At 44.1% G+C, this 144,179-nt stretch overlaps 2 protein-coding genes and 2 long non-coding RNA genes across 7 annotated transcripts; all 4 read left to right on the top strand.

The window, feature by feature from the left end:
* Nucleotides 1–4,019: 4,019 nt before the first annotated feature.
* LOC111839789 (CMRF35-like molecule 8) lies at nucleotides 4,020–18,523 on the top strand. 4 transcript variants are annotated; one of them, XR_011989784.1, is made up of 7 exons: nucleotides 4,020–4,188; nucleotides 4,412–4,582; nucleotides 11,010–11,330; nucleotides 11,681–13,430; nucleotides 13,797–13,845; nucleotides 14,355–14,507; nucleotides 14,793–18,523. XR_011989784.1 is itself a non-coding variant. In XM_072710470.1 (7 exons), the coding sequence occupies exons 2-7, from the start codon at nucleotides 4,537–4,539 to the stop codon at nucleotides 14,809–14,811; spliced, it is 909 nt and encodes a 302-aa protein (XP_072566571.1). In that variant the 5' UTR covers nucleotides 4,020–4,188; nucleotides 4,454–4,536; the 3' UTR covers nucleotides 14,812–18,523. The 4 variants fall into 4 exon arrangements, 3 of the variants coding, with proteins under 3 accessions (XP_072566571.1, XP_072566572.1, XP_072566570.1); XM_072710470.1 differs by having other exon boundaries at nucleotides 4,454–4,582; nucleotides 11,681–12,001; XM_072710471.1 differs by having other exon boundaries at nucleotides 11,681–11,719.
* A 21,987-nt stretch (nucleotides 18,524–40,510) lies between these two features.
* On the top strand, nucleotides 40,511–116,376 carry LOC111842710 (polymeric immunoglobulin receptor-like). Its single transcript, XM_072711623.1, has 10 exons — nucleotides 40,511–41,130; nucleotides 101,337–101,657; nucleotides 101,955–102,266; nucleotides 106,258–106,578; nucleotides 109,064–109,163; nucleotides 109,272–109,298; nucleotides 109,808–109,896; nucleotides 115,619–115,665; nucleotides 115,787–115,855; nucleotides 116,254–116,376. Exons 1-10 carry the CDS (start codon nucleotides 41,085–41,087, stop codon nucleotides 116,374–116,376), a joined length of 1,455 nt encoding a protein of 484 aa, XP_072567724.1. The 5' UTR covers nucleotides 40,511–41,084.
* On the top strand, nucleotides 49,452–52,812 carry LOC111852862 (uncharacterized). The gene is made up of 4 exons (XR_011989790.1): nucleotides 49,452–49,758; nucleotides 50,124–50,438; nucleotides 51,796–51,832; nucleotides 52,416–52,812. It is a non-coding gene; the product is annotated as an uncharacterized lncRNA (long non-coding RNA).
* A 2,544-nt stretch (nucleotides 116,377–118,920) lies between the features above and the next one.
* Nucleotides 118,921–119,840, top strand: LOC140588664 (uncharacterized). The gene is made up of 3 exons (XR_011989813.1): nucleotides 118,921–118,984; nucleotides 119,273–119,359; nucleotides 119,675–119,840. It is a non-coding gene; the product is annotated as an uncharacterized lncRNA (long non-coding RNA).
* The last annotated feature ends 24,339 nt before the right edge of the window (nucleotides 119,841–144,179 follow it).

Below are 144,179 nucleotides of genomic sequence, written 5' to 3'. Positions count from 1 at the left end.
CATACCAGCTTCACAGGTACATACCTCATACCATCTGCATTAATTGATTAAACAATTAATTATTGTATCTATGTGACTGATTCACATCAGTATAGGATACAGGGGTTTTGGGTTGCACCTCAACAGATGTTACACTTTGTGCGGATATTACATCAAATATTCATATTACAAACAGCACATCTTATCCATAGATAGGCGTGGCCGTTAGTTTGTGGTAATATCAATATAAGTTGCACATCTGGAAAGAACATAATTTGTTTGGTGTGGCTTATGCCAATTCATCTTCTCCAGAATGGATAAAATACACCTTAATTCAGTTCTTTTAACATAGCATGGTAGAAACAAAGAAACTTGGTGAGGTCCACCAAGATCAGATAAGGACCGCAAAGGAATGTTGGAAGAGAAGGGGGGGTTTCTAACACAGAAGACTCTCTAAAAGTTAGGACACGTACAAACATAACGTATCTGTATATTGAGACTAGTAGTCGTGAGTAAATCAATATACAGGGTATACAAAAGCCAAACTTAAATGAAACTTCCTTTAGGGTGTTTGTCTGTTGGGTGAGTGAAATGTAAGGCAGAATGTATGGGGAGGGGGTTGTGTGCCAAGTCGAGGGACCCCTGTCCGTGAAGTCCACTCTGCTTGTCTGTAGGTCCCTAAATCTTTGGGCAATAAAAGTTGGAGTGCTAGCCTCCCTGGTTATCTGTGTGTGTGTGTTTGTGTGTGTAACCCCCCTTTGGTGCCTCTCGTACCAAGCTCGGCCTTGTCTCAGGCCACCTGGAATTTAGGCCCTGTGATATGTGCATGTGTGATCCTACATGAGTTATCAGGAATGCATCAATACACTGCGATGTGCAATACTACTAATAATGAATAATATATATAGAATGCCAGCGTGGGTATGGGTTGGGTACAGCTTGAATGATTTGTATGATAAACTGTCTTTTTGCAATATAGTTTGGGTACGACTCAGTTCTTGATGCCAGTGGAAAAGCACCATAATTTTAGAATTGATTGCAGCGTTTCCCATGTCCACTATGTGGCAGCAGTGCACAGAAATGTTGTAATTCATTTCAACCGCAGGATATACACTCACCTAAAGGATTATTAGGAACACCTGTTCAATTTCTCATTAATGCAATTATCTAATCAACCAATCACATGGCAGTTGCTTCAATGCATTTAGGGGTGTGGTCCTGGTCAAGACAATTTCCTGAACTCCAAACTGAATGTCAGAATGGGAAAGAAAGGTGATTTAAGTAATTTTGAGCGTGGCATGGTTGTTGGTGCCAGACGGGCCGGTCTGAGTATTTCACAATCTGCTCAGTTACTGGGATTTTCACGCACAACCATTTCTAGGGTTTACAAAGAATGGTGTGCAAAGGGAAAAACATCCCGTATGTGGCAGTCCTGTGGGCGAAAATGCCTTGTTGATGCTAGAGGTCAGAGGAGAATGGGCCGACTGATTCAAGCTGATAGAAGAGCAACTTTGACTGAAATAACCACTCGTTACAACCGAGGTATGCAGCAAAGCATTTGTGAAGCCACAACACGCACAACCTTGAGGCGGATGGGCTACAACAGCAGAAGACCCCACCGGGTACCACTCATCTCCACTACAAATAGGAAAAAGAGGCTACAATTTGCACAAGCTCACCAAAATTGGACAGTTGAAGACTGGAAAAATGTTGCCTGGTCTGATGAGTCTCGATTTCTGTTGAGACATTCAAATGGTAGAGTCAGAATTTGGCGTAAACAGAATGAGAACATGGATCCATCATGCCTTGTTACCACTGTGCAGGCTGCTGGTGGTCAATGTGCTCATCACCTGACTCTGCCCCCCCTGGGACGCCCCCACCCCTGACTTACAGAGACACCTTCCTAATAGGCCTCTTGTGTCCTACTGATCCACAGAAATTAAAGGACCTACTGCAGTGGAACTTAACAAACTGTATAAAACATAATAAAGACTGAAACAAAGGCCTGAGGTCAGACCCTCTGTATGCAGCACACAGTGTTTCTGCAGAGTCTCACTCACATCCTATATGACGACATTTCTGCTTTTCAGAATAAGTGTGTCTGAGAATAACACCATGCTAATGATTTAGCTGCATTATATTAATATGTGAGAGAAATCAAGAAATACACAGTAAATGCATCAGTGTACAAACAATGTAAAGATCATAGTGACATGAGTCAGCTGAAGGCCAGAACAAAGTGGACCATCACACCAAGTACGTACAAAACTGCCTTTATTAATAAGCTAAAGGTTAAAACAACATACAAGATGTGCATGATCTGTCAGTATATCAATGTGTGAGAGAGGGAGGCCCTGGAAGAGCTGTGCATGTATGCAACAGCAGGGCAAAGCTTGAGACTCAGGGCATAATGCAGGCAGGAAGAGATGTGATGATCCACTTGTGGCTCCAAAACAAAAAGGAGTAGTACAGAATACTGGGAAACTCACAAAAAGGACCATGAGGGGTCAGAAAGCTAATAGAACTTAATACTAGTGATGTTAAGCTTGACACCGAAGCTCCGAGGCATGTGTCAAAAAAACGATACAGTGCGTTCTGAAGCAGAGCTTCGATGCTTCTTCCGTTCTACCCTAAACACGTGACCATGGTGATCCGAAGCTTCGTTCTGGGCTAAACCACGTGACTGCTTCAGAAAAGTGAAAATGAGACGCGAACCTCAGTGACCCCAATATACCACGTACTGAAGACCCTTTGAGGTTCTGGGATATGTAGCAGGCTGTGTATCCACACTTATACAAACTTGCAGTACAGTTTTTATGCACTACAGCGTCCTCCGTTCCATATTCTCCAAAGCAGGAGAAGTGGTGAATAAAAAACGTAACCAACTTAGCCGCAATGTTGAACAAATACTGTTCCTGAATAAAAATCTGTAGACTAATGGCCCCTCTTCCGTTACAGAAGCACCCCTTCCCAGTTAAGTCAATGGTTTCCCAGTCCACAAGAAGTCACATTCAATTTCACCAGGTCATTAATGTTCATAACGCACTACAGACCGTTTGAATTTTTGCCAATTTATAAATATTCAGATTCAGGGCACTCACTCAAAATTAAGTGTCATTTCCTTATTTGACCACTTGGTGTCACTAATGGTCACCATTTCGGAAGGCTTCGAGTACTGAACCATTTTTCGACACACTTGAAAAGGAAGCTTCAGTGCTTTGGAAAGCTTCGTTTTGCCATCACTACTTAATACTAAAACAAGCTACAAAAACCATAAGGCAAACCATGAGGATGCAGTGTAACACAGGGACAGGATACAAGCAAAACACAGGGCAACCTTGACATTACAATGGCAGACTAAAGCAGAGGCACTTAAATACACAGACATCCAGGGATAACAAGGAACAGGTGTAACCTAATCAATGAACCAATCAAGGGAGACACAGGAGCAACAAGAAACAGGTAGACACAATAAGCCTAATAACACAGGACTAAGAGAATTAACACACACTAAAGACTAAGAATCTACAGCAAGAACTAGGGGAAACACCGCCAGGAAATACAAGAATACACAGAAATGCATCACAATAAACCTGGAGGAGCTCTAGAAACTCTGTATATGGAAACTTAAAGTAAACAGTAGAGAACAAAAATCCAGAAAACAATTCTGGTGAGACTGATCTCAAACCAGCCTTGATCCCACAATACAAGGGTACAGTATTTGAGCTGCATACTCAGCCCACTGACCCATGCGGCAGCCTGGAGAAGAGGGAAAACACACTGGGGGCTAAGTACACTGGCGGTGAAGGGCAAGAAACAGGTCCGCAAGGCAGGGCGGTAACAAGAGCCTCTGACAGTATGTACTGGCCCACAATACAGATTTTTCTGCAGTCTCTCTCCCCCTCAGTTCTTCATTTCACACTTTATTTGGGTCTGTGCAGTAAATAGCTACAAGTCACATGACTAACACAGGAAACCAAGCAAGCCGAACTCCCCGTGTCATCATGTGGTTTCTTCCAGGTATTCTGGTTTCCCCCCTCAATCCAAAAACATGCTGAGGTGAACTGGGGTTAGCATATTAGCATATGTATGCATGTGTGTGTGGTGTGTGTGCCCTGCAAGGGGTTGGTGCCCCATCCTGGGTTATTCCCTGCCTTACGACGATAGATTCCAGGATAGACTCTGGACCCCCACGCACAGGACATGCAGGTATAGAAAATCGATGGATGGATGGATGAACGGATAAACTAATGGGCAATATTAATAAAGATTAACCCTTATTCACAAAATCTTCTTTATTTGTACTGATATGTTTATTTTATTAATAATGGACACTATGCATTGGTGCGATATGTTCTAGAGTGATGGAATGTTATGTCTTGCTGAAGTGCTAAACATTGAGCCTTGTGGTTTTGTCACTTCCTGTTTAAAGTGTCCACTCCCCCTTCACTCTGCCTGCTGTGTGTGAGAATAGAAACGACCATGACAGTGAAGGTACAGAGGATGAGGAAGTGAGGGTTAGTCTCCACAGATCTGGGCTCAGTGACACACACACGTATGGATCCTCTGATGCTCCTGTTTCTTCTCATTGCTGGGCTCACAGGTGAGTGTCTCTCATTACAGTGGTACTGAGTAGAGATCTCTCTCCTGCTCCTCCACACACTGTCAGATAAAGTTTGGAGATCATGATGGAGATCTGCTGCTACATCAGAAGAAATTGCTATAAGTAGGTTGTGGAAAGATTTGGAAATGGCTGCTTTGATTAACATATTCTTCAGAATTTGCATTTATTAGTTCTTATAATATTTCTCTCAATTTGTAATACTTAACACATGACAAAAGTAGCATGTAACTGGTTATTGATATTGTACTGTAAGTATAATATCCAAATATACGGCATGATACTGTAACGTCTCTCTTTAGAGTCCAAGCAGTACAAAGACTCTGTCAGTGCAGATCAACTGCCCCTGTCTCTTGTACCCTTTGCTTTTCTGTGAGGCCAGTGATTGATCTGACTGGGGTTGTTTCAGCAGCACTGGTGGTTTTTTTTCTAACTTCACTCGGTGATTCACTAGGGGAGTCGCTTTGGTTTCGCGGTGGTTTCCCTTATGACCAGCTACGGAAGCTCCAATCACATCACATCTGTCTGTGATGGACAGGTTGACCCAAGACTAGGCTCCGCCCCTGCCTTTAATACTGCGGTCGACCTCCCTGATGGGACATTCGCACTTTCTGTTTGAAACTATAACATCCCTCAGGTCATGGTTGCACCCCACCCCGATTGTCACTTCTCACTTAACTGTTCGCATGTGGCCTTTAACTAGGCTGAAAGGCTGATGAAAAGCTTCAAGGCACCTGTGATGTTAATTAAGGTTAAACACTTAGTTTAAAACATGACTATAATGCAAGAATAAATAGTCTGTTTAGGGGCACCAACAAATCTGTCCATACGTTTTTTAGCATATCTTTGTAAAATGAACAGCAAATCATTTTCTTTTCAATTTTATTGATTTACTCAATCACATACTGAAGGTATGCAGGTATACATAAGACAATTGCTTTTAACTGAATCACTTTTCAGGAGAAATGAAGCATTGTTTCAATGAGCTAAAAGGGTACCAACAAATTTGTCCACGTCTGTATTTGTTTCACGGTTGAAGAATTGTGCTTTTATATTTGAGCATCCAGGTATGCGGCATACATGGAGACATTTTTCTGTTTTGTTGTTTAAAAAAAGAGACTATATCAAAAATCAAAATGATGTTGCTGTTAAAGTGAGAGCATTCTATTCTTTTGCACAGGTCCTTTCAGGGGCTCTGTAGTTTTGTATCAGCTTCGGAATTAGACATGAAAAAGTGGTGCCTCTGTAAAAGGCGTGGAGGTGACAGGCAGATAGGCTGGGGCCAGAGGGCAGCTCCTAGTGGACCCCTTTGCTGCTGTGGCCTTTCCCCCCTGGGGAAGGGAAAAAGAAGTGACAGTCGGGGTGAGGGCGCAACCACGATGGGCAGGGCTCTGAATGGCATGTGCGCCCCCCCTACCCCCGTCAGATGCACGTAAATTATTTGAAAGTGCCTGCAGTTTCTGTAGCACTCAAACATTTCCATTGCTGTCTCTGAGGCTAACCTGATCTGGTGAAATCAAACAATTCAACTTATCAATTTGCTGGAAAAACTGAAAGACATTTCTACAGTTAAGGTTTATTTTACTGTGATTTCAGCCTGTCATTTAGGTGTTTGTTAGAAGCCTGCTGGACAGCGCCCCCTAGTGTGCCACTTTATGAACGGCGCCCTATGGAAACGCCCAATATCAACACAATCTGGTTCATTAAGATACATATGAAGCCACTACTAATGTGATACGATGTGATTCACCCCTATTGTGATGCAGTGCGATTCGATGCAATATCTGTAATGTGACAAGCTGGGCTACACTGCACATGTCTGTGTGTTTTTACAGGCTGGCTGTCTCAGGGCCATCTGTGCCGACACCTCAGAACCGGTGTAAGAATCAGCTTTCTGGGTGTTTACATTCTGCATATTCGGGATACTGCAGTGCATTCTGGGAGCCATCTGTATCTCCCACAGTGAGACACCCAGCAAAGGACTTTGTGTTACTTGACATAATCCCTGGTTCTTTGGTAACAGAGGGAGTTTCATCATCATTTCCCTCCTTGCACAGGCATGGGAAGGAATCTCTCTATCATGTCCCATCAGGGAGGTCAACTGGGGTAGTGAGGGCAGGGAGGAGCCTGGTCTCAGGTCAACCTGTCCATCACTGACAGACATGATGTCATTGGTCCTTCTGTATCTGGTCACGGCCAAAGTGATTCCCATAGTGAAACACTGAGTGAAGAACCAGGGATTACGTCAAGTAACCTGACGTTATGTGAGCAGACATGCAGTCAGACCTGTGGTGGTCTGTCAGGGCCTTCTGGGAATTCTCTGAATACGCTGCCATATTGGAGAAGTCAATGTATTTTTATAATGAATTGCAACATATAACAATTGCTATAACAATTGCAAACTATTACCAATATTAAGTACAGTAATAATAAGATATTTTGAATCTCTGAATCTATTGTGTTACATATTTTGCAAGAACTGTTTGACTAAAAGCGACGCCTCCTTCTATTGATGGCTGATATAGTGATACAGCAGGTACAGCGATCTCACTCAGCCCAGGGGATTCTCTGAGCTCTTACTGGACAGTATAGTGCAGAGTGACAGAGAAACCAGCCAATCAAAATGCATTATGTAGGGGGTGGGAACATCACAGGGCATTCCAGATATTCCAACAAAGGGTCTATTACAATGTTTTTTTATTGCCCGACCGATCTGAGGCTTGCCCAGCCTTATGTGACATAGCATTAGCATTGCAGTAGCAATCATTGAAAAATGGAAATGGGGGCAAAGACTGAGGTCATAAGTGATTTGTAAACCAGGCCATTCTGTTGTAGAAATTTCACCGCAAGTTTCCAAATTTTATTTTTTTTTTTGCCGGGAGTACATGCTGAGGCTCGGGGGGTGCATGGGGGTGATATTGAAGATCCACAGTGAGAAGGTAAGGGGGTCAAGATCAGAGGGCAAGATCAGCCTCAGGGGTTGAGATTAGACCTGGTTTTCTTTCACTGAGCTAATTAATTAGTTGGAGAGCTAATTAACCTCTAGCTGGTAGAGACTGGGGGCAGCGTGGGGGCCTCACACCTCCAGGGTTGTTGTTATAATAATAATAATAATAATAATAATAATAATGTTTTATTTATATAGCATCTTTCAGGATCTCAAAGATAAACAGATAAAACAACAAAGCATATTATAGGTAAGGAACATCATAGCCTTGAGCAAATAAAAAAGTTTTTACTTGTGTTTGAAATCTGAAACCGAGATCGACAGATGTATAGCAGTAGGGAGGGAGTTCCACAGTCGGGGAGCTAGATGGGAAAATGCACGGTCACCATAGCTGTGGAGTTTTGAAGGAGGGATGAGGAGAGATCCAGGAGGGAAGTATCTAAAACCCCTCAAGGAATTTAAAACTCTTCTAAAGACTCTGGAATCGAGGTTATCTATATGTAATTGTAAATTCTAACTATGTTTTCTTTTCTTTCTTGTATTACTTTGTAAGACTCTGCATTGTCACTGTGTTGCTGCCACCTTGGCCAGGTCTCCCTTGCAAAAGAGATCTGTGATCTCAATGGGACAAACCTGGTTAATTAAAGGTTAAATAAAATAAAAAAATAAAAAAGACTGCGAGGAGGCTGGTAGGGGAGAAATAGTTCAGAAGGATAAGATGAGGCTTAGTTGTGAAGAGCTTTGGAAGTCAGAAGAAGTATGAGAGGGTTGGGTCAAAGGTAACACCAAGGTTACGAGCCAGAGGAGAGGGGGAGATGGTGGTGTTGTCCAGTTGGAGGGTGATCGGCCTGATTTTGTTGAGTGTGGATTTTGTTCCAAAGACAATTAATTCTTTTCACTCTTGAGTTTTAAATTTTTTTGGCTCATCCATTGTTTGATTTCAGAAACACAATTCAATGTATGCAAGTGGCAGGTTGTTTATGGAGCTGGTACTGAAGTTAATCTGGATGTCATCAGCATAGACATGGAAATTTAGGTTAAAGTGGCAAATGATATGGCCTAGGGGTTGAATTTAAATGATGAAGAGCAGTGGCCCCAGGACAGAGCCCTGGGGGACACCATGTGTGATAAATGATGCGTCTGATTTATTACCTGATCGGGTAATGTAATATTTTCTGTCAGTGAGATATGAAATAAACCAATTAGCACTGCACCACAAACTCCTAAGTTGTGAAATGGGAGACTATGTCGAAGGTTGCGGAAGCAGAAAGCTTATGGCACAAATGTTTGTTTCAACAAGTAATAAAGTCATTTAGGATTTTAACTAAAGCAGTTTCTGTACTGTGACAGTGGTGAAAACCAGACTGAAGTGCTTCAAGGAGACTATTATTTTGAAGATGGGTAAGAAGCTAGGAGTAGATTATACATTCCAATGTTTTTGAGAAGAAGGGAAGATTAGAAATCGGGAGGTAGACACGGTTAGTTGGGTCAAGATCTGGCTTTTTAAGGATAAGGGTGATGGCTGCTACTTTGAAGGCAGTAGGAGCATGACATTGGTCTAGGGATAGATTAAAGAGACCAAGCATCAATGATTAAATCAAATGTGTTCTCTGTAGGCCTCAACATGGACAGTAAGGTGGGTTTCTTGAGTAGTCTCTCAAGTCTATGGCCTTTCTGTTTCTTAGAACAAAGCTCAGGAGTATACCAAAGGGCAGGCATAGCAAAGGACACTAGTTTGGTTTTCAAGGGGGTTCACGCTGATTACAGCACGTTGCCACCCCCACCACATGACAAACCACCTCAGGGATGAGAACCTGAGGGCAGCAGGTGATACCTCAGCCCCACACTAGTCTGAAGAGACCACTGTAAGTATTTTTCCTGTGGCTGGAGTGCCAATCCTGCACCAACCCCCAAATTTTCCCTGTAAGTTGAACCTCCTTACAGGGCTGGATGTAGATTAACATCATAACCAGAATGAAACAATTGTAGGATAAGGGCCTTGCTCATGAGCCCAATGGAGTAGGATCACTGCTGGCATCCACAGGATTCAAACCAGCGACCTTCTGATTGCTGACACAGATCCCTGGCCTGAGAGCCACCACTCTGCTTGGTACATGGTTTACAGATGTAACTAAAATTAGTGGGAGTGTATTGATTCAGGGCCTAGAAATCCCGTGGTGGCTGGCAGGTTACAGGGAGAAACAGCATGTCAACATCATTATCCACCATCAGTTCATATAATACAGAAAACTTACTGGAGATGGAGTGAATGTTCAGAAGTGGTTTCGATATCTGGCCCAGCTCTCTGTGGGCAGTTTGCACAGTCTCCCTGTATCTATGCTGGTTTCCTCTCAGTTCTCCGGTTTCCTCCCACAGACCACAGACCCACGGCTCAGGTGAATTGGTGCCTCTAAAGGTGCCCATAGTGACTGTGTGTGAGTGTCTTGACCCAAAATGCATTTGAATGCTTTTTGTATTTTAGGTCATTTAGAGTAATTTTTATTTAAATAGCACATTTAAAAACCATGTGTGTTGTCCCAAAGTGCTGTATATAAAAATAATACTATAAAAATTGAATACCTGATAAAAACATTGTTTTGGACAATGTTACGCAAATAATACAATTGCAGTATCCCTGTCGGGATAAGATAAAAGCATGAATATCTGTCTCCATGTCTTTGGCTGTTGGTGTGGTTTAAGCCTGGCTGTTGAGCTAAGCTGACAGAGAAACCCCTTCACAGCAGCATTGATTTGTTCTTCAAACTCAATGATGAATCAAAGGTGACACCAAGATATTTAGTATGTGACCGGAAGTTTGCTGACTGAGGCCCTAATTGTTCTCTGAGATCATGAACAGACTCTGAGTGACCAAACCTCATTACCTCTGTCTTGTTTTCATTAATCTGGAGGAAAGTCGTTGCCGTCCTGTTCTTAATATCCTCAAGACAGTCAGAAAGGGCCGTCAGAGAGCAGCAGTCACCAGGTTTTAATGGCAGATAGAGCTGCGTATCAATGATATTTTATATTATAATGTTTGGAAATAGAGCCCAAAGGAAGCATGTATAGAGGGAATAGGAGAGGGCCTGTATCACAGCATTGGATATGTTTACAAGTAAGGCCATAGTACTGAAGGGGTGTGGCCATCCCACACAGTGACCAGCCCATTCATTCACCTCATCTGGGCCTTTTACTACTGATTTAAGGTCCTGGTTTTCCTCTCAGACCCTAGAACACACTCCCAGGCTCAGGTTCCCGATCCCACACCCTGCTGTAACCCTTCCCAAGATCCAACACCTGTTTTGATTTCCTGTGTCTTTTTTTTGTTCTTATGACAAAATGACAGTCTGTGTCTTTTACAGCATCCGCATGGTTAAACACACGTGACCCTAATCCAAGTATTATACAGACCAAGCATTAATACTCAGAGATGCTGTGATGTGGAAAATCTTTATTTCCCCACAGGTGCTGACAGTGTGTCCACAGTGAGCAGGGTGTCTGCATGGAGAGGAGGATCTGTCACCATCCCATGTTTCTATGGTGACAGATATAAAACTCATGTGAAATACTGGTGCAGAGGGGATTATAGGGATGCATGTACTCCCATAGTACACAGTGACTCTCCACAGGAGGGTAAAGTGTCAATCAGAGATGATCCTGACCAGCGAGTCTTCACTCTGACCATCAACAATCTGACAGCTGGGGACTCTGGTTATTACTCCTGTGGTGTGAAGATCAGTGTAGATTCAGATGCTGGAGCATCACTTTACCTGTCAGTCACTAATGGTAAGATGTCTGTACTGCAGACTGTAGCCAATGAGATGCACAGTATGTAACATGTCATTCAGTCAGAAAGGAAGGAGAATATTTTGCATATTTTAAAATGCACATTTTATTTATTTATTTATATAGAACAGGCTGCACATTTAAATTTTATTCAGTATGATAAATGAGACCTGGGAGAAGTAACAATGTTAGTTCAAATGAGCTAATTCAGGGGGTTAAATATGATAAGTAATATGTTAATAAATGCCCGTATTAGACAAACATAAAAAAACTTGTTTTCACTGGTTCATATTTATAAATATTTTATTACTGTGTAAATATCACAGTGTTTGTTCCTAATCTGTGTTCAGGTTCCCCAGAGCTGTCAGTGGACAAACAGGAGGTGACAGGTGTGGAAGGAGACAGTGTCAGTGTTCAGTGTCGCTATAGAAACAGTGACAGTCTGAAGCTGTGGTGTAAGATCAGGGGCTCCTGTACATCAGAGAGATCAGGGAGTTTGGATGGGAGGCCTGTCCTGATCAGGGATGACACAGTAAATAGAGTCTTCAGTGTGACAATGAGGGCACTGGAGAGGAAGGACACAGGCTGGTACTGGTGTGCTGCTGGGTACCACCAGATCCCAGTTCATATTACTGTCAGTCAGACAACTACAACCACAACCAGCACTGAATGTAAGTAATTAATTTAAATCTGGCTGTGAATCGTTTATGCTTCAATACAAATAGATAAATACTAAATGATCCCAAAAGTGTCACTAACAAAGGGGGTCTGTGCTTTTTTGTGGGGATAATCGTGCAGGAGGGAGGGGTGTTTACCAGGGTATTACCAAGGTGAATAAACTATTGCTATTGACCTTTGTTTTGAGTCTCTGGTACCCCAGGTGCTGACAGTCGAGTACCTGATTCCCGTCTGATTAGCAGCACCTGTGAGTATGGGCCCAGCTACAGTGGTCAGTTGGTGTCTGATCCAAATATGCTACGTTTGACTGATCTGGAGAGGGCCCGTGTCATAGGACAACTTCAAGCTGGTGTTCCGCCAAACTGAGTTGCAGCATTATTTGGAGTGAATCCTAGTACCATCTCCAAACTGAAGGCCAAATTCCATATAACGGGGGATTGTCAGAGACAGGCCGCGAAGTGGGTGTCCCAAGAAGACGACACCAGAAGAAAGACGTTTCCTTGCCCTGTCAGCACTTAGGATGCAGGGGCAGTCTTCTACAGATTTGCAGGCGAGGTTTGCAGGATGATATGGCCGACGGCTCTCTACCCAGACTATTAGGAACAGACTGCACACAGCCAATCTCCGGTCGGTCTCATAGGGCTGCCAAGGGGCCTGCCGTGACTGCCATTCACCGTCAGGCCTGATTGCGCAGGTGTCGGCAACACCTGCACTGGAACCTGAACATGTGGAGGAAACGTTATGTTCAGCGATGAGTCCAGATTCTGCCTACGGCAGTCGGATTGTAGGGTCAAAGTGTGGAGAAGATATGGAGAATGCAAATGCTGCTTGAAGAATGGGATGCCATCTCACAGCAGTGTTTGAACGAGCTGGTGCCCAGCATGAGGTGGAGGTGCCAGGCTGTTGTGGCTGTGTATGGTTCTTCCACACGCCACTAAGACTCCAGTAAACAACACCAAACAAGAGTCATTAGCATTGGCAGAGAGGATTTGACAAGTTTTTCATGGGCGTAACCCACATACTCAGCAATGCTGCTCAGCCCACAAATGCATTTTGCCTACAAATGTGGCACAATTTAAAAGGGAAATAAACACGCTTTCCAACAGTGTAAGATTTATTGCCAAGAACGATAATAACAAAAATGAAACAATCGACCAAATACAAATTTCCTTACTTTTTAGGCTATGCTTAAATAAATGCTAAACAAATAAATGCTGTGTTGACCAAGGTTTTTCTAACAGGCACCAGGGCGAATAAAGGACCCTAGATTATGCATTTAAATATTATTTATTGCCTTTTAAAATAACTCTTTAAATTCCCCCATTTATCAGCTGTTATGTATCTATCCACGTTATAGTTTCCATGCAGGTGCCACAGTGGACCAGTGGGTGGCGCTGTTACTTCACACCTCCATGCTTAGGGGTTTGAATCTGGCTTCTGCTCTGTCTGTGTGGAGTTTGCATGTTCTCCATGTGCTGTGTGGGTTTCCTCCCACAGTCCAAAGACATGCAGTCAGGCTAATTGGTGTCTCTAATAGAGAGAGTGTGTCTATGTGCCCTGTGACTGACTGGCATCCCGTCCAGGATGTACTCCATCCCTGTGCCCTGTCCTGCCTGGGATCGGCTCCAGGCCCCGCATCCCTGACCAGGATGAGGGGTTAGAAGATAGATGGGTGGATGGCTGTAGTTTTATGTGTCTGCATGAATGTACTGAAAGATCTTTATGACTAACAGAACTTGGTTTAAACAATTTTTAAATTAACAATATTTTGTCCTGTTTCCGCTACAGTAGTTATTTTGGGACATGATGAAGATGGAGGGAATACTGATAAACCAAGGTAAGCATCCAACAGCATTTACAGTAGTGTGGGGGTCCAGCTAGCAGCATTTACCTAATCATACAGAAATAGGAAACTTCCCTTTTGTTTTGATTTTATTTCACTTAAAATATGTGAGATGGCATCCCATCCAGGCTGAGCCCCTGCTTTGCGCCCTGTGCTGCTCAGGATAGACTGCAGGCCTGTTTGGATTTTGTAAATTATATAATATCCATAATAAGCAGTTGAAATTCTGTTCTTTGTTAATGTCGCTTGTTCCTTATGTATAACGTGTGAAGTGTTTCATATGTCACTGTACTGTGTTGCTATAAAGCATGTAAGACTTTACTGTTCAGATCCACCCTCTTATTCAGCTCCTTGGTCCAGCTGGCTCTGTATGTAGGACTGGGCTTATTGGTGCTGCTGTTGATGGTTATAATTCTGTCAGAGTTGATTCACTGCATTGTTCTTCAGGTTTAAATGTGATACGTGTGACTGACAGACACACTGATGTATTATATGTCTGACAGGTGGGAGCAGGTTCTGGATGCTGTACTGAAAGCTGGGACTGGTGTGTTGTATCTGATTTGCACCATCATCGCCATTCAGCTGCACTGGAGCTCCTGTAGAAAGAGGGGATCCAATCAGAGAGAAGCAGTAGGAGGGGCCAATACAAACCACAGGTCTGAATAAATATACAAGCTCATTAATATGCATTAGTGTAAATAAATGAACAAACTTCAAGGCTTGATTGTTTAGTGGGGACCTGTGCAACCACAGCTTTGTACTTTGCTGCCACCTGCTGGTTCAATTCACACCTTTGTCCTTCAGTATGTTAAGTTTCACTTGGCTGTTTATAGCAACATTGAATAATAGGTTAGTAATGAAAGTAACATTGAACTGCATCACCTTCTCCCCATAAGAAGGACACTCATTAAGACATTTCATCACATTGTCTTGCTGTGTAGGACACATCATCCCACATGAAGGGGACACCACAGATGGCAGTAAACATGTCAAGGGTTGCCCCTCCTGCATTTGAAGATTTATAACACCGATTGTAAAAGAGAGACATGCTTGATGCCTAAAACCAAAGGACACAACTGTTCAATTAATCATATTCACTTGAATTATTGAAATCCATAGCATTCCTACAGTTTAGGGACAGTAGAATATATTTTAAAAATGCATCTTTGTGTTTTGGAATTTTCTGAATGTCTCAAAAATACATTGTGGATTTTGTTATATTTCAAATATGTGTTCCCCACACTTTACTGCACCAAATTTGATCTTATTTTTCGAACCTAAATGGTTTTACAGAGAAAAGAGTAAATGGTGCACCTTGGTACGCACTGGGGTAAAAAAAAAAACAATGAATTGCAATATTTCATGGGATAATCTTGTTTTTCTAAATACATTACCACTTATGACTCAAAAGATTTTTTCAATAACCATAGATTAAGGAAAATCTATATTCATGGGATAACCATGTTTGTTTTCCAAAATACTTTATCACTTATGACTCATAACAAACATTTGTTATAATAGCCGGCTGTAGCCTTGTAGAGTGTAATGCAGCCAAATAGGTCTTGCAATATAAATACAGAAAAAGGTATATAAATGAACTAGCATGCCAGCAATGAGATCTTATGAAAAGCGCGAAACTATTTAGCATTGTCGCCCGACGTGTGAAACAATGTCTTTTAATGAACCAGTACATCGATACATCAGTGCAGAAGGGTGGGATCCCTCAGGTACCATGGTGCCTTGAACACACATGAGTGATCACTCAGATGACCTGAGAAGCACAGGTAGGGAGAGGAGACCTGGCTGTGCTTTGGCTAGATCTGGCCAATGCATATGGCTCCATACCCCACAAACTGGTGGACACTGCCCTCATTCGCCATCATGTCCCAGAGAAGAATAAGGACCTCATTCTTGACCACTACAATGACTTCAGATTGAGAGTCACCTCAGGGTCAGTTACATCGGAGTGGCACAGATTGGAGAAGGCAATAATCACTGGATAATCACCAATTCAGTGAGCCTTTTTGCCCGGGCCATCTGACCAAATCTGCTGAAGCAAAGTGTAGAGACCCCCTATCCAAGTCTGATATTCGTTATCCACCAATTTGGGCATTTATGGATGACCTCACAGTGACCACAACATCGCTCCCAGACTGTAGGTTGTTGCAGAAGGTTCTGCAGAAGCTCATAACATGGGCACATGTGGAATACGTTTTTGGTGGATTATCTTTATGACTTATTAATTTAATTTGTTTTAAGTATTTTTGTTTTATTTTTTTAACTAATTTGTTATGGTTTTGGGATTTTTGCACTGCACCAGAAAATAAACTTCTAACCAGCAAAGTCCAGGTCCTTAGTGCTGAGGAGAGGGAAGGTGACAGAGACCAGTTTAGCTCTTCCCTGGGAGGCATAAAGATTCCATATATAGAGAAGCCAGTAAAGAGCCTGGGCAAAGTGTTTAATGGCTCAGTGAAAGGCAGGGAATCCATCAAGGCAACTGAGCAAGATCTGCAGAACCATCTGACTGCAGTCCACAAACCTGGCCTCCTGAGTCGATGGTCTCCCACACAAGGAAAGTGCTGCAGTACAGAGACTCCACTGACCCCAAGGTAGCTTGTGTTGGTACTGAGGTGAGGACTGGGAGGAAATGGGATGCCCAGGTTGCTGTGGAGCAAGCTGGCATCTGGGTCGGCCGGGTTTGTTAATAATCCAACACCAAGCTATGACCAAGCCAGCATCAGGGGCAGAACCAGGCACCAGCTGGTTCATCAGGAGGTAAGAGCACGTGTGGAGGAGGTATGCACCCTACAGGGAGCCTGGAACCAATGGGACCAGGCAGTGGACCGGAAAATAGCTTAGTCTGACTTACAGCAGGCTGAACCCCAGCATATCGAGGTCCTTGACCAGTCAGTATATGATGTGCTCCCGACTCTTCAGCTGGGGCTGAGCCAAGAGTCCTGCCTGCCCCCTGTTTTCTGGAGCAGGGACTCTGGAGCACATTCTCAGTTGCTGCCCAAAAGCCCTGGGAGTGGGTTGTTACGATTGGCGCCATGACCAGATACTAAAGACAGTAGTGGAAACTCTTGCCTCAGCCATTGCCAAATCCAAAAGGCAGGAACCGGGGCGTCAGCACATTTCCTTTGTGAACGCTGGAGAGAGGCCCAAAGCGCAGGAGATGGCACCAACAGGGCTCCTCACAATGGCCCAAGGTTGATCTAGGCATGGGCGTAAATCCCGGGGGGGACGGAGGGGTTGTGTCCCCAATCCGAGGGTTGTGCCCCCCAAAAAAATTATATAAAAAAAAAATCGCACTATTGTGAAAAATATATATGTATACCTAAAATAATTCTGTAAGTAGAAAAAAAAAACAAACGCAAAAAATGCATTTAGAAACAGTTGAGTTCCCCCTCCCCTTCCTCACAGTGGTTTGGCCAACTGCCTGCTTTCCCAGTTCATCTCACCTACTCTACATACACAAATCAGGTGTGTGGCTGCGGCTCAATCTTGAACTGCAGTAAGTAGGGTATTTTATTCACTTTAAATAAAGCGATTCTCTTTAATGTAGTTGATGCAGACTCTTTCATAAATTAGTTGCGGCAAAAATGCTGATGACCGATGTAATTTTCCATGAATCTGCTATATTAGCGATTAAAATATTACTTATCTAGTTAACGTTAGCTTGTTTACAATAGCTTGTTGCATAGTGCACTGCAACTAACACGCCAAAGCCGTTTCCCATGCATTGTTTTATTTGTGACGACTTGGCATAAATGTTAACTTAACATTAACGGCCACAATTAGCATATTGTTTAGCTGTGTATTTACTAAATGAGCACTGTGCTACGTCCGAACTGACCCCACTGTATTTTTTTGTATAATCAATTTCTATTATGCATTTAAACAGTCGTTTAAATTTTATTGTATGTTGATGGCTAGACTGTAAACAACATAAACAATGCAATAAATAGTTTTGAAGAAAAATCTGCTTTGTCATTGAACCTGAGAAAAACTTTGAAAATAACCATAATGACGCAGTCTCCATGCTACAATAATAATGATAGAAGCAAAGTTTTTCATTGTGGGGACATATCTTTATAAGTACAATTTGACTGTATTATTTGTGTCCCTTTCAAAAATTGCTCATGAGAAATTTTATATTTATTGTCCCCCCCCTACTGTTAAATGAAATTTACGCCCATGGATCTAGGGAACCAGCTCTGGTTTGCTGAGTTTATAACAAGAACCACAGTCAGACCGGACATAGTCCTACTGTCACAAACAATGAAACAGGTGGTCATGCTGGAGTTCACAGTTCCTTGGGAGGACCAAATGGAGGGGGCCACAGAGAGGAAGCAAGCTAGGTATGCTGGCTTAGTAGAAAAGAGCTGCAGAGAGGGGTGGAGGGCACCATGCCTACCCATTGAAGTAGGCTGCAGAGGATCTTCTTGGTGGTCCCTCAGCAAGGCAGTCCGATTTCTAGGCATCACTGGTGTACGAAAAAGGCAGACCATTAGGAACAGCACCAAGGCAGCTGAGAGAGCCGCGAGATGGCTATGGCTGAGGAGGAGCGAGCCGTGGAGGGGTGCTACTCAGACGCGAGTCGGGGTCTGATCAACCAAGGCTGGCTTCCTTAGGGAGGGTGTCTGATTTTTCGAGACCCGAAATTCCCAGTGATCCTTTCATTGGTTTGTTCTGTTTTTTTTAGGCTCTCTCATCTGGAAAAAAATAAACATTTCATTCCTGATGTGTCCAGTGTTCTTTCCCCCCCCCCCCCCCCATCCAGCATATCCAGAACAATCACAGTTCTGATATAAGATTATTAACACAGAATTGTGCTATTTTTGAATCCATTTTAAAACACACACACACACACACACACACACACACACACACACACACACACACACACACACACACACACACACACACACACACACACACACACACACACACACACACACACACACACACACACACACACACACACACACACACACACACACACACACACACGACGCTTCCCTTTCCTCTACCAGACCCACCCACGGGGTCTAATCAACTAAGCCCCAGGGATTAAACAAGGCTGGGAACCAACTTCCTCCTGTAATGACGGTAGTCTCACGTGCCGTCCTACTTTGGCAAACCATCCTACCGGTAGGATAATTTAACGGTTACGTCTGACAAACCATCCTACTTTGGCAAACCGTCCTACCGGATGTAGTTTATGCACATTTCTGCTGTCAAGCATCAATTTAAATAGGTAGGACGGTTTGCCACTTAATTTTACCTGTCAGAGTATGCTTCAAGCTCATATCCATATAGGTAGGACGGTTTGCCACTTGTTTGTAGAAGCAGTCTGCATGCCAAGGTGCTTGAAGTTTTACACCTGTTGCCATGGAAGTGATTGGAACACCTTAATGTACAAACTTTGACAATGAACTTCATCCATTAGACTGATTTACAGCATATTTACTGAACATATTTACAGATACATATAATACATATTTACAGATATATATAATATTTACACATACAAAAGAAACAGTATTCTTAATAAATTATGTACATTTGACACACATGTCGTTCAACTGGCTTCTATTATATTGAGCACATCCGAAATGTGCCCATCTGCGACAAAAGTCACACTGCACCTGAAGAGGGAGAAGGGGCAGGGGGGTTATAGTATATGTGAGTGTGTTAACTAACATTATAAATATGATTAGAAAATAATGACCATTATGCATTTGTGGTGTTCATTTTGTTTTACCATTTCAATCAGACTGGAATCAGCATCAACTTCCAGCATGGAACAAACCACGCAATAGTCCTCAGCATTACCTAGAAACACATTGGTGTTTAACCAAACAGTTTTTTAAATTGCAACTACTTGTAATACAAAAGGACATGGCTGAGCATACCTTGATGTTCTAGCAGTTCGCAAGCTATTTCTGTACGCTGCAGACCAATGGCTTCTGGACTACACAGCACCTTAGTGACCTCTCCACTCAGAAGGTAGTGTTCTGCAAACTGTAATTTATTCATCGTAAGTTATTATCTTAATTCTAGTTAGCCATAATTAAATACAATTGCTTAATAAGTACCTTCAACACAAACTCCACAACTGCTGGAGTCTTGCTGCTTGTTGTGTTGCAGAGTCTGCATTTTCCACTCCACTCGGGAGTCTTCCATCCCTTTCATCCTCAGAAAATTCCTAATAAAGAAAAGCAGTTTTTAATCCAGCCAGCATTTTGTTCTAGAAAAAACGTTATTATAGTATGATGAATACCTCCAGTTACGCATAATTTTCCTTTCATATACACCTTAATTTCCGAGGGGGTCTAACAGCAGTACAGATTTGGAGGACATTGTGACAACCTAAAATAAAAGTTGTATTTTATTTTTTTTATTAAACTCACTTAAGTAAACATTATCAATTATAAACATTTTCAAAACAAAAGTATGCCGCTTGAAAAATAATCACATGAAGTGTGAACACGTACCACAAGGATCCAGTGTGCACCGAAGTTCAGTGGGCACAACCAAATGTCCTCAGCTGGAAACATCTGTGGAATTTTTTTAAGCAAGTTTATAAAGGTTTGGATTCATTTATGTAATGTACTACCTATATAACATCCAAGTTACCTTGCTGACACTTTTAAACTGCCCAGAAAACAGTGAGGTTGCAACAACGCAAGATAACTGATGCACAGGTTTCTGAAAAATGCAAGCATTTAAAAAAGTTAGAAAACAATCAAAAAAAAAATTCGGAAATATCTGGGCATACATAATTCTTACTTGCCTTTTGTTTCCTAATGAGGCAGTGCAGGTATGCGTCAACGACCTGTATTGATAAAAAAAAAAAATTAAAAAGATTTATACACTATACACACCACCACCAGCATCATAAATGATAACTTACCTAACGCTTACCTCATCAGAAAGCCACCCACTGTCCTCCAGCGTGCGAAATGAAGAGTCATACAATTTGTATGGTCCTACGACTGCCTCCACACGCCCAGTGTCTTTTGCAGCCCAAAGCCACTTCACTAAAAAAAAAAAAAACATATGATAGGTTTGTTTAGTAATAAGAGTTTCCTGTTGAAAATCTGGGTCGAGGGCCAACGGGCCACAAGCAGACAAGGGCCAACGGGCCAACACAATAAACATGCCAGAGGGCCAACACAATAAACATGCCAGAGGGGAGTGGCTTTCTGTAAATCAGAAAGCCAAAATTTGACCAACAGGTCAAGTAGCAAGATGGAAGTAAATAAAACATTCCATTCACTCAACTAGCCAAACTGGCAACAAATGACCAACCGGTCAGAATGAGACTTTTAGCTATGCCACCTTTTTCTTGCGTGCTTAGTTTCTGGGGGGTCACTGGTACAAGCTGCTCTGGTGCTTGTGTTGATTTTACCTCAGCTGTTTTGGGTGCCCACTGTATAACAGAGGGTCTGTTAACTTGCAGCAATTGATGATCCTGAGGGTCGACTGTAGGACTGCAAGGAGGTATATTAAAAGTTGGGCTACTCTTTACAGGTTGAGTTGGAGTTGAGCTGACCTGGTGGCTTCTTCTATATGGCTTAATGTGGTCAATACTGTAATGAGTGTTTAAAGTAATTCCCTCAGCATTTTTCAGTCTAACACATTTGCCACAGATGTCTTCAATTGTGTAGGGACCTGAAAAATCAGGTTCAAGTCTTCCTCCTTTTCTTCCACGTTTCCTCATGTTCAGAAGAAGAACTTCATCTCCCACATTGTACACAACATTTTTGTACTTTTTCAGGACCCGCTTGGCATATGCACCCTTTTGCTTGTCTTGGGACTTTGCAATGTTTTCTTGTGCAGTTTTTTTAACTACACTTTGCGTGTCACTTTTAGACTGTACATAGTCACTGTAACTTGTTTCCTGTGGCAAATTGATGTTGGAAATCTAAAATTTTATAGGAATTAGCAATTAAAAGCAGAAAGATTAAATCTGATTCTCAAACCATTTAAGAAAAATACAATTTCATTTGTTTATATTCCTAGTTCTGACATAGAAAGCACTCAAACACTCACCAGTACTTCAACTGGAACTTCCGATGGAAATATTGCTTCTCTTCCATACATCAAAAAAAACGGTGTGTGTTTTGTTGTGGTGTGTATTTTTGACCTCAGTGAAAACAGTGTGGCATCTAGATACACATCCCAGTTATTCTGCTGGTCATTTACCAATTTTCGGAGGGCTCTAAATGCAGGCAAAGAAATATGTAAACACAGTAATGAAACTTTAATTTGAAGTATTGAAATGACTTAAAGTTAAGTAACAAATTAAGTTTTAATAATATAAATTTTATTAAAACAGTTACATACAAATATTAGGCATACCTTTTTATGTTGTCGTTGGTCTTTTCATCGAGGCCATTTGTCTGTGGGTGGTATGCTGCTGTGACACTTCTCTCAATTTTCAACAGCTTGCAAAGACCAGAGTTGAGCTTCAAGAGACAAAAACAAGGTTCTTATACACATTCAAGCACACAAAAACATTGACCCCAGGGAGGTCAAGTAAAAAAGGTAACTAAAATATAATTTAACACTTACTTCATTCACAAACTCTCTGCCTTGGTCCGACAAAATCCTTTTGGGGCAGCCATGTCTATATATAATGGCACATAAGTGCTGGGCTACCTCAGATGCAGATTTACTTTTTAATGGAAAAGCCTCGACCCATTTAGAAAAGTAGTCGGTTGCAGTGAGAATGTACTGGAAGCCGTTGGAAGTTTTTGGAAGAGGTCCAGTAAGATCAATTCCAATTAGTTCCCACACATCAGACACCTATCAAGGACAAAAGGATAATTTGTATAATGTATGCATTAACATTTCTATTATTAAGCTAAAATTATTTACCTCAATGCACTGCAACGGTTGCACAGCAGTCAGTGGTTTCCCAACTTTTTGACACTGGTCACATTCCTGAATCTTTAAGGTAAAATATTTATGGAGATCACATAAATGTTCAACATGATTTAATAAAATTACTTAATGCAATATTCTCTGCAGGTTATTAATGTAACTAATTATTTACACATTTAGAATTTGCTAGTGTACAGTTCGTCTTTTAACTGCTATAAAAAACAATTCACTCATTTTAAACACTATTTAACTACAATACAAACAGGTAATACATACCCAATTTTTAATGTCAACTGTCATGCCAAACCAGTAAAATCTGGAACACATGGCAGATAGTGTTTTGTGTATGCCAGTGTGTCCTCCAATTGGACATGAATGAAACTCCTGAAAGATCCTCCTGGCATCATCCTTGGTTTTCACTACTCTTCGACTTCCAAAAAAGAGTTCTCCATCTACAGAAAAAAAAATGTACAAATGTATTTAACCAAATATATGAGTTGTTAGTATTAACAATAAATTACTCACCCTTCAGGCTGAATTTTGAGGCATATCTTCTGAGGTTTTGCCTCTGTGCCTTGTCATATTCTATAGGGTAGGACCCAGCAGAAATTAACAGGGAAATCTCTTCCCATTTCTCCTCCATATCTACGAATGTAAATAGACATTTTCTTTTGAGCTTCAATATGTGCAGCAAACAATGTACATAATTCAATCTATTAAATAACCACATGACCTAAATAGGCTTAATATATCATACACATATTAATTAATTAGAATACAATAGTCTTCTCACTCAGCAAGAAACAACTGCAAAGTTGCTAACTTTCTCGATAACATCAAATGTGTCCAATTAGGACCAATATTAAAGGCCAACAAAATGAAAACCAGGTTGAAATGAACAAACATTCACAATGGCTTAAAATGAATCAAGTATCCACGTCAGTAATGTACTAAAACTTACCTATTTTCCAAATATAAAAACGGAGTAGCATGGAATTACGGGCGGATCTCAGAAAATGGCATTTTCTGATGTGCGCATACGCACGCATGCGCAGAAACGACGGGTAGGATGGTTTGTCGGGTAGGATGGATTCCCAGAACACCTGTTCTAGTCTCGCCTTAATAAATCCGCGCAACATCTACCTATTTCACCCCCCCTACCTATCTTCGCCGGCAGCGATCCTAATGACCGCGACCAGCACTAATCAGCCCCTCACGCAACACTGACCGGCATTCCTCTCCTTGTCTCCAACTTTTCCCCTCTTATCACCACACTCCGCTACATGCCCCTCCCCCGCTTAGTTATTGATTTCACCTGTGGCTAATCTCCTTATTACTCCCGGACAGTCTCATCCATTCACCACAATATGTAATGTACATATATACATACTGTATACACACACACGCATCGCAGAGAACTGTGATGCGTCGGGGGAAAATCCGCGATATAGCGGGGGCGCGATAGGTGAACCGCGATATTATAGTGGATGATCACTGTGTAATATATTGGTATATATGTAACAGGACGACCGATGTTGTTTTCAAGGCTTTTAATGAACACTTGCTCGTGCCTACCTTGTGCCTGTGTTAACACTGAGCCATACGCTCTGGAACTGCCGCGTTACGTCATCACGTACGAATGCCCGCATGGCTCAAACCCTATTACATTACATCCCCCTTTTTAACAGGTTTTTTTTTTTTTTAAATGAAAGAGTTACAGCACATTCAACTTGTGTATGTCTCTGAACCAATTATTCAAAGAAATAACTTCTGTACAAACAACCTGTAATTCGTCAGTTACTGTACTTACTGCAACGTAAACATGCATTATCAATAAACACAAATTCAACAACAATCTTGGTCATGTGACCTACTCTCTGTATCTTACTGGTGGTCTAATCTGTCTACCGTGTCTAGTTTGATAGGTGTATGTTTCAGTTTGTTCAACAGGTGTTCTGTCTTGCTTTGTCTCATCTGTGCTCTCAGTAGACTGTGTTTTGTCCTTTTGTGTGTTGTCTGTGACACAGTCTTTCATCTCCACGTCCATCTTTCTGCAGGTGTCTTGTTCTTCTGTTGATGTAATGACATTTCCATTTGTTTTCCGCAGATACTTTCTGTTCCTCCTGTACAGTCTCCCGTCTGGTGTGTGTACCACAAAAGATCGTGGTTGTTCATGCTTGTGCAGGACAACCGCAGGCTCCCATCTCTCTCCTCTTTGCATCCGGACTCTCTCTCCTGCTCGTAATTCTGGCAGCTCCCGTGTTTGCCTGTCAAAGTAATGTTTCTGTTTCATCTGCTTCTCTCTCAGGCGTTCTCGCACTTGAACAGTTCCTTCAGGAGTAAGCAACATGTTTGAGGTAGGTAGCTTTCCTTTCAGCCGCCGTCCCATGAGCAACTGTGCTGGAGATAATCCTACACCTTCCAATGGTGTATTACGATATTCCAGCAGGGACAGGTAGGGGTCGCCATTCTGGCCTTCGGATTTCTTCAATAGACTTTTAATAGTCTGTATCATCCTCTCAGCCTGACCATTTGATTGAGCATGACCAGGACTGGATGTATTGTGCCTGAATTCCCAACTCTTTGCAAAGTCTTTGAATTCTGAACTGGCATACTGCGGACCATTGTCAGAAATGACAACATCTGGAATGCCATGTCTTGCAAATACTGATTTCAGTGCTACTATGACATCAATACTGGTGGTACTTGACAGTTTGACTATTTCTGGAAATTTTGAAAAGTAATCCACACACAGTAGAAACTCACTCCCTCTGTAAAGAAAGAGGTCTGTACCTACTTTCTGCCACGGTCTGTCTGGTATCGGACAAAGTACTAATGGCTCTCTCGGGTTACTGTTTCTGTTTTCATTGCAAATGACACACTGAGAGACCATCTCCTCAATGTGTGTACACATTTTTGGCCAATAGAGCACGTCTCTGGCTCTTTCTTTACACTTTACAATTCCCAAGTGTGACTCGTGGATCTTGTTCAGCATTTCATTCCTCAACTGACTTGGAACAATGACTTTGGCTGCTTTAAACATCAGTCCAGACATGTGTGTGATTTCTTCCTTAAATGTCCAGTAGGGCTGAATGACTTTCGGAACAGCACTTCTTTCATCTGGCCACCCTTTCAGTGTAATGTCCTTCAACTGCTGTAGCTCAGGATCTTCTGCTGTAGCTTTTATAAACTTCTGCAGTTTCTCATCTGACATTGGAAGCTGAGATGTAACTGTGTTCACCTCCAAGTCTGTTCCCAACAGATCTTCTTTCTGCTCATTCAGGAATGCTCGACTTAAAGTGTCTGCTATATGCAGCTGTTTGCCTGGCAAATAGGTAACGTTAAGGCTATATTTTTGTAGCCTCAGCAGCATCCTCTGCAGCCTCATTGGAGCTTGGTGCAGAGGCTTTTTAAAGATGCTTTCCAACGGCTTGTGGTCACTTTCAACCTGAATGTTTTTCCCATAAACATACTGGTGAAATTTCTCACAGCCGTAGACTATGGCTAGCAACTCCTTCTCGATCTGTGCATACCTGCGCTGACAGTCAGTGAGGGCTCTAGAGCCATAAGCAACTGGCTGTCCATCCTGTAGTATGACTGCTCCCAGACCCTCCGAGCTTGCATCAACTGACAAGGTGACTGGCTTGTTGACATCATAAAACTTTAAGGTCGGGGCATTTGTGACTAATTGTTTGAGTTGTTCAAAACTTTTCTGCTGTATTTCTTCCCAACACCACTCTGTACTTCCCTCCAGCAGCTTTCTTAATGGAGCGCTGATGCTTGAGAGGTTAGGTATGAATTTGCTGAGATACTGGATCATTCCCAGGAATCTCAGTAGCTCCTGTTTGGTCTGAGGTGAGGGAAGCTGTGTCACTGACTTCACTTTCTCCTCATCTGGTCTGAGTCCACTTGAACTGAGCATATGTCCAATATATTTGATTTCTGTTGTCCTGATATAACACTTGCTTTTGTTCAGTTTTAGATTGTATTCTCTTGCTCTGTCTAACAACCTTCTCAGTCTCTTGTCATGCTCCTCCTTGGATTCTCCCCACACCAGCAAGTCATCAACAATGTTGACCACGCCATCCAGGTCCTCAATCATCTGTGCCACTAACCTCTGAAACACCTCTGGTGCTGATGATATTCCGAAGGGTAGCCGCAGGAACCTGTATCTTCCTATGGGTGTGTTAAATGTGCAGAGCTTTGAGCTTTTCTCATCCAATTTTATTTGCCAAAACCCTTGGTTTGCATCTAGTACTGAAAAGTACTTTGCTCTTGGCATTCGTGAGACAACTTCCTCCACTGTCAGCAGTGGATAGTGTTCTCGCTTAATTGCTTGATTTAGATCTTTTGGATCCATACAAATGCGAATTTTCTGTGGTTTGACCACAGTTACCATGCTGCTCACCCATTCTGTGGGTTCTGTTTGTCTTGTAATTACACCCATTTTTTCCATGTGCTGCAGTTCCTGTATTACTTGGTCCCTGATTGCTACGGGAATTCTCCTTGGAGCGTGCACAACAGGTGCTACTTTGTGGTCAATCTTAATGTGGTGCTCACCTGGTAAGCAACCCAATCCTTTAAAGAGATCTTCATATTCGTTAAGAATGTCACTTTCTTTCTCTACCTTGTGCATTCTCTTTATTAGGCTCAGATGTGCACATGTGTGTCCTCCCAGTATAGCTGGAACTTCTTCTTTCATGATTTCAAACTCTATTTCGTATTTTCTGTTTTTGTACTCACACTTTAGTGTTTTCTTACCCAATGGCGCTATCTTTTGGCCAAAGAATGCAACAAGTTTGCTTTGACTCACTCTGAGTCTGCCTGTAGTTGTGAGTGCTTTCAGAGTTTTAACTGACATTGCATTGCAGTCTGCCCCTGTATCTAGTTTAAAGTTTATCTCTTTACCATTTATTCTCAGCTTTTCAGTCCACATTTTTTTCACTGTTTCTTCCACTGGTATCTCAACCATTTCAGTGTGTTTCTCATGCTCCAAGTCGACTGTTCCAATAAACAAGTTCTCTTCAACCCCATTCTGCTCGACTGTATGGACCTTCTTTCCTTGTTGGCTCAGGTGTCCTCGTGATTTACACATCTTAGCAAAATGATTTTTCTTTTGGCAAACTCTACATGTTTGACCCACTGCAGGACATTTGTTTGTCATGTGTTTAAAACCACATCTGTTGCAGCGTATTTCCTTTTGTTCAGTCTTTTCTGGACCAGTCTTAGACCTGTTCTCTTTTGGCCTCACTGCCCTTATCCTGTTTACTACTGCCTCTTCGGTCAGTATTTTGACTTGGCTAGTTGTGATCTCACTTGCACGGCAAATATCAATAGCCTTTTGTAATGTCAGATCCGCTTCTCTTAGCAGTCTGCCTCTCACTTGGTCGTTGGTTATACCACATACTATTCTGTCACGTACCAGGGAGTCATGCAAATATCCAAACTCACAGTCCGTAGCTTTGTTTTTTAGATCCGTGACATAAGCGTCAAAAGACTCCGTTGGATTCTGAGCTCGTGTGAAGAATAGATGCCTTATGTAGGGCAGGTTTTTTCTCGGTTCACAGTAATCCTGAAATTTCTTCTTCAGTACGTCTATTTTGTCTCTTTCGTCGTCCCCGAATTCAAACGTATTACATACTTTAATCGCTTCATCTCCCGCTACATGTAGAAAAGTTGCACACTGTACCTTCTGTGACTTTTCCGCGACGCCACTGGCAGTACAGAAGAGTTCGAAGCGCTGAATCCAATTCCTCCAATTCTCTGCGAGATTGCCTTGCAAACTCAAATTCGGTGGGGGCTGAAACTGCGCCATCTCTTCTTCCGCCTTTCACTTCTGACACCATGTAATATATTGGTATATATGTAACAGGACGACCGATGTTGTTTTCAAGGCTTTTAATGAACACTTGCTCGTGCCTACCTTGTGCCTGTGTTAACACTGAGCCATACGCTCTGGAACTGCCGCGTTACGTCATCACGTACGAATGCCCGCATGGCTCAAACCCTATTACATTACACACTGTATGTCATACATATCTGTATGTATGTTGGTTATATATAATAAGGAGACACGCGCACTGCGTGGGTACGTTAGCGAGTTATGATGGTTGCACAATTAATTTTTCCTTGGAAATAAGGGAACATCTGAACATCAGTGGTCGATCTCGCTACGCTACCACGGTCAGGATGCTAATAATTACAAGAATAACAGGCGAGCATTTAGCTTGATTAACTTAATCTGGTATTTTAACATTTTAATAAACCAACAAAGGCCAGATTAAGAATATTTCATATCGTTCGAAAACGTACCATTTTTACACTTTATTAGCACTAACTAGCAATTAGGAAACGATTTCAGGGTTGCACTTGCCGTTGTAGCTGAGTGTGCATATAGCTAAGAGTGCACGTTCTGCAGCCAATGCCATACCCTTTTGTGCACTTTCAATCGACAGTCTCGGAAATCAGCTACCACGCCTTGGATCTCTGACGTAATTTCCTGTTTTAATTACAAAACGAGCAGAAAATTGATTTCCGAAGCAAGCAGAAAACTAAGAAGCGCGCAAGAAACGCTCTTATCTGCGTTTCAAAGGCGCTCTGCGCTCTCGTATATTTGGCAGTGATCTCACTCCATACTATAGTTTTTGTACAGTAGGTCTTAATGAAATAGTCCCAATTTCAGAAGGCATTAAACTGGAAAATGTACTGTGAAATACCTTCAAAAAATAGCGTTAATAGTACGTAGCACAGTTGTAGTTCTCGAGATCGGGTCTTGGTCTCGATACCGGACCTGATCTCGGACCGCTGGACCTGATCTCGGTCTTGAGTCCATTTTGTCTTGATCTTGCCTTGGTCATGGCCATAAGTCTCGAAATTTTTATCTCAATCAATATGCGAATACACTTTTCCCTCAGCGGAAATTTATTGCCCTGCGCTGTGTTTTACCAGCGCTACTTAAAAATGTACTACATCTCCCAGCTGCCCCAGCGGTATAACGCTATTGGACGGCTTCAGGGGCTGCTGGGATATTGAGCAAGTGGGCCCTTTAAAATGAAAGTGAAAGACGCTGGGAAGATTGCGATCATCTATCTCTTTGTTCATTTGCTTCACACACTCGACCACCCTGGGTTAAGGTTTCCACCTGGATGTATATACACTCACCTAAAAGATTATTAGGAACACCTGTTCAATTTCTCATTAATGCAATTATCTAATCAACCAATCACATGGCAGTTGCTTCAATGCATTTAGGGGTGTGGTCCTGGTCAAGACAATCTCCTGAACTCCAAACTGAATGTCAGAATGTGAAAGAAAGGTAATTTAAGCAATTTTGAGCGTGGCATGGTTGTTGGTGCCAGACGGGCCGGTCTGAGTATTTCACAATCTGCTCAGTTACTGGGATTTTCACACACAACCATTTCTAGGGTTTACCAAGAATGGTGTGCAAAGGGAAAAACATCCAGTATGCGGCAGTCCTGTGGCCGAAAATGCCTTGTTGATGCTAGAGGTCAGAGGAGAATGGGCCGACTGATTCAAGCTGATAGAAGAGCAACTTTGACTGAAATAACCACTCGTTACAACCGAGGTATGCAGCAAAGCATTTGTGAAGCCAAAAAGAGGCTACAATTTGCACGAGCTCACCAAAATTGGACAGTTGAAGACTGGAAAAATGTTGCTTGGTCTAATGAGTCTCGATTTCTGTTGAGACATTCAAATGGTAGAGTCAGAATTTGGCGTAAACAGAATGAGAACATGGATCCATCATGCCTTGTTGACTGGCTAACTGATAGGAAGCAGCGAGTAGTTATTAGAGGCACTATGTCACAGTGGGCCTCCGTTTATAGTGGGGTACCGCAGGGTTCAATTTTAGGACCACTATTGTTCCTAATTTACATTAATGATATTGACACGAATACATACAGTAAACTGGTTAAATTTGCAGACGACACTAAGGTGGGCGGGGTAGCAGATACTAATCTAGCAGCAGAGAGGCTTCAACGGGATCTGGATTTAATTAGCGAATGGGCTGATACTTGGCAGATGAAATTTAACACAGATAAATGTAAGGTAATCCATGCAGGGAGCAGAAATATACAGTACAGATATTTTATGGGTTCCACTGAAATAAAGGTAGCTGATTACGAGAAAGATCTCGGTATGTATGTTGATGCTTCCATGTCCCACTCTCGCCAATGTGGGGAAGCAATAAAAAAGGCGAACAGAATGTTGGGTTATATCTCTAGATGTGTGGAGTTTAAGTCAAGGGAGGTGATGTTACACTTATATAATTCCTTGGTAAGACCCCACCTAGAATACTGTGTGCAGGTTTGGTCACCATACCTCAAGAAGGACATTGCTGCCTTAGAAAAGGTGCAACGAAGAGCTACGAGAATGATTCCTGGTCTTAGAGGAATGTCTTACGAGGAGAGGTTAGCGGAACTGAATCTGTTCAGCCTTGAGCAAAGGAGACTAAGGGGGGATATGATTCAGGTCTATAAGATTCTAACGGGTCTGGATGCTGTTCAGCCAAATGACTATTTCAATATTAGTCTAAATACTAGAACTCGTGGCCATAAGTGGAAATTAGCGGGAGAACATTTTAAAACAAATTTGAGGAAGCACTTCTTTACACAGCGTGTAGTCAGAGTATGGAATAGTCTTCCTGCTATTGTAGTGGAAGCTAAAACCATGGGTTCCTTTAAATCAGAGCTAGATAAGATTTTAACAACTCTGAGATATTAGCTAAGTTCTCCCCAAACGAGCTTGATGGGCCGAATGGCCTCCTCTCGTTTGTAAATTTCTTATGTTCTTATGTTCTTATGTTACCACTGTGCAGGCTGGTGGTGGTGGTGTAATGGTGTGGGGGATGTTTTCTTGGCACACTTTAGGCCCCTTAGTGCCAATTGGGCATCGTTTAAATGCCACGGCCTACCTGAGCATTGTTTCTGACCATGTCCATCCCTTTATGACCACCATGTACCCATCCTCTGATGGCTACTTCCAGCAGGATAATGCACCATGTCACAAAGCTCGAATCATTTCGAATTGGTTTCTTGAACATGACAATGAGTTCACTGTACTAAAATGGCCCCCACAGTCACCAGATCTCAACCCAATTGAGCATCTTTGGGATGTGGTGGAACGGGAGCTTCGTGCCCTGGATGTGCATCCCACAAATCTCCATCAACTGCAAGATGCTATCCTATCAATATGGGCCAACATTTCTAAAGAATGCTTTCAGCACCTTGTTGAATCAATGCCACGTAGAATTAAGGCAGTTCTGAAGGCGAAAGGGGGTCAAACACCGTATTAGTATGGTGTTCCTAATAATCCTTTAGGTGAGTGTATCTGTCCTGTGCCTGCTTGCCCATGTGAGTTCGTCTTGAGTGGATACGTCTTCGTCTGGGGAGCATTTTCAATCAAGGACTGTAGCCAGATATGAAGTCACCGAGGTCTGGACCCCAGGATTTTTTTAAAGATCTAAAAATAAATTTTTTAAGCTAAATTTTCACCTGAGTAAAAAAAAAAAACAAACAGGAATTGAAAATGTCTGCGGGCCTGGTGCATTCTTAATTCAGTTCGAATGTGTTATTAATAGTGTGTTCGGGTGAGAGCTAGAGCATTTAGTATCAGCATGATAGAGGACGCAAACTCGCAACCGCCAGGGTGCACTTTACTGAAAGCAGTGCGAATTCATGCAGTACTGTGAGGCAGGGTGCGCAGGGTGCACAGGGTGCGCAGGGTGCGCAGGCTGTATATCATTCGGAAAGACAAAACAATGATTATTATGTGTAAAAAAACATTCCAAAACAGCGACCTCCTATAGCGTCTACAGTAAAGATAATTCTATGAAACATGTTAAAGGGTGGGTTTCTTTCATATTACGCTTAATTGGATAAATTAGGCTAACTAACGTTTCACATAACATCGTTAGTAAAAAAATAGTAATGGGAATCGTATCAATAATAGTGTCCACAGAAACATTTCAAAGCCAAATTTCGATATCAAAACAAGTTTATTTGATGTTTGGCTTGTGATGGTATATTAATATCAATCATTACTCTTTCATTTAAATCTTTGTATATGGTTATAAATGACATGGTTCATACCCATAATATTTTACTGCTCTGTAATGGTCTAATGATAAAGACCTAAATTCATTCAGTAAAGCACATTCATATAATAGCTCCACATAACTTAGCTGTACCCTAAACTATCAGTTAATTGATATGAACTCGCATTTATCCCTCAGAAAACAAGCCTCCTGTATGTAATGTGTGTTTGATGAGACCCACCCCCCACAAACCCCCTCACCCTCAGGTCCCAGACCTCACTATTTTTCAAACACTGGCTACAGCCCAGCTCCCAATCCCCTCACACCACATCAGGAACTGGTACATTCTTTTTGGAGTTGATCTTAAGGTATTTGTTTCACTCATCTATCATCAACTGTCCCTGTTATGCTGGACTGTTTTGAACATTGTTGGTAGTGTTCATTGTTTAGTGTTGATTGTTTTAGGTGTAGCTTAATATCGCCATCAATGAGCTGGGGAGAGCTTTGTGTATACATCTGCATTATTGTTTAGAGTATGTGAACATTAAAGTTTTTCAACAATATGGTGTTTTGGAATTACATAAATGAGAATATAGCCTCAGTATAGGTGCATTTTACCAAAAAAAAAAAAAAAATCGAAATTCTAATTGTAAATTTTTAAGTCTTGATCATGCTTTGGCCTTGATTAAAAGTCTTGATCTTGTCTTGGTCTTGCTTGGGGTGGGTCTTGGTCTTGACTTGGTCTTGGATTGTTTGAGTCTTGATCTTGATCTTGAAGCAGATGGTCTTGAACACATCACTGGTACAAAGTAGTAGTAATCAAAACAAACAAATGCAGCATACAACTCAGATAGTCAAGGTAGATATCTCACTGGGTTTGGAGGACATGGGCCAAGATGTCCTCCACGAGTCTCTCGAAGATGGCTATGGCATTGCACATTCTGTCTTATCTCCTTAACTATAGTACAAAGACTCAGAACCTGTCAGATCACTGAACTACCCATCAACTACGAGTAATACACTATTTGGCATCGACCTGAAGGGCCACAGCCTGTGACTGAGGGTAAATGAGGTCATGGGGCAGACTTCCGGGGCCAGTTTAACCTGCTAATAGTAACTCCAGAGGTCCAGGGAGGACCCAGCGATGTAATCCGCGTGTCTTCAATGTGTGGTCACTCTGGAGGACCACCACATCTGTACCTGAGGCGCAGGGCTGCCCCCGGCATATGGTTGGTGGCCCCCGGGCAAACTAACAGATCCAGCCTGATGATGCAGGGGTCAATGATGTTGGCAATCCAGACCTCCTGCGCCACACTGTGTCCTGCCAGCATGACTTGCACCTCTCTTCCCCCTCGTAGCTGCACGCACACCAGTCACTGATGCCAGTTGGATGCTTGTGGGCTCCCAGCCAGCTGGAGCAGCCACATCAGTGCCTGGCAGCCCACCTGAGCGGACGGAGGTGATGATGGACCTCGTGTCCAGCAGGGCTTAGCGGGGGTCCCATCCACCAGGCAATCAACATACGGACCGCTAGACTCACCAAGATGGCCCACTCTGGGTGTAGCTGTTGGGGTTGGACTGGCATGTATTGCGGGTGGCACCACCCTTACAGCACCACCTGTCTGGCATTTCCCAATAGCTAATCAGTGTGAGGGTGGGGCAGCGGGGCAGGACAGTCGCAGACAATGTGTCCCAGCTCTCCACAGTGGAAACAGCGTGTGGCGTCGTGGGTGGGATTGCTCACGAAGCACAGGAGTAGCGGCGCACACATCCTCATCCACCTCCTCTCCCTCAGCGTTCTCCGCGGCGCGGGCTCGGCTCTGAGGCGGGCACAGCGATGTGCCCAGGACTTCCTCAGTATCTTTTGCCCACTTAATGGCCATCAGCAACATGTCCAGCTTCAACAAACACAAGTGTTAGAGTAATCAATCTGGGGTGAGTGCCAGCAGGAAAGTGTGGAGGGCCAGCTCATCCTGCACTGCCCAGGGGAAGTGAGGGTAGCCTTGTTGGGCAAAGTGTTCTAGCGCAGCCGCAAAAGACCCCAGACTTTCACAGGTGTACCGTTGACGGTCCGCCGGCTGCTCCCTCATCTTCCCTACGGACTGTCACTGGCCAAACCCTGACTACCCACACCACGCACAGTGGATCTACACACACCACTATTTACAACACTTAAAAGTAATAATAATAATAATCGATACTTTAACTTTAAATATGACATTACAACAAAGCTATTCACAATATTTATGGGATCCAACATGTTGCAATAACATATTAGGGAGATGCCGAGGGAAATTAGGTTGTAATGTTAAACTTTTGCATTTGTAAGCAAGCGATTTATGCTCTTATTTATAGCTCGATCACAAAGTACTGATACTTTAAGGCGGACTGACGTGCTGTTGAAGGTTTACCTCACTTTACACTGTGTGCTTCCTGCATTAGGACATAAATAATTATACTAATGATAAATGATTAAACTGAGACAAATCTTTGAGAAATTTTTTTATTCACTAATGTAGGAGTCTGAGCTTTGATAGTTTATTTCATGCTGTATATAGGAATAATAATAGAATGACTTGCTGAAGTATTTAGTGCTAAACATTCAGCCTTGTGGTTTTGTCACTTCCTGTTTAAAGTGTCCACTCCCCTTTCTCTCTGCCTGCTGTGTCTGAGAATAGAAACGACAGAGATAGTGAAGGTACAGAGGATGAGGAAGTGAGGGTCAGTTTCCTCAGATCTGGGCTCAGTGACACACACACGTATGGATCCTCTGATGCTCCTGTTTCTTCTCATTGCTGGGCTCACAGGTGAGTGTCTCTCATTACAGTGGTACTGAGTAGTGTTGGGTCTTTACCAGGTTTTACAAGCAGGCTAATGTTGGCAGAGTTCATGTTTGGAGATAGCGTGTGATCATTCTGAATTTGAGTAACCATTCTGATAAAAACGGGTGCTAGCGTTGGCCAAAATACTTTGTAGAATTCTGCTGGGAAGCCATCTGGACCTGGAGCTTTATTATTTGGAAGGTACTTCATTGAATTCAGATATTGATAGAGGAGAGTCTAGAACCCTCATCTGTTCATCATTCAGTTTTGGCAGATTTATATTGCTAAGAAATTTGTTGATGTCAGCATCAGATGGATTATTCTGTGATGAGTATAAAGCTTCATAAAATTCTTTAAAAGATTTATTAATTTGTTGGGGATCATGAGTTATATTCCCCATCGAGTCTTTAACAGAACAAATTGTTTTTTCTTTATTTAGTTTTAACTGGTTAGCCAGGAATTTTCCAGATTTGTTGCCTTGTTCAAAGTTCTCCAAACACAACCGGAAATTGTGTCTTCTTATCATTTAATTCATTAAATTCCTATTTTAGTTTTCTGAAGTTGTTAATTATATGCTCTTGGGGTGAGGTAGTGTAAGCTGTTTCTAATGGTTTAATTTTCTGTTCTTATTCTGCTACATGTGCTTTTTCTTTACTTTTATATGTGAACAGTAATATTTTCCTCTCATTACTGCCTTTCCTGCTTCCCAGATAACACATGGTGAGACTCCTGGTAGGTCATTGTCATCCAGATACGTTGCCCACTCATTTTTGAAATACACTGAACAAAAATATAAACGCAACACTCTTGTTTTTGCTCCCATTTTTCATGAGCTGAACTTAAACATCGGAAAATTTTTCTACATACACAAAAGACCCATTTCTCTCAAATATTGTTCACAAATCTGTCTAAATCTGTGTTAGTGAGCACTTTTCACAACATTCCAGCAACATTCCACAGGCCACAATCAACAACCTGATCAACTCTATGCGACGGAGATGTGTTGCCCTGCGTGAGGCAAATGGTGGCCACACCAGATACTGACTGGTTTTCTGCTCCCCCCCCATAAAGCAAAACTGTGAATGAATAGAAGTTGGGTTACTTGGTTGCGGGGGGGGGGGCTTAGAAGTTGGTTGCAGAGGCTGATGAGCTGATGGGATGATGGCACTCAGGAAGGCGCAGCGTTTGGAGCAGTTGCTGGAGTGGAGCCCCTTTGATTCTTTCTCCTTGTGAAGCTTTAAGGTGAAGGCTTTGTCTTGGGGGTTGCCGTTCTCAGTTGGGTGGCAGGCTTTCACCGGCAGGCTTCAGGACAGCCTTCTTTACTGGGCTTCGCGATGGTCTGGTGATTTCTTGAGGGCTTCTCGCGGGCCTCTCTCTGGGCTGTTCCTCTCTGTTCTTCTCCTGGGCGGATGTTAAGAACATAAGAACATAAGAACTATACAAACGAGAGGAGGCCATTCGGCCCATCGAGCTCGCTTGGGGAGAACTTAACTAATAGCTCAGAGTTGTTAAAATCTTATCTAGCTCTGATTTAAAGGAACCCAAGGATTCAGCTTGCACTACGTTATCAGGAAGACTATTCCATACTCTGACTACACGCTGTGTAAAGAAGTGCTTCCTTAAATCCAGTTTGAAATGTTCTCCCGCTAATTTCCACCTATGGCCACGAGTTCTTGTATTTGAACTAATGCTGAAGTAACTATTCGGTTGAACAGCATCCAAACCTGTTTCTCCGCCTCTCTCTTCTTTGGGCTCTCCTTTCTCCTGAGTCTTTGTTCTGAGGTGCCAGGTTTTATGGTCTAAAGTTCATGAATAGGGATGACCAGGAATTTGACTCCTGGACCAATGGCTGACCATCTAGCTGGTGGGCTTTCGTAGGGGATGTCTGTATCAGTCCTTTTGGGATTTATGACCAGACTGATTCCCCTTTACTGATGATTATCATTAAGCTGGTGTAACTTCTAATACATATATTTTCATGGTAACCACTGACCAGATTTGTAATCAGGAGTGATTTTCCATCAGTTTGATACCAAACATGCCATACCAGCCTGGCGGTTCGCACCTCATACCATCTGTATTACTTAATTAACAATCACTTTAATTAAGTAATAAGGGGTAACGATCACCATTATTTCTGTTTCCTCGTCTGCTTTCCCCGGGATGCCTGAAAATACTAAATTGTCTCTCATACTCTGGTCCTGGAGGTCAATGATACTGTAGATTCTTTTATTTATTTATTTTCCTCCGAAAGTCATTCCATCTGTGAGGGATTTCCTGCAGCGAGTGATTCCACCTGCTGCTGGCTGAACTCCACTGACTCGCGCAAAGCCTGAAACTCTTTATGGAGAATTTCCATTAGGGACAGACTAATCTAAGCTGGATAGTCCTTTATCTATCGACTCCAAAATGTCCGTCACGTCATTGATATCAGGAGAAGCCGCTTCTGGGGAGTCCTCGGGGTGGCTTCTCTTGGCGGACGAGTTGTTTTTACTGGTGGGGGAAGTTGGCGTTTTGTCCGATTTCCCCATAGCAATTCGCTCAAAAACACTCATCTATAAAACTGTTCAGGTCCTCACTGTGCTCCAGGGTGCTAATGTTCCTACGGATACAACTGAAATGTATTTTTATTACCTGTAAAGCTGCCCAGAGATCATTTGGCGTAGAAAGAACCGATGAGTGAAATGTTTGCGATCAGTTGTGCGCCGCCATGTTCAATAATGCCGTGGTTCTCGTTGGCTGGCATCCTGTCCTGGCTGTTCCCCTGCCTTGTGCCCTGTGACAGACTGGCATCCTGTCCTGGCTGTTCCCCTGCCTTGTGCCCTGTGACAGACTGGCATCCTGTCCTGGCTGTTCCCCTGCCTTGTGCCCTGTGACAGACTGGCATCCTGTCCTGGCTGTTCCCCTGCCTTGTGCCCTGTGACAGACTGGCATCCTGTCCTGGCTGTTCCCCTGCCTTGTGCCCTGTGACAGACTGGCATCCTGTCCTGGCTGTTCCCCTGCCTTGTGCCCTGTGACAGACTGGCATCCTGTCCTGATAAGGCCCAGGTGAAGTGAGTCAATGTGCATCACCTGACTCTGCCCCCCCTGGTACACCCCCACCCCTGACTTACAGAGACACCTTCCTAATGGGCCTCTTGTTTCCTACTGATCCACCGAGATTAAAAGGACCTACTGCAGTGGTGCTTAACAAACTGTATAAAACACAACAAAGACTGAAACAAAGGCCTGAGGTCAGACCCTCTGTATGCAGCACACAGTGTTTCTGCAGAGTCTCACCCTCACATCCTGTGTAATGACATTTCTGCTTTTCACAAACGTGTTTCTCCAAGAATAGCTTCTGTGTCACGTGAATGATTTAGCTGCTTCATGCACATGTGTGAGAGTTAAGCAAGGAAATTAAACAGATCAGAAATTAATTTGACTTATTTGCTATACATGCATGTACTTTTAAACTGTGAGCTTCAAAGATTCACTTATTATTCACTTATGTTACTCTGAAATTATGTTGCTAAAATGATAAAATTCCAATATTGTAAAAAAAATCTTGTAAAAAGCAGGACAAAGGCAAAATCAAAATTCGTTCCTTTTAATAGACAATGACAACACAGAAAATGCATCAGTGCACAAAAAATTGCAGCCTTTGACAGTATGTACTGGTCCTCATTGTTTTCTGCAGTCTCGCCCGCTCAGTTCTTCATTTCACACTATAATTATGTACTTGTAAAAAAAAAAAAACCATGAATCACGTGAATGAAACAGGAGACTAAGCAAGCTGATGACTTTTTCATTTTTTTGTAACTTTCCGCTTTGGCTGCACATGCAGTGTAAGAGGAGCTGATCCTCCACCATAAGCAGTGATGGATTCCGAGGCCTGACTGTCAGAAGCCCACGTCTCCTGCTGGTCTTGCTGCTTTTTCCCAAAGTCTCATTGTGTCTTTACTTTATCATTATTTCAATTCAATTCATTTTTATTTCTATAGCACATTTTACAACATTACATTGTCTCCAAACACTTTTCATTATCCCTGCCCAAAGCCCCCAGTGAGCAAAGCAGAGGCGACAGTGGCAAAGAAAATGTCCCTAGTAGGAAGAGACCTTGGGAGGAACCAGATTCAAAGGGGGAGCCCATCCTCCAGGGGCCTGCAGAGGAAGTCAAATGAACAAAATGAACAAAATCCTAATTTATAGTCTAAATGTGAATGTTACTTGAGTCTAAATGCAGAGGGCAGCTTCTGACGGCAGGATGAACAGTGGGACAGAAGACAGGAGAGACATCACAGGCAGCAGGGCGGGCAGGAGAGACGTCACAGGCAGCAGGGCGGGCAGGAGAGACGTCACAGGCAGCAGGGCGGGCAGGATATAATGCTTATTTTGGGTCTCCATGCAGCACAGCCCAGGAGGGGTGAGAGGGATAAAAAACTGCATTAGCCAAAGTATGGGAGACTAGAGGCAACGTAAACAGTTAAGTGAGTGAAATATGTAAGCTTCGGCAGATATGGCTACAGCAGCATAAGTAGGAGGGAGAGGCAAGTGGCATAACTCATACAGGGGCTGTAATGCACAGGCTTACCCAGGCTGAAGCCCAGGGGCCTCTGACCATGTTAATGTGGTATAACTCATACAGAGTCTGTAATGCACAGGCTTACCCAGGCTGAAGCCCAGGGGCCTCTGACCATGTTAATGTGGTATAACTCATACAGGGGCTGTAATGCACCGGCTTACCCAGGCTGAAGCCCAGGGGCCTCTGACCATGTTAATGTGGTATAACTCATACAGGGTCTGTAATGCATGGGCTTACCCAGGCTGAAGCCCAGGGGCCTCTGACCATGGTAATGTGGTATAACTCATACAGGGGCTGTAATGCACAGGCTAACCCAGGCTGAAGCCCAGGGGCCCCTGACCATGTTAATGTCCCTCTGAACGCATGTACCTGCCCCCTCAGCACTCCTGACTGTTTGCTTTGAATGTGACCATGACTGTGTCTGTGTGCAGTTTGCAGGCTTCCTCTGTTCACATGGCATTTCTCCAGCTTCCAGTGCCCTGCAATGGACTGACGTCCTGCATTAGGAAATACATAATTATACTAATGATAAATCGCTATGATAAAACTCAGAGAAATCTCTGAGGCAACAGAGAGATCCATGTCATATTCATTTTTTATAATCAATGACACAATAAACATGCTAGGTCAAATTCATGCATCTTGTTTATTCAAACTGAATATCTTAATTCATTAATGCAGGAGTCTGTGCTTTGATTGTTCATTTTATGCTGTACAGACTTACTGAAGTACTAAACAGTCAGCCTTATGGTTTTGTCACTTCCTGTTTAAAGTGCCCACTCCCCTTACACTCTGCCTGCTGTGTATGAGAATAGAAACGACAGAGACAGTGAAAGTACAGAGGATGAGGAAGTGAGGGTCAGTTTCCTCAGATCTGGGCTCAGTGACACACACACGTATGGATCCTCTGATGCTCCTGTTTCTTCTCATTGCTGGGCTCACAGGTTAGTGTCTCTCATTACAGTGGTACTGAGTAGAGATCTCTCTCCTGCTCCTCACACACTGTCAGTTGCAGTTTTGGAGATCATGATGGAGATCTGCTGCTACATCAGAAGAAATTGCTATGGCTAAATTCTGAAAACATTTGTAGAGGCTGCATCAAGTATCATACTCTTGGAAACTGTAGATACTATTTGGTTTTTATGTCACCTGTATTATAATATTGTATGTTTGTTTTAACTGTTTTCAACAAAAATATTTTAGCATTAAAACATATTTACTTCATACACGTATTAGAAGTTCAGGTAGACTGTGGTGTGGCTGAGTGGGATCCATGCAGATGCTGGTGGCTCCTCAGCCAGTGGCTCTGCAAACGTCCTCCAGGGCTGGAAGCTGCACCGTGACGATCCTCTGCGCTCTCGACACAACCCACTGTAGAGCTTTCTGATCAGCTGTAGTGCAGCTGAGATCCCACACGCAGATACAGCAGGTTAAAATACTCTCTGTGGTGCAGCGGTAGGAGGTCAGCAGCCCCTGTTGAGGGAGGCCAGCTTTTGTCAGCATTCTTAGGAAGAACAGCCATTGCTGTGCATCCTTCAGCAGAGCCGTGGTGTTAGCTGTCCATGAAAGATCCCTGGAGATATACAGTATATCCCCAGGAAGATAAAGCCTGATACACGCCCCACCCTGTCCCCATTGATGAAGACTGGAGCATGATCCTCATCATCTGATCTTCTGAAGTTGAGTTCCATGGTCTCATAATTGCTGAAGGACAGGTTGTTCACTTAGCACCATCTCACCAGACTTTGCACCTCCACTCTGTCCAATTACTGTTGTGTCATCTGCATATTTTATGATAGTATTAGTAGTGAATGCAGGTACACAATCATGAGTGACGAGGGAGTAGAGGAGGAGGCTCAGTACACAACCTTGTGCTGTGCCCGTGTTCAGGGTAATGGTGGAGGAGAAATGGGGGCCCAGCTGTACCACCAGATGGCGCTCTGACAGGAAGCTGAGGATCCAGTTACATAGTGGTTTGCTGAGGCCCAGCTGGTGCAGTTTATGGATGAGTTGGGAGGGGACAACAGTATTGAAAGCAGAGCTATAGCCTACAGATAGCATCCTCACGTATGTGCCCTGTCCCTCCAGGTGAGTCAGGGCTGTGTGGAGAGCTAGAGAGATGGCATCCTCTGTAGATCTATTAGCTCTGTAAGCAAACTGATATGAGCCCAGGGAGGCGGGGATGTTGGCTTTAATGTAAGAGAGAACCAGTCTTTCAAAGCGCTTCCTTATTATCAGTGTCAGAGCGATTGGATGATAGTCATTCATGTGATTGATGTTTGTTTTCTTTGGCACTGGCACAATAATGGCTGATTTAAGGCATGCAGGGAGCATTTCCAACATCAAGGAGACACCAAAGATGTTCATAAGTACCTCAGTGAGCTGCTCAGCACAGTTCCTGAGCCCCCGTCCTCCGGTCCAGCAGCTTTATGTGGATTGACCCTCTGCAGTGTACATCATATGTGCTCCTTTAGTGTACAAGCAGTACAATGACTGTCAGTGCAGATAAACTGCCCCTGTCTCTTGTAGCCTTTGCTTTTCTGTGAGGCCGGTGATTGATCTGACTGGGGTCCTTTCAGCAGCACTGGAGGCTCTTTTTCTAACTTCACTATGGGAGTCGCTTTGGCCGTGACCAGCTACAGAAACTCCAATGTAGTGTCAGCCCCGAAAGATGCTCAAGACTTGACTGATGGTTTTATTGTTTATTGAAATCCTTGCGTTAATCAACCAATAATCCAATCAACCAACTTAAGAGCTGGGCAGAGCACAAGAAAAATGCATTACCTTGCTAGACAGTGCCATGTAACTTAGCATATTACCAACTTAGCGAAAGAGTAAAAGTTCTCAGTTCAGTAGGAATCACCTCAAACAAAACATTAACATATATTAACTGTGTCTTTTCATGAACACCAACCTTGTGCTGCTTCGGAGGGTGCAAATCATTCAATTTCAGTTTATTTCCTATCTCCTTCTTTTTACGTTTGCTTAGTTCCTTTTTCTTTTATCTTTCGGTAAGAACTTACTAAAGCACGGCACGTAATTTCAAAATAAACGTCCCTCAAAACAATATGACACCTAAGGCAAAATAAGTTCATAAAAATGATTTTGTAGCACAGTGGTACCGGCAGCATGTTGGACTGATGCCAGTTTGTAAACAGTTCGCAGTAATCGCTTGTGTCGTTGTAAATGTGCTGTGCGTGTTATGTTATGTATACTGGTTAATGTTTATTGTTTTAGGTAGTGTGTGTGTGTGTGTGTGTGTGTGCGCACGCCCACTGTGTGTGTGAGTAGTAAACGGGGTGATAGGCATGGTGGGCAATGCAACTGTGTGCATTGTAGTAGTACAGGTGTAATAAATGCCGTCTGATGATTGAACCCCAAACTATCTCTGCTGTCCAATTATTGAGAGCATGGCTCAGCATGCTCTCAATATTATAAATAATACCTTAGCCATATTTAACAGTGCAATATTGTGCCATTCACATCACACCTGTCTGTGACAGACAAGTCAAACCAAGACCAGGCTCCACCCCTGCTATCATTACATTTACAGCATTTTGCAGATGCTCTTATCCAGAGTGACTTCCATTTTTCTAAACTCAGGGACAATCCCCCTTGAGCAAATTGAGGTTAAGGGTCTTGCTCAGGGACCCAGTGATGGTGGAGCCAGAGGGGGGACTCAAACCCATAACCACTTGGTCTAGAGAGAAGCATCCTAACCACTAGACCACCAACAGCAGTCAACCGTCTTATTGTGTCATTTTCACTTTCTTCCTGTGAACTACAAGCTCCCCCAGGTCACCTGGACTTAAACGCTGATTTTGCTTAACTGACATTGGCAGGGGGGTAACAATGAATTATGGATGGGGGCAGGGGGGGTATAGGAGGGGTTAGATTTCACCAATCGGGGAGGAGGGACGGCCCCTTGATAGATTTTGCCGATCTGAGCTCCCTTCTACCGATTGGGCCCTAAGCAGCTGCCTAGTTTGCCTGAGCCTAGATCCGGCCCTGAGGCTTGTGGTTTCGATATCCAGCCTCCAGCCCTCTGTGCGCAGTTTGCATGGTCTCCATGTATCTATGCTGGTTTCCTCTCAGTTTTCCGGTTTCCTCTCACAGTCCAAAGACACGTGGTTCAGGTGAATTGGTGCCTCTAAAAGTGTCCATAGTGACTGTGTGTTAGTGTTTGCCCTGTGACAGACTGGCATCCTGTCCTGGCTGTTCCCCTGCCTTGTGCCCTGTGACAGACTGGCATCCTGTCCTGGCTGTTCCCCTGCCTTGTGCCCTGTGACAGACTGGCATCCTGTCCTGGCTGTTCCCCTGCCTTGTGCCCTGTGACAGACTGGCATCCTGTCCTGGCTGTTCCCCTGCCTTGTGCCCTGTGACAGACTGGCATCCTGTCCTGGCTGTTCCCCTGCCTTGTGCCCTGTGACAGACTGGCATCCTGTCCTGGCTGTTCCCCTGCCTTGTGCCCTGTGACAGACTGGCATCCTGTCCTGGGTGTTCCCCTGCCTTGTGCCCTGTGACAGACTGGCATCCTGTCCTGGCTGTTCCCCTGCCTTGTGCCCTGTGACAGACTGGCATCCTGTCCTGGCTGTTCCCCTGCCTTGTGCCCTGTGACAGACTGGCATCCTGTCCTGGCTGTTCCCCTGCCTTGTGCCCTGTGACAGACTGGCATCCTGTCCTGGCTGTTCCCCTGCCTTGTGCCCTGTGACAGACTGGCATCCTGTCCTGGCTGTTCCCCTGCCTTGTGTCCTGTGACAGACTGGCATCCTGTCCTGGCTGTTCCCCTGCCTTGTGCCCTGTGACAGACTGGCACCCTGTCCTGGCTGTTCCCCAGCCTTGTGCCCTGTGACAGACTGGCATCCTGTCCTGGCTGTTCCCCTGCCTTGTGCCCTGTGACAGACTGGCATCCTGTCCTGGCTGTTCCCCTGCCTTGTGTCCTGTGACAGACTGGCATCCTGTCCTGGCTGTTCCCCTGCCTTGTGCCCTGTGACAGACTGGCACCCTGTCCTGGCTGTTCCCCAGCCTTGTGCCCTGTGACAGACTGGCATCCTGTCCTGGCTGTTCCCCAGCCTTGTGCCCTGTGACAGACTGGCATCCTGTCCTGGCTGTTCCCCTGCCTTGTGCCCTGTGACAGACTGGCATCCTGTCCTGGCTGTTCCCCTGCCTTGTGCCCTGTGACAGACTGGCATCCTGTCCTGGCTGTTCCCCTGCCTTGTGCCCTGTGACAGACTGGCATCCTGTCCTGGCTGTTCCCCTGCCTTGTGCCCTGTGACAGACTGGCATCCTGTCCTGGCTGTTCCCCTGCCTTGTGCCCTGTGACAGACTGGCATCCTGTCCTGGCTGTTCCCCTGCCTTGTGCCCTGTGACAGACTGGCATCCTGTCCTGGGTGTTCCCCTGCCTTGTGCCCTGTGACAGACTGGCATCCTGTCCTGGCTGTTCCCCTGCCTTGTGCCCTGTGACAGACTGGCATCCTGTCCTGGCTGTTCCCCTGCCTTGTGCCCTGTGACAGACTGGCATCCTGTCCTGGCTGTTCCCCTGCCTTGTGCCCTGTGACAGACTGGCATCCTGTCCTGGCTGTTCCCCTGCCTTGTGCCCTGTGACAGACTGGCATCCTGTCCTGGCTGTTCCCCTGCCTTGTGCCCTGTGACAGACTGGCATCCTGTCCTGGCTGTTCCCCTGCCTTGTGCCCTGTGACAGACTGGCATCCTGTCCTGGCTGTTCCCCTGCCTTGTGCCCTGTGACAGACTGGCATCCTGTCCTGGCTGTTCCCCTGTCTTGTGCCCTGTGACAGACTGGCATCCTGTCCTGGCTGTTCCCCTGCCTTGTGCCCTGTGACAGACTGGCACCCTGTCCTGGCTGTTCCCCAGCCTTGTGCCCTGTGACAGACTGGCATCCTGTCCTGGCTGTTCCCCTGCCTTGTGCCCTGTGACAGACTGGCATCCTGTCCTGGCTGTTCCCCTGCCTTGTGCCCTGTGACAGACTGGCATCCTGTCCTGGGTGTTCCCCTGCCTTGTGCCCTGTGACAGACTGGCATCCTGTCCTGGCTGTTCCCCTGCCTTGTGCCCTGTGACAGACTGGCATCCTGTCCTGGCTGTTCCCCTGCCTTGTGCCCTGTGACAGACTGGCATCCTGTCCTGGCTGTTCCCCTGCCTTGTGCCCTGTGACAGACTGGCATCCTGTCCTGGCTGTTCCCCTGCCTTGTGTCCTGTGACAGACTGGCATCCTGTCCTGGCTGTTCCCCTGCCTTGTGCCCTGTGACAGACTGGCACCCTGTCCTGGCTGTTCCCCAGCCTTGTGCCCTGTGACAGACTGGCATCCTGTCCTGGCTGTTCCCCAGCCTTGTGCCCTGTGACAGACTGGCATCCTGTCCTGGCTGTTCCCCTGCCTTGTGCCCTGTGACAGACTGGCATCCTGTCCTGGCTGTTCCCCTGCCTTGTGCCCTGTGACAGACTGGCATCCTGTCCTGGCTGTTCCCCTGCCTTGTGCCCTGTGACAGACTGGCATCCTGTCCTGGCTGTTCCCCTGTCTTGTGCCCTGTGACAGACTGGCATCCTGTCCTGGGTGTTCCCCTGCCTTGTGCCCTGTGACAGACTGGCATCCTGTCCTGGCTGTTCCCCTGCCTTGTGCCCTGTGACAGACTGGCATCCTGTCCTGGCTGTTCCCCTGCCTTGTGCCCTGTGACAGACTGGCATCCTGTCCTGGCTGTTCCCCTGCCTTGTGCCCTGTGACAGACTGGCATCCTGTCCTGGCTGTTCCCCTGCCTTGTGCCCTGTGACAGACTGGCATCCTGTCCTGGCTGTTCCCCTGCCTTGTGCCCTGTGACAGACTGGCATCCTGTCCTGGCTGTTCCCCTGCCTTGTGCCCTGTGACAGACTGGCATCCTGTCCTGGCTGTTCCCCTGCCTTGTGCCCTGTGACAGACTGGCATCCTGTCCTGGCTGTTCCCCTGTCTTGTGCCCTGTGACAGACTGGCATCCTGTCCTGGCTGTTCCCCTGCCTTGTGCCCTGTGACAGACTGGCACCCTGTCCTGGCTGTTCCCCAGCCTTGTGCCCTGTGACAGACTGGCATCCTGTCCTGGCTGTTCCCCTGCCTTGTGCCCTGTGACAGACTGGCATCCTGTCCTGGCTGTTCCCCTGTCTTGTGCCCTGTGACAGACTGGCATCCTGTCCTGGCTGTTCCCCTGCCTTGTGCCCTGTGACAGACTGGCACCCTGTCCTGGCTGTTCCCCAGCCTTGTGCCCTGTGACAGACTGGCATCCTGTCCTGGCTGTTCCCCAGCCTTGTGCCCTGTGACAGACTGGCATCCTGTCCTGGCTGTTCCCCTGCCTTGTGCCCTGTGACAGACTGGCATCCTGTCCTGGCTGTTCCCCTTCCTTGTGCCCTGTGCTGTCTCAGATCAGCTCCCTGTACTGTATTGACCCTGCACTGGATCAGCATGTGCAAGATGGATGGCTAAACTAAAATATATTTATATATTTTCTGTATCTCATTCTTAAGTAAAATTTCACAGAATTAGGTGTGTTTATAAATACCGCCTTAGTATCAAAGAGGTTTGGTCGTCCCACAAAGTGACGACCCCATTCATTCACCTCCCCTCTGCCTTATTACCAGTGATTTAAGGTCCTGGTTTTCCTCTCAGACCCTAGAACACACTCCCTGGCTCAGGTTCCCGATCCCACATCCCACTGTAGCCCTTTCAAGATCCAACACCCATTTTGTTTTCCTGTTTCTTTCCCTCGTTCTTATGGCAAAATGACAGTCTTTGCCTTTCATGTTTTTTTCCTGCTTTGTTCCCATCATCCCTCCATCCCTTACATTTTAATTCAGGCCATACCTGCCAACATGAATTGAAATCTGACATTGTTTTGTCGTTTTTTTTTTTTTATCCCTCCATCCTCCCATTGACTCCCATTATTTTTTCAGAGGCTCTTACCACTCAGACACTGAACATGCCACAGCCACCAAACTGCATCTGCAGCCTCAGGCCACGTCAATAACTCCTCACTGCAGGATGAATACTGTACACCTGCACTTGTCTTTTTGTCATTCTTTAATTTTTGCTGCAAAAATCATTTTCGTCAGGAAATACACTCTTCTAGTTCTTTCTCAGATGCCTGATCAAAGTATTGCACAAATTGAATATATAGTGTATTAGAGATCAGAGAGACTGTGATGTTAAAATTGTAAATTCAGTTGGTTATTTTCCCTGCAGGTGGTGACAGTGTCTCCAAAGTGAGACAGGTGTCTGTGCTGAGTGGAGGATCTGTTACCATCCCATGTTTCTATAGTGACAGATATAAAACTTATGTGAAATACTGGTGCAGAGGGAATAATAGGGATTCATGTCCTCCCATAGTACACAGTGACTCTCCACAGGAGGGTAAAGTGTCAATCAGAGATGATCCCGACCAGCGAGTTTTCACTGTGACCATCAACAATGTGACAACTGGGGACTCTGGTTATTTCCGGTGTGGTGTGGAGATCAGTGGAGCTTCAGATGATGGAGATCAGGTTTTCCTGTCAGTGACTGATGGTAAGATGTCTGTACAAATCACCTGATCACACTCTTTTCATGAATATATGTATAACAAGCGTAAATTATAAATTTTATTTTACAATCTGTAGTGACTATCAGGAATCTTTCTGATACGGAAAATATTTTTTTAATGGATTGACATCGGTAGTAATGTTGTTTAGCAGGACATTCTAAACAATCATTTCATTAGAGTTCTATTAAACTTACGCATGTAGAATAGGGTCTAAATGTATGGTTTGGTTAGGATGGTAAATGAGACCTGGGAGAAGTAACAGTGTCAGTTTAAATGGGCTACAGCAGGCGGTCAGGAATGATAAGTAATGTGTTAAGAAATATCATTTTATTAAGGGTTAAGTGGGTTTCAAGTATAAATGTAATGGAAAAGTGTAAATATAAAAAGCCTGTAAAAGAGCATAAACTTGGCTGTCAGTTACTGATGTTTGTATTATAAATATAAATGTATATAAGTCAAAACCAGAAATGGTCTTGGTATGCTAATTATGAAAGTAAATCATCAGTTAATGTTTTATTACAGTATTTTATTTTTTATAAATATAGTAACATTCAAAACAACATTCACCAAAACACATTTGAATATCCTATAAAGTAAAGTACTGTAACCTACAGAGGACTGATACTGACTCTGTATTAATATGTGTATAAATGGTGTAAGAGGAAGTGAGAGTTAATCAGCCTGGTAATTTTCATACTGTCCCTGCAGGTGTGTCCACAGTGAAATGGATGCGTGTGCAGAGAAGAGGATCTGTCACCTTCCCATGTTTCTATGGTGACAGATATAAAACTAATGTGAAATACTGGTGCAGAGGGAATAATAGGGATTCATGTCCTCCCATAGTACACACTGACTCTCCACAGGAGGGTAAAGTGTCAGTCAGAGATGATCCTGACCAGCGAGTCTTCACTGTGACCATCAACAATTTCACAGATGGGGACTCTGCTTACTACTGGTGTTGTGTGAAGATCATTGGAGCCTCAGATCCTGGAGATCAGGTTTACCTCTCACTCGCTGATGGTGAGATGTTTGTACTGCAGACTGTAGCCAATGAGATGCACAGTATGTAACATGTCATTCAGCCAGAAAGGAAGGACACAAATACAAACACTGGAGGAATAAATATTTTAGCATTTGATGACCTAATTTACAATAACAAACACCAAATCTTAGTTTTGCACAGTAACATAAATGTGACCTGGGAGATGTAACAGCCTCCGTTTAAATGGGCTACTTTAGGGGATAAATAACATTAGTAATAAAAAGTACTAATAAAAAGTACGGATAAATATTAAAATAAGCATGTTGTAACTTGGTCATATGCATGAATATTTTACAGCTGTATAAATAACAGTGTTTCATTTGTCCCTAATTTGCATGTTCAGGTTCCTCAAGGCTGTCAGTGGACAAACAGGAGGTGACGGGTGTGGAAGGAGACAGTGTCAGTGTTCTGTGTCGCTATGGATACAGTGTAAATAAGAAGCTGTGGTGTAAGATCGGGGGCTCCTGTGTGTCAGAGAGATCTGGGAGCTGGGATTTGGATGGGAGGCCTGTCCTGATCATGGATGACACAGGAAATAGAGTCTTCATTGTGACAATGAGGGGACTGGAGAGGAAGGACACTGGCTGGTACTGGTGTGATGCTGGAGGCTTGCAGATCCCAGTTCATATTACTGTTAAACCAATAATCATCACTGAATGTAAGTAATTAATATAAATCTGGCTGTGAATAATTTGTGTTTCAGTACAAATAGCCAAACAACAAATGAAGCAGTTTCACCCATGAAGGGGGTCTGTGCATTTTATAGGGATAATCTATAGGGGGGCTGTGTGTCTTTAAACTCCCTTATTGATAACTTTTGCTGAACAGAGATATTTATTGGGATTATAGGTTCTGTGCTAGTGGTACAGTGGACCAGTAGGTGGCGCTGTTGCTTCACACCTCCATGTTTAGGGGTTTGAATCTGGCTTCTGCTCTGTGTGTGTGGAGTTTGCATGATCTCCATGTGCTGTGTGGGTTTCCTCCCACAGTCCAAAGACATGCAGTCAGGCTAATTGGTGTCTCTAATAGAGAGTGTGTGTCTATGTGCCCTGTGACTGACTGGCATCCCGTCCAGGATGTACTCCATCCCTGTGCCCTGTCCTACCTGGGATAGGCTCCAGGCCCTGCATCCCTGACCAGGAGGAGCAGTTAGAAGATAGATGGGTGGATGGCTGTAGTTTTATGTGTCTGTATGAATGTACAGTTAGATTAATGTTAAATTTTAGCATTACCTCTAGGGAGACATCCCATAATACAGTTGTGATGACCTGCACCAAGAGGAATTCCTTGCACACTTGGTATTTGGCGAACAATAAAGATTCTGATTCAGATTTAACTATACATACATACACCTGTTTTCTTATTAATTTCTTGGCCAATACATTGTATATATTCTAATCCTGCTGTTAGTATGTAATTCATTCCTGCCCAGATCCCTGACACAAAGTTGGAGGCAGAATTCCATGCTATCAGGTCCTGCTCTGTACCAAATACACGAGTGTCTGATCTGTTTGTTACACCTGGAGCTGTACTGAGCCCTCAGGAATCAGCAGCTTCTAGGTCAGGATGTGTCTGTATAATGAGACACATTTCACAGAATGTTGCCACAGACAGACATTTGTTTCCATATTACAGTCATTTGTTATGTATATAAATCCAATTACAAAATTGTTACAGAAGGTGTGCAGACTGGCTGATGTGTCTGTAGGTGGTTTCAAATTGCAGCAGAGGCCAGTGTTACAGTTATACTCTGTAATAACTGATCCAGTGCTGCAATAAGTACATTATGATATTATAATAAAATAATTAATATCACCAATTCGCTGCCAGTTCCCTGGGATATGAAGACTTTGATCATAACAATAATTTATTATTCTGCATCCAGCCAGCTGATCTATGGAATATTATTTATTCTTATATCAGTTTTAAAATGTCCTTTTCTTAAGAGTCTTTAGTGACTTACAGAACAGGGTTTTTATCAGTAAATTAAGAATCCTTTCTCCTGTTTCTCTCAGCACATGATGAAGATGGAGGGAATAATGATAAACTGAGGTAAGCATTCAGCAGCATTTACAGGAGTGTGGGGGTCCAGCTAGCAGCATTTACCTGGTCACACAGTGATGGGAAACTGCCATTATAATTATGAGAATTAGGATATTGCTTTTTTTTTTTGTTTCTTTATTATAATAACTTGAGATGGCATCCCATCCAGACTGAGCCCCTGCCTTGTGCCCTGTGCTGCTGGGGATAGACTGCAGGTCTGTTTGGATGATGGATGGATGGATGGATGGATTTTACAAAACATTATAATATTATGATTTTGTGTAACAATAAAACCAGCAGTTAAAATTTTTGCATATCCATGCTATATTGTCTCCTCTTCCTCACATGTATCCTGTGTAATAGTACAGATGTGGCTGTACTGTGTTACTATAAAGCATGTAAGACTTTACTGTCCAAATCCACCCTCTTATTCAGCTCCTTGGTCCAGCTGGCTCTGTATGTAGGACTCGGGCTTATTGGTGCTGCTGTTGATGGTTATAATTCTGTCAGAGTAGATTCACTGCATTGTTCTTCAGGTTTAAATGTGATACGTGTGACTGACAGACACACTGATGTATTATATGTCTGACAGGTGGGAGCAGGTTCTGGATGCTGCACTGAAAGCTGGGACTGGTGTGTTTTATCTGATTTGCACCATCATCGCCATTGAGCTGCACTGCAGCTCCTGTAGAAAGAGGGGAACCAATCAGAGAGAAGCAGAGGGAGGGGCCAATACAAACCATGGGTCTTGAGAAATTTTGATTAAATATAAAACATTAGTGTAAATAAATGAACAATCCTCAAGACTGTATCAGCAAGGTTATGCTGTGTTTGTATGAAATGCCTTTTTATATATCTGGAGTGTTTCAGTTTATGCTGTAGCCATTTATTTGTGCACGAATCTCCTTGCGTCAGAGGAAGCTGGAAGGGGGGTGTGACCTTTATGAAGCAGAATGAGAGAAGAGTAATAAAATAAATGGTTACACTAACTGCAGTGAGACCTCTCTCATGCGGCCCTGCTCAATCTGTACAGTCATACCATAGGAGTCAGTTAAACAGGGAGGTTTGTCTGCAGTGTTGGAACCTGTACAGTCAGTGCTTTGTACCGCTGATGGCCTCTTCTTCACACGTGATTTGCTCCCACCTGCTGGTCAAATATGGGATTATTGTTGGATTGGATTTGTTAAATATTGGCTTACAGTTTTTCTCCATTGGTTTGGCTCATTTCTTGAAACAGAAATTACATTCTCAAAACTCTAAAATCATTTGGCAAAACACTCTTACAGTTTAGCACGACACTATAGCTCACCTGCAAAAGCTCATATCTCTTCCAAAACTGTTCACTCAGGCTTCAATCTAAATCCCTTTCTCATTTAAACAGTCAGTGTCTCCAAAATGGCAAAGATCCTTCTCAATAGCTTTGGCTCATTTCTCGACACAGATCGGACATTCTCATCATTCTTGGTCCTTTTGTCAAAATAAACCTGGATGGTTGATCACAACAACATGGTTCACCTGCAAAAGCTCATATCTCTCCTAAAACAGTTCACTCATGTGTCAAAACTACATCTGAATAGTCAGTGCCCCCAAAATGCATCGTCTCTTTGGCATTGTGTGAGTACTGCCATACAAAATGTTTAGATGTTTTGTCACTATGGCAGAGGACCAACAATATACAACAGAAAAGAGTAGCCTCCAAGGTTTGACGTCACAGATTGCACTCACACTACCAAGGAAATTATAACCATTTTTTATTCACACGCAAAGAAAGTTTCATACATATGTAAAAAGAAAATGTACATTATAGTAATAAATTGTATAAACACAAAATCAAAAAACAAGGACTTATTCAGTGGTCGCTGTACTCAGCTGGACTCCCGCTCTTGTCCACTGTCTTCACCCTCCTGATTATTTACACGCTGTTGTCCGTCTGGCCACAGATTCTCGTCCACATCACAGCGGATACTTTCTCTTGCGATGCAACGAGGAAAGAAACGGCGTGCATGCCGCAACCATCCCCTGCATTGATCTCCTGTAATGTCGTCACACGCTGCGTCCATAGCATGGAGCAGGGACGGCTGATCCTGAGCATGATGCTCATACACTCTCCACCTCCAAGCAGAGAAAAACTCCTCTATTGGATTGAGGAAAGGAGAGTAAGGTGGTAGGAACTCCATGACCATCCTTGGATGCGTTGCAAACCAGCCCCTAATGAGTGGGCTATGGTGGAAATTGACATTGTCCCACACAATTACATAAATGGGTAGGTGAGGCCCAATGAGACCTCTCATTTTCAGGGATAACATTGGTATAAAGGCGATCCAAGAAGATGAGGAGCTTGTGTGTGTTGTATGGGCCAAGACTGGGGATGTGAGTGGCCACACCATTTTCAGAAATTGCAGCACACATAGTTATATTGCCCCCTCGCTGACCTGGGACATCCACTGTGGCCCGGTGGCCAATAATATTACGGCCACGTCTTCGGCCCTTGGCCAGGTTGAAGCCAGCTTCATCCACGAACACCAGGATGTGAGGGGTCTCATTTCCTTCCAATGCCATTATTCTCTAAAATAGAGTAAAGAACATAAAATCAGTCATACAGAAGAGTCATATACTACAGTTAGACAATGACATGTTCTCCCCCACAGGTTCAATATACTGCAGGCCACTACTCCAGTGGTTCTAAACTAGTGATAGGCCTATGAGGAAGTACTGCAGGGGTATTTGATAGAAAGGGGAGTGGGAAATACTGATGACTTACTGAGATGTTACAGTAAAACCTACAGTATTAGATAGATTTGATTGGGAGACAACAAAATAAGGATTATAATGATAATTGTATCATACAGTAAACTGCAGTTTTCTGTTGAAATTGTTGAAGTCAGATGAAGCAAATACTGATTCTGAAATCAGGTAAAGGAGGTATTGAAACCAAATAAGTGAACTACTGCTTACTGTGATTACAGGTAAGGTTATAATGAGAGACAACCAGTAACTGACTTACATTTACATACTGGTACCGCAGCTCCTTCACTCTGTCAGAGTTCCTCTCAAATGGTACCCTGTAGATTTGTTTCATTGTCATCTGATGCTTCTTCAAAACCCGGTCTATTGTGGAGATGCTTATTGTGTTTATATTCTGGAATATATGATTGTCCTGAAGGATGGCATCACGGATCTGTCTCAATGTGATGGCATTATTTGCCATCACCATGTTACAAATCTCTCTTTCCTGTTGTTCATTGAGCAGTTTTCCTCTGCCACCCACGCGAGGTTGTCGTCCAATCCTACACAAAGAACAGAATACAGTAAGTTACCAGTGTAATTGTATTATTGTTTTACTCACAGTAACTTCACCACAATCCTAATGCAACATTGCACAGTGACTGGAATACTACTCTAAACTGTATAAATTATGTAATTCCATAGTTTACAGTAATTTGTTCAATATATTTCTTGTCATATTTAGTATCAAAACATTCCACTAGTCCTCTCCACCTGCTAGTATAGACCTACTACTGTAGGCAGATGCACACAAAATCTCTACAGTAAGTTATACATTTTTTGCCTCACGCACAGTGCCCTGTCCTATACAACATATAATTCCATCATAGATTACATAGAGTACATACCTGTTTTCCCTGCGAAAGGTTTGGATGATGGAGGAGACTGTAGAGCGAGGCACATTAGGCTGCACTCGACGACCTGCCTCTGCCATTGTGAGGCCATGGTTTATGACATGGTCTATAATTGTGGCCCGAATTTCATTCGGGACAGCACAGTGTCTTCGCGCTCCTCAGCCTCATCCCCCTATTCCTCCACCACGCATTCTCAGTCTTCCTCCTCTTCTTCTTCTTCTTCCTCCTCCTCCTCTTCCTTGAGGAAGAACTTCCCCTTGTCCGTTTGCTTGGCCTTGTCTATCCATGTTCAGAGATCGGACTGGCGCTGGTCAAGCTCTATATATCTGTGTTTGGCAGCACACGATCATGGAAAACACCTGTGTGTGACACTCCCCCTTCGTTAGTCTAGTTTCACCTGACTGTCAATGACTGTCATCAATTTATCAAATATTCAAAGAAATTCATATATGGTATTCATGGTATTATGTTCTTGACCAATTTTGACAATTGAACTGACAGTTGTGCATGCGAGTACTTATACAATGAAATCATGCTGACATGTTTTGGAGAGAATGATCATTAGACTGAGAATCAACTAATCAGTTTAGATCTACAAGATCTATTCATTTGGAAAATGTGCCAAATGTGGGCTAACTGTATAACTGTAGGCTACTTGTACTTAATCATTTGCAAAGATGCACTGAGACAATTGAGACATGTACTAAGGCATTTGCCATTTGATAAAATGAATGAGAAATGCCATTCTGTTGTGAACATTTGCCAAGAGGTTCGGAGGTTTGTCCATGTTATTTTGAGAATGTAATTTCTGTTTCAAGAAATGAGCCAAACCAATGGAGAAAAACTGTAATATTTACTGCAAAATTGCATCTTATTTCATTGCTTATTCATTCTTAAATAGATATTTAATGTATACTGGCCATGGTTTTGATTTAATAAATGATAAATTGAGTGTTTACTTTACATTTTGTATTGTTCTGAAGTTTTCATTACAGTTTTTTCCAATCATTTTCACACTTGTCTCAATGCCATGTCCACTTTTTCAAAACACTTAACACAGTGGGCTGTACCAATACACAACTGAGCACACCACTTAACCTTTGGTGCAAAATGCCCTACAACCACCAAAACGTTTCACAATTCACCCAAAAGTGACTCATGCTGCCATAACCATGACAAATGCTGTCAGCCAACAACACTACTGGGGCACTCAATGTTCAATGGGCTAAAAAACACTAACAACTTTCAGCATTGCAAATTGCATATATAAAGTGTGGCTGTATCCTCCAGTTTGGCACAAATTACTGTCATGTTGCATTGTAAAAATAAAATAAACAAGAACTACTTTTGCATATGAAAATTGTAATACCAACCAATTCTGAAATGCTGCAATATATTTCATTAGAAATCATGTAAGTGTTACTGTTTCTTTTTTGCAGTATGTAAATATTTCATTCTTAGCAGAAAATGCCAATCCAAAGATGGCCCCTTTTGTACATATGGCAAATTGGCACTAACCAAACAAATTCCTAGATAGGTTCTTAGCTGAAATTTCAGGCTGGTGTGTGTTTTCATTCAGCTTTCCAGCTTCAACCATTGTAAAATGCTTTGGGTGATCTAGGGCAGGGGTCTCCAAGTCCGGTCCTGGAGAGCTACTGTCCAGTAGGTTTTTCTATCCTACCTGGCTTCTGATGAGTCACACCTATACTCAAGTAAATACCAGGAACAGGTGTGGCTCATCAGAAGCCAGGTAGGATAGAAAACCTACTGGACAGTAGCTCTCCAGGACCGGACTTGGAGATCTCTGATCTAGGGGGATGGTGGTGGTCTAGTAGTTAGGGATCTGGCTGGGCTCCCATTAGGAACCCCAGAAGATTGTGAGTTCACTCCCAGGAGGTGCCATCATTGTGCCCCTGAGCAAGGCCCTTGACCCCAACTTGCTCCAGGGGGACTGTCTCTGTAGATATAGTACTTCACTGTAAGTCACTTTGGATAAAAGTGCCTGCTAAATAAATACATGTAAATGTTGTACTGTAATATATGTGTTGCCATACCCACTGTTTTTGCACAGATTACATTGTGTTGCCTTGCAAAAAGGAAAGGGACACTCCATGGCCTCATTCATATAGATGATGTAGATGGTAACGAAGCAGCAAACAAAAACAAAATTAGGAAATTTCTGCTAAAAGCACAATTATTTGTGTTAGTGCAAGTGCATAGTGTCCTTTGTCTGTCAAAATGCAGCATATTTCAATTGACAGTGCTCTAAATTTCATTAGGTTTTGACCTGAAAGTTAACTGTTTTGAACAGATTATCTAAACGTCTGAAAAATCGGCTGTAGTTGTGCAAAGTTTTGCTGGTGGCGAACACTGACTGAGAGAAGTATTCATGAAATGTGGGGGAAGTGGTGATTGAATGCATATTGTGTCAAAGCAATGCAAACGTATACATACGTATACAACGTATACATAGTTTAGCTCACATGGTTCAATGGTATGGTGCATGTGTTAAGTGTTTTGAAAAAGTGGACATGGCATTGAGACAAGTGTGAAAATGATTGGAAAAAACTGTAAAATTGAAGAATTTACCAAACTTAAAGTAAATGGTATGTGGTTTGCGGGTCACTCCTCTGGGTCAGATCTCACCCATCTATGAGCCTTTCAGACTGTGATGTAATATAAAAAAAACCTCAAAGTGCATTAAAAATACATCAACTAGCTAATAGCAGCTCAGATGAAGGGAAAAAAATAAAGAGAAAGATATGGGTACTCTCTTTTCCTGCCACAGTCCAAAGACATGCTGTGGTGAACTGGAGTTGCCAAATTGCCTATTGGTGCAAATATTTTGTGTTTCTGTGTCTGTGTGTCTGTGTGTGTCTGTGTGTGTCTGTGTGTGTGTGTCTGTGTGTATGTGTGTGTCTGTGTGTATGTGTGTGCTGTGTGTGTGTCTGTGTGTATGTGTGTGTCTGTGTGCTGTGTCTGTGTGTATGTGTGTGTGTCTGTGTGCTGTGTCTGTGTGTATGTGTGTGTGTGTGTGTGCTGTGTATGTGTCTGTGTGTATGTGTGTGTGTGTGTGTGTGCTGTGTATGTGTGTGTGTGCGTATGTTTGGGTGTGTGTGTGTGTCTGTGTGTGTGTGTGTGCTGTGTATGTGTGTCTGTGTGTATGTGTGTGTGTGTGTGTGTGCTGTGTATGTGTGTGTGTGCATATGTTTGGGTGTGTGTGTGTGTGTGTGCTGTGTATGTGTGTCTGTGTGTGCGTGTGTGTGTGTCTGTGTGTGTGTATGTGTTTGTCTGTGTGCTGTGTCTGTGTGTATGTGTGTGTGTGTGTGCTGTGTATGTGTGTGTGTGCGTATGTTTGGGTGTGTGTGTGTGCTGTGTATGTGTGTCTGTGTGTGCGTGTGTGTGTGTCTGTGTGTGTGTATGTGTTTGTCTGTGTGCTGTGTCTGTGTATATGTGTGTGTGTGTGTGCTGTGTATGTGTGTGTGTGCGTATGTTTGGGTGTGTGTGTGTGTCTGTGTGTGTGTGTGTGCTGTGTATGTGTGTCTGTGTGTGCGTGTGTGTGTATGTGTTTGTCTGTGTGCGTATGTGTGTGTGTGTGCGTATGTGTGTGTGTGTGCGTGTGTGTGTGTGCTGTGCCTTGTGATGGGTTGGTGCCCCATCCAGGGTTGTTCCCTCTCTTGTGCCTGTAAGCTCTGGACCCCCGTGACCCTGAACAGGATAGGAAAATGGATGGAAGCAGATATTCTGTCTCTGTGCGGGATGGAAATACAGTTAAGCATCACAGTGAAGCCATGAAGCTTAATAAGATTAAATCCATTTATTTTGACATATGTAGCAGAATGTTGTTTACCCACTAGAGGGCAGCAACACATAGGAGATTCCCTAATAAAGGGATGTGATGCTTCAGGAAAGAGCTGCAGAGGAGAGACCCAGGTATGCCAGTGAGGAATGGATGAAGAGCAGACAGATCCACCATCTGATCCACCATCTGAATTTCAACACACTCATATAACAATGTCAATATTAAACCCATGATAATGTGACTTTTTATAACTGATGAACTTTAAAAGTCTAAATATTACAGAGGATGACAAGGGTCCTGATCATGTATGAAACATCATTGTTGTTGCATCACTTCCTGTGTGATGTATAAAGTGACCCCTCTTTCCTGTGACTGCTGTATGTGAGCATAGAGAAGACAGAGAAAGAGTGAAGTTATAGAAAATCAGGATGTGAGCGTCAGTCTCCACAGATCTGAGGTCAGTGAGATACAGTACATAAAAAGGCTCCTCTGATGCTCCTCTTCATCCTCTGATGGGCCTGCAGGTGAGAATCACTTACTCTGGGATGATTGTATTTCCACTTCCTGTTTGTAATGACTAACAGCAGACATCCTAGGGAAATGTGTAAATTGACTATAATTTGACAGCATGGAGTTCTGACCTTAACTGTGTATTAGACCTCTGATGGACCAGCGTTTCACATGGGTTAATGTAGGGTAAGAGGTAAAATTCAACTGATTTTAAAATTGACTGCAGTCTTTTCAATGTCCACTGTGTGGCAGCAGTGCACAGAAATGTTATATTTTAATCTTTTCCAATGGGTGATTTATGCTGGATCGACAAAGCTGATACTCATTAGTGATGGCCAAAATGATGCTTCAAGAACCAACTGCTGTATTTTCTGACCACACTAGATTGTGTTCCAAAAAGGGCTCAAAGCAAATCCCAAAGCAAACCAAGAGCGCCATCTAGTGGGATCAGAAAGGACCCAAATGGTTCATGAATTGTCGTTTTGGCTGTAACTAATACTCACATATCCCAATACCTCCAAATTTGTACCTGTAATCAAAGTGAGATTAATAAGCTTCTAATTGGTTAGAGATAACGCTATTACCAGCCTTTAGAATTTTTTATCTTAAGAATTTAAGGATAAAGCATAAAAGATGTTTTACTGTCATTCCAAAACATGAACATGAAGGGAGCGAAATGAGATACTCAGGACAGATATAGGAAGCAATAATAAAATAGAAATAAAATCCATATCATTAAAACAATGGATAAAATAAGGTAAAATAAAAAAAGTGAAACAATAAGCGTAGGATAAATAATAACATAAGGAGAATGTAACTATGAATATTACAGTTTTTTCTGATTGCTTAAACCCTAACTGTGATTCTTATAGCACAATTTCTACCCTTAGGAGTCGGCGGACCCGCCGGCGGGGACACTTGCATTTTTTTCTGGTAACCGTGAAAAGAACTTAAAATGCGTCGTCATGTTTGATCATACACGTAAGTGTAGTACATCATTTTAATCTGTAAATGGTCTACTTTTATTCATGTATACTCACAATATCCACGAAACATTGTGCTTTTGTAAAATAAAGAAAATAAACAGGGTGAGCTTTCAGCTGTCTCAGTCTCCGCGAAAATCTTTTTGAAACACGTCACTAAAATGAACTGAAACTCCGCGAATACTGCACAGACAGACATGAGAAATATATCTATAGAAAGCTTAAAGTGTCTACTTTTAAATAAAGCAATTTAAATTAAAAATAAATATTTTCAGTTTATGTAATTCATGTGAAACCAAGGAGAGGCACAGAATTTCTGTCGCACTTCATTATCTGCTAATGACCCGAGGCAGGGCACGCCCACAGCCACTCACACGGAAAACAGTCCGGGCAGCATGCGTATAAGGCCACGCCCCCCGTCTTAAAAACACATACAGTCTAATGGTGCGTTCGTTTTTCTCTCGGATCTCGGAAATTCTGAGTTGAGTGACATTATGGTGCGTTCGACTATTTCTCTCCAAGTCGGAACTCGGATGAAAACGTCACGAAACGTCAAGAAAAACGTCGCTTCCCGTCGGAAACAAGCCTCTTTTATGACGTTGAAGTCGGACAAGATTTGCCCCAAGAGCCTGTCAGCCAATCAAAAAAAAAGAAAGGGTGTACACAATAGCCAATCAGAAAATAGTACTATTGTATCTGGGTAAAATACAACACAACAACCAATGAAAAGGCATCCTGTGGAATGTCACTCTTGCCTGTCTTCAAAACTTGACAGCCCTGGGGTAAGTTATTAAGTCTTATATAACTCTTATTTTGATAATATTAAACTAATATTAGTAAATATTTTCCTCACTTCAGCTAGCTTTTGTCAGCTTATGTGAAACATTGGCTTTCAATGCCATTTAGGTTAGTGTAGCATGTAGATAACTCTGCTAACATGCTGCCTTATGTAGCAAACATGTTGTTTCCTGGTGGCTAAGATAATGCCTTATGGAGTTTACAGATGTTTGTAAATGTTCTAATGTATTTCACCTCGTTTTGGATAGCTTTAGATTATGGTTGCTAATATATATTTGGCTCCGTTTTGATTAGCCTATAATACTGCTATCGGTAATGTTATTTAGCACAAACATTTCGGGTGTAAATGTTTGAGATGCTAACATTTTTTTATTTATTTGTTTTTAGGAATGTGTCTGCATCACCCTTGCCTTCACCAGCACCTCACATCGGGACATGCATGCTAAATAAACCACAAACCAAGAAATATGTTTCTGTCCTCAAATTATTTTCTTGTAGCACTTTCCTCTGTCCCATACCTGACTGAAAGGGGTAATTATACAGCTCATTATGCAGGTCTTTGTCTTCTCTGGTTTGAACTACAGCATTATTCATGAGCATTCCCACCTCCTCGCATATGGCCTTTCTAAACAAAAAGTGTCTTAGAAAATTTAAATTAATGTATTGTTTTCTGTAAATGAGTGAGTGAGATGATTGTCACATCATTTTGAAGTAAAACCTCTACACTACAAGATCCAGGTCACAAAAGTCTTGTACACAAATGTCATGAATGTGTTTTGTGGTCTAATTTCAGTGACTTATTTTTTTGTTGTTTTCAATAATCACGCATAACTGTTTTTTTCTCCAATATAAAGACTTGTACATACATACTGCTCATATATTATTGTAACCCAGTTTCTGCTGAATACAATGTTATCAGACTTTAGACATTTATATGTTTATAAGTAACTGAAAAATGCACAAATGTCAGGACATGTCAGAATCTCTTCAGGGCTCCAAAACACCTTCAGACTCCTAAGGGTTAATACTTATAGCAAAACCACTCACTGAGTTTGCAAAACTAAAAGCACAAACACTGCTTTGCACTCAGTTTGCAATTTTGTAACACACACTTTGCAAAACTGTAGGCACAACTCACTGCTTACACTCAATTACCAAATTTCCAACACACTCCTAGCAAAATTATACACATGTATGGCTATCATTAACACTATTTTGCCAACTGTCTGGCACACTTTCACATGTGAAAACTGTTTTAGAGAATTAGTTCACTTTGCAATCAGCCTAAGCACTATAAATAAGCCACAGGTAAGCTGTCTATGTGGAGTACAATGGAAGGAGCAGTAAGAGTGAGAAGAGTGAGAATCAGAGGAGGCCGAGGAGGCCGAGGGAGAGGAGTTCATCTCTGCCTGGCGCTGGAAAGTGTACGACCGTCATCCTCATCAACAGGTAGCCCTTTTACAGGCAATGGAGGAGGCATGTGGAGATATTGACCAGGCATCATGTCAGGCCTGGATACGGCATTCAAGGAGATATTTCCCCCGGTGCCTTGGACTGGAGGATATCGCATGCGATGTGGACGAAATTTTGTGGCCGGACCCAGAAAGACGACATGATGTAGGCTGATTGTCTTTTTTTTTCCTTTTTTTTTGTGAAATTACTATTTTGTGTTCTGACTTTGTCTTGGTTTTGATGAGTGTGAATAAACACCAATACTTGAAGTTTGGATCCTTGTATATTTACATGACACTATGACAAAAGTATGACCTCAAATTGACATCTGTACACAGAGAAAGCAAAAGCCAGATGTGTTTTGTATTCATACCATCAGTGTGCAGTTGGCGCATTGTGTGCTTAGTAGATGATGGCTTGTGTGTACTGTTTGATACGAAAACACCATTTTTACGAAGGTGTGAAGAGTTCATCTAGCTGTGTTCGCTTTTGCAAGAGAACTACAATGTTTTGATAATTGGGTGAAAGGTTTTCTTATTTGTGTGTAGAGTTTTGCAAAAATAGGCAATAGTTACAAAAAATGTGCTTAAGCACTCAGAAAAAACTGTAAGTGAAAAGTATGAGCGTAGAAGAAATTACTTAGGTCTGTGCAATATAAAGTATCTGTGACACTGGATATAGAAGCAGCAACATGTGTGTGTAAAATCACAGTAATAATGTGCAGCACTGAAGGTAACTATTGCAGCAATGTAACCTGACATGTAACACTGATGATTTATAGCAGTGCTGTATCATGGGTGAGAATTCAGAGAAAAGGCCAAAGTGTGGAGAACTGCAGCGATGCCCTGATGGACAACATGAGGCCTCTGGGAAAAAGCTGTTCCTCAGGCCAGGGGATTTGGTCCTCATGCAGCGTAGCAGGACCCAAAGGAAGGAGGTCAAACATACTATGAGCAGGCTGCATAGCGTCCCACATAATACAGGAAGGGGAGCAAACAGTCCATGACAGGGTGCATAGGGTCCCTCAGGATACAGGAATGAGGGCAGACAGTCTATGAGCAGGGTGTGTAGGGTCCCTCATGATACAGGAAGGAGGGCAGACAGTCCATGAGCAGGGTGTGTAGGGTCACTCAGGATACAGGAAGGAGGGCAGACAGTCCATGAGCAGGGTGTGTAGGGTCACTCAGGATACAGGAAGGAGGGCAGACAGTCCATGAGCAGGGTGCGTAGGGTCACTCAGGATACAGGAAGGAGGGCAGACAGTCCATGAGCAGGGTGTGTAGGGTCACTCAGGATACAGGAAGGAGGGCAGACAGTCCATGAGCAGGGTGCGTAGGGTCCCTCAGGATACAGGAAGGAGGGCAGACAGTCCATGAGCAGGGTGCGTAGGGTCCCTCAGGATACAGGAAGGAGGGCAGACAGTCCATGAGCAGGGTGCGTAGGGTCCCTCAGGATACAGGAAGGAGGGCAGACAGTCCATGAGCAGGGTGCGTAGGGTCACTCAGGATTCAGGAAGGAGGGCAGACAGTCCATGAGCAGGGTGCGTAGGGTCCCTCAGGATACAGGAAGGAGGGCAGACAGTCCATGAGCAGGGTGCGTAGGGTCACTCAGGATACAGGAAGAGGAGCAAACAGTCCATAAGCAGGGTGTGTAGGGTCACTCAGGATACAGGAAGCCTTTTATCTGCTCTTGTGAATGTCTCTGATGGTGGGAAGGCTGCTACCAGTGATCCTCTGTGCAGACATTACCACCCACTGCAGTGCATGTCTGTCTGCAGCAGAGCAGTTTCCGTACCACACAGTGATACAAGAAGTGAGGATGCTCTCCACCACACACCTGTAGACGGATGTGAGGACTGAGGTGTCAAGGGCAGCACACTTCAGTCATCGCAAGAAATAGAGGCAGCGGTGTTCCTTCTTCACAAGGCTGACTGCACTGATGCCCCAGGTGAGGTTCTCAGAGATATTTACCCCTAGATATTTAAAGGAGGAGACCACCTCAGCAGCTGTGCCTCCGATGTGAAGGGAGGCAGAGTGGCGCCAGTTTTCCTAAAGCCCACAATCATCTCCTTTGTTTTCTTCACATTGAGGGAGAGGTTGTTTACTTTGCAGCAGACCTCCAGTTTTTACACTTCCTGCCTGTACTCAGCGTTGTGAGAGATGAGTCCCACCACTGCCATGTTGTCTGCAAACTTCACTGTATTATTGCTCAGATAATTGGCTGAGTAGTCAATGGTCAGCAGCGTGTACAGTAGGAGACTCAGGACGTATCCCTGGGGGGAACCAGTATGTGGGTGATGGGGGAAGATGAGATATAATGAATTCTATTGCACTGGGGCCTGTTTGTTAAAAAGTTCAGTACTCAGTTACATAGGGATGGGTTTAGTCCAAGGAGTGACAGCGTGTCTATCAGGGTTTGTGGGATGATGGTGTTAAAGGCTGAACTGAAATCCAAAGAGAGAAGCCTAACATATGAGTCCTTGTTCTCCAAGTGAGTGAGAGCCTGGTGAAGCACAGATGACATGGTATCAGCAGTACAGCGGTTTTGTCTGTATACAAACTGCTGGGGATCTACAGTGGAGTCAATGAACTTGCACATGCGCCATGACCACCCATTCGGAGCGCGTCATGATTATTGGGGTAAGTGCTACTGAGCGGTAGTCATTCAGACATGACACTGTCAAGCTGTTTGGGATGGGGATGATGCTGATGGACTTCAGACATCTAGGGACTGTATCCTGGGAGAGTGGGATGTTAAAGATGCCCATTAGCACCTCTGGAGGTGGGGAGAGCCTGGAGCCAGGAGAGGTGCTGGACTCCTCAAAACGGCCATAAAAGCTGTTAACGGCATCAGGCAGAAATGGGTCCCTGGGGCAGGGATACGGGTAATCTGGTGTAGTCTGTGATGCCCCTCCACGTGCTCCGAAGTTCATTGGTGGAAAAGTGACCCTGGATCTTGAGTACGGTGTTCATTTTAGGACATCATCAGGTCTTATGAAAAAATCTGTCAGACTTCAGACAAAAAAAATTTCGACCTCAAAGCCTGATGAAACGTTATCAAGCTACAACAGCGGATGATGAAGAGAGTTAGCTTTTTATTATATTTCAAAATTGTAATATTTGGATGTTGTTATTTTGTGGACCGAATGCGTGCTAGCTAGCTTAAGTAGTGGCAATGATGTAAAGTTTAATTGACGATTCGTATATTTGTCAGGTTATGGACAAAGTAAAGGCCTATGAGGATCTTAAAAAAGACCTCGAAAATGGTAACGACTGTTTATTCTGCCTAATGTTGGCACATTCTTGCTATCGACGTAAACTGCCTCATAAGGCTAACAGGATGTTCTGGGCTAATTTAAATTTGATAATTAAGCATTCCTATCTAATTGACTGTACAGATTACCACTTGAGTAAGAATGGCAGTCTTCATGTTTACAGTTGCAAATGCTTTTTTCAGAAAAGTCGAGCCGTCAAGCTATAATAAACAGGTTTCACTAACGTTAATTTGTGTGTGTGTGTCTCTGTGTGTGTGTTTAGAATATCAAAGGTAAATCAGATGTAAGACCTCGTGACTACTGCTTAGTACTACATTATTTTCACTCCTTACCTCTTAAAATTTTATTTGAAGGTGAGCTTACTCAAAAAGGCTTTGATACCAATGTGAAAAAGCTATTGACAGCAGACAAAACAGGTAGGCTTTACTAGTGATGGTTGTTGCACAGCATGTAAAATATTTTGACTCCTAATTTAATGATCTGGTTAGTATTTAGTGTCAGACAAGCAAATGTATTACCTTGAGACAACACATTTTCACAAGTTTACTGTAGAGACGTCTGTGGCAGTAGTAGGATTCTACAAAGCACTGTCCCATTTATATTGCAGATGACTCCAGCTCAAGGAGTGCCAATGCATTTATCAGTAAGGAAAGCCCAAATTATTCCCATTTGTGAGTTCTACTATTGTTACTGTGAGAAGTAGTCAGTTTGCATAGGTTTCAGGTACGATATATATGCATTACAGGTGCAGCACAGGCTTTTGGAAAAGCCAAAAAGCTACTGCAGCTTCAAATAAAGAAAAAGCTTTGTGGATTTCAGTGACAGGTCGCTGGGGGCATCTCCGCTTCAACCCCAAACGTTCTAAAATTCTTCTCAAGTGTCTTTCACTGTTATGCCACAAACCAACCACAACATAGACTTTTTTTTTATCAAAAGACACTACATCCTGTCCAGTCTCAGAGTTGTGTCACTAGGGTGACCACCTAATCCACGTCAGGAGGGACACTATGAGCTATGACAGGGTTTGCAAACTACCATTTCAATCATTTCAATTAAAAGGACCTGAATTTCACTTGAGCACCGAATTCTTGCTGTGTGCTGATTGGTCAGTCTCCTTCAGTCATTTATGTGTCAGTAATGTTAATGTGAAACAGCTGGATGAGTCTTTGAATGAAGGAAATAAACCAGTAAAAGCACAAAAATTATTATTTAGAACTAGAAGAACTAATTAGCCAAGGAGCCTTTCAGTTTTAAAGTATTTGTAAAACCTGGAGTAGCTCATAGTGTCCCTCCTGACATGGATTAGGTGGTCACGCTAGATGTGTCATATCAATGCTGATACAGCAACACACTTTTCTAAATGTAGGCTTTCCTAACTTGATGTCCTTGTGAGCCCAGTACACAGCTAATTTCCCTTTGTTTAAATCCCTGGTTGAATAACAACATTATCATTGCATCTACAAAATTAAATGTGACAACCACCTTTCTATTACCACCTCTACCAGCCATGGTAGGAGGTCAAATATACTATGAGCAGGCTGCATAGGGTCCCACATAATACAGGAAGAAGGGCAGACAGTCCATGAGCAGGGTGTGTAGGGTCACTCATGATACAGGAAGGAGGGCCTCTGACCATGTTAATGTGGTATAACGCATGCCAAACATGTTATGGGATTTAAATCTAATTACACCCCAAATTCAAAATTAAAAATAATTACCACATAAGTAAGACAAATGTATTTTATTTCAACATTTTTTCAAAAGGCTACTTTTCTTCTCAATAACTTAGTGGACTAGTAACTTTACATCATATAATAATAATATATACAGGATTTTTCAGCACTCTTTCCACCTCTGCTATCAGACTACTAGATTTTACACTGTGATAACAGCTTCAAACAAAGCCAGTATCAAACTGCCATAGTTGGATACTCCTTTCGCATTCCTTGCCAGATGACATCTTGAACAAATGTCTGGAAAAAAAATAAATCTAAGCAAAATAGTAGCGAACAATAATAGTTCTACATTTTTATATTAAATGTATTTTAAAAAAAAACATTTTTTAAGTTTTTTCTGATGCCGTTTTGTCCGAGTCCGTTTTGTCTGAGTCCGTTTGTTCTGATGCCGTTATGTCTGAAGTCTGACGGTTTTTTTCCTGACACCCGAGTCCGTTTTGTCTGAGTTCGATGTCTGATGCCGTTTTGTCTGAAGTCTGACGGATTTTTTCATAAGACCTGAGGATGTCCTAAAATGAACACCGTACTTGATAGCATAGTTAGCTTTAGCCGTCTTTATGCCTGCAGTGAGGTTCCTCCTTGCTGCTCTGAGTGAGGCTGCATCACTAGACCTGAACACAGAGTCACATGCATTTAGTAGAGCGTGGAGCTCCATATTCAGCCAGGGTTTCCGGTTGGGGTGGATGGTGGTTGTTCTACTGGTGGTGACATCATCACACACGGCTGCTGATGGACCCCATGACCGGTGATGCATACCCCTCCAAGTCCACATCCTCAGTGTTTGCTGCTGCCAGTCTGTACATTCAAACAGTCCTGGAGCGTGGAGGCAGCGTCACTGGGCCATACTATGATGGTCTTTCTTGCTGGTTTACTGGTTTTCAGCAGAGGGCAGTAAGCAGGGACTAGCATGACTGAGATATGGTCAGAAAGGCCGAGGTGGGGGCAGGAGATGGCTTTGTATGTCCTCCGTCTGTATGTATTCATGTGATCAAGTGGTTTGGTTCCTCGAGTGGCAGAGGTTATGTACTGGTGGAACTGGTGGTAAAATGTCTGTTAGGTTGCATTGGTTGAAGTCACTCGTGATCATGTAGAAAGATGCATGTATTCAAATGCACTGATATTATCGTGAAGCGCCCTAAGCGCAACGTTAGCATTAGCACTCGGGGGAATGTAAACAGTAATGATGAAGACCACTGTAAACTCCCTCAGCAAATAATGCAGCTGGCATTTTCCCGATGAACACTCAGCCTTAGTCGAACAATGTCCATTTTACTGTCTAGTGAATGAATGTTGACCAAAATGATCAAAACTGCTGGTCTGTTGGCGTTAGCTTTTAGCTTGGCTAACAGACTGGCCCCCGTTCCCCTGTTCTGCTTCTGTACACACCGCTTCCTCTCGCCTCTGAGCCGCTGTAATCTGCTACGCCAGTTTGCTCCGCACTGAGCTCCAGTGGTAGCGAGATGGGGGAGGGGCTTTTAATGAATAGAAGTTCAGCTGGATTGTACCTTTTTAGCCAAGTTGCACTAGTCATGTAGGCCACAAATTTAGTCAAGTTAGAGGAAGAGTTATTTACACTAAACTTTACACTGTAACCGGGAGCCTGAGAAGCCGCTGCACTACTGTGTGCCGCCATCTTGGCATCACTGTCTGTAATGAAATAACAGGCTGTGGATTCGGGCGTCTGAGCCTGCATGTGTCTGTCGGGGGCTGAGAGAAACACAAACAGCACTCAGTCTGACAGGACTGCTGATAAGGCCCAGGTGAAGTGAGTCAATGTGCTCATCACCTGACTCTGCCCCCCCTGGGACGCCCCCACCCCTGACTTACAGAGACACCTTCCTAATAGGCCTCTTGCTTCCTACTGATCCACAGAGATTAAAAGGACCTACTGCAGTGATGCTTAACAAACTGTCTAAAACATAACAAAGACTGAAACAAAGGCCTGAGGTCAGGCCCTCTGTATGCAGCACACAGTGTTTCTGCAGAGTCTCACCCTCACATCCTGTGTAATGACATTTCTGCTTTTCAGTGTCTGAGAATAACTTCTGCATCATGCTAATGATTTAGCTGCTTTATACTCGTGTGAGAGAAAAATAAGGAAGTTAAACAGATCAGAAATAAATTAGATTTATTTGAGCTATAATAATTCTTTGACAAGACCAACTAAATTCTAAAATTCTATGATTCCAGATGTAATTAAAATATTTTCTTCCTACAAACAGCAGGTCAAAACCAGCACTGGAATGTTTTTCTTTTAAAAGACATAAAATATACAGAAATTGCATCAGTGCACAAACAGCCTCTGAGGATATGTACTATCCTCACTGTTTTCAAAATATCCTCTCCTGCTCAGTTGTGAAGTTGCAGAAAATAACTCACAGGAATGACACAGGAAACCGAGAAAGCGAAAGAAATTATTTAAAGATAAATTGCACATTGGCTGCATGTACAGTACATTTAAGAGCAACTCTACATCGAGTAATACGTGGGCTTTCCCAGGCTGAAGCCCAGGGGCCTCTGACCATGTTAATGTGGTATAACATGTACAGGGACTTTAATGCACGGGGTTACCCAGGCCGAAGCCCAGGGGCCTCTGACCATGTTAATGTGGTATAACGCATCTAGGAGCTGTAATGCACAGGCTAACCCGGGCCGAAGCCCAGGGGCCTCTGACCATGTTAATGTGGTATAACATGTACAGGGACTGTAATGCACGGGCTTCTCCAGGCCGAAGCCCAGGGGCCTCTGACCATGTTAATGCGGTATAACATGTACAGGGACTGTAATGCACGGGCTTACCCAGGCCGAAGCCCAGGGGCCTCTGACCATGTTAATGCGGTATAACATGTACAGGGACTGTAATGCACGGGCTTACCCAGGCCGAAGCCCAGGGGCCTCTGACCATGTTAATGTGGTATAACGCATACAGGGGCTGTAATGTATGGGCTTACCCAGGCTGAAACCCAGGGGCCTCTGGCCATGTTAAGGTGGTATAATGCATACAGTGATGTAACACATACAGGGGCTGTAATGCACAGGCTTACCCAGGCTGAAGCCCAGGGGCCCCTGACCATGTTAATGTCCCTCTGAACGCATGTACCTGCCCCCTCAGCACTCCTGACTGTTGGCTTTGAATGTGACCATGACTGTGTCTGTGTGCAGTTTGCAGGCTTCCCCTGTTCACATGGCATTTCTCCAGCTTCCAGTGCCCTGCAATGGACTGACGTGCTGTTGAAGGTTTACGTCATTTTACACTCTGTGCTTCCTGCATTAGCATCTAGATAATTATACTAATAATAAATAGCTATGGTAATGCAGAGACAAATCTTTGAGGTAACAAAGTGATCCATTGAATATTCATTTCTTATTAGCAATAACACAGTATAAATACGTGTTATCTCTTATTGATGCATCTTTTTTGATTCCTGTTAAAATGAAGGATTTGAATTCTTTATAGACACGATAATAGTATGACTTGCTGAAGTGCTAAACATTCAGCCTTGTGGTTTTGTCACTTCCTGTTTAAAGTGTCCACTCCCCCTTCACTCTGCCTGCTGTGTGTGAGAATAGAAACGACAGAGACAGTGAAGGTACAGAGGATGAGGAAGTGAGTGTCATTCTCCACAGATCTGGGCTCAGTGACACACACACGTATGGATCCTCTGATGCTCCTTTTTCTTCTCATTGCTGGGCTCACAGGTGAGTGTCTCTCATTACAGCGGTACTGAGTAGCGATCTCTCTCCTGCTCCTCCACACACTGTCTGATACAGTCAGGGGCGGATTAACTTCTCTGGGGGCCCCAGGCTGACATAGGTAGGGGCCCCTAAATGGGCCACTGGAGAGATTTTTGGAGTCGAAAGAGAAACGAGAGGGAATCAAAAACAATAGAAGCTCAATAATATTCTGGGTGTCAGCAGTAAAACTTACTGATCAGGGTGGTGGGCGGGAATGCGGTCGGTAAAATTTGCTGATGGGGTGTGGGGGGTATCGAGCCAGAGGATCGATTGCTCAAATTTGTTTTGTTTAACCATTCCCAAGGTTAATCTTGACTTTCTGCATATGTTAGTTTAATCGTGTTCTCTCCAGCTGTTCACAAGTTGTATACCTCTATAGTGAGACAGTATCAGACAAGGGAGATGTAATGTTACTCTTCTATATTTGTTCCGTTTTTTTCTTATTAGGCTACTTTGTGCCAGTTTACTTGCCAGTGAACAACCAGTAGACTCCAGTGGTAAAGAAAGCTGGGTGGTGTTAAGTCTGAAATAATAGTCCAGTACAGCTGGGATGCGGGCAACTCTGTCTGTCCTGAAAACTGTCGCTAAAAATGCAAATAACATACAAGTTCCTGTCATTTAAATGATCATATTATGTTTTTGCACTGGTGAGATCTGTGCATCCCAGCATGCCTCGTGAGTGCTCGTGTATATAGCCCTGTGTGTTTTAAATAGCTCTTGTATTGTTGTTTTTCTTATGGTTATAGCTGCATTCCCTCTTGTCACGTGTGTGTTTGCCCGTGTCTTGTGTGTACTCTGTCTGATCCTCATGTGCTCTTAGTGTAAGAGTTTAATTTGGCTATGTTATGTTCATGGGGAAGTGGGTCTACTTCTCTGAGCTTGCGGATGGAGCGCAAGGGTGAGATGAGAGGCGGAGGAGACAGAGGGAGAGAGTTGGCACGGGAGCGGGGAGCAGGGGTGAAAGTGTAGTAACGAGAAGGGAAGTTTTGTACTTTTAAGAAGGGGAGTAAATATATGATTATATCCCAATAAACATCGCCTGCCTCCTTCCTAACCACGAAGCCAGAACGGACCCCAAGCTTCCAGAGGCTTATGGAGTTAGTGCTGCGCGGTTTACACTGGAGCATTTGCTTGATATACTTGGACAATATAATCGTCTACAGATTCAGTTTTGAAGAACACCTCAAGCACCTCCGGGAGGTCTTTGACCGTTTCCGCACCGCGGGTCTGAAGCTTAAGCCATCAAAGTGTTGTCTGGCCCGCTCATCCGTCACATTCCTGGGACATCGTGTGTCCAGTGCTGGAGTGGAGCCTGATCCCTCCAACACACGCAAAGTGTCCACATAGCCAATTCCTCGCTCTGCCACCCACATACGGGCGTCTTTGGGTCTCCGCTCCTATTACAGACGGTTCATTAAAGATTATGCTCACATTGCAGAACCCTTGCATCGCTTGACCCATAAAGGGGTACCATTCGTATGCTGCGACAGGGCTGATGAGGCTTTTCGGTCCTTGAAAGGGGCCCTGACTTCCCCACCTGTCATGGCCTTCCCTGATCTCTCCATACCATTCGTTCTGCATACAGACGCTTCCCATCACGCGATACGTTCGGTCAGGTCATCGGCGGCACGGAACATGTCATCTCTTACGCCAGCCATGTACTGGAGCGTAAATGGTCCACATTCGACAGGGAGCTCTATGCAGTCGTGTGGTCCGTGCGGCACTTCCGTCACTATTTGGCATATCATCCCTTTATGATTGTGACGGATCATAAGCCGCTAGCTGGGCTCAAAAAGCTTCCTCTGGACCGCGATCGCACGGGTAGATGTGCGCGCTGGGCTGTGGAACTTGACCTTTATGATTGGACCATCGTCCATCGAGCTGGTGCTAAACACAACGCCGATGCTATGTCCCGCCGCCCTGCCGAGGCCCCCTCAGACATACCTTGTCCCGCAGATGCTTCTTGCCCGACTCGCGTTACGGTTGCCACTCAAACCTCTGCAGATTCTCCTACACTGCAGCCAGGGGCTACACTAGTCGAGCCCATTGTCACCACAACGCCCACTTTTCTGGGTTGCGTCTTGCCGTACACTACCGCGGGCTTGGTGCAGATACACAGCGATCTGGAGTTAGGTAAGCACCAACGAGATGATCCAGACCTGGCGGCCGTGGTCGCTTGGTTGGAAAACGGCATAAGACCCCCCCTGTGGCGTCTGCGGGCTACTTCCCCAACGTTGAGGAAACTGTGGTCACAGTTTCCACGTCTCTCTCTCTGTGTGATGGCATTTTATGCCGGCATCTCTATCGTCCAGCTAGCCGTGCTGTCTGCCATCAGGGGGTTGTACCGAGATCCCTTGTTCCCAAGGTCCTGCACATGGTGCACGGTCACCCTGCGTCTGGTCACTTCAGTTGTGCGAAAACGGTTGACAAGGTTGCGCGTTCCTTCTATTGGCCTCACATGTCGTCTGACGTGGCCCGTCACTGGCAGTGCTGCGCGGCTTGTCAGTCCCGGCGTTCCCCGGTCCCTCGCTTGCAGGCCCCCCTCGTCCCCATTACTCCGACCCACCGTTTCAGATTGTCGCCACCGACATAACAGAGCTACCGGTGTCCTCTAAAGGGTACCGCTATGTGTTAGTCATGCTTGATCTCTACACGAAGTTTGTCAACCTGCATGCCCTGAAAGATCAAACGGCAATCTCCGCGGCTCGTTGCATATTCGACCACTACCTTCCCCAACATGGGGCCCAGAAGCTTCACATTCAGACCAGGGTCTGAATGCCACCCCTGTGCACAGCGGACGTGTCATCGGAGGCCAGGGACCTGACGCCTGTGTCGCAGTCCTCATTCACTGCTTTGGCGTTATGTTTGGGGGTTCTGCTCGATGGGGCGGATGTTCTTTACCCTTAGTTTACCACAGGGCAATGACTCCACGGCCTTTGTTTTGGCTGATTCCTGTCAGGCTGTTGTTCATAGGACTGCCAGTACTGAAGTTGCTTGTACTGTGTTGCCACCTTGTCACTCTTGTCCCCTTGTGTGGGTGTATCTTTGGCAATGTTAGTTCTCTCCCTTGATTTTTAAAATTTTTTTTCTTTGAAATGAGGACATTTCTTTTTGGGTTGGAGAGTATATGTAAGAGTTTAATTTGGCTATGTTATGTTGATGGGGAAGTGGGTCTACTTCTCTGAGCTTGCGGATGGAGCGCGAGGGTGAGATGAGAGGCGGAGGAGAGAGAGGGAGAGGGTTGGCGCGGGAGCGGGGAGCAGGGGTGAAAGTGTAGTGCCGAGCTGGGAAGTTTTGTACTTTTAAGAAGGGGAGTAAATATATGATTATATCCCAATAAACATCGCCTGCCTCCTTCCTAACCACGAAGCCGGAGCGAACCCCAGCGACAGGTATCAATCAATCAATCAATCAAACACTTTATTTGTCCCCGAGGGGCAATTTAAGGGCACAACCTGACCATACATATACAAACAGTAGGGGAGGACAGGTCAGGAGACAGCCGCTCTACAAGCCAGCTGGTCGACCGCACAAGCAGCGACCCGGGCATAGGAAGAACAGAGAAAACGATTACATGAGGTGAGAGAGGCGAATAAAAAAAAACAGCCCCTAAACTGTACTCCATTAGGTAGTATAATGTAGGAACAGAAAAAAACACCTCAGCAACATAAGCACATAGCCACTACACAATATAAAATCGAGACAAGCCACAGGGAAGGAAATGGGGAAGTGGAGGTAGTCCAGCATAGAACAAACAGCCATCCGGTCCTGCAGCCAGATGCCCTGGTCATCGACCCGCCTGTTCAAGCTGGGGGTGTCAAGCGGCGAAGGCGTTGGATTGGGGGAGGCTGTCCTTGGGGTTGGGGGAGAGGGATGCAAAAGAGTCATGCTGCCTTGTCGTTCTGGGGGAGTTGTTGAATTCAGCAGCGGCCTTGGCTAAGGCCCGTGCTGATTAAGGGGGAGCCAGAAGCAGATAATTAGGTTGTTTGGGTTTTCGGGCGAGAAGCTGGAATTTTGTAGCTCCTCTAATGTCCACACTGGTCTCCGCCATCCAGCCTTTGCAGAGCCGAAAGCTTCTCCATGATGTTATCAAGTCTGCGGTCCATAGTCACAATGATGGTATCCGATTTGTGATCTAGAGCCAAAGTCTGAGTGCCGACAGCTCTGCCAACTCCGTCAATCATCCCGGCCAGCCTAGTGGAGCTATGAGCGGCTGTCACCGTTTTCTTCAATTTTCAATAAACCAGGGCGATGCCTAATCCAATCAGCATAAGACCTGTTATCAAGGTTCCGAATAGGTAGATATCTTCTATGTCCTCCACGGAAAGAGCTGCCAGACACACGACCCTCCACTTCTCCCATCCGTCCATTGTGTAGCCAGCTGCGTACGTTCCTGCAGGACAGTCAGGTTCCCCCGAACCTGCGCTCCTCTGCGAGAAGATGGTGTCAATTGCATTGAGAGACCAGTTGATCAAATCCATGATTTCCTTAGTTTGAAGAGCAGGGCTGAAAGGGTCTCTCGAGTATAGACAGTAAGACAGTAGACTGGACGAGACGAGAGGAGCGAAGCAGGGCAGATAAGGGGAGGGAGAGGAAGAGAAGTGCGTCCGCCTCCGCTGAGAGCCAGATCAGAAATACCTATGAGTTGATGAGAAGTGAGCGTCACATTAGTTTATACTAATCTCCCACCATGTGTGTACCTTATAGTTTGGCGTCTGATCACCTTGAGTAACAGTCAGCCTCATGCTACATGTTTTATCCTTAAATGTAGCTTCTGGAAATTCTGTCTTGTTGGGGCCCCCAGTGTTCTGGGTCCCCAGGCAGCTGCCTACCCTTCCCATATGGTAACCCCACCCCTGGCTACAGTTTGGGGATCATGAAGGAGATCTGCTGCTACAGTAGAAGAAAGCGCTAAATGTAGATTGCGAAAAGATTTGTAGGTGACAGCTACAAGCTGCAAACTCAAGTAACTTTTTGGTCAATACAATAACTTATTGCAACCCCAAGTAGTAGGTTTTTATGTAAATAATTCGCTAGCTGCATTAATTATCACCAAACTTATCTTGCTAACGTAAGATGCCTGCAGGCAACTACAAGGTTTACACACCAAGAGTTTAAATCAGCGTGAAAAATTTATGATAATGACAGTCAGCGCTCTCTTTTCGCATATGCGATGCACAACTCATAAATCAGGAATGCATGGATGAGAGCAGTTGGTCAACTGGTGCAAATCGACAAACTCATTGAAGAAAAAGCCAAACAATTAAGGCACTTGCCATGAATAGCCTAGTGGATAAAGATATGCACTTGTAACTGAAGAAGTTAAGTGCAAGATGTTTTCAAAATCACAGTCACTAAATTTATTATGTTGACCCATGTGACCCATTTAAATTCTGTTGTACAGGCCAAAATTGTGTAACATTATAAATCTTTAAATCAGTTTGAAACTTGTTTAAAAATGGTTGCAACTCAATGCCGTGCAGGTTTTAAAAAACATTGAGAAAGTATTAAAAAAGGTATTAAAAAGTGTTAAATTTAACCTCTGGATTTCTGTATATACCCTGTACTGAGGTCATTTCAGCAGCAGAGGTGGTTATGTGAGCAGACAGCCGGGATGCCATCAGTCATTTCTGTGTGTACAGACAGAGGGGTCTAAACACCCAGCTTCATGTATTACTGCAGAAGGTCTCAGTGCTTATCAGGGGGCAAGATCAGTGTTAGGGGTCAAGGCTAAACCTGGTTGTCTTTCACTCTGCAGCAGATTTGGAGAGCTAGTTACCCTCTACCGACTGTTAATCCAGGGCTTCTGTTTGGGGAACTTTCTGATTTGTGTGGTGGGCACAATATTGTCAGCACAAGTGCTAATGTACCCAGTGACGTACTTAGTATAGAGTATTGTATGCTGACAGAATACTCCTTCATAGTGGCTGCAGTTTTGAACACATCCCAGTTTGTCTGAGCAAAACAGTCCTGCAGGACTCTCAGTCTCTGAGTTTCACAAGTTTGGTGATAAGGTTTGATTGTTTCAGTCTCTGTCTGTAAGCCGGGGAAATGAAGAGAGAAATGTGGTCTGACTGTCCGAAGTGGGGGCGGGGTGCAGGTCTGTATGCGCCGCGTATGTTACAGTAAACATGGTCCAAGGTGTTCTCGTCACGGGTGGGAATGTCCAGGTGTTGGTAATATTTGGGAAGTTATTTGGTGCTGCCTGTGACGTCTCTCCTTCCTGCCCTGCTGCCTGTGACGTCTCTCCTGCCCGCCCTGCTGCCTGTGACGTCTCTCCTGCCCGTCCTGCTGCCTGTGACGTCTCTCCTGCCCACCCTGCTGCCTGTGACGTCTCTCCTGCCCGCCCTGCTGCCTGTGACGTCTCTCCTGCCCGTCCTGCCGCCTGTGACGTCTCTCCTGCCCGTCCTGCCGCCTGTGACGTCTCTCCTGCCCGCCCTGCCGCCTGTGACGTCTCTCCTGCCCGCCCTGCTGCCTGTGACGTCTCTCCTTCCTGCCCTGCTGCCTGTGACGTCTCTCCTGCCCGCCCTGCTGCCTGTGACGTCTCTCCTGCCTGTCCTGCTGCCTGTGACGTCTCTCCTGCCCACCCTGCTGCCTGTGACGTCTCTCCTTCCTGCCCTGCTGCCTGTGACATCTCTCCTGCCCGCCCTGCTGCCTGTGATGTCTCTCCTGCCCGCCCTGCTGCCTGTGACGTCTCTCCTGCCCGTCCTGCTGCCTGTGACGTCTCTCCTGCATGCCCTGCTGCTGTACCACCGTTCATCCTACCATCAGAAGCAGCACCAGCCCCTGCCTGCACTCCGCTTTGAGACTCAACTCTTACAATTCGGACAGTGTTGACTGTCCAAAAAACACCCAAAACCAGGACCACCCATTTTTTACTCAGCCGCAAAAGCAGCAGCTGGTCTCAGCTGAGGGCCGCCCCTACTTATCAGATAAAGGAGAAATGATGGCTTTTCAAAAGAAAAAAGAAAGATATCACATACAGTACCTTCTGGTCAACATCACATGATTATGCTTTTGTGGTTTTTCCCTATCTCTTAGTGTATTATATGGCTTTCTGTGCATGTAAATGGTCTAAAAAAAAATTCGGCCCAAAGTATACACCAAAGGGAGTAACTCTCACCACAGAAACCAGATCTTCTCTTATCTGCCTAAAACACCTCATTGTAATTGCAGCCCTTACTTCCATGACATGATGAGGTCACCTCATAACACAATCCTTATTGTCTGCCTACCTGCAAGGATCTGTCTGCAGAATGAAAGACAGGGGAATGAAGGGTAAACCGACCAATCAAACCACACTGGACTCATTGGGGGAGGGATTAGACAGAGGGTGAATAGAGATATGCATCATGAGAAAACAATATGTGCTTTTTGAACACTGAAGCATGCATACTCTATTCTAGTAGATCATAGATATAAAATTATAAACTGTGAAAATAGTAGTCCTTTTAATATTGCCCCTTTAAGCAATATTATGTTGCTGTCCATGGTGCTGAAACCCTTTATTGGCAAATTTACATTAAATTTTTTCACCTAATTTAACTGCAACCCTCAGATTTTGTTGGTGATGATGCTCTGAAAGGTCTACAGAGGTGGGTATAAAAAGGATTACAGTGGGTAATAGGTGATTTAGATGATTTTTTTTTAATTTCCAACAAAAACACTTTGAACAATCAGTTCAACTTTGGATAACACTTCCAAAAAATAAAGTTCTCTCTGTCTCTCTTGCTATTTATTTTTCATTACACACCAATCAAGAAGAAATCAAATGCACTAGCACATTGTAGGAGATATAAGATGCATGTCCATTAAAAGCTCTTTTTGTTTAAATATTATAAGGCAGATTTATATACATAAATAGTTTGAAACTTTACATTCAGACCTACATCAGTCAGAAAAAGCAGGTGATGACCAGCCCAACCAGCAGCTCCATCTCTGATTGTACAGAATCCCTTGTCAGGGTAACTTCTGAAGTCATGGCTAAACTAATTTTCAGCTCTGGCTTCAACTTCACCAGCTAGATGAAACATATCATTGTAGAGGGAAATGCAGTGAAGCCATGAGACATACTAGATTTAAACTTATTAATTTTGACATTCACCATATGGACAAAGGTATTGGGACACACCTCTTAGTGACTGAATACAGGAGTTTCACACATAGACTATGGAGTGGATTTATTGAGACCTTGAAAGGCAAATACCACTTTGGTATACGAGGAAAAACAATCGACAGGATGTATTGTTATACAGTGTGCTGCACGCAGAAACCGTGTGATGTGGAAATGCAATGCATAAGAGGCACTGCTTTTCAGTGACTGTCGTAAGGAGAATGTGACTCAATGAAAAGCAAAACCATCATTCCATTGCTTTGCATCTTATTTAAATATCATCCAGAAAAACAATTAGAAGTATTTACATTACACACAATTAAACTAAGGAATTAGTTTATCATTTTCAATTTCGAGATGTACATGCCTAAATCATGCTACTAATCACAGCTCTCTAGCAAGCGGGGGGCGTGGTCGCAGAAACCGGGCTGGGATAATCGCTTAAGATCTAAGCAATGAGGTGACAGTCACTATACCACAGGCTACGGCCACATCCACTACACCCCACCTGTGCCCAGCTGCCTCACTTCATAATGTCTTTTACAGAAATATTTAGGCAAGAAATATTCTCCGTGCCCCAACGGGTACAAGTGATACTGTGAGTGAGGATTTTGTCATTTATAAAGTAAAGTGTCTCCTAGAACACTTGCAACAGGCAGTGGCTGTTACCTGCCTTACTGCATTGGGCCTACTGTAAAAAAGCCAGAGCGGAATTTGCCAAAATGCATGGTGACAAGCCCCAAAGTTTCTGGGAGAAAATGAAAGAATGTCCTTTGGACTGATAAGACAAAACTTTTTTTTTTTCACATCAGCTCTAAGCTTTAAAAGAAAAGAACAGCTTATCTACTGGAGGGGGATTGGTTTTGTTTTGGGGCTGCTTTGCTGCATCTGGCACAAAAAACCTTGAATCCTTTCAGGGCACAATGAAGTCTCAAGACTACAAGGCATCGCCAAGGCATCCTGGAGCGAAACATACCGCCCAGTGTCAGAAATCTCAGCTTTTGGGGGATTCTGTTTCTGCTACCTCACAGGTTGTAGTTTTGCTGTCTCTTGGGGGATTCTGTTTCTGCTCCCTCACCGCTGCTTTGTGGTGTTCCACAAGGTTTGGTTTTGGGGCTTCTGCTTTTCTCCTTATATTTGCTGCCACTAGGACAGATTTTAAACAGTTTTAACATTACATATTACTTTTATACAGATAACATACAACTTCACTTTATTTTCAAAGGATTATTTTAAAAGGCAGCTTAAGACCTACTTGTTTAGAAAAACATTTGGCTAGACTCTTTTATCCTTTTAGTTTCATTATTTTTTACTCTTTATTGTTTTACTTTTTCTTATTTCTTCTTACTGTTTTATTGTGTATTCCATTATTTTATTATTCTTTTTATTATTGTATCTCATTGTCTTGTTTTCTACTTTTGTATCCTTAGCTTTCTTATTTGCTCTTGCTACTGTAAAGCCCTTTGTGATGAGTGTCTGTGAAAAGTACTATATAAATAAACTTTACTTACTTACTTACACTACTGTATATTGCCAAAGGTATTGGGACACCCCATCATTGAATTCAGGTGTTCCAATCACTTCCATAGGCAAAGGTGTAAAAAATCAAGCACCTAGGCATGCAGACTGCTTCTACAAATATTTGCGAAAGAATGGGTCGCTCTCAGGACCTGTTAATGGGAACAAGAGCAACTCAGCCACGAAATGGTAGGCCACGTAAAATCACAGAGCGGGGACAGCGCATGCTAAGGCGCACAGTGTGCAGAAGTCGCCAACTGTCCAAACTTCATGTGGCCTACAGATTAGCTCAAGAACAGTGCGTAGAGAACTTCATGGAATGGGTTTCCATGGCTGGGCAGCTGCATCCAAGCCTTACATCACCAAGTGAAATGCAAAGCGTCTGACGCAGTGGTGTAAAGCACGTCGCCACTGAACTATAGAGCAGGGGAGACGTGTTCTCTGGAGTGACGAATCACGCCTCTCTTTCTGGCAATCTAATGGTCGAGTCTGGGTTTGGCGGTTGCCAGGAAAACATTACCTGCCTGATTGCATTGTGCCAAGTGTAAAGTTTGGTGGAGGGGGGATTATGCTGTTTCAGCGGTTGGGCTTGGCCCCTTAGTTCCAGTGAAAGGAAATCTTAATGCTGTAGAATTCAAAGCCATTTTGCTCCCAACTTTGTTCCAACATGACTGTGTGTCAGTGCACAAAGCAAGGTTCACAAGGACATGGATGAGAGAATCTGGTGTAGAGGAACACAGAGCCCTGACCTCAAGCAGATAGAACACCTTTGGGATGAATTAGAGCGGAGACTGCGAGCCAGGCATTCTCGCCCAACATCAGTGCCTGACCTGAAAAATGTTCTACTGGAAGAATGGTCAACAATTCCCATAAACACACTCCTACACCTTGTGGACAGCCTTCCCAGAAGAGATGAAGCTGTTATAGCTGCAAAGGGTGGGCCAACTCCATATCAGAGCCTATGTATTAAGAATGGGATGTCATTAAAGTTCGTGTGTGTGTGAACACAGGTGTCCCAATGTTTTTGGCAATATAGTTTACTGACTTAGCTCAAAATTGGCCTCAAAGTAAAGGCAAAGACAAGGTGGTACAATTCCAAATGTGGGAGGGAGACTCTCCCATCTAACCGGTTACGGATTACAGTAGAGTGTCTGACAGAGGGTCTTTTACCATCCCAAAGAAACAAGGGAATGATAGGTGGAGGAGGAAGGGGAAGCATAGAACTAGTAATATTAATCCTTTGGAGCATGTTAGTTTTAATAATTGCCAGCCTTGTCTGGAATGAGAGGGAGAGAGAAGACCACGTGGTGATCGAGACTTTAATGCCCTCCAGAACACAGCGAAAGCCAGCAGCTGTGAGCTCCGGGACCAAGGGGTAGGTGACCCTCCCCAGGGATCTTAAAGACCCCACCAAGGAAAACAAAGAAGGAAGTGAAGAGGAGTGGAGGCAGGATTCAGTGTAAGAAGAGAAGACTTTGCCCAGTTAATCTTATAGCCAGACAGGGATTAAGAACGTGAGGAAGATCTGCGGGAGCATAGTGGAGGTAAAGGAGCTGATCATCGGCATATAAGGAAACTTTTTGAGGGACACCTTTCACTAGGATAGGAGAAGGGAGATCTGAATGATGGAGGGCTGCAGCTAGAGGATCTAATGAGAGATGAAAGAGTAAAGGGGATAGAGGACAGCCCTGCCCGGCTCCTCCAGGGAGCCCGAAAAGGAGGAGAGGTGTTGGCATTAGTCAGGAGTGTTGTGTTCAATGATTGTTATTGCAACTTTAAAACACTAGGTGGCAGTGTCGGAAAAGTGGAGACTTGAAAAAAAGGAGATAGTGATTACCGCGGGATACGGAAAATCCATGCTGAGCTACCGTGATAATTTGCTGTACTGTTTGTTAAGTAAACAGCATTTTTGTTCTATTCTCTGGCCTGGTTATTCGGGTGCCAACATTACATTTTGGCGACGAGTTTTGTGTTTTCACCTCTTCTTTTTTTCTGCTGACTCACCATGGCTGGAAACGTGCCTGCACCTTCAATGTTTTTACCGTGCCCGGGAGAACCCCCGATACCCTTCGACATGTGGATGCGGATTTTCAAGAACTATCTACTGGTAATTAATGCAACAGGAAACGCTTGGCCTGAAGCTCGCAGGAGAGCTACACTACTCCACTGTCTTGGAGCCGAGGGACAACGGACTTTCTACTCCCTTCCAGATACAGGTGACTCCTTTGACTCTGCTGTCGCTGCTTTAGAGAAACACTACACACCCAAAGTAAATGATGTTGTGGAACGACATACCTTCAGACAGCGAAGACAAGCACCTCATGAGACTATTGTACAGTATGTGGCCGTGCTGCGTGATCTTGCTTCAAAATGCGGATTTGATGATAAAACAGATGAGATGATCCGTGATCAGCTGATTGAGCATGTGAGTAACTCAAATATAAGAGAGAGGCTCCTGCTCGAACTGGATCTGACACTGGACAAAGCCTTAACAATCGCATCACAAGTAGAATCTGCCGTTCGACAAGCCAAAGCAATAGCAGCAAATGACAGTGTCCCAGTGCAAGCTGTACAGCCCCGTTTGCGATTCACTAAAAAGGAATACACACAGCACACTCGTCCAAATAAGCCATCCCATGTCACCACTACATCTTCCCGCAGCCGTTTCAGGTGTGGTTCTGACAAACATCTGGCTAATTCTTCTCAGTGCCCTGCAGCCAAAGCAACTTGCAAGTCTTGTCATAAAGTTGGACATTTTGCTCGTGTTTGTCGCTCATCCATGACAAGTGATGTACGTGAGATTCAGCTACCTGAACTGACTGTGCTATACTTAAACAACACTTAACAACTTTGCAACACTTAAACAACTAAGCCAGTCACCACACACACTTAAGTGCAAAATCAATATCAGTACACCTGCTTCTCCTACAAAGAGCATGAACTGACTGTTGACACAGGATCAGCAGTATCTATTTTGCCACACCACATCTATGTTCAGTACTTCAATGACACCCCACTGCTTCCACCTGTTAGTCAGCTAGTGACCTACACGAGGAAGAGAATTCCTGTGCTTGGCTGCCTACAAGTCAAAGTGAGTAGGGGAGCTCTCACTGCCCCAGTCACATTCTACGTGGTGAAGAAGGGCACCTCTCTTTTAGGAAGAGATCTTATGAAAGCCTTAAGCATCTGCATTGAAGGTAACACTGTCCTTCCCCCCATGTTTACCACAAACTCTGCATCTGCTCCCTGTATCCCTACTGCTCCTGCTGTTAGCTGTGTGACTGTTTCACCTGCTTCCTGCATCCCTGCTACTCCAGACATTGGTTTTGCACAAAATTTTGTGCATAAGGTGAAAATCGACCCCACTGTTAAACCAGTACGCCAGAAATTACGACGCCTGCCTTTTGCTGTAAGAGCTTCTGTCTCAGCTGAACTTGACCGCTTACTGAAAGCTGGCGTGATTGAGAAAATTGGCGCATCACCCTGGGTTTCGCCTATTGTGGTCACAGGGCGAAAAACTGGTGGAATACGGATGTGCACGGATCTCCGTGAACCGAACAAAGCTGTGGTCACAGACTGCTACCCCCTACCTCATGTGGATGAACTGCTTGCAAATTTACAGGGTGCAAAGATGTTCTCTACAATCGATCTGGCTAATGCATACTACCAGTTGCCTCTTCATGAAGATAGCAGGGACCTCACAGCATTCATCACACATGACGGTCTGTTCCGATTCTGCAGAGTTCCTTATGGCCTTGCGTCGGCTCCCTCAGCCTTTCAGAAAATGATGGTTGACATCCTCAGCGGTCTCCCAGGTGTTCAAAATTATTTGGATGACCTTATCGTTTATGGCAACACTCCTGTTGAGCATGACCAGAACCTCAACACTGTCCTCCAAAAGCTGGAGGAGGCTGGATTGGTTCTCAATGAGAATAAATGTGACTTCAGGAAGACCTCCCTACGCTTCCTAGGTCATGTCATTACTGTAGATGGCATTCTTCCTGACCAAGAACACATTAATGCTGTCCTGAAAGCCCCTTCCCCATCTGATGCTGTTGCCCTGAGATCATTTCTGGGCCTAGTGTCCTGGTATTCAAAGTTTCTGCCTAACTTTGCGACGGTTGTGGCTCCAATGCGTGCCTGCATCAGTGGAAAAGACATATTTACATGGTCTCCTGCAGCACAAAGCAGCTTTGAGGAAGTCAAGCAACTTCTTGTGAACAGTCCTGCGCTTGCTCTTTTTGACCCTTCTCTGTGACCGGTGATTTCCACAGATGCGAGTGACTATGGACTTGGAGCTGTCTTTGCACAAGTACAGCCTGATGGCACAGAGAAGCTAGTGGCTTTCGCTTCCCGCACACTGACTGAAACAGAGAGCAAATACTCGACCGTTGAAAAAGAAGCACTTGCTTGTGTGTGGGCTACAGAAAAATGGAGAACATACCTGTGGGGACGTCATTTTACTCTCCGCACAGATCACCAGGCATTGACAACACTGCTCAGCACAAAGGGAATCGGTCGGGCTGGAATGCGGGTTGCCCGCTGGTCTGCACGCCTGCTCTGTTTTGATTTTTTTTTTTTTCCCCCTGTCGTGTCGGCAGTTAAGCAAGCGGGATGTTAGTCTGGGTGCCTTATTGTGCCAACACTTTTATTTTGCCAAGTGGAGCTTCGGATTTAAGCTCCTCTTGTTACTTGAGGTATACTCTTTATTAATCGGTTATATGTCATTGCGCCACAAAGCCGGAGCTGACAGGGGGGGTTAGTGGGAAAAAAAAGAAAGAGTAATAAGAGGACAGCTTCTGTATCTTACTGCTGGACACTATCATCACACCAGCTGCTGCATCTGAAAGATAAGATCCAGGGACACACACAAACAGTATACACACAAAGAAACCAGTGGTACTATTATGACATGGGAATATGCTTGTGTCAGTATCTGCTCCTGGAATTAAATACGTTAATACCAGCGGAAAAAAAAAAAAAAGAAAAAAAAAAAAATATATATATACACACATACACACACACACACACACACACATACACACACACACACACATACACATATATATATGCACACATATATATGCACAAGCAGACCACCAGGAACACTGTCTAAATATTGTCATACCCGTGTCTGCATCTAAGAGGAGGGAGTGGAAGCCACACACCAACTTTCACACATACTCTCACACACACACCCATACAAGGAGAAAAAAGGGGTGAAATACTGCTCTGTTTTGATTATGATGTTGTCTATCGACCAGGCTCCCAGAACTATACGGCTGATTGTCTCTCGCGCCTTCCCTTGCCTGTGCCTTCTGACTCTATTTCAGATGCAGAACCCGAGATGGTGGCACATATTTCTGCTGTCCTGAGCTCCCTTCCAGTGGCTGACTTCAACTCTGCCTGCTCTTCTTGTCCTGAACTGTCAGCCCTGCGTTCACAAATTGAAAGTGGTTGGCCTCCATCCGTTAAATCAGTAAGTGGTGTACTGGCCCTATACTACAAGATCAGAGATGAGCTCTCAGTCAAGGATAACTACATCCTCAGAGGCTCAAGACTCATCGTGCCACTCTCCTTACGACACACACTGATCATGCTTGCACATGAGAGTCATCAAGGGATTGTCCGCACAAAGCAACATCTGCGCGACCTCTACTGGTGGCCAAAGATGGACTCGCAAGTACAGTCTTGCATTGCTTCATGTATACTCTGCCAGGTTAATGATAAAACAGCTTCTACTCACCCTGCCCCTTTGCAACCAGTTCCACTGCCTGATGGGCCATGGAAGAAACTTGGCCTTGACATTGTTGGACCCTTTGACACTGCAGTTTCTGCTTGCAGGTACGCTATCACGCTGACGGACTATTATTCAAAGTGGCCTGAGGTTGCCATTTCACATACTGCCACTACTGAGGATGTTATTCACTTCCTGACATCAGTTTTCTGTCGTCATGGTAACCCAGAGAACATTGTCACAGACAATGGTCCACAGTTCACCTCGGCAGCTTTTGGCTCATTCCTGCACACCCACGGTATCTCCCATAGCAGGACCTCAGTTTACTATCCAGCTGCTAACGGAGCTGTCGAGAGACTCCATCGTGCCCTGAGGAGCTGCATTCAAACTGCCATTCAACAGTCACAACCATGGAATGAGACTGTTATGAACTGGCTCCAGGTGTATCGTGCAACGCCCCATGCTGCAACCTCCACCTCACCATATGAACTCCTTTATGGCAGGAAAATGCACACCAAATTGGATATTCTTCCCCTGCCGTCTGCTATGTCTCCACTGGATGTTTCTGCTCGTTGTGCAGTTCAGAGGCTGGCCAGAGGCCTGTGGCTGGACAAAACTGTGACACATCTCGACTGATACACACAGGTGTTAGTCATTCCCCCTCTCACAAACAGCCACGTGTTAAACACAAGCCCAAGTGGCATAAGGACTTTGTCATGTCATAGTTGCCCAAAAGGAAGCTGAGATAATTGCAGTAACTTGATTATAATAGCTAAGACTGTTTACATGGTTCAAAGTATTTCGGGTTATTCACTAGACAATAGTCAAGTTTAAGCATAGGTAATTCACCGTTTACAATGATGTTACAGTTACATGTTAATGCACCTTGTGTAGATACTTTATTCATGATATCTGATGCAATGGTACCACAAGAGTTTGTATTGGCAAAACTACATTACATTTCATTAGATTTACTTATTACATTTTGTTTTCATCTTAGAATCCACCTCTTATAGAGAGTGTATTCTTTTACAGAGAGAGGAGATGTTGTGTTCAATGATTGTTATTGCAACTTTAGAACACTAGGTGGCAGTGTCGGAAAAGTGGAGACTTGGGAAAAAAAAGAGATAGTGATTACCGCGGGATACGGAAAAGCCATGCTGAGCTACCGTGATAATTTGTTAAGTAAACAGCATTTTTATTCTATTCTCTGGCCTGGTTATTCGGCTGCCAACATTACAAGGAGGACTGAGGAGGGGGAGGAGTAAAGGGTCTGGACCATGTTGGTAAAATAAAAGCCAAAGCCCATTCTATCCAGGACCCTCCACAAAAATGACCGAGTCATCCTGTCAAATGCCTTCTGTGCATGTAAAGAGAAAAAGGCAGCGGGGAAGGGAAAGGAGAGGGCAGCATGAAGCACTGTATGTTGTCAGCGGCATAGCGGGACTCAATATAGCCAGTTTGGTTCAGGTGAATCAGTTTAGAAAAATCACTGCCTGCAGCTGACAAGCAAGCACCTTAGCGAGCAGCTTGACATCCGAGTTCATCAGGGACAACAGGCGGTAGCTGGAACAGTCTGTGGGGTCTTTACCTTGTTTAAGCAGTAAAGTCATCAGGAATGAATTAAGAGAAGGATGGAGATGAGAGGCAGAAATATCAGAATTCAGCGTATGGAAGAGTGGAGTAGTAAGCTGAAAGGAAAGAAAGGAGCTTGGGAGGGAGACCATCGGGTCCTGGAGATTCCCCAGGGCTCATGGAGTCCAGAGCCTCTTTAAGTTCAGTGAGTGAAAGAGGAGCATCAAGCACAGAGGCTACTATGGCTGAGAGCTGAGGGGAGAGTCCGGCAGCAAGAAACGAATCGGGATCAGAGGGTGAAGAGACAGAAGGTGAGGAGAATAAGTCTGAATAAAACTGAAAAAAGCAGTTGTGGATTTCCTGGGGGTTGGTGGGGAAAACCCCATCCCTAGTTTTATCTGAGGAGATACTGATATCGATAATGAGTCACATTGCCTAAGCCTGAGAGCCAATAGTTTACTAGGTCTGGCACTGGAAACATAGCAGCGCGACCATAAACTCGCCGCAGTGTGACAGAAGGACATTCAGCTCAGCTCTTGTGCTTGTAATAAGGATCTCATGATCCTGATCGACCACCGCAGGGCGCGCACTTTCTAATTGAACTAGTCGCTTTTTGAGATCAGAAATCTTCTGACGACATTCGTGAGCCAGGCCACTGGCGAAAGCAACTGTGGCATCATGAAGAAAGCCCTTAACAGCCATCCAGCAGCAGGCTCAGTCGTCAGTTGAGTCTACACTCATAGAAATAAAGTCTAGGGGTCAAAAAGGCTATAAATTTAGAGTTCTGAAGCAGAGATGTGTTAAATTTCCATCACAAGGCCCGAGGAGGTAGAGAAGGTACTGCTAGCTGGTAAAAACATACTTGCGATCAGATAAAAAAGAGGAATGCAGCGAAGCATTGGAAACAATAGGTGCAAGACAGCAAGAAACAAAGATGTAATGTATGCGAGACTGAGATTTGAAGCGAGGTGAGTATTCTCTGGTGGAGGGGTTAATATAAGCGGAAGGAGTCTACCAAACTGAGGTACAAATTTACACAAGGAAAGGGTGGAGGGGGGGCAACACCTCCCATGGGTAGAGTATGCACTGAGGTCTCATCTGTGTGATCATGTCGATAATTCCCCGTTCCAGTGTATGTTGGGATATCAGCCCCCCGCGTTCTCCCGGGACTCCAGACCTAGTGCAGTCGCGACAGTGGAGGACTGGTACCATGAGAGTCAGACCGTGTGGCGAAGAACTTGCCAGCACCTACTAAACCACTCTCACTAACAGAAGACCCAGGCTCCCCAAAGCCACCACCCGGGATCCGCTCTCCTCCCTGCCCTGAGGGTCAGATTGTCTACCCGACATCGGTAGCTCCTAGGCCAGGGGTGTCAAACTCCAGTCCTGGAGGGCCGGAGCCCAGTGTAGCTTAGTTCTTTCCCTGTTCCACCACAAATGATTCAGCACAAGAGCTGTATGGTAATTAGCACAAGGAGTTGAATCAGATGTGTTAAACGAGAGTAAACCAAAAACTGTGCAGGGCTCCGGCCCCCCAGGGCTGGAGTTTGAGACCCCTGTCCTAGGCTGTCGCAAGCTACCCCCCAAAGTACCTCAGCCTGTTCCAAGCTCTTCACTAGGTGGCACTCATCACATACTGTTTTCAGCTCCCCCACATGGCCCGAATGGTACCTACCTTCCACATGTCCCTGCTAAAGCCTGTGAGATACATTAAGGCACATCCCCCTGGTGACATCATGGGTCTCCCGCCTCCCGTGCCATTGGATGATGGGGAAGCATATACAGTATGCGTGCTGCTAGATTCCAGGCAACAACAGGGGAAATTGCAGTACCTAGTGGACCTGGGCCCCAGCAGCTGAGATCCTGGACCTGACCATGGTGGTGGCCTTCCACCGGGACCATCCTGACAAGCCTCCTCCCCATCCCTGAGATCGCCCGAGCAGCCCATTTTGGCCTCCAGGAAGTAGCCGTGAAACGGGAGCTTTTTTTCATGCCTCCCCCTTGTGAGAATGCTGGCAGAAGCAGGAGAGGAGCTACACCTGACTAGCTTTTGATGGACCTTGCATTCAGTGTGAGGTGTCCAGATCCAAGCTTCCCCGCATGTTCCAGTCTCCGCTTGTCTGCCCCCGATCCCCACTTTGTTCCTGCTCCAGTCCCGAGTCCCTATCTGTGTAGGATTGACTTCCAGATCATTTGCCTCCACAACTCCAACTGCGCTTCTACTTTCCGATTCTGATCTTGGTTGGCCCCATCTAAAAAAAGCCCAGCTTTCTCTGCCATCCATGTCTACTGGAGTATCTCTGATTCTGACAGTCATGTCTTAACAATTCGAATTTACGAGAAATATTACAAGCACTAATATATGCAAATAATTCAAAATAACTATATCAAGAGATCACATTGTCATGCTCAACTATTTTTGTTGTAAAAAAATGAACTTGGGGCAGCGTGTGGCTCAGTGGGCTAAGCCTGTGTACATGTAATCACAAGGTTGCCGGTTCAAACCCACCCTCTGTAGGTCCTTGAGCAAGGCCCTTAACCCCCAGCTCCCTGGGCACCCCAACAGGTGGCTGCCCTTCACAGACAACTTACTCTACAAAGAGCAAGTTGAGGGAGGTGTAAAAACAATTTCCCCATGGGGATCAATGAAGTATCTAGAAATTAATGTTTTATGGATACCTGCAAGATTCCAAATAGTATTTGAAATTCTCAAGACAATGTTACTCAAAGCAGCCGTTTGCAAATCTTTTCATAATCTTCAAATAGCAATTTCTTCTGATGTAGCAGCAGATCTCCATCATGATCTCCAAACTGCAGCTGACAGTGTGTGAGGAGCAGGAGAGAGATCTCTACTCAGTACCACTGTAATGAGAGACACTCACCTGTGAGCCCAGCAATGAGAAGAAACAGGAGCATCAGAGGATCCATACGTGTGTGTGTCACTGAGCCCAGATCTGTGGAGGGTGACACTCACTTCCTCATCCTCTGTACCTTCACTGTCTCTGTCATTTCTATTCTCACACACAGCAGGCAGAGTGAAAGGGGAGTGGAAACTTTAAACAGGAAGTGACAAAACCACAAGGCTGAATGTTTAGCACTTCAGCAAGTCATTATTATTAATCTGTACAGCATAAAATAAACTATCAGAGCACAGACTCCTGCATTATTTAATTAAAATATTCAGGGTGAATAAAGAACATGCATGAATTAGAGCTAACATGTATTTTTATTGTGTTATTGCTAATAAAGAATGAATTTTACATGGATCGCTCTGTTGCCTCAAAGATTTGTCTCTGTTTCATCATAGCTATTTATCATTAGAACAATTATCTAGATCCTAATGCAGGAAGCACACAGTGTAAAGTGAGGTAAACCTGCAACAGCACGTCAGTCCATTGCAGGGCACTGGAAGCTGGAGAAATGCCATGTGAACAGAGGAAGCCTGCAAACTGCACACAGACACAGTCATGGTCACATTCAAAGCCAACAGTCAGGAGTGCTGAGGGGGCAGGTACATGCGTTCAGAGGGACATTAACATGGTCAGGGGCCCCTGGGCTTCAGCCTGGGTAAGCCTGTGCATTACAGCCCCTGTACGCGTTATACCACATTAACATGGTCAGAGGCCCCTGAGTTTCAGCCTGGGTAACCCTGTACATTACAGCTCCTAGATGCGTTATACCACATTAAAATGGTCAGAGGCCCCTGGGCTTCGTCCTGGGTAAGCCCGTGCATTACAGCTCCTGTATGAGTTATACCACATTAACATGGTCAGAGGCCCCTGGGCTTCGTCCTGGGTAAGCCTGTGCATTGCAGCCCCTGTATACCTTCCCACATGCCTCTCCGTCCTTCTTATGCTGCTGTAGCCATATCTGCCGGAGCTTACATATTTCACTCACTTAACTGTTTGCACTGTCTCTAGTCTCCCCTGCTTTGGCTAATGCACTATTTTTTATCCCTCTCACCCCTCCTGGGCTGTGATGCGTGGCGATGCAAAATAAGCAGGATTTACTGTCTGTCCTGCTGCCTGTGACGTCTCTCCTGCCCGCCCTGCTGCCTGTGACGTCTCTCCTGCCCGCCCTGCTGCCTGTGACGTCTCTCCTGCCCGCCCTGCTGCCTGTGATGTCTCTCCTGCCCGCCCTGCTGCCTGTGATGTCTCTCCTGCCCGCCCTGCTGCCTGTGACGTCTCTCCTGCCCGCCCTCCTGCCTGTGACGTCTCTCCTGCCCGCCATGCTGCCTGTGACGTCTCTCCTGCCCGCCCTCCTGCCTGTGACGTCTCTCCTGCCCGCCATGCTGCCTGTGACGTCTCTCCTGCCCGCCATGCTGCCTGTGACGTCTCTCCTGCCCGCCCTGCTGCCTGTGACGTCTCTCCTGCCCGCCATGCTGCCTGTGACGTCTCTCCTGCCCCCCCTGCTGCTGTACCACCATTCATCCTGCCATCAGAAGCTACCCTCTGAATTCAGACCCAAATCTTAACATTTGGACTATAAATTAGGATTTTGTTCTTTTTGTTCATTTGACTTCCTCTGCCGCCCCCTGGAGGATGGGCTCCCCCTTTGAGTCCGGTTCCTCCCAAGGTCTCTTCCTACTTTTCCTTGCCACTGTCACCTCTGACTTGCTCACTGGGGGTTTTGGGCAGGGATAATGAAAAGCGATTTGAGACAATGTAATGTTGTAAAATGTGCTATAGAAATAAAATGTAATTGAATTGAAATAATGATAAAGACAAAGAAGGACTTTGGGAAAAAGCAGCAAGACCAGCAGGAGACGTGGGCTTCTGACCGTCAGGCCTCAGGATCCATTACTGCTTACTGTGATGACTGGCGTTCTGCCAGCAGGCAGGAAGTGGGGAATCACAAGTCCGGCAGACAATGATCCAAAATACTGGGTTTTAATGGGGGTAGAACACACGATACGGGACAGCACGGTACAAACGTCAATGGCAGATCTGGGGAAACTGACTTGGACACAGACTTAAATACACAGGACTAAACAGGCAAAACAGGAAACAACTGGTTACAATCAGGGTTTCACACAAGGTATATGAGGGGGCGTGGCACACAGGAGGATCGGACGAGCAGGTCATGACACTTACTGTGGAGGATCAGCTCCTCTTACGCTGCATGTGCAGCCAAAGTGGAAAATTACAAAAAAATTATAAAGTCTTCAGCTTTCCTGTTATACATGTGTTATACATGTGACTCACAGCTATTTTCTGCAGCTATATTAAAGTGTGAAATAAAGACCTGAGAGGGAGAGACACTACAGGAAATAGTGCAGGCCAGTACATACTGTCAGAGGTTATAATCTTTACATTGAGAGAGTTTGTTTGCATACGGATACATTTTCTGTTTATTGCCTATTAGAAGGAAAACATTTTGATTTTGCCTTTGGAATACCTTATTTGGAAGAAATATTTTTATAGTAGTTGGAATTTAATAATTTTGACTACATAACTTCATAGTTAAATAAGTGATAGTTATCATCCCAAACCAGGCTTCTCATCAGGATGCTCTCAATGGTGCAGGAGTAGAAGTTCCTTACCAAGTTTGTTGGCAGTTTGAAGTCCCTGAGGCGTCTGAGGTGGTATAAACGCTGGCAGGCCTTCTTTGCCAGGGGGTTAGTATGACAGGATCAGGACAGATCTGGCGTAATGTTAACATCAAGGTACTGGAAACGGTCCACTCTCTCCACTGGGGCTCCATTGAGATTAAGTGGATGATAGCCCATCTCCTGCTTTGTGCTGAAGTCCACAATAAACTCCTTTGTCTTGCTGATGTTCAGGAGGAAGTTATTGTCTTAGCAACAGTTTTCCAAGGCATTAATCTCCTCTAGGTAGGCCTTCTCATCATTATCAGAGATTAGGCCCACAACAACAGTGTTGTCAGCAAACTTGACCATGGTGGTAGAGTTGGAATTGGCCATTCAGTCATAGGTGTACAGTGAGTAGAGCAGGGGGCTCACTACACAGCCCTGGGCGGCCCCAGTGCTGAGGGTGACTGAGGATGAGACATGCTTGCCCAAACGTGTTACTTGCGGACTCTTGGTCAGGAAGTTGGAGATCCCCTGGCACAGTGATGGGCTGAGACCCAGATCCTCCAACTTGTTGGTGAGTTTTGACGGAATTATGATATTAAATGCAGAGCTGTAGTCAACGAACTGCATTTTCACGTAATGACCTCCTGATATCCAAATGACTGAGGGCAGTGTGTGGGAGATATCTTATGGCATCATCGGTGGAGCGATTGGGACGGTATGCAAATCGTAATGGCTCCAGTGTGTCAGGTAGTGAAGGGGTGATGAAGTTTCCGGCCAGCCTTTCAAAGCACTTCATCACAACTGAGGTCAAAGCTACTGGACCATAGTCAAGGAGGCAGGCTGGGGCTTCTTCGGTACAGGAACGATAACGGATTTTTTAAAACACATGGGGATTTTGCCAACTGTGCCAGTCAGAGGTTGAATACCTCTGTGAACACTGGTGTTAGCTGGTCAGCACAGGCTTTGAGGACACTAAGATGGCACAGGCTCTGAGGACACTAAGATGGTACAGGCTCTGAGGACACTAAGATGGCACAGGCTTTGAGGACACTAAGATGGCACAGGCTCTGAGGACACTAAGATGGCACAGGCTCTGAGGACACTAAGATGGCACAGGCTCGGAGGACACTAAGATGACACAGGCTCTGAGGACACTAAGATGCCATCAGGTCCTTCTGCTTTCCTAGTCTTCACTCTCTGGAAAGCCCTCCTCACTGTTGAGCTCTGTTGGAGCTGTGACTCTGATTTCCACCCGTAGAGCTGCTTTGCCCTCTTCCCTGTTCTGCGCAGGCTGTAGGATGCAGCTTTATGTTCCTCCATGTTTGAAACTTTTCTTGTGAAGTTGCAGAAAATAGCTGTGAGGCCCATGAATGACACAGGAAACCAAGCAACTGATGACTTGAATTTTTTTTTTTTTATTTTCCACCTACACTTGCATGTTCTTCCTGTATCGTCATGGAGTTACTCTGGTTTTCCCCCACAGTCCAATAACATGCTGAGGTGAACTGGAGTCACAGCCACAGAAAAAATTAGGAGACCGCTGCAAAAAATTTTGTTTCACTCATTTCTCGATTTATGTGTATGTGCCTGTGATTGATAAATGTATGTATATATACATATATACAGTATACCTGCACTTAATGTTTCCCATTGCTTTTGAAGGTCACTTTATGTCATCCTACAATTCATGAGAAGCTGTAGTATAAGTTGACAGTCATCGCTGCCATTAAAAAGTGGCTTCTGCTGTATACCTGGCTGGTTTCTTACCAATCGCAGTGTCTCCTGCTTCACCTTGTTCTTCTGTATTACTGTCATAGAAATTTTGAACCTGGAAACAACCTGTTGCTCAACGTATCCTTCTGCTAGCACAACCAGAATTAAACCAGAATTTTTTTTGTTTAAATATATAGAGTGGTCTTTTAATTTTTTCCATGGCTATTTTGCCCATGTGCGTGTGTGTGTGAATGGTGTGTGTGTCCTGTGATGGGCTGGTGCCCCATCCTCGGAAATTCTCTGTTTTATACACATAGATTCTGTGATAGGCTCTGGACCCCCACGACCCTGCACAGGCCAAGCGAGTACAGAATATGTATGGATGGAAGGAAGGACAGATGGACAATATGAATTAACTATACTTCATGAAGTCCTCTTTACTCATGCTGAAATGTTTATCTTATGAAGGAGCCTATCCATTCATAGATTTTGTTCCAGAGTAGCAGTGATGGTATGACTTGCTGAAGTGCTAAACATTCAGCCTTGTGGTTTTGTCACTTCCTGTTTAATTAAGGTGTCCACTCCAACTTCACTTTGACTGCTGTGTGTGAGAATAGAAACAACAGAGACAGTGAAGGTACAGAGGATGAGGAAGTGAGGGTCAGTTTCCACAGATCTGGTCTCAGTGACACACACACGTATGGATCCTCTGATGCTCCTGTTTCTTCTCATTGCTGGGCTCACAGGTGAGTGTCTCTCATTACAGTGGTACTGAGTAGAGATCTCTCTCCTGCTCCTCCACACACTGTCAGCTGCAGTTTGGAGATCATGATGGAGATCTGCTGCTACATCAGAAGAAATTGCTATTTGTAGATTGTGAATAGGGTTGCCATATTTGCTTAGACTAAATGAGGACTTGTCCGGAATCAGAATATGTTTACTGACCAATCAGGTAGTGCCTCTCATGAATATTAATAAGTTTTCCCTAACTACTTTATAAAATGAAAATTCACGCCCAGAGAAACCCGGACGTATGATCATGTGTACAGGCTTTGCAAACGCTGTGTGATGATACTGAATGGCTGTTGTATATTAAATATTAGTGCCCAGATAGAAGCCCAAAAAGAGGAGGTGTCCAGGGAAACCTGGATGTATGGTAACCCTAAACGTGAAAACATTTGCAAATGGCTACTTCAAGTAACACTGTGTTGAAAATTGCAAATACTTGCTAAAGCGATGAACCAACTGACTATCATGTTCTGATGAATCCCTGGAGTTAAATGGTTCCTCATTATCGATGTTCTTCCTCTCGAGCCACTATGCCGTCAGTCATTACCCTCCGCCAAAGGTCATGAGCTGAAAGATGGTGAGGCTGTATCCCGGCCGTATCCGGCTTCATGTAGAGTCACTACCCTGGTCAAGGACCACCACCATCTATTCGGAGTTTGTATGGGTGTTAAACACCACTAGCTAACTGTAGTGCCCTAGGGAAATGGGTAGTAATATTACAGGGAAAAGTGTGGGATTTTGCAGGGGTTAATATCGTGGGGTGATGTGGTCATATTATGAGAAATGTACCCGTGTGTTTTTTTGTTTTGGTTTGCTTTTTATGGGTGAAATGTTAGCGAAACAGTTTGCTTGAGATGTTTTCTTTCCATGCTGAAGTTAATGCACTGACTGTATTAGTGTGGCATTCTTGTTCAATCGAGTTGACATGTTGATCTGATACGAATGGTATTGCCCTGGTTGACACTGTTGTGAGGCGTTGTTTTGGCCAATCGCACCTGTGAGAGAAAGGCCAGGAAAAAGAGGGATTGGGCGTGCGAGGCAGGAAAAGCAAGGAGGGAGAGCAGGAGAGAGCGCGGGGTCGTTGGGTGCTGCCGGATCGTTCCGGAGAGTCCGTGTGGCATCCTTCTCCGAGGAAAAGGCAGAAGGCAGCGGGGTACCACAGCGAACTGGCCAGATTTGGGGTTTGGACCGCAGCCCTAGATAACCCGAGCCAAAAGGTGTTTTGTTCGGTGGCTGGACAGTCGCAGAGAGCAGAGTTCAGCCCAGCAAATTTAAATTGCACCATCAGCTGAAGTTAGCGGGACCTTGGCCGGCTTGGACCCTGATGTGGATCCACATCTGTGGAGATGTGCCCGGAGATGTGGATCAACAGGCTCACGAGTTGAATTTTCACACCTCCTTGCTACTTTCACTACTGCTGTCTAGTACGAGCTCCAACGGGCACCAGCTAGCCAGCATACAGTGTATGATTCTCCTGGCACATGCCGGGGTATTCTCCTTTTCTCTGCATTAATTTCGTATGTTCAATTCATTGTCTTTTCTATGCATAACAGAGAAGATTGTAGAAGATTGATGTACAAATTGGTTAAATATGTTTGTTTTTGTTTACTGCTTAAATTGTAATGTAATGATCTGGGGAGGCGTTACAGGGAATTAAAAGACAGAATTTTCTATATATTTTTTCAGTTTGAGAACATGTTCCTAATATTTCCAGGGTTGCATTAACTCTTAATTATAAGGGGTGTGTAAAAGGAAGGTACAGTGGTACCTCAGAACTCGAATTTAATCCGTTCAGAACTCCGGATCGAATCCTAAAAAGTTCGAGTTGTGATCGAATTTTCCCCATAAGAAATAATGGAAAACCAATTAATTGGTTCCCAGCCCCAAAAAATTACACCTAAATATGTTTTTTTTTTTAGCATTCCAGTCCAAATCAGGAAATGGAATTGGAGTTGGGATTGGAAAAAAACACTACAGGGAACAGAACTGGAGCTGAATTTCAATTTCAGGGAGATTTAAGTTCCATCTCCAGTTCCATTTCCTGATTTGGACTGGAATTGATCAATGCATTTCAGAATGGCCCCAACCCTGCTGTCTATCATTGTCTAAATGTATTTTTGCTGTCTAAATATATGTATTCAGCTAGTGTAAACATGCATGATGCTATCACAGTAAATGCGAGGCTGAGACTGAAGCGTTACCCTTTGTTTCCACTGAGAGACGTGCTGCGTGACTCATTTCCCCACGGGTACAAGTTATCTTAGGTCGACGTTCACGGTTTGACTTCTGAGATTCAGATCGAGATTAGGTTGAATGAGGACGAAATTATTTGAAAGAGGAGTATTTTAGAGAAAAGCGTAGCATTAAGCTACCAGGGACTTCTCCCAGTGTGCACCAAGGTGAGAATCATTCCCTAACGTGTATGCTGAGCAGCCCACAGCTGGCCCGTACTGCTCCCCTTGTATCTCTTGCGCCATGGGGGGTGCGGTGAGGTCGTTGTTACATAACAAACCCATGTGACATGGTATTAGAACTGCAGAAGCGATCAAAAGTGAGTAGTGAGTAGAGGTAACATGTGATTTGTTAACCAGGCCATGTAGCGATAGAAATTTCACTGTAAATTGACCAATCAGAGGCTTCCCCGGCCTCTTGTGACATAGCATTAGCATTGCAGGAAAATGGTAACTGAGGCAGAGACTGAGGTCATAAGCAATTTGTTAATCATGTAGCTTTAGAAATTTCACTGCAAGTTTCCAAAAATCTTTTTTTTTTCTGCCTGGGTGTACATGTTAAGGCTCATGGGGAGGGGGGTGGGTGGGGTGAAATTTAAGATCCACAGTGAGAAGGTAAGGGGTTTAAGATCAGAGGACAAGATCAGACTCAGGGGTTGAGACTAGGCCTGGTTGTCTTTCACTCTGCTTCAGGTTTGGAGAGCTAGTTACCCTCTAGCTGGTAGAGACTGGGGGCAGCGTGGGGGTCTGACACCTACAGGCTTGTGGTTTCCATATCCGGCCCAGCTCTCTGTGGGCAGTTTGCATGGTCTCCCTGTATCTATGCTGGATTCCTCTCAATTCTCCGGTTTCCTCCCACAATCCAAAGACACGTGGTTCAGGTGAATTGGTGCCTCTAAAAGTGTCCATAGTGACTGTGTGTGAGTGTTTGCCCTGTGACAGACTGGCATCCTGTCCTGGGTGTTCCCCTGCCTTGTGCCCTGTGACAGACTGGCATCCTGTCCTGGCTGTTCCCCTGCCTTGTGCCCTGTGACAGACTGGCATCCTGTCCTGGCTGTTCCCCTGCCTTGTGCCCTGTGACAGACTGGCATCCTGTCCTGGGTGTCCCCCTGCCTTGTGCCCTGTGACAGACTGGCATCCTGTCCTGGCTGTTCCCCTGCCTTGTGCCCTGTGCTGCCTCAGATCAGCTCCATGCTCCCTGTACTGTACTGACCCTGTACTGGATAAGCATCTGCAAGATGGATGGCTGAACTAAAATACATTTAAATGCTTTTTGTATGTCAAGTCATGTTCAGTAATTTTTACTTAAATAGCCCATTCAAAAACAATGCATGTTGTGCCAAAGTGCTGTGCATCAAAATAATACAATGAATAAAATAAAATACATAATAAAAACAGAGACTATGGACAATGTTGAACTTAAACTATAAAATAATAAGTAAAGTTAAGATAAAAGAGAACCAAAGGCCAGAGGATAAAAGTGGGTTTTTAAGCAAGTTTTCCTAAAACTGCAGTAATCCAATCGGGATAAGAGAAAAGCATGACTAACTGTCTCCATGTCTTTGGCTGTTGGTGTGGTTTAAGCCTGGCTGTTGAGCTCAGCTAACAGAAACGCCCCTTCACAGCAGCATTTATTTGTTTATCAAACTCAATGATGAATCAAAGATGACACCAAGATCTTTAGTATGTAACAGGGAGTTTTCTGAATGAGGCCCTAATTGGTCTCTGAGATCATGAACAGACCCTGAGCGACCAAAACTCATGACCTCTGTCTTGTTTTCATTAATCTGGAGGAAAGTCATTGCTGTCCTGTTCTTAATATCCTCAAGACAGTCAGAAAGGGCCGTCAGAGAGCAGCAGTCACCAGGGTTTAATGGCAGATAGAGCTGCGTATCACCGGCATAGCAATGATATTTTACATTATAACGTTCGCAATTAGACCCCAAAGAAAGCATGTATAGAGGGAATAGGAGAGGGCCTGTATCACAGCATTGGATATGTTTACAAGTAAGGCCATAGTACTGAAGGGGTGTGGCCATCCCACACAGTGACCAGCCCATTCATTCACCTCATCTGGGCCTTTTACTACTGATTTAAGGTCCTGGTTTTCCTCTCAGACCCTAGAACACACTCCCAGGCTCAGATTCCCGATCCCACATCCTGCTGTAGCTCTTCCCAAGATCAGAAACCATTTTGTTTTCCTGTGTCTCTCTCTTGTTGTTATGCCAGAATGACAGTCTGTGTCTTTTACAGCATCCCCATGGTTCTGCTAAACACACATGACCCTAATCCAAGTATTATACAAACCAAGCATTAATACTCAGAGATGCTGTGATGTGGAAAATCTTTATTCACTTGATTATTTCCCCACAGGTGCTGACAGTGTGTCCACAGTGAGCTGGGTGTCTGCATGGAGAGGAGGATCTGTCACCATCCCATGTTTCTATGGTGACAGATATAAAACTTGTGTGAAATACTGGTGCAAAGGGAGACTTTGGTATTTATGTACTTCCATAGTACACAGTGACTCTCCAAAGGAGGGTAAAGTGTCAATCAGAGATGATCCTGACCAGCGAGTCTTCACTGTGACCATCAACAATCTGACAGCTGAGGACTCTGATTACTACTGGTGTGGTGTGAAGATCAGTGGAGGTTCAGATGCTGGAGTTCAGGTTTATCTGTCAGTCACTGATGGTAAGATGCCTGTCATGTAAATATGTAGAAGTTTACATAAGTCTAAGCCAGGAAAGAGGTGTCTGTATACTAATTATGGAGCTAATTGATTGGTTAATCTTTTCGTGAATTGTTTTTTTCCCAATACAGTGGTACTTAGTAAAACCAACATAGAATCAAAATACGTTTCAATATTTCAATAAAGTGAAGTACTGTAACCTACAGTGGGCTGGTGCTGACTCTTTATTAATATGTGTATAAAAGTGTAAGAGGCAGTGAGAGTTAATCAGCTTGGTAATTTTCATACTGTCCCTACAGGTGTGTCCACGGTGAAAGAAGTGTCTGTACAGGAAGGAGGATCTGTCACCATCCCGTGTTTCTATGAGGACAGATATAAAACTCATGTGAAATACTGGTGCAGAGGGTATTTTGGGGATTCATGTACTCCCATAGTACACAGTGACTCTCCACAGGAGGGTAAAGTGTCAGTCAGAGATGATCCTGACCAGCGAGTCTTCACTCTGACCATCAACAATCTGACAGTTTGGGACTCTGGTTATTATTCCTGTGGTGTGAAGATCTGTGGAGCATCAGATGTTGAAGATCAGGTTCACCTGTCAGTCACTGGAGGTAAGATGTCTGTACTGTAGACTGTAGCCAATGAGATGCACAGTATGTAACATGTCATTCAGCCTGAATGGAAGGACAATAACATGAAGAACAAGAAAATGTTTTATAATTTATTTGATTTTAGCATTTTAAAACTTTAGATACAAGAGGTCCACAACCCAAGAGCGTCATCTAGCGGGGTCAAAAAATACCAAAGATGGTTTATCAAGCTTCATTTGGCCATCGCTAATAAGTAATATGTTAAGAAACGTCTGTTTGTTTAACTGTAGAAATTACAAGGCCAAGTTTTAAGTCGGAAAATAAATCTACCTTGCTCGATCTTATTATAACAAACGCATCTCATAACAATCCAAGATGGCAGCCAAGCCAGTTTACTGTTTGTACATCAGTGCCAGTTGTCTGATCTTTTTGTGTTTTATCAGTGATATTTGATGCTATTTTATATCATTTTACTACAAATGAATGATGACTTTATGAACAATACCCCTCAGTCACTTTGGGATTACTGGATGATACATTTTAATCAGACGTTTTTAGATTTTTACTGCACTTTACATTGGGTTTTCTGAGGCCTGAGGCCTTGAAACTGAGGCCTAGCTGAGGCCTAGTCCAGGAGATTATAATCATAAGGGGAGAAAGAAGACTTTGCGCATCCTTCCGGTGCAGCAGATACTTGATACCTGATTGTTTCCCCTTCATCTGTGCTTTGGCAAGACATTGGTGAGACATCAGCTAAACTTTGCTATTTTTTCACCTTGGATGGAACTGGACCCTTTAATGAATTTTTAGCTGGACTTGTGGCCTAGTGACGGACTGGTGGAGCATTTGTGAGTGGATTTATACCTTTGCTGTTTCTCTGCCTGGACTGCTTTTGTGTTGCTTCAACACTATCTCCTAGCTGTGGTGTATAGACTTTGTCTTGAGCTGCAGGCTTGCTGAACTGTTTGCGTTGCTGCTTACCCCTAAGAACTATAGACTTCCACCTGGTCAATTTTGAAATTTTGAAATATAGGCCTAAAATTCAAGTGAGTTTGGGCTATGTATCTCATTATATACATGATGCTTATTTTGTGTAGCCCCAAAGTAAAGGAAAAGGAGGGGCGCAGCGGTGCGGGTGGGTGCACTCCGCTGCAGCATGGACAGTTTTCAACCTCTTCAATATTAATTTTCAAGCCTGTTTATCAGTCAATCAGTTTACATCATCAGCTGAAGATCTTCCACTCCCAAGAACAGGTGAAGGAGCTCCAATGGTTTCAAAAACTGATGATTTTAAAGGATTATTTTACAATTTCAGAGGATTCATTTCTGCAGTTTATAGGTGACAGAGGTTCAGACAAATTTTTAAATTGTAAACTAAAATTACGGTGTATGGTTTTACTTTTATTAATGTTATCTGGTAATGTTCAGCCTAATCCATGCAGGGCCTACTACGCCTATACACTGCTTTCCAACCCCATCGGATTTTAAAAGTCGAACAGGTCTGGGTTTTGTACATATGAATGTTAGAAGTCTTGTTCCTAAGATGGATATGGTTAGAATATGGGCAAATACAACAAATGCTGACATTCTGGTATTATCAGAAACTTGGCTTAAGACATCTATAACTGATGATTTAATTTTTATTGATTGCTATAAAGTATATAGAACTGATAGGGTAGGTAGAGGAGGGGGGGTTGCTATGTATGTTAGATCAAAGCTTATTAGCTCTGTCTCTTTGTCAGTCACTAAAACTAAAGGATTTGAGATACTGGCTGTTAAAGTGGGTGTGGCAAAGAATTCCTGTATTACTGTAGTTGGCTGTTATAGACCACCATCTGCTTCAAAAGATGCTTTTAAATCAATATCAGATATTTTACATGGTTTAAATAATTCTGAATTTATACTTTTGAGTGATCTTAACTGGGATTGGTTTTCGAGGACCTCAGTAGATAGTCTTAAAGACCTGTGTGACTCTCTAAATTTTGTGCAACTTATGAATGCACCTACAAGGCCAAGTTTTAAGTCGGAAAATAAATCTACCTTGCTCAATCTTATTGAAATCTCTGTCAAATATCAATGATGTTTCAAGTCTTCCTGACAACATTTTGGTTGGTTCAGTTGAATTAAAGGATAAAATTGCTATAGTGAATCAATTTAACAAACATTTTATTAATGCAGGATCAATATTTATGACCCACGTTCCTCTTCAGTAATGGATGTAAGTTCTGAGTTATTTGATTTTAAACCAATCTCAGTCAAACAAGTCCACAAAGCATTAAAAGACATTGACCATAAAAAATCTGCAGGTCCAGACAATCTGGATCCTTATCTCTTAAAGATGGCTGCAGATGTCATTGCTGAGCCTATTGCATACATTTTTAATTTAAGTCTCAAATTAAATACAATACCCACAATTTGGAAAGCTGCATATGTTCTCCCTCTACATAAAGGTGGAGACTGTTCTGAAATAAATAATTATCGTCCCATTTCTAAACTTTCAGTTCTGGCGAAGATACTTGAATCTCAGGTCAATTTACAGTTGAAACAGTTTTTAGCTGATCAAAATAGTCTATGTGAGTTGCAGTCAGGTTTTAGAAATGGTCATAGTACCATCACTGCTGTTATGACTGTGACAAATGATATTATTTGAGCCTTGGACAGAAAGCAGCATTGTGCCGCCTTATTTGTAGACATGTGAAAAGCATTTGACTCAGTAGATCATGTTATACTTTTAGATAAACTCAGGAATATCGGTTTAAGTCCGACAGCCTTGAATTGATTTAGAAACTATTTAACAGGTAGGACTCTGAAAGCTATAAATCAGATTTTCTAGATATAAGTACAGGTGTGCCACAAGGTTCAATCTTGGCTCCTATTTTATTATCTATTTTATAAATGACCTACATAAACATATCCAAGCTAAAATGCATTTGTATGCAGATGATATAATTGTCTATACATCTGCTCAGTCTGCAGCACAGGCTTTAGAAGAACTTCATATTTCATTTCATTCACTCCAAAGAGCTTTAACAGGTTTAAAATTAATCTTAAATACCCAGAAAACAAAGTTTATAATTTTTACAAAAGCATTCTCACAAAATTTTGATAATTTGCAAATTTCTACTACTGATGGCATAGTGATTGAAAGGGTCTCTTCATATAAATATTTGGGAATATGGATTGATGAAAAGCTTTCATCCAATATACATATTTCTAATTTAGTTAAGAAACTCAAAATGAAGATTGGTTTTTATTTTAGAAATAAATCATGTTTTACATTTGCCTCAAAGAAAAGACTAGTGGAAGCTACCTTTTTACCTGTGATAGACTATGGTGATATGCTGTACATGCATGCGGCCTCCTCCACTTTAAGGAGCCTAGATTCAGTGTATCATGCCTCTCTACGTTTTATTTTAAATGCAAAATCCCTCACTCATCATTGCATTTTATACGACTTAGTTGGCTGGACGTCATTAACCATCCGTAGAAAACGGCATTGGTACATGTTTGTTTACAAAGCTTTGCTGGGTAAACTCCCAGAATATCTCAGTACCCTACTCTGCATCAGCTCCAATAGCTACCACTTGCGTGCCTCCAAGTGGTTGCCTTTGTATGTCCCCCAGGTCCTGACAGACCTTGGCAAAACAGCATTTTCTTATTACGCACCATGGTCATGGAACAACCTTCAAAAAGTTCTTAAATTGCAAACACTAATATCTTTAAAGGATTTTAAGATCATCATAAATAGTTCAGTGACTGAGGAATGTCAATGTTTTGCTTGAGAAGCCACTGTGCAAAAACAATTGTTCTTCTGGTTTACGGTTTAATGTTTTATTGTCATGTATATGTTTACGTTTTGTATGGCTGCTACCTTGGCCAGGTCTATCTTGTAAAAGAGATTTTATATCTCAATGGGACTTCCTGGTAAAATAAAGGTAAATAAAGGTAAATAAATAAATAATATTAAATAAAAAGTGTGGACTAAAATTTAGTTCCTAATCTGTGTGTTCAGGTTCCCCATTGCTGTCAGTGGACAAACAGGAGGTGACGAGTGTGGAAGGAAACAGTGTCAGTGTTCAGTGTCGCTATGGATACAGTGACAGTCTGAAGCTGTGGTGTAAGATCGGGGGCTCCTGTGCATCAGAGAGATCTGGGAGTTTGGATGGGAGGCCTGTCCTGATCAGGGATGACAGAGTAAATAAAGTCTTCAGTCTGACAATGAGGGGACTGGAGAGGAAGGACACTGGCTGGTACTGGTGTGCTGACAGAGACCATCAGATCCCAGTTCATATTACTGTCAATCAGACAACTACAACCACAACCAGCACTGAACGTAAGTAACTGATTTAAATGGATGTGGATTATTCATGCTTCTATAGGAATACCAAGTGAACCAGTTTCATCCATTAAGGTATGTGGTGTTTGTGGAATAATCAGGTCGGGACGCTGTGTGTGTTTAAACTCCCCTGAATAGGGGTTATTATACTTTCTATATACACTCACCTAAAGGATTATTAGGAACACCATACTAATACGGTGTTTGACCCCTTCTTTCACCTTCAGAACTGCCTTAATTCTATGTGGCATTGATTCAACAAGGTGCTGAAAGCATTCTTTAGAAATGTTGGCCCATATTGATAGGATAGCATCTTGCAGTTGATGGAGATTTGTGGGATGCACATCCAAGGCACGAAGCTCCCGTTCCACCACATCCCAAAGATGCTCTATTGGGTTGAGATCTGGTGACTGTGGGGGCCATTTTAGTACAGTGAACTCATTGTCATGTTCAAGAAACCAATTTGAAATGATTCGAGCTTTGTGACATGGTGCATTATCCTGCTGGAAGTAGCCATCAGAGGATGGGTACATGGTGGTCATAAAGGGATGGACATGGTCAGAAACAATGCTCAGGTAGGCCGTGGCATTTAAACGATGCCCAATTGGCACTAAGGGGCCTAAAGTGTGCCAAGGAAACATCCTCCACACCATTACACCACCACCACCAGCCTGCACAGTGGTAACAAGGCATGATGGATCCATGTTCTCATTCTGTTTACGCCAAATTCTGACACTACCATTTGAATGTCTCAACAGAAATCGAGACTCATCAGACCAGGCAACATTTTTCCAGTCTTCAACTGTCCAATTTTGGTGAGCTCGTGCAAATTGTAGCCTCTTTTTCCTATTTGTAGTGGAGATGAGTGGTACCCGGTGGGGTCTTCTGCTGTTGTAGCCCATCCACCTCAAGGTTGTGTGTGTTGTGGCTTCACAAATGCTTTGCTGCATACCTCGGTTGTAACGAGTGGTTATTTCAGTCAAAGTTGCTCTTCTATCAGCTTGAGTCAGTCGGCCCATTCTCCTCTGACCTCTAGCATCAACAAGGCATTTTCGCCCACAGGACTGCCGCATACTGGATGTTTTTCCCTTTGCACACCATTCTTTGTAAACCCTAGAAATGGTTGTGTGTGAAAATCCCAGTAACTGAGCAGATTGTGAAATACTCAGACCGGCCCGTCTGGCACCAACAACCATGCCACGCTCAAAATTGCTTAAATCACCTTTCATTCAGTTTGGAGTTCAGGAGATTGTCTTGACCAGGACCACACCCCTAAATGCATTGAAGCAACTGCCATGTGATTGGTTGATTAGATAATTGCATTAATGAGAAATTGAACAGGTGTTCCTAATAATCCTTTAGGTGAGTGTAGGTGGCTCAGTGGCCCAGTAGGTGGTGCTGTTGCTCCCCATGTCCATGTTTAGGGGTTTGAATCTGGCTTCTGCTCTGTGTGTGTGGAGTTTGCATGTTCTCCACGTGCTGTGTTGGTTTCCTTCCACAGTCCAAAGACATGCAGTCAGGCTAATTGGTGTCTCTAATAGAGAGTGTGTGTCTCTGTGCCCTGTGAAGGACTGGCATCCCGTCCAGGATGTACTCCATCCCTGTGCCCTGTCCTGCCTGGGATCGGCTCCAGGCCCCACATCCCTCACCAGGATGAGGGGTTAGAAGATAGATGGGTGGATGGCTGTAGTTTTATGTGTCTGTATGAATGCACTGAAATATTAATGTTAAATGCCAGAATTACCTCTAGGGAGACATCCCATAATACATTTGTGATGACCTGCACCAAGAGGAATTCCTTGTACTCTTGGTGAACAACAAAGTTTCTGATTCAGATTGAACTATATATACATGCACCTCTTTTCATATTAATTACCTGGTCAATACATTGTATATAATCTAATCCTGCTGTTAGTATGTAATTCATTCCTGCCCAGATCCCTGACACAAAGTTAGAGGCAGAATTCCATGCTATCAGGTCCTGCTCTGTACCAAATACACGAGTGTCTGATCTGTTTGTTACACCTGGAGCTGTACTGAGCCCTCAGGAATCAGCAGCTTCTAGGTCAGGATGCATCTGTATAACGTGACAAGTGTAGGAGTCTTTTGTTATGGATTTATCTATTTTTCTGCCTTGTGTGGATGAATCGTTACTAAAGCTGTCAGACTGGCTGATGTGTCTGTAGCTGGTTTCTAATCCCAGCAAAGGCCAGTGTTACAGCTGTACTCTGTAATAACTCATCCAGTTCAGTCATAAATACATTGATGTATAAATTAAATAATTAATCTCACCTGTTCAATATCAGTGCCCCAGGATATGAACACTTTGGTAATAATCTTAATTTATTATTCTGTATCCAACCAGCTACTCTACTGAATATTTTTCATTATCCTTTTTAGAATAATGTTTTATAAATGACCTTTTCCTTATGAGTCTTTCCTGCCTGACAGAACACAGTTTTTCCTTTTCCCTCCTAATCAGACACCACAGTCCTTACTCCAGGTTCCACTTCTGTCTCAGTGACCATCAAGCCTTCTGCTCCTGGATCGACCCCCACAGGAGTGAATGATAAGGAACAGAGGTTAGTATTCAGCTCGTCATGCTACAGCGTCTGACTGATCATACAGTAATGGGAAATGCATATTATATTTTAAGGATATTGTGTATATTTTATTTTTCTTAATTATAGTATCCCTGAGACGGCATCCCATCCAGGGTGAGCCCCTGCCTTGTTCCCTGTGCTGCTGGGGATAGACTGCAGGCCTGTTTGGAAGATGAATGGATGGATGGATGGATGGATGGATGGATATTACAAAACAGTATAACATGTAATCTAATAAACTGGAATGCACATAACTGGTGTACATGCACTCATTAGCTGTATAAAGGTTCACATGCATGGTGATGTTTTTTGTCATAACAGTGCAAATACACATAAAATTAATGTCCATTTGCTTCACTATGACAAGAAGTTTCCGTGCATATTGTTTTATACATTGAATGCATACTTGTGCACCAGTTATGTGCTTCCCTGCTAATAATCATACTGAAATTAGTAGTTTAAATTCTCCAGCTATTCTCATGCTCTTTGTTAGTGTCTCCTGTTCCTCACATGTATCCTGTATACTGTAATAGTACAGATGTGGCTGAACTGTGTTGCTATACAGTAAAGCATGTAAGACTTTACTGTTCAAATCCACCCTCTCATTCAGCTCTCTGGTCCAGCTTGTTTCTGTATGTAGGACTGGGCTTATTGGTGCTGCTGTTGGTCATCATCATCATCTTCATCACATGGAAAGTGTGGGACAAACACAGTGAGTATCTGCTGATGCAGACGGTGTATAAGTGACCTGACTGTCTGAGCAGTGATGCTTGTCCCTCTGCACTCCTGTAAGCAGCAGCTACAACTTCATGCTTTTATCCTTTTCCAAAGCCGGCTGGACAGAGACACAGACAGCAGCATTCAGACACACAGGTTATACAGTAACATTAAAACACAAAACATGGTCACGGCCCCTTTGGGAACACAGACTAAAAACAGAACTAAAAACTGCAATGGAGCAAACAGGAAATCCAGCCCTGGCTGCAGTACTGATTTGGGAAGGGGGTACGTTACGTAACGGGATTTAGTGGGGAACAGTGCTGTGGCGACTGGCCATTACAAACCATGAGACACTGTGATATGGATCAGGGAGCGTTTGCTCCTTATTTCACTTTGATAAAGGCAAACAGCAGCACACAGCCAGATTCAAACAATTTCATTACATCAGGAAAGAGAAAGGTTATCAGTTTAGCCCGCAGCCTCAAGGAGGGCAAGTACCCAGACACGTAGACATTGCCCAGTACTGAAGTTTGGTGGGGGAATAATACCTGGTTCCACAGCAACTTCAAAACATCCATGTTAACAAATAATATTAAATATCAATGTGAGATCCAGATGAATAGCAGGCGCAAGGCAGGCTGGGAGATGATCAATGAAACCACCTTTCACAGAATATGAAAACAAAACGGTACACAAAGCTGTTTCCCTCGCACTGCAGTGCCGTGCGAGGCCTACGAGTCCCCACAAGGGCTTATCGTCGTCGGGTCTGGGGAGTAACCTGATGTATCCCACTGAGTCAGTGTTCTGATTTTCATACATAATCGCTGTTCATCTTCATGACTGTGCAAATAAGGAGCATGTCCACCCACTACAACATAGATGCGATTCAGAACTTGAGCATTTCAAAAACAGTGTAGCATTGTGGTATATACAGTCATGGCCGAAATTATCGGCACCCCTGGAATTTTTCCAGAAAATGTGCCATCTCGCCCAGAAAACTGCTGCAATTAGAAATGTTTTGGTAAACACATGCTTATTTCCTTTATGTGCATTGGATCAACATAAAAAAGAGAGAAAAAAAAGCCAAATTTGACATCATTTCACACAGAACTCCAAAAATGGGTCGGACAAAATTATTGGCACCTTTTCAAAATTGTGGGTAAATCCGTTTATTTCAAGCATATGATGCTCATGTGAACTCACCTGTGGCAAGAAACAGGTGCTGACAGTATAGCAATCACACCTGAAGCCAGTTAAAATGGAGAAAAGTTGACTCAACTGTAGGATCACACATGCACATATGACAGGGCTGAGATTCCAGGCTGCCTGAGACAAGGCCTAACCTGGTACGAGAGGTTGGCCTAAGTACCAAAGGGAGGTTAGCGACCACCCTCACACACACACACTCTCACACACACAGATAACAAGGGAGGCCAGCATTTCAACTTTTATGGCCCAAAGATTTAGGAACCTACGGACATCAGAGTGGACCTCAAGGACAGGGGTCCCTTGACTTGGCACACAACCCCCTCCCCATACATCCTGCCTTACATGTCACTCACCCAACAGACCAACACCCTAAAGAAAGTTTATTCTAATGCCTTGTCCACATGTACATGGGTATTTTTTAAAACGGTGTTTTTCCTCCTCTGTTTTAAAAAAAATCCCAGTCCACACGAACATTGTCTTCTAAAATATTTCCGTCCACATGAAACCGCTAAAATGCGCTGTCAAGAGCATGCCAAACCAACAGGCGGCATTACAGTATAACTAACCGTACTGCCATGTTAGTCAATCAGAAGCCTAATTGCCAGTCCTGTTAAGTTGAAAACCATAGCGCACATTCCGACACCTGTGTTGATCAATATAATGCGAGAGTGACTCAACATTTATCTGTACACATGTAAGAAGTCCTGTCAGCAAGGTTAGCACAAGCACTATTTCGGCTAAGTCCGCCATTGCTCAAACTCGCCTAATGTATACAGCAAACAGCGCACGCTCTGACGTTGAACAAAGTGGACAACGGCGCACAATCTGACGTTTCGGGCCAAAAACTCTGTTTTCCCTGTCTACATGTCGACGCTGAAAACGGAGTTTCTTAAAATCTTCACCCTGGATGGAGTTTTGCAAAAGCTCCGTTTTCAGTGACCTAAGATGCCGTATACGTGTGGACAAAAGCCCAAGACGTATAGAAAAAGGTACGTTTTAAAAAATACCCGTGTACGTGTGGACAAGGCATAAGTCGGCTTGTGTATACCTTGTATATTTCTTTGCCTATGATTGCTAGTCTCAATATACAGATAGGTTATGTCTGTGTGTGTCCTTAGACAATCTTAGTGTTTTGTGTGCCACCTTTATAACTATGTTCATGGAGTATCACCTATTTTACCCCTCACACTTAAACACTTATATAAATTTAAATAAATAAATAGGTATAGCTCCCCACTGCATATATAATCTCATAGATATACCAGATTATCTTTTTTCACATTCCTCTGTGGCCCTTATCTGATCTTTGTGGCGCATTAGCAAGCTCTTTGTGCTCTACGATGCTGCATTAAAAGAACTGAATTAAGGTGTACATTATCCATTCTGGAGAGCAGACCAATTGGGATAAGCCACACCGACCAAAATATGTTGTTCCCAGATGTGCATTTTAAATTGGTATTACCCCAAACTAACGGCCACGCCTATCTAAGGATAAGATGTGCTGTTTGAATATGAATATGTAATGTAATGTCTGTACAAAGTGTTGAGGTGCAACCCAAAACATCCATACCGTATGCTGATGTGAGTCAGTAACATACATAATATAAGTAATTGTTAATTAATTAATACAGATGGTATGAGGTGCGAACCGCCAGGCTGGTATGGCATGTTTGGTGTCGAACTGATGGAAAATCCTGATTCCAAATCTGGTCAGTGGTTACCAGGAAAGTGTATGATCAAAAGTTGCACCAGTTTAATGAAAATCATCAGTAAAGGTCTGGTCATAAATCCTAAAAGCACTGCCACAGACACCCCCCAAAAGCCCGCCAAATGGATGGTCAGCCATTGGTTCAGGAGTCAAATTCCTGGTCATCCCTATTCATGAACTTTAGACTATAAAACCTGGCACCTCAGAACAAAGCCTCGGGAGGAGCGAGACAGCACATCAGCCCAAAGAGAGAGGCGGAGAACATCAGCCCTGGAGAAGAGAAGCCCGTAAGAAGCCCTCCTGAAGCCTGCCGGTGAAGGCCTGCTACCCAACAGAGAACTGCAACCAAGACAAAGCCTTTCACCTTAAAGCTTCACAAGGAGAGAGAATCCAAGGGGCTCCACTCCAACAACCGCTCCAAACTTCCTGACTGCCATCATCCCATCAGCTCATCAGCCTCTGCAACCAACTGCCAAGACCCCCCCCCCCCCCCCCCCCTCTGCAACCAAGTAAACCAACTTCCTTTCATTCTAACAAACTAAGCTGTTCTGTTAACCTGCTATATGATTTTAGGGTCGTGTTCCCACAAACTGTGCTTGCTTTGCAGAACAGTATTTCCCTTTTAAGGTTACTCATTTAAATCTGGTCATTGAATTTCCATAATTACATTCTGTCTGCTTCTATTCCATTATTTCGTGTTTGTTGTTTGTGTTAAGTGTAATGTCTGTCTTATGTTAGTTGTGTTAGCTAGGAATAAATGCATGTCTTTTACACAACTTCAGCCTCCGTTCATTGAGTGCTCACAATAGTCCCTGCCTCTGCCTGTCTATGCGATCTGGCTACTAAGCTCTGAAACCTCAAACTCACCTAAGACTCTCTCTCATCGGCCGTGAGGGGAGCTTCGCTACCAATCGTTTACATTACCTGGTGACGCAGCTCTCTGGATGAGCCTTCTAACCCAGGTTACTAAGCGATACTGGTAATTAGTGAATCCCACTTAAATCTCACATTAACAGACTTACAGGGATACCGCAATTGAGTTTGGAGGAACCAACCATTTGGCATAACAATTAGTTAATGATAATCACTAAATGATAATTAATTAAAATTTAATTAATTTCAAAACATATTGGTGGAGATATTAAAATTTACCTGAGCTAATAATTCCTACACAACCTTTCTGTTGTGTGTCTGTGTGTGCCACACTAAACATGGAGAACAGAAAGAAGAGCAGAGAATTGTCTGAGGACTTGAGAGCAAAAATTGTGGAAAAATATCAACAATCTCAAGGCTACAAGTCCATCTCCAGAGATCTTCATGTTCCTTTGTCCACTGTGCGCAACATAATCAAGAAGTTTACAACATGTGACACTGTAGCTAATCTCCCTGCACGTGGACGGAAGAGAAAAACTGATAAAAGACTGTAACGAAGCATAGTCCAAATGGTGGATAAACAGCCCCAATCAACTTCTATACAAATTCAAGCTGTTCGGCAGACTCAGGGTGCAGTGTCAGCTCTATCTATCCATCAACATCTGAATGAAATGAAACGCTATGGCAGGAGACCCAGGAAGACCCCACTGCTGACACAGAAACATAAAAAAGCTAAACTGGAGTTTGCCAAAAGGTACTTGAGGAAGCCAAAATCCTTCTGAGAGAACGTCTTGTGGACAGATGAGACCAAGGTAGAGCTTTTTGGTAAAGCTCATCATTCTACTGTGTACAGAACATGGAATGAGGCCTACGAAGAATGGAACACAGTACCTACAGTCAAACATGGTGGAGGTTCAAAGATATTTTGGGGATGTTTTGCTGCCTCTGGCACTATGTGCCTTGACTGTGTGCAATGTATCATGAAATCTGAAGACTACCAAAAGATTTTGGGGTGCAATGTAGGGCCCAGTGTCAGAAAGCTGGGTCTGTGTCAGAGGTCATGGGTGTTCCAGCAGGACAATGACCCCAAACATGCCTCTAAAAGCACCCAGAAATGGGAGAGTTCTGAAGTGGCTAGCAATGAGTCCGGATCTAAATCCGATTGAACTCTTATGGAGAGATCTCAAATTTGCTGTTGGGAGAAGGCACTCTTCAAATCTGAGAGACCTTGAGCAGTTTGTAAAAGAAGAGTGGTCGAAAATTCCAGTTAAGATGTGTAACAAGCTTGGTGATGGTTATAGGAAATGATTGATTTCAGTTAATTTTTCCAAAGGGCGTGCAAATAAATATTAAGTTGAGGGTGCCAATATTTTTTTGTGTTGTTCCACATAAAGGAAATAAACATGTGTATACCAAAACATTTTTAATTGTAACTATTTTCTGGGAGAAATGGTGCATTCTCTGGGAAAATTCCAGGGGTGGCAATAATTTCGGCCATGACTGTAAACTGGAATGCAGAGATGAGGGGATACAGTTTTACATCTTGGCACTGGGCCTGAGGACATCAGAGCACAGCAGCCCTGAAGGAGCCTTTCCTCCATGATCCTGCCGGCTTTCCTCTGACCCACTGAGTCTGTGTCCAGCCAGCTGAGCTTACAAAACCCTAAACGAGTTACTCCAACCAGGCCTGGCTGGGATTCATTACCTGGGTTACCTGCAAATGCAGGTTTTCATGGAAATGCGGAATTTCACCTGAGATGCCAGTCGCTCACATACATTTTGTGTAGATAGTTTTACTATTATTAGACTGGATGATATTTTCAGATGCTAATTGACCCTGTGTTTGCTACACACGAAATGAACTGTATCAGTTAAGAGCAGACACACTGGTGTGAGCAGAATAATTTTTCTTTTTTTTCCTCAGAGAAAAAAACAGCCAGGAACCAACATCCAGGGAGCACAGAAATGAGAGTAAGTTCATATTTAACATGGGAAGTAACTCCAGAAGATTTGTTTTTAAGAAGTTTACTTTATAAAAAGATTATGTGAAACTGACTTGAGGAGTGATAGCTGACATGTGACTTTTTTCTAGTTGAACCCAGACCATGAACGTGTAGCTGTATACAGAACTGGCATCACCAGAAGAGCCCCCCCAGATCAGGTAAACACAGGAATAAAATATATACAATGATACTACTGAGAGCAGCATGTGTATCAAGATGTATGAGTGTAATATTATCAGTACGCAATGGTGCAAAAATGGGGTATGCAGTATACGCAGTGCATATGGGCGCACCACCAGGGGGGGCGCCAAAACACGGGAGGGACAAAAAATATATATCATTGACATCTATGTTTTAAAACTGTTCTTGTGCTTTTAACTCATGACTGTGCTCTAAATATGATGTTTAAAACATTTAAGAAACGTAAGGCCTGGCCACTGGCAGTAGATGTTAGATGGGGGGCAGGGGGGGGGCACTGCTGAGCGTTTATTTAGTAGAAGCCAGAGTGATAGTAGCCTGTCGCTCCCTGACGTGGTGGGGCATCTATTTGCGGCAGGATGGGGAGAGCAAAAACGTTATCAAGTGCTCAAGGCAGAAAAAGAAAAAAAGAAAAGGAGAAGGCGTGCGAGGGAATGCGGCAAAAAATGCTGATGTGGGTGAAAGACAGCAACAGGTATGAACTGTGATGGAAACAAATGTCACTTATGTGCAAGCTTGTGCCCGGCGTCAGGGATCAGGCTCTGAACTTCACAGAAAACCAGGCGAGATAGTGCTGCTGCTGCTGGCTTACTTGGGTCAGCGAGCTGAAATTGCAGTGATTTCTTGCTGATGCACACAGGCTATAGGCGAGGATTTAGAAGCTGTTTGTCAAATTGATTGAAATGTGGTGCGTGCATCATGGAACGTATCGTTAAGGTCGGTAGGATACTGCTTACTTTTTACTCCGCTTTCTTACTTTATTCCTTTTTTATGGTGAAAAATGTGAAATATGTTTAAACTTCAGTAAGTGAACTGCAAAATTGTTGTTGCATACCCCCCAAAAAAGTGAGTAGTTGCGCCCCTGTTAGTACATTGTAAAAAATGTTCGTGAAATTAACTGAGAAATTCTGTAAAATAGCAACATAAAAAAACTGTAAAAGGAAAAACAATAGAGCAGCGTATATTTGACATTAAGATTTTGTAAAATACTTAACAAAAAACAACTGTTAATTTTTCAGTAAAAATATGTTTTTTTTAAAAAAAAATTTGGTAGAGTTAACAAATTACTGTAGTTTAAACGCAAACAAACTGTAATATAAAAACCAGTACAATACAGTTAAAATTACACCATAACGGTGTGAAAATAATATTTTTTTTAATCAGGTCAACTTTGTTTATACTGAAAGAAACCGTGTTACATTTTACAAATTAATATTCTGTGCTTTACAGATGAGAAACAGTAAAACTTTAAATGATATATCAACACTTGCTTTTTGCTACGTGCGTTACGAACCAACAAGAAATAGTCCACACAACTCAGGATTTCTGGTTTGTCAGACAGCTTTTGACGGTACATTTGGGGCTACCGTCAGAACTTCGCCTCATGGCAACACCTCTGGTCCGTTGATAAGAAGGTATTTTTCCACTGAGGTGATAAAAAATACTGCAGCACCGGCGGGGCTCATGTCCCAGCATGCCCCGCGCGCATTTGTAAATAGCCCTTGTATTGTTGTTGTTATTGCTAATGGTTATATTTCCTTATTGTCGCGTGTGTTTACCTGTGTCTTATGTGTACCCTGTCCAATCCTCGTGTGTAATTAGCGTCCGTAAATCTCCCACCGTGTATGCGTCTTACAGTTGAGCGTCTGACAACCTCGTGTTTCCTGTATATAATTGGTTCGGTGCTCATTGGGTGCCTAATGTAGTTCTTTTCTGGACTACTAATAAAGAGCGTGTTACCTCGGCAAGAGAGTGTTGGCAGCTGTGGTTACCAGAGTAATTCTGTAAATAAATTCGTTAAGAATGTAAACAGCTTTATAACTTTTACATAGTTAATTTGCAGTTTCAACATCTTCTTTCTGTTAATTTAGCAGGGCCATGCTGCTGTTGTACCAGTTATTTCAGTATAATTTACATCTAATCGTTGTTTATTTTACACTTAAACCAAGTAAACTTTACATGTAGTAGGTGGTTGTTTTACATTGAAATCCAGTACAATTTATAGATGTTTCTGTAAAGTTGTTTACACGTGTACAGTATTTTTTACAGAATAATTCTGGCAACCACAGCTGCCAGCTTTTTTCCGTAAAAACAACGGGATTTTTTTACAGTGTACGTAAAGCAATTATAGTTTATGCAATACATTTTCATAATTCATTATTATGATTATCACAAAATTCACCAACACTGACGTTCCATTTCTGTCAGTTAAAGAATGGACAGGTGGTTCTGTAGAGATACATGGTCATAATGTGATCCTCTCTCAGGCCTCTGAGGAGCCTGGTGCTGATGTCACCTACAGATCCAAGGGAGGGACAAAAAATATATATCATTGACATCTATGTTTTAACACTGTTCTTGTGCTTTTAACTCATGACTGTGCTCTAAATATGCTGTTTAAAACATTTAAGAAACGTAAGGCCTGGCCACTGGCAGTAGATGTTAGATGGGGGGCAGGGGGGGGGCACTGCTGAGCGTTTATTTAGTAGAAGCCAGAGTGATAGTAGCCTGTCGCTCCCTGACGTGGTGGGGCATCTATTTGCGGCAGGATGGGGAGAGCAAAAACGTTATCAAGTGCTCAAGGCAGAAAAAGAAGAAAAGAAAAGGAGAAGGCGTGCGAGGGAATGCGGCAAAAAATGCTGATGTGGGTGAAAGACAACAACAGGTATGAACTGTGATGGAAACAAATGTCACTTATGTGCAAGCTTGTGCCCGGCGTCAGGGATCAGGCTCTGAACTTCACAGAAAACTAGGCGAGATAGTGCTGCTGCTGCTGGCTTACTTGGGTCAGCGAGCTGAAACTGCAGTGATTTCTTGCTGATGCACACAGGCTATAGGTGAGGATTTAGAAGCTGTTTGTCAAATTGATTGAAATGTGGTGCGTGCATCATAGTTTATGCAATACATTTTCATAATTCATTATTATGATTATCACAAAATTCACAAACAATGACGTTCTATTGCTGTCAGTCAAAGAATGGACAGGTGGTTCTGTATAGATACATGGTCATAATGTGATCCTCTCTCAGGCCTCTGAGGAGCCTGGTGCTGATGTCACCTACAGATCCATTGTCCTGTCAGACCCAGAGGTAAGATGGTTTCATGTAAATCAGTGTTTGGTTCAGGCATAGGACCAGTATCACAATGAGAGTGACACGCATATCAATAATGTGCTGACTGGGCAGGAACATCTACACCTCAGCTGATCTCTCAGCTCCATGTGTATCAGAATTAGCTGTAATGTACCAAGAAGTACCATGATACCCTTGATATTTCACAGTGATTCACATGGGAGGTTTGGGAGTTTATGGATTTGTGGTTTCTGCACAAAGGTTGGTCTTGTACCTCCACTGTAAGCAGCTAAATGCTCTCAGCAGGTGTCCTCTAGATGTTCTTCACACCGTCCTGCTGTAACCCCAGCCAGTGATGTGGTCTACAGCTCAGTCGCCCGGAAGCACAGAGAGGTGAGTTTGGACAATCTGCTCTAACATGAGCTGTGATACACTTAGTGTCTGATGCTGCAAACATGTCATATGTTTCATTTGACAACATACAGTATACAGCCACGGTTCCAACATCATACATGCAGCTAATTAGACTTGAAATTTTAAGCCAGATGAAAGTGAACTAAAGAGGTTTCCCAGATTAATCTATCAGTCTGGTTCATTTCCTGTTCCTGTAGCAGTAACATTAACACACCAAACTCCCTGAAATGCTAAGGAAGGTGTTACTGCCTCAGAAGCTGAACTGATGTTAATGTTTATCTGTTCCTTGTCCAGTAGGGGGCAGCAACACAGAGAGGCTCCTCTACATGTGGGGAGCTGCTGCTCAGGATGAGAGCTGTGAGGGACACATAGATACTGCAGTGATGGGGAGGGATAATCACCAGGGAGGAGCATCTTACAGCAGCGGCGTCATGCAAGCCAAAATTCTGAGAGAGCACAATTAGACACCCCACCCAAACAAACAAATACATAAATATATAATGACACCATTTTCTGTAATTTAACAGGACTGGACTTTCTGCTTTTTGTTTCTTACAGTGTTGAATTTTTCTGCATCTGTACCTGGAGATAACAGATAGAATTCAATGTTTTATTAACTATAGCCTGTGACCCTGTGACAGTGGCGGTAAAAAACTGGAGCTGCCGGTCATGATACTCACAGAGGCGTCTTTAGTTATGTTAAAGTTAGGGTGTTAAATAAGATGCCAATGCTATTACAAGTTACAACTAGCTAGCGAGCCAGAGGGCCAAAGAACCGGATCGAGGGAAGGCAAACTTTAGCTGGTAGTAGCCGACTGTCTTGCAAATTATGCCAAAATTTCAAATGCATTTGTGTATAAATAATTGCAATTCCTTTTCATACACCTTTGTAAATAGGATTAATTACTTGCTGCATCAATGCAGAGCAGAGTTCTGAGTGCATGCATACCTGCTGTAATTTGGAACAAAACCAGTAACAGGGAAAGGGATGTGTGACTCTTTGAGGTGTCATTTATGACAATTATAAGAATATTTTTGACTTGTATTATAAAATGGTCATTATTATACAGTGGTATGCTAAAGTTTGGGCACCTCTCAATAAATAACATATTTTGGTCATTTTTTAATTGAAAAGATGTAAACACAGTCTCTGTAGGAAATACGAAAAATGCACAATATTTGGGCTGATTAAGGTCTGAAACCTTGTAAAAAGAATCTGAGACTTTGGAACTCTTAGGGTGCCCAAACTTTTGCAGAGTGCCACAATAATGTTTTTATTTTTAATTTTTTTCAATTTATGACATTAAAATTTACTATGCATCAATGTTTGGTGAAAATATATTGCATTTTTCTCATTTCATACATAGACTGTCTTTACATCTTTTCCATTAAAAAATGACCAAAATATGTTATTTATCAAAGGGTGCCCAAACTTTTGCATACCACTGTAAATAGTAATACCATAAAAATATAATAAATATAGATATTAGAAATCTCAGGTGCCACGTGCCCCCTCGGCCTCAATGGGCACGATGACACTGTCTTACAGTGATGTCAGCTGTATTTAAATGGCATGCAGCACTGTCACATTACAGTGTGACAGTAAGAATCAGCCAGTGAAAAACAGACATTAATGGCTGTTCTGCATCTGAACCATGACCAAGGTGCTATTTGCCTCACTTGTACGTTGCTTTGGACAAAAGCATCTGCTAAAGAAGATAAATGTAAAAGTAAGATATACTGATGGTCTGTGAAATGTTACTTTTCATTCATATATAAGGAAAACATATTAGCAATCATAGCTTATTTTTATAATAGAAAATGTCTGTTATCGCAATACAAGATTTTGAGAGTATTTGCCAATTCCTGTTTTTCCCTTGTGTTTATACAGTATGTACCAGTGGGGGGGTTACTGAGCTCTAAGGGCTCTGGCTTTAATTTTACTCTCTTCTTACGCACTTCACTGCCCCCTGCTGGAGCAGCTTCACTGTTTCGTTGCCTCTCTGCTCTCCTCTGACTGTGGACTTTAAAGCTGCGATGTTACCATCATATCACGTTTCAGGATAAAAGCTTTACTTTTAGGTTTCCACAGAATGTTAGGCTTTTGTTTTTCATAAATGGAGTTTTATTTAAAATGCTGAACAGACTGTGTGACTCATCATACACAATGTTAATAAAAATGCTTTTCGTGAAACCTGCAGGCTGCAGTGGTGTCTCGGTGTGTAACACAGATGTCTCGTACTTTCAGTGGTTTGGGTTCAGTGGTGTCTCAGTGTGTATCCCTTGATTTGTGCCCTCAACTTCCTGGGATGTGCTCCAGACTCACAGTGACTCCATGCTGGATAAAAGGGTAAAAGATAGATGGATATGGTCCCTGTGGAAGATTGGACAGCAATGGTCTTTTTAATGGTATAGATGTGGGAGAAGGTCAACTTTGTCTCCACCTTGTGTTCAAAAATGATATTATGGTGACGTACAAGTAAAGGCGTGGAGTACATGCAGTTACAGGTTAGCACTGATAAATCTCATCACTGTTCGGGAAGTGCAGCTAAAGCTACTGTACTGCCCTCCTTCCCAGAGCAGTACACTGTTTTTATCTTTCCAGCAGATTCAATCATGTTTTCACAGCTTCCTGTGCATGTTGCAGGAGTTCACAGGCTCAGAGGTGTTTATGCTTAAATTGCACTGGAAGCTCAGCCTAGTGCAGCTCTACCTCGATGGCTCCTTGACATCCTGCTGAAGTATTATATGCAAAATAGATTTTAACCCCCTGGGGTCTGAGGCCTCTTTCCCACTTTCGGGGTAGTCTGACATGCCTTGACATTTTAAAATATTTCACCTATCTAAAAAACATTTATCCCAAAGTGTTACATGTGCTTTTATTCAGCACAAACTCAGCACCAATAATCTGAGACCATTTAAAATGTTATGGTTGAAAGCAAAGCTGGACATCACAAGCTGCGCACTTCCATGGGGCTTTTGTTTTGTTCCCAACATGCATCCTGCAATTCACACAAGTCTTTCGCACAAGTCTCCTCCATGAATGCCTTGTGGGTCATGCTGTCCTGTTGCATGATCTCTCTGTGGATAATGTAGGCGTTAGTCGCGGAAATGTCCAAGAAGTGAAGAAGAAGTTTCCTGTACCACTTCATTCTCTTGTGCTGTGTCGTGTAGTACTGGATCAGCTGGTCCGACAAATCCACACCTCCCATGTACTTGTTGTACTCCGTCACCGGTGAGGGGCATGGAAATGACTCGGTGATCCAGACACCCTGCTTGGATTTAACTTTCCTTCGTACCGTATCCCCAGCATAGGCGTTATGAATGGTGGAGCAGACGGACACCTCTCTTGTGTCCTTCCACTTCACAAAGAGAAGAGGCCCGTCCCTTATCCAGCGGTATATCCCTCTGGGCGACTTCTTTCTTAGTGCATTGATGGCACTACATGGACAGTCCTTCCTAAACTCTCTATAAGTTCCACAAGCACCAAACTTAGACGCATACAAGTCCTTGAAAAGTTTTGGACTTGTGTAGAAGTTGTCCATATATACATGGTACCCGGACCCGAAAAAACATCTATCCATCAGTGACATGACAGAGTCATAAGAGAGTCCATAGGGGATGATGTAACTATAGGTGCCACTGCAGCCTTCGGATCAGTTGAATACGGTGGCCCTGAAGGGCAAAACACAACGACATTTCAAAAAACACAACGACATTTCCAAAAACACAATGACATTACAGAAAACACAACGACATTTCCAAAAACACAATGACATTACAGAAAACACAACGACATTTCAAAAAACACAACGACATTTCAAAAAACACAAAACACAACGACATTACAGAAAACACAATGACATTTCCAAAAACACAACGACATTTCAGAAAACGGAAAGGGTAGGACCAAACTTCTTGTTCATGATTGGACTGTATCCTTGGAGTGACATGGGTACTGTCCAATCACAAACACGAAGTGTGGTCCTACCCTTTTCCTGATTGCGATTGGACCCTACCCATGTCACTCACGACTGTTCATTTCCCGTTTGTAATTTGTTTTTGTGCGAGTGTTAGCGGAGAGAAATATATTATGTATTGTCCGTATTGTGGGAAAAGGTTTCAGTCGCTGCCAAGATTCTGCGACGAGTGTGGAAAATCACTGACCTTCTTAAAGGAAAGTGAACATGAAGAGGACACCACTGGCCCAACTTCAGGTCGATCAAACGTTAAACTGTATAGGTTTAGATTTATGTTTCCGCCGATAAGCTGCTTCTTCTTCAATTAAACCTCATAAAACGTATATCGGAAAAATACAACACACTCTTTTCTCTGTAGCTGCGGCAGCAGCTCTGAATATGCCATCCCTCAAAACCTTCCTTGAGTATAGGAATAAGAAGTCGGAGGAGAGGCTAAATTTCTCTTGCCATAAGAAAAGTATTAAGAAGAAGGAGCAGAAAAAAGTACAGGTAAGCAGCGTAGCGCTATTAGCTGTAGTTATTTTACATTCGTGCGGATGCCCTTGTTATATGCACATTATATACAATTAAATAGAACACAAATAGATACTGGTTTCTCACTGAGCCCTAACACCTTCCATACTATAGCCACCTCATAATATCAGTTAATAAAAAGTCAAAGGATAAATACAATAATGATTCATCTACACATTTCCTAAGTACCAACAAAGCAATAATGTTTGTTAAAATATAAGTATGGATAGGAGAATAGCTTTATCATGATGTCCATATGATTTAATTGGGGTGATCCGTCAAATTGGGACTGAACCAGGTTCAGTCCCCTGCAAACCCACCCTCCAGAACCGCCCCTGTAAGTATGGTACACTTCTGGTTATTAGCACTGCACAACATTTTATGTACGAGTTATGTACCGATTGACACCTGATTTTCTTTGTACAGACAAATATTGGAGTCATGTGCTTTCAAGATGACACCATGAAAACTGTCAGAGGGAAAACTCTTCCAGTGATGGTTGAGCCAGACATTGATGCCGCTGGGTTGCATAGGTTGGCGGTCAAGAAGATGACTGACTCATTTACCCAGACAGAACCGAAGTCATCAACATTCCTGGAACTGCAAAGCCATTCATTCTGAAACAGTATAAAAATGAAATAGGAAAACCATACAACAGGATTACTTTTTATATATGTCTTACAGCAGATTACTGTACAACAAATGTAAGTGTGTCTTAGGCAAAGCAGATTGATTTGTTTGGTTTTAGGCTTGTCACCCATCAAAATGTCACTCACCAGGTGTTTTCTCATAGATCAACAACAAGATACATTGGATACAGATGATGAAGTCCATGTGAAAACCAAAAGTGTAGCAGAATTTGAGTGTGCAGACACACTGGTAGGTGTGTGTGTGTGTGTGTGTTTTTGTGTTGCTGATGGTTGCGTTCTGTTTACACACATATCTGTGACACTCAATTCTGGAAAAGACTGAACAGATAATGCATTTAGAAACATTGGAATTGCTTTGAATTGACCAGTGAGTTTATCCAGATCCTGTTTGAATACTTAAAAGCAAATGAGATGCAGATTTACAGGTCAGTAATTGGATTGCTACTATGGCCACAAAATAATTTAGCAACTTAAGTGGTTTAATTTGTTATTTTACTATATTTTTGCAGCCCTGGGAACCCCATCGTGAAAGTACACCAAAAAACACTGCAGGGAAAATAAGGTAATACGATCATTCTCTAAACCTTTTAACATAAGACTTAACCTTACATCTGCATTTTAAGTATTGCATACATACATGTGATGAATACAATGTATATTCATTTAAGATGCAAAATAATACAATTTTATTAAATAAAATGACATAAACAAGAAACAATGTGTGGGGGTAGGGTGGGCATCCACTGTTTTCCATGTAATGATAGCCCAAACAGTATAATGTCTGAAACCATATCAGTTTTCCAAAGCACATGCAAATTATGAATCTAAAAACATTTATTGCAGTGATTTAACACAATGATTTTAATGTTGATATATTGTTTTGTTTTTTTTGTTTCCAAGCAACTTTTCTGGGGCATCAGACCAGGGAGTATTGGATGAGGTAAGGTAGAGTGGTTGTGCCAATTTTCTTCTTATACTACATGTATAATACGAATTATAATACATTTATTTTAATTCCACATTTTATCACATTTAAATAGCACTAATGAATTAGACCAATGTGTTTTAATATTAAAGCATAGTTTAACGAAATATTGTGATTTTGTAATATTTGTTTTAACATGTTGTTCTTAAGATATATGTTTCAGACACTGATGACCCATTAGAGGGTACTTCTGGAGGGAGGAAGAATACTGCCTTTAGGTACTGAGTCTCTGTGTCTTTTGTCTTAATAGTACACTATATAGATACGCTACATTTAATGATTAATAATTAGTTTTGCAGATGCAGCCGTTGCAAATGTGCCTGCTGTGAAAACCATGGATAGCACATTGTACAGGTAGGGTTAGGGTTAGGGTTACAAAACATTTTAAACACTCTTGTATGTCAGTGTCGTTGAAGGTGAAGGATAGACCTATTAATTATCACATTTTTTTATTTGCAGCAAGTACACACAGCTGTACGCTCCTATTGTAATTGAAGATGATGTGGACGAGAGTCAAGATTTCAACATTGTACCTATAAGCTCTGACCCTGCAAAGAAAGCTGAGTAAGTATGTGTGTGTGTGTACGTGTGTGTACAGTGCCCAATATAAAAGAAAGTAGTAAAAGCCTCTTTAGAATTTATACCTTTAGGGGGTCTCACATTTCTACAAAAACAAACATGTTGCAATATTTTTATCAAAATGATTTAACACCATGGTACAAAAATTGTTTTTATATATATATATAATTTGTTGTAAATATAATGAAAAGGAGAAATATTATACCTACCTACTAATGTTCTGTTCTATATGTGTTGTTATAGGGACACGGGAGTCTCTGCAGCCGAAATTATTGAAGAATTAGCAAATGTCATAGACCATACAACTGTCAGCAGATTCAACATAACACGCTCAAATGTTTGGGATGGAGTGGTCAGAGGCTTCAGACGTTCAACCTACTCTGAAAAATCAGTCTTGCTTGTCAGATTTAGTGACGATACAGGCTCATTGGAGGACGGGATCGACATAGGGGGTCCAAGACGAGAATTTCTCACATTTTTACTGAGTCATCTGCAGTCTCGACCCATTTTCGACGGACCACCAGAGAGCCGGTATTTGGTTTACAATTCAACAGGTTTGTCAAACCAGCACGTTGTGCAAAAGAGGTTCCCCTTCCCCATTGTTTCCCCATACTGTTTGATATACCTGCATGTGGGAAAGCACACATACATGAGTGATGATACACAGTTATATCAGTATTCCAATAATATTCCACTGACCTGCCAGTGTTGGTAATGCAGTGCCATGCAGCCATGCACCAACAAAGGCAATGAAGAAGCAGACTGCAAGCCAGTAAACATGCAGAATTGACATTCAACATATTAGTTAGAGTAATGTAACCTTTTGTTCATTTACAAAACTCCACTGAGGATTTTTTATGTGCTGTAAAGGATGAAGTAATAATTTCTTAAAAAATAATTAAAAAAATTAATAATTTGAGGCTGCACACATTATAGAGTGAAAATGTCTTTGCTTCTCTCATTAAGAGAACTTTTTGATTTTCAGACATAGTGAATTTATTGTAATAATGTGATGTCTGTGACACAGCAGAGTGTTTTTCCCCCATTTTGTGCATCCCCCAGCAATCAGGGAGAATGAGTATTTCCTGGCAGGGAAAATGATAGCTGTGAGTGTAGATCATGGAGGACCAGGCCCACATTTCCTTTCTAGGGACCTGGTAAACCACATGGTTGGACAGCCTGGTTTCTGTGCAAATGTAAAAGATGTGACAGATGATGAGATAAGGACAGCTCTTTGTGAGGTATGACAAGAGACTATACTGGTGATTGTCATAAATCAGTTGTTTCTTGAACTTATATGTACTTTGAGTACTTACTACTGAAAACATGTAAACAACATTGAAATGTTTCTAATGTTTATTTTCTCTAAAGTTGACTAAACATAGCACAAAAAGTAAGAATTTTGGTTTGGTCGATTATTTCTCTGTTATAAATGCTTCTTGCCAATATATGTTATACCTTTGGAAAGCTTGGTGCCACATTTGCAAGGAAAATGCATTTGTGGGCTGAGCAGCAGAGTTGTGAATGTGGATTGCACCCATGAAAAACTTGCCAAATCCGTGCCAATGCCAAACAGCTTATTCTGCTATTGACTCTTGTTTGGTGGTGTTTAGTAGATTGGATGATTGAAGAAACAAGACATATTGGCAATTGAACTATTTCTTTATTTAACAAACAGGAGCCTTAATAGCATGTGGAAGAGCCATACACAACCACAGCAGCCTGGCACCTCCTCCAAATGCTGGTCACTTGCGTGGTCACACATTACTGTGTGTAACTTGTGACAAATGCTGGTTGTAGAATGGTATGAATGTATTTTATGGTAACTGTGTTTGTGTCTCTCTGTGTGTTTTCTACAAGATTGAGTCTGCAGATTCCTTAAAGTCACTGAAAGATATGCTACTGAAACACAGCTCCTTGCTGCAAACTGCTGGATGTTTCTGGCATGTCAGCACTGTGGAAGACAGACACACTATTGTGGCAGAATACCTTAAATGGTACATCATTGGCAGAAATCACAGTGTAATTGAAAGGTAAGGCTACATGTTTTGAAGGAATTAACTGAACAAGTTCTACAGCTGCATTAAAGTCCGATCCACCACACTGTGCGAGAGCTTCTTCCCACAAGCCATCAGACTCACACTGTCAGCCCGGCCCACACACGTGAACTGTGTCTCTACTTTGCACCTCTGCACTTTACACATCACTCCTCTATAATGTACATGCTGCTACATGCACAAAGATATCCATGCCAAAATTGCATTTTATACTGTAGCTGCTGTTTTATATATTGTATGTACAATCATAGTGAACTGATCATTTGCACATATAATGCACACATCATTCCAATATTGTATTTATAATGACTTTTTTTCTAATTCGGTGCTGTTGCAATACTTAAACATAATACTTAATACCTCCAGTAACTAAAATTGCACATTTTCTACTTTAGCTTAGAGTTTATATTTATAGTTCATTTAACAGATGTCTATTCTTTGTGCCTTTTTGTACTCTGTAAGAACTGGAGCCACAGTGTCTTGTTTCACTGTGTACTGTACATAGCTGAAATGACAAAGTTAATTTTGATTTTGACTTGACTAGTGTATTGAATGGAGCCAAGTAATTCTTCAAAATTCAATAGGGCACTTGCTTTATTACTGTTGCTGCCACTACTATTCTGGGGTTTAATAATAGTATTATTATTTACATTTACGCTATTTAGCTGACACTCTTGTCCAGAGTGACTTTCATTGCCTAATTACAGGGAGCAACTTGAGGTTCAGGGTCTTGCTCAGAGACCCATTGGTGGTGTCCTAACCACTAGGCTACCACCGTACCTTATGTTATGTTATGTTGCCTGGAAAATATTAAGTGTTTCTTATTTTGTGACTTCTCAGCCTTCATATAGCATATGATTGTTTTATAGTATTTACATAATCCTCAGAAGGTATGGAAAAATACTATTTATTTAAAAAGGGGGACTGTATATGGCCTGAAACAATGTGCTTACAAAATTATCTTGTATGTTGTAATGGGGGTAGGTATGGCCAGGTTTTCTGTCTTTAACAATCTTCTTTAATAGATTCAAAGAGGGTCTGTCCAGCCTACACTTTTTTGATGCCCTTTGCCAACATCCCACTGTAATGGCCCCAGTGCTGTGTTATATGAACAACAGGCTGACTGCTACAGAACTTGAAAAACTCTTCACACCTCAACTCAGTCCAGCAGGGTGCAACAGGAGAATTGCAGAAAACATGACACTCGCCTTCTGGGCCGACTATATTATGGATTGTGAAGGTTTGTGAAGAACAATACTATTCTGATCTCAAGATGAAGTATGATCTTATTACATAGAAATATTTCATTTACTGCAACTTTTTTTTTTTACCAGAACATGGACCTGTGTCACCTGAGGAGTTATTTATGTTTGCCACAGGTCTGAAGTCAATCCCTCCTGCAGGAGTGACACCCCGTCCCTGCATCACATTTACAGAGGAATCCATGTACCCCATAGCAAACACGTGTGCAAACACAATCAAACTTCCACTCTTGCCAACATACGATCTTTTCAGTGCAAATATGAACTTTGGTATTCAGAACTCGCCAGGTTTTGGATGTCTGTGAAAGTACAAAGATTATTGGAGGCCAGTTCTACTTAGTCTATTTGATTTCTGAGCCTGAGGTTTACTGCTTACTGCAGTTAATCTGAAACAAATCCTGATGTTAGCATGTTCCTGTCAGTTTAATGTAAGGGGTAAGCTGCCTGTGTGATCGTTTGTTTCAATATTTTTCAAGTTTACAACAAGAGCCAAAGTAAAAACTGGGAGGGGTGGTTTTCTCAAGACTTCAATATTTTGTAACCATTACACTGTTTCAAATTGTTGTTCTTTGGGAATTTATTTACTTTTATAACATGTAAAACACATTTTGAAATATCTCATCTCCATTCCCAGAAAGCTGTTATACCATTTTTCACTTTGATTCCATAAAAATAAGTATCGTATTGTGGGGGGGTGGGGGGGGGGGGTTACAAAGAAATGCATTGTTTAACATTATTTCACTCCTACCTGTCTATTATGCACCAGGGCTTGCCCTGTGAAGGATATGGTCCAGTCCCAATTACAACCCAGCTATTCCTTTCAGTGTAATAAACAGTTGTGATGCTGCCTGCCAGGTGTCTGGCTCCTGAAATCCTTGTTGCATTGCCTGCTGAAGGTAACTGTAAATATCTGGATCGCCACATGAATCTCCTGTCTGATGACCTTCTCGAAAACAATTAAGTGATGCTTCCGGCACTGCAAAGCCACAGTTTCGTGATCCAAACCTATCAAAAGAAAGTCAGTATTGTAGCATTGTAACTTTGAAAATACTTAAGGATAAAAAATAAAAGGTCAATATATCATTTATGTCCCATAAATGAACTACACAAAAAGAGATGAGGACATGGAAACTTAAACTATGGAAATTACACAAAGTAATATGTTTATTTTATAATTTTTTAATATAATGTTTGTATTAGCTAAAAAATGCAAACAAAATACCTCTCAGGTAGTGAATACAGCTCATTTGGAATTCCACCAGGACAAGAGGCAAGTCTGGAAGGACGGATTCTGTGACTGTTCCAAATGTGAATGCATTCATCCAAGTCTGCCTGAAGGACCCTCATGAAACAGAATCGTAGAAGGCACTGGTGCTCGTGGGTGCCATTGAAGTATCCCTGGTCTCTTAGATCAGCAAACAGATCCATCCAGAACTGACCTCTTGTGATACAAGGTGTTTTGTTAACACAAAATAAAATAAACTCTTCATATACACATACATGATTGCAGTGGTTCACAATCCTGCTCCTGACAGAATTTCATTCCAAGCTGAAGTTAAGCTCAGGTGTTTCTTAAGGCTGGTTCATACTTCTCTGCACGCGCACTAGCAGACGTGTGTGCTCGAACGAGCATTTGGATAGTTTGCAAACTCTAATTTAGTATTCATATTTTATGCCACTCTGTAGTTACACAAAGCAACAATTTTATACACAGACCTTGCTCATAACACCTCTATCGCGTTTGTAACTTTTCAGAAAATGACGTATTTTAGCAGGCACTCTGACATTGTTACTTGAATAAAAATCCGAACACTTTTAAAACACATTGCAAAACTATAGTGGAATCATACAGTGGATACAATCTTGCTATTTCATTGTGATTTGTTTACAATTTCTACAAAGATACAAATTAACCAAAATGATTTAACATAAAGCAACTGATCATTCATATAGGGGGGATGACTACAGACATCCAATAATTTCCGTCATGTTTTGCGTTACAACCCAAAACTTGTCATGCTCAGTTCGTCCTGCCCGCTCGTCGACCACGCCCCCTCGTTAACCTCGCGTGGATTCCCCGTGTTTACCAGCTGTTTCCGGTTGCTGTTGTTAGTTCAGTGTATTTCAGTCTGCGTTTGAGTATGTTTCCCCAGTCCTGTCATTAATGTTGTTGCACTTTGGATGTTACCCCGTAATAAAACCCGTTTATTTGTTCATATTTCTGGCTCCCTTTGCCTGCTTCCAGTTTGGATCCGTAACAAAACTATTCATTGTGACTTTGATTTAAGTTTGTCATAGGTATCTAGATGCCAGATGAAGGCTACATACCTTTGTTTTCTAAATATTGACCACCAGGATTCTATGCGCTGGTTACTCACAGAAGATCCAAACATATGGCTTCGGGCACCAGCATAGTAGTCCCTGTGATGATGACGAAGAGTGCACTGGACTGCAGCTATTGACCCATTCTCTGTTCCGCAGTCTGTTCGCAGTCTCATGGGAATTACGCCAACACTAGCAATACAGTTAATAAAGTTGTTTTTTATTACTTCTGGGTTGTTGTTCGTTGGCCCACATTTTAGCCACATGATTCTGCGGGAGAACCCATCTATACACCCAGATATAGCAAAACCAAACGGTTTCAATTTATCATAACCGTCTACATGCCATAAGTAATTTGGGCCCATAGAATGGTACGTGCGCCGAATAAATCTACGACGTGTCCGTGCAAAAGTTCCACGTGGGTTCAGTTCACGAAGCATCTGCATTACAGTCTCCCTCTTAACACAGAGACCATGTTTCATCTTTAAAGTCATCCACATAGTGTAGTGGAACCCAATGGACAGTAGAGGGCACTCGAGTTCTGTATAAAAAGGGACTGGGGGGTTTTGTAAGAGAAGAAGAATAAAAGAGTTTTGTTCGATAGCTGAGCTAGGTGTGTGTCCTGATGTTCCCCATACATACTGTATATAAATATAAGAATATAACCATTAGATACATGGTGTCAGAAGCTGGTTGATGACCTGAAAAGAAAAGAAAAACGGAACGAAGAAACTACGGAGCGGAGCGTCTGGAATCGTGAGTGAACACGATATAAATATGGACCAGATATTTTCGTTGACGCCGCCGGGAGGTTTCAACTTCGAAGAGTTGAAACTGTAGTTTCGGCTGACGCATCGTCCTATGGCCTTGGCGGGGTGCTCATGCAAAAACAGAAAAACGGTGAGTGGAGGCCAGTCGTATATATCTCAAGAAGTCTTACAGCTACAGAGACACGTTATGCCCAAATCGAAAAAGAAGCTCTTGCGGTGACATGGGCATGTGAGCGGCTCAGTGCATACTTACTCGGATTAGAATTTACGGTGCACACCGACCACAAACCCTTGATATCACTGTTGGGAAAAAGAGCAATTGATGACTTACCTCCAAGGATTCTTCGGTTCAGACTAAGGCTACTCAGATTCAAGTACAACATCATGCACGTCCCAGGAAAACAACTGGTCACTGCAGATGCATTGTCGCGAGCACCGTCTGGACCTGAAAGTTCAACAGAAAATGAAACATTGGAGGAAGAGTGCAGAGTTTTTGTGGATCTCATTGTTCAGCAAATCCCGGCGACAAGTGCAAAACTGAAGCAGATTCAGGAGATGCAAAGCATAGATGTAACCTGCTGACAGTTGACACAGTATACACAAAAAGGCTGGCCAGAACATCAGAAAGCAGTGTCGGAACATCTCATGCCATACTGGCCTCATAGAGTAGATATCCATGTAGCCAATGGGCTCCTACTAAAAGGAGAACGGATTCTAATTCCAAAACCCATGGAAAGGGAGATGCTCGACAGACTTCATCAAGGTCATCAAGGCACGACAAAGTGTATTGCGAGAGCACAGCAATCGATGTGGTGGCCTGGTGTGATGAGACATAAGAGAGTTAGTGGAGCGATGTGACATCTGCTGTCTGCATTCACAGCAGAAAACAGGACAATTGATGCCAACACCACTACCAGCGAGACCTTGGCAACAGGTTACGGCAGATATCTTTCAATGGGAAGGAGGTCATTACCTAGTTGTGGTGGACTACTTTTCAAGATACATTGAGGTTGCAAACTTGCCAAAACTGGTAACGGCAACAACAGTGGAAAGGTTGAAGGTCATCTTCGCCAGATTCGGAATCCCTGAAACACTGCTCACAGACAATGGTCCTCAATTTGCTTCCTGTGAATTTGCAGAGTTTGCTCGAGACTACGACTTTGAACATGTCACAAGCAGTCCACGATATCCTCAGAGCAATGGAGAGGCAGAGTGAGCAGTCCGGACTGTGAAACAAATGCTGAGAAAGAACCAAGACCCTCAGAGAGCTCTTCTAGCATATAGATCAACTCCACTGAGCCAAGGATTCTCGCCTGCGGAACTCTTGATGGGGAGAAGGATAAGATCAACAGTTCCCGCTACGCCAAAGTCTCTTGCACCAAAATGGCCTGATTTGAAGTTGTTCAGAAGGAAAGACAGGATTTTGAAAGAAAAACAAAAAGTAACGTTCAGATCAAGACACAGAGCAAAAGATCTACCAGTCATTGTTCCTGGAAAGAAAGTGTGGATCAGGACATCGAAGATCACAGGAACGGTTCTAGGAGAAGCGTCAACACCTAGATCGTATCAGGTAGAAACAGAGTTGGGAACACTGAGAAGGAACAGAGCTCACCTTACAGTTCTTCCAGAACCAACTCCACAGGAAGTTAATGGAACAGTGACAAGGTCGGGAAGGATTTCCTGTCCTCCAGAAAGACTGGACTTATAAGTTGAATATTAGTACAGGAAGACCTGCTGTTAAGAAAAGGGCAGAATAATCCCTTCAGCAGAGGCAGGAATGTTCAGGCAGTCTACCCTGACTTCCAGCTCAGAAATGTTTAGTGTTATACATGTTGAGATGTTTGTTCCCTGAAAAAGTAAGATATGTAACAGTGCTTAGTTGTATAAGATATTGAGGAGGGGTCATAACTAAAAGAGGGGGATGTAGTGGAACCCAATGGACAGTAGAGGGCACTCGAGTTCTGTATAAAAAGGGACTGGGGGGTTTTGTAAGAGAAGAAGAATAAAAGAGTTTTGTTCGATAGCTGAGCTAGGTGTGTGTCCTGATGTTCCCCATACATATATAAATATAAGAATATAACCGTCAGATACACATAGTTCTATATCCAAACATCTGTCCAGGTCCACGCAGCTCCGATAGAATAGCCCTTCTAATATCAGTTTCTGAGGAGTACCCGCTCCGTCTTTTCAGTCCGAATTGTCTAAGACGTGTTTTCAAGGTTCTTAAGGAAATGTAAATATTATGATATGTAGCAAGCAAATCGATAATGACCAGGGCTTGTCCTTTAAGGTGCGCAATTGCGCGTGCACGCCATCACGCGCCTAAAATGGTGAAGAGCTGCGCAAAGAAATGCGCGCCTATCAATAAAAAAGAATTAAATTGTACGCGCCTCATAATTTGTCACGTGACCAATCGACGCTCCACGGAATTATTCATGACAACAATGGCGTCGAAAAAAAGCATGGATAGCAAGGGTCATCCGTGTCAGAATGCAACGTTTTTGGGGAACGAATTAATTAATTGTAGCCTACCGTTTCCACTACCTGACCCGCATGGTCTTTGTTTTACCCATAACCAAACCATAAATAAATAAAGATAAGTTACACACAAATTACCACCTGTCAATCACTTTTTCCGCGGGACTCTGGCATGAATAGGCACAGTGATCTGTGTCGTTATAATGGCGTCGACAAACGGTTGGTAAAAAAGGTGCAAATTCACCTTTCTGGCAATACTTTGGCTTTAGACCGAATGAAACAGGACAGCCACGAGATACGTCTGAAGTGGTGTGTAGGATTTGCGGTCAAGTTATCCGTGCAAAAGATGCGCAGACGTTCTGTTCGTTATGGTAAAACCATGAAAAAGGCATATTTGGTGTAGTTTATTTAATCTAATTTAATTAAAATTATTTAGATTTTTTTTCTGCTGTTTCTGTATGCCTCATTTATTAATGTAAACGAACTAGTTCGTGTAATTCGTTTGGAGTTCACTGTAATTTGTATTGTGATCGCTAACAACTTCCTTGTTATTTCCTCATAATAATAATAATAATAATAATAAAATAAGTAAAGATGCGGAAATTGAAAGCATGCATTTAATTTGGCTATATAGTGTGATTAAGTGTGTGTTTTTCGTGAGCTGGTTGCTGCTGCGGCGGGGGTGGGGCGGAGGATCGCGATGTCGGCTCAGCATCATGATGTCTATCGGTCATCGGCGATGGACGATGGCATCGTCTATCGACCCAACCCTATTGTCCAACTCTTAATATTGAGCTATCCCCACTCCTAGTCCTAGTCCAACAGCAATATCCTTGGCTACTGTCATTACTCACCCTGTGGTCTAGTTGCAGATTCTATCCTGGAAGGCAACCTACTCAAAACTACTCAAGCACTTAAGAGATGGCATCTTCATAACTAGTTAGTATTAGCTGTATACATGTTAAGGATTGGCTGCTGCTGGGATTGACTGCTGATGTGTTCTTCATCCAAGAATTAAGTTTTCAGAGAAGACACTGGCTAACAAATGCAATTTCAGTGGAGAAACAGAATTTGGCTCATACAAATTATTGGATGCCATATCTAAGTTTTGGCCCATATAATCTTAATATTATGGTGCTCTTCCCCTCAGCCTTCTGCAGCAAGTGTTTTGCAAATTGAGGACAATCTCCAAAGTATTGATGCAAAAAAGACTGAATTCTGAGTTGCAAATTTTATTCACCAATAAAAAGTGATTCACTTTAAATGGGTTTCTACAAAATATGTTAAAGCATTAAAACTAGGACAAAATTCTCAACTAATACTAGGACTACAAAAAACAGAAATATGTACAAATACAAGTACATTTTGACCCATTGCACCAAAGTCCAACCACATTTTAGGCGCACAAAAAAGGTAAAATTGTGCACCTAGCACTTTTATGGTGCACAAAAAAAATTGTGCACCTAGCACTTTTTAGGTGCACAAATTTGTGTGCGCCTGCATTTTTCAAAGGACAAGCCCTGATGACCCTGTATGAATGCCCTCGATCAAAATATTCTCGTATTGCGTCTTCATCCATCGATTCAAAAGCGAACTTACAGTGTAAAATATTTTGCACAATAACAATAGGAGAAACAGAAACGGGAAATGAACAGTCGTGAGTGAAATGGGTAGGGTCCAATCGCAATCAGGAAAAGGGTAGGACCACACTTCGTGTTCGTGATTGGACAGTACCCATGTGTCATGATCCGCTCCGTCCGCTCCTGATGTGTGCCACGCCCACCTCGTTACCTCGTGTTCAGCCCTAATTGTGATCACCTGTGTCCTGTTAAGTCTAGTTTGTCTTTTGTATTTAGTCCTCGTCTGAGTCAGTCTTCCCCAGACTTGTCATTGTAGTGTCCGTTGATGTCCATGCCTGTTCGTCCCTCCCTAAATAAACCCCGTTTCCCTGACTACCTGGCTTCGATCGCTTGCCTACCTGCACCGCTCGTCCACGAACGTGACAGAATGACAAGTCTCCGAAACAAGCTCAGCGCTACCGGGGAGGTTCTCCCCATGGAGGACGAGGTGATCGGGTGGACTAACCAGCTGGATCGCCACCCGGATCCCGTAGCCCACCGGCTGGTGGATGCCTGTTGGGAGTTCCTTGATAGGAGGTTCCACACCGACGAGGAGCGGCTGCTCGAGCAGGTGGGCGAAAACCTGCGACAGCTGAGGGAGAGAGCGGCAGTTTGGCTACCCCAGCCGGGGTATGCCGCCTGGGAACCGCCCCCCGACTCGCTACCGGCCACCTTCCCGGTCTCGAAAAGGACCGATAATCAAAAGCGCAAGACTGAGCTTAAAGCGGCTTCTGCCGCTCAAACCCCGCTTCTTCCTGTAAGTTCCGGACGGCGGAAGAAGAAGAGACGACGGGGAAAGGGAGAAGACGCCGCCCCGTCTCTCTTCCTGGGAGCCTGCTCTCTCCTCCCCGCCTGGAAGTTAGCCAGGGAGCACGAGGGCTCTCCGCTTGCCTGGGATGATGTCGCCACTGCCCGCCTGGTGAGCCTCCACCCGGAGAAGCCGCCTCCTTTGGAGGCTTACTTTTACCGGGCGGCGCGCCTGGGTCTAGGCGGGATACGCGCAGTGTGGGACGCTGTTCCCCGAGTGCCCAAAGCCCTTAAAGGGGCAGCGTCAACGCGCTCGGCGCCTCTCCTACCGCTGGTGCCGGACCTGCAGACTCCGGATCTGCCCGCGGCACCGCCCGCTGCTGCCGCCGCCGCCGCCGCTCTGCCCGCGGCTGCGCTGCCCGTTGCTGCTGCCGCCGATCTGCCTGCAGCACCGTCTGCTGCAGCTGCCGCGATGTCAGCAGCACCGCCTGTCCAGCCTGACCCGCCTGTCCTGCTTGACCCGCCTGTCCTGCCTGCTCTGCCTGCAGTCCCTGCAGCTGCCACCACTCTGGCTGCGGCACCCGCCGCGGTGCCCCCTGCTGGCCGCGTGATGGCGGCGCCCGCGACGGCGCCCCCTGCTGGCCGCATGGTGGCGGCACCCGTCCTGCCGGCTCTTGACCTGCCTGTCTCGCCTGTCCTGCCGGCTCCTGACCTGCCTGTCTCGCCTGTCCTGCCGGCTCCTGAACTGCCTGTCTCGCCTGTCCTGCCGGCTCCTGAACTGCCTGTGGTGGCCGCGGTGGCGCCCCCTGCTGGCCGTGTGATGGCGGCGCCCGCTGTGGCGCTCCCTGCTGGTTGCGTGCTGAGGCGCCCCCTGCTGACCGTACGCCCGAGGCGCCTGCCCAGGCGGCCCCTGCTGGTCGCACGCCTGCAGCTGCCTCCGCTCTGCCTGAGGTGCCCGCCGAGGCGCCCCCTGCTGGCCACACGCCCGCGGCTCCGTCCGAGGCCGCATCTCCCGTCCTGCCCGCGGCCGCCTCTCCCAAACTGCCCCCGGCTCCGGCCGCCCCGCCTGCGGCCACGCCCGCGGCTCTGGGTGCCCCACCTGTTGCCTCCTTAGAGGTCCTGACTCTTATCCGCCTGGCTCTGTCCTCCCTCCTGACTCCCTCGCCCTTACCCCGGCAAGGCCAACGCCCCCCAGGACCCCGCCTTTCGGTGTCCCGTAAGGGACGGGGACATAGGCGTCGGGCCCGGGTCCCGCCCGCCCTGCCCCCTGGCTCGCCCGTTCGGCCCCTGGCTGTGGCTCGGTGGCTGCCTGCGGGTCCTCCGGCTCGGGGTCGGCGGTCCCCGCCGGGTCCCCCCCTGGATCCTCGGTGCCGGTCCTCGGTCCCGCCTCCGGCTCCATGTCGGTCGCCTCCGGGCCCCCCTGCTCCGGCTGGGCATTGGACGGCGCCTTCCCCGGCTTCGGCTGCGCCTCCGCCTGCCGCGGCTTCCCCCTCCTGCCTGCCTTCACTGGTGTTCCCTCCTGCTCCCTCCGTGTCCCCTCCGTCACTCCCTCGTCCCGTTCCCTTGGCCCCTGGGTGGTCCCCTCCTGCTCCCTCCTCCCTCTCCCCTGCGGCCCCTCCGGCCGCTGCCCGTCGCCCGCCTGGGCTCCCTCGTGCTCCCCTTGTTCCTCCTCCCTTTCCGTTTGTCCCGCCTGTCTCTGCTCCTCGTCCCTCTCTTTTTTTTTTTTTTTTTTTTTTTTTCTTTTATATTCCCTCCTCCACCCCCCCTCTGCGGGGGACTGTATCTATCTATTTATTTATTTATTATTATTATTATTATTATTATTATTATTATTTTTTTTTTTAAATTATTATTTATTTATTTATTTTATTTTATATTTTTATTTACTTCCTCAAAAGAAGGAGAGGGAGGGGGGGGACAAAGGAGAAGGAGGGAAGAGAGAGAGAGGGAGAGAGAGGAATGGAAAGAAAACAGAAAAAAAAAACAAAAGAAAAAAAAAAACAAGAAAAAAACAAAACAGATAATCTGCTTCCATGTCTGTTGAAAAGAGAAAGACAACATACAACATCTGTACTAATCACAACGACCATCAAACGTTAAATGTTGTTGAACAGCACACACAACCAGCCTTACAACCCATGCCCAGAAACAACAGCCGATCAAGACAGTGTGTGTCCGTGAGCACGTGTCCGTGAGCACGTGTCCGTGAGCACCTGTGTGCACACCTGTGTGTCAGCGCGCTGGTGTTCCTAAGGTTTCTCCAAGTAATTGTCTAGTAGTGTGTGTGGGGAGCCACAGCCCCGCCCACCCAGGACATGAAGTCGACCCGGGGGAGACCCGGGCCCCAGATATCCAGAGGCCCCCCAGGGCACGGGAACCCCAGGAGGACCAATGCAGGGACAATTGCAGCCCCCACCGAGAAAAGGGCAGAGGAGCGCTCCGGAGGGGGGCCATCCGGCAGCCACATCACAGGAGCCCCAGGGGGCCGTGGCGACGAGCACGCAGGCCCCGCCGGCGGCCGGCCACACCAGGGCAGACCGGACCCCGGGCCCAGAGATCCAAGGGCCCCCCCACCCCCCAGCCAGGGCCCCGACAGAGCCGGAAGGGCCAGGCCCCGGCAGGCAACCGCCGAGAGTGAGCCAGCACACACCAGAGCATCCAGCCCCAGACATCGAGAACCACCAACGCATCGGCGGCCGGGGGCCTCATCCACCGGCAGGGAGTGTGGCGGGGGGGAATAGAGCCTGAGATGTTATTTCAGGTGGAGTCTAAGACCCAACTTGACACATACGTATAGACAGACAGGCACACACATACACAAGCATACGTTCCCACCCTCATGCACACATAAACAAATATTCACCCATTCGCCCAACATGAAGACACAGAAATGAACGCCGTACACACACTCACACTCCCCATATATACTCTATACTCCGAGATCTAGGCACCACCGCCCCCAGAGGGGCAATCCGCCACCAGACCTCGGAGATGGATCCCTTTTTTCCTCTGGAATGGGGACAAGAAGACCACCCCGGACCCCACAGCAGCCGAGAAGCCCACCAGCCCAGACCCCGACCGGACGGCCAGCTCCTCCCAGCCCCCGGCCCCAGATGGTGAACAGAGAACGGGGGCGTGAAAAGACCCCATGCTTCCCTCCGCCCGCTCATATGTGGTGTTGGTGCGTGTTGTTCTAAAGTGCTTTAAAACAGGGGAAGGGCATGGTGCTAACCACCCTCTGCCAATCAGCAGCTGGTGTCAGCTCGGCCCCTCCCTAGAACCCTCAATGTCTATATGCAACTTAAAATTGAGAAGTGGGCACTGGCACCAGAGGTAAGGCTGAATGAACAGACCGCCCTCTGGACGCCATTCCTTGTGCCCACCCCCAAGGCCCTAAATGTATGTGTCATGAGAGAGTAAGTAATGAGAGTGTCTAAGTTGTGATGTGTGATTGAGACACAGGTGGCCACGGGGGGACAGAGGAGGAATACCTCCCCTGCATCCCAGCGACGCACCTGCACCTCAAAGCCCTATATGTGTGTTGGGGTGACGGAGCGGGAGGAGGGAAGCATTTAGGGATGGGGAGGAAAGGATCGGGGGGGGGCAAAGTACCCCCCCTCTGGAGCCAGCCCCCCCGCTGACCCCCATAAGCACCCCCGTTCCCCGAAATCCACCCAGGGCGGGAGAGCCGAGGCCCATCCAGTCCGGGGGCCCAGAGCAGCGGCACCACCGGGCACCACAGAGCCCGGGGCAGCCAACCAGACCCCACCACAGAGGGAAAAACTACACCCACCCCACCATTCAGTCAACTCCCAGACTACATAAGACAACAGACACCCAGGTTGGGTCCATTCTCCTACTCTATTGGATTCACCCCCACCCCCGCAGAGTGGATACCCCTAAGGCAGGGACCACCTGCAGGCAGATGGTAACAACCTCCCCACCAGCTAAAGAGGCCCCCAGCCCCTCCAATGCGCCGAAGGTCCCCGCGCCGGGGCCGGGCCCCAGTGCATGCGCCAGCCCACACCCCGGCGACCCACCCACCAGGACCCAAGCCCCCCCAGCCCAGCCGGAACCCCAGCCCGGAGGCAGAGCGCCCCCAGAACCCCAAGCCCGCCCCGGACCCACCCAGGAGCAGCACGGCCGCCAGGCTGGTACCCTACGTCCGCCGGCACAGGCTACCCCAGCAGCGCTGCATGCAGCCGCCAGAAAGACGCCACCCAAGAGCCACCAAAGCCCCATCCAGGCCAGGACCACAGTCCCAGCGGCGAACCCCCCCAGGGAACCCCCAGACACCCCAAGCCCATAGGCCCCCCCCCACACCAACAACAAAGACCGAAGCGGGACAAACCTGCGACCCCCCACCGCCACTAGGTGATGGAGCTGATCAAAGGAGCCCAGAGAGATTGGTCTAATGTGGCGGCAGAAGCTGTATCAAGACTAATATGGTCCAGCAAACTCTCTCTATATTGGTTGATATTAAGGTTATTTTTATTTTTCCAGTTCATGAGGACAGTCTTCTTAGCAATGCATAAAGCGGTGAAAGCCATGTGGGTTGTGTTGATCTCGGTAGTGACACCATCTAAGTCACCCAACAAGCAGACTGAAGGAGAGGCTGGAATGGTACATTTCAGACACTTTGATAAGTCCTCACAAATCCTGCGCCAAAACATCTGAACAGGTGGACAGAACCAAAGAGCATGGATGTAATTGTCAGGTGTATCCCCTTGACAGTGTGAGCAGTTGTTAGAAGATGTAAAACCCATCCTGAACATCCGATGCCCTGTATAGTGCACTCTATGCAGGATTTTGTATTGTATTAATTGTAAATTGGGACTTCTAATCAGTTCAAAGGTTTTTAAGCATGTCTTAGACCAGAAATTGTGGTCCCAGCTGATTGATAAATCTGCCTCCCATTTTGCAATAGGAAGGGATATTGAATCATCCATTGTAGAAAGTGTCCTGTATATTTTAGACAGTAATTTGGGGGTTTTGAGATTAAGGAATTCTGCCACCCTTGGTGGTATTTGTAATTTGATTTGATTAGACTTGAATTTTTTTTACTATAGATTTAACTTGTTGATATTCTAAATTCTCCTCCTTGGATTGCCACCTTATCGTGGTGGAGGGGTTTGCGTGCCTCCGTGAACCTGGGGGCTAGGTTGTCGGGGGCAATAGCCCCTGGTAGGGTCTCCCAAGGCAAAAAGGTCCCAGGGGAGGGGCCAGACAAAGAGCAATCCAAAAGAACCCCATGAAAAAGTTTAAAAGCAAAGTCCCGTTTCCCTCGCCCGGACTAGGGTCACCGGGGCCCCACCCTGGAGCCAGGCCTGGGGGAGGGGCCCGTTGGCGAGCGCCTGGTGGCCGGGCCTTGGCCCGTGGGGCCCGGCCGGGCACAGCCCGAAAGAGGCACGTGGGACTGTCCCCAGGTGGGCTCACCACCCACAAGGGGAATGTCAGGGGTTCGGTGCATTGTGGATCGGGTGGCGGCCAAGGGAGGCCCTGGCGGTCCGATCCCTGGCTGACAAAACTGGCTTTCGGGACATGGAATGTCACCTCTCTGGTGGGGAAGGAGCCTGAGCTTGTGCGTGAGGTTGAGAGGTATTGACTAGATATAGTCGGGCTCACCTCAACGCATAGCTTGGGTTCTGGAACCAATCTCCTGGAGAGGGGCTGGACGCTCTTTTACTCTGGAGTTGCGGCGGGTGAGCGACGCCGGGCTGGGGTGGGGCTATTGGTGGCCCCACAGCTCGGTGCATTAACACCGGAGTTTACCCCGGTGAACGAGAGGGCTGTTTCCCTGCGCCTTCGGGTCGGGGATAGGTCTCTGACTGTCATCTGCGCTTATGCGCCGAATGTCAGTTCGGAGTACCCGGCCTTCTTGGATTCCCTTAGCGGTATGCTATTTGGCGTGCCGCGGGGGGATTACATTGTTTTGCTGGGGGACTTCAACGCTCACGTGGGCAATGACAGTGTGACCTGGAAGGGGGTGATTGGGAGGAACGGCCTCCCTGATCTGAATCCGAGTGGTGTTCTGTTGTTGGACTTCTGTGCAATGCATGGTTTGTCCATAACGAACACCATGTTCGAGCATAAGGGTGTCCATAAGTGGACATGGTACGAACATGCCCGGGGCTACAGGTCGATTTTATAATCGTATCAACTGATCTGCGGCCCTCCGTCTTGGACACTCGGGTAAAGAGAGGGGCAGAGCTGTCAACTGATCACCACCTGGTGATGAGTTGGCTCAGGTGGCGGGGGAGGAAGCCGGTCAGACCTGGTAGGCCCAAGCGCATAGTGAGGGTTTGCTAGGAACGTCTGGCAGAGGCTCCTGTTCGCTGGAGCTTTAACTCGTGCCTCCGGCAGAATTCCGACTGCATGCCGGGGGAGGTAGGGGACATTGAGTCTGAATGGACACTGTTCCGGACCTCCATTGTGGAAGCGGCCGTACGGAGCTGTGGCTGCAGGGTGGTCGGTGCCTGTCGTGGCGGTAAGCCCCGTACCCGATGGTGGACACCAGAGGTGAGGGGGGCCGTGAAGCTGAAGAAGGAGGCTTACCGGGAATTATTAGCCCGGGGGTCTCCGGAGGCAGCTGACGGGTACCGGCGGGCCAGGCGGAACGCGGCTCGGGCGGTCGCAGAAGCAAAAACCCGGACGTGGGAGGAGTTCGGTGAGGCCATGGAAAGTGACTTTCGGTCGGCCTCAAAAAGGTTCTGGCAAACCATACGGAGTATCAGGAGGGGGAAGCAGCTCCTGGTTCCTACTATTTATAGTGGGGTGGGGGGGCTGTTGACCTCACCTGGGGACATCATCCGGAGGTGGAAGGAATACTTTGAGGAC

The sequence above is a fragment of the Paramormyrops kingsleyae genome, chromosome 4, assembly GCF_048594095.1.
Source record: "Paramormyrops kingsleyae isolate MSU_618 chromosome 4, PKINGS_0.4, whole genome shotgun sequence".
Classification (NCBI taxonomy): Eukaryota; Metazoa; Chordata; class Actinopteri; order Osteoglossiformes; family Mormyridae; genus Paramormyrops; species Paramormyrops kingsleyae.
This window is presented reverse-complemented; position numbering and strand designations above follow the sequence as displayed.

What these genes read in the sequence shown, in the direction of transcription:
- LOC111839789 (XM_072710470.1), top strand. Translation starts at nt 4,537, where the DNA reads ATGGATCCTCTGATGCTCCTGTTTCTTCTCATTGCTGGGCTCACAG. An exon ending in TCTCATTGCTGGGCTCACAG is followed by an intron (nt 4,583 to 11,009) that starts GTGAGTGTCTCT and finishes ATTTCCCCACAG; the next exon opens with GTGCTGACAGTGTGTCCACA. An exon ending in AACCACAACCAGCACTGAAT is followed by an intron (nt 12,002 to 13,796) that starts GTAAGTAATTAA and finishes TTTCCGCTACAG; the next exon opens with TAGTTATTTTGGGACATGAT.
- LOC111842710 (XM_072711623.1), top strand. Translation starts at nt 41,085, where the DNA reads ATGGATCCTCTGATGCTCCTGTTTCTTCTCATTGCTGGGCTCACAG. An exon ending in GTGAATGATAAGGAACAGAG is followed by an intron (nt 109,164 to 109,271) that starts GTTAGTATTCAG and finishes TCTTAATTATAG; the next exon opens with TATCCCTGAGACGGCATCCC. An exon ending in GAAAGTGTGGGACAAACACA is followed by an intron (nt 109,897 to 115,618) that starts GTGAGTATCTGC and finishes TTTTTTCCTCAG; the next exon opens with AGAAAAAAACAGCCAGGAAC.